Genomic DNA, 123826 nt, shown 5'->3' with positions numbered 1-123826 from the left:
ATCACCATCTATTACAGTTTAAAAACAGTTTTTGAGCGACAGTTATTTTTACTTGTCCTGTTAAAAGCAAGTAGAAATAGTCAAAAAGTCACCATCCCAATATTGTCAAAGCTAGCAGAGCTACACTGGAAAAAGTTAATATTAGTTAAAGTTAATATTTGGATATTTGTATATGTATGTGGCACATTGAAAGACATTTGTTGGATTCAGCTAGCTAGCCTTACACACTAAGTTTCATTAATAAATAACAGCAGGTAGCTGCAATAATGCTAACCAGGTATCAAAGAAGAAGAAGAAAGAACTACAAAAGATTTACAGTACTGTGCAAAAGTCTTGAACCTGTATCAGGTCTTTGCTGGATTTTTTCCTGTTTCTTAAGGAAATGATTCAATTCAATTCATTTTTATTTATACAGCGCCAAATCACAACAACAGTCTCCTCAAGGCACTTTATATTGTAAGTTAGACCCTACAATAATACATACAGAGAAAAACCCAACAATCATATGACTCCCTATGAGCAAGCACTTTGGCGACAGTGGGAAGGAAAAACTTTTGTCCTCCACACATGAAGTTTCTTCATTTGTTTTTTAAAGACACGCTGCACACCATACTAAGACATGCCAAGTTTTCAGCAAACAGATCTTCTGAAATCTCCTTGTTGGTGCAAAAAATGCTGTTTTTATGCCTGTCGAACTGTGTGCACCTTTCATAGAGAAAACTAACAAAGGAGAACAAAGTGTGTGTTTTTGCATCAGACTGTGACAAAGTGCTTAAAAATAGAGTTTAAATTCTTTGCTACATTGTCTGTTACCATGTCTAGACACGACACTGGTTCCTCGAGTTGAGTTAGGTGCCTTTTCATGCTTAGAAGATTCATAGGTTGAGTGGCCTAACAGACAAAAGTATTCCTTTAACCTTTATTTAACCGGGTGCCCTTGGGATTAACATCTCGTTTTAAAAGGAGGATTAGCCAAGAAGGCACACCATTACCATGGTACAAGGTAAACATCACATGTAACATCAAAACACATAAAACAGAATAAAACAAGTCAGAATCAAAATAGCACAAATACAAAGTCCAGCTCATGAATAGCAGTTATACTCTTCAGTTACAGAAGTCTTTATGAGAGCTCTGGTACAGGACTGTGCAAAAGTCTTGAGCCACCTCTCAAACTGTCACGTCACATGTGTCTTCATAGTGCAAAGCTGTATGTAATATTGTGTGGTCTATAGCCTACAGGTGAACTTCTAAGCCTGTTTCACTGTATGCTACACTCTTGTACTTGAGCATTTGATAAGATTAGATATGTGTTTTTTTTTTTTACCAGCTATAAAAACACAGCAACAGTAGCTCTTCAATCTTAAATCAGACATTTATTCCTCACCAGCGTCTGCGCTAAGCTATCCATCACATCATTAAAATGCTAATAGCTAATAATCACTCTGGGCTGCGAGACATAAAGGTTTCCCAGTTGGCATGCAGAACATTTTCCCCACATTACAGCTGCCCAGATATTGCCTATTTGTGATTTTTATAATAAGCTATTAGACACAGCGGCTTATTTTCAACCAGCCAACTGCAGTGTACCAGCAATGTTGCTAAGAAACCTAACTGGGGGCCTTCATAATGGCAGATATTGTGACTGGTCAAAGCGCGGCCAGCACAAGTGTAACTAATAAAATGAATGATGGCTTGGTTCCATTAACTGCCCCAGTAAGCAATGCCAGTGAACCAGCATGCATAATAAATCAGGGTAAGTAAAATGGAACGCAGTCATTATTAACACGAGCTGTTTCCTCAAGTAACGTGTCCGAGAGATTTATTACCTGGCATCCCCTGCTTGTTTGCCTTTTCATACCTAACATGTTTTTTTTTTTTTGTTCCACCATTTGCTACAAACCCTGGAAGCTTCATTCCTGTTTTTGCTGGAAGAACAGCGCCCTCTTTCTGTTATTTTGCCATAAAACACCCCATTGCATCTCCAGCATAAAAGAAAATCCACCTGGCGGCACTGACTGCAGGCAAAGAACATCCTCCCCACTGGTCTTGGTTGCACTTCATTGCACTGACGCCTCAGAATGAACGCATCCCTGTTTTTATATTAAAAAAAGCACTGCACATTTCACCTGCACGTTGAACTGAAGGTTTTTGAAGCTGCAGTAAATGCAGACAGAAAATAAGGAATTGATATCAAAGATTATGATGCTTTTAACAAAGCTTATTTAAATACAGCTGGTGTACGTGCTGTTACTGTGCTGAATGGCAACTACAAAAGTGGGCAGGGAGGCTGATGGAGACACAAGCACAGAATTCAGATATTTGTGGGTACCTGATATTTCCTGCTGAGTCACCAGTACCCTGCATCAATAGGCCCCTTTGTTGCCACTGATGGTCACAATGATGGAAGAGCCAAGGTCCCTCACTGTCACACACACACACACACACACACACACACACACACACACACACACACACACACACACACACACACACACACACACACACACATAGAGCTCAAAAACACGATCCACATTACAGCTGCAGTCATGAACATGAGGGAATTAAAGGATACTGTAATAAGGAAGTTTTTGTTTACACGTGCTCAGCATCAGTTCAGACTGTGAGCTCAGGAGTGTAACGTTGGTGCTTTGTTGCCCCCTAGTGATTAAAATGTCTCTCTCTGTCTGTGTTCATGCATTCATCAAATAAAATATGAAAGTTAAAGTGAAAAACATCATCTTTATTCTGATTTTTGATAATATTATTATTATTTATTTAAACTACATGATTTGTGGAAAGGCCTGGATCAAAATCAACATCAAAATGATCTGAAAAGTGGCTCGGCCGGTCTCTCAGTTCAGCTGTATTTTTGCTCCACTCACCTTCTTTAAAATATAACATTTTGTTATATTTAGACTATAAACTTTATTTTCTCAATTTTCTTTAAGACCTGTTTGTCTCATTAGAAACTACAGGGGCAAATGGACACAGATTTTCAAGATTTTTGTTCTTTCTTCAGTTATGAGCTTATTTCAAAATTAGTTGTTTTCAAAAATCTTCATCTCCTTATTAAAACTGTGACACATCTGCTTCAGCCCTGAGACATTTCCCACAGTGTTCAGGTGTGTTTACCTACACATTCAAGCATATTCAAGCAAAATGTTTTGATTTTATAGTGAACGTGGTCACATAAAATTCAATTTTGAGCACAGTCTGTATATAAAAGATAAAGGTATGTGTCATGGAATTCCTTTTTTGGTTGTTGGCTGGTGTTTTGAAGAGTTGAGCTCTTTGAACCATCATTCTCACAACTATAAAGCTTAAAGTAAGGTAAGATAAAGCATCCCTGCTTTAATGTTTATTCCACTATGAAGCTTCTTTGGGCTGCTGCTTTACTCACATCACTCAATCAACATGTTTGGTTTGTCCCAGTGTTTACATGGGAAGCGATAGGTGGGCTATAATTTACAAAATAAATATCATGTTATATTTAATAAGACCGAAAACTAGCATTTGTGGACATCAACCAAGGTAATAGAGTGTACTTCGGGGTCATTTTCTCATATACATCTATACAATCTGCCTAACCTTTGCAGCCAGAGTGGGCGCCCCCTGCTGCCCTCAGGAAAAAACTGCATTCGAGAAGTCTCGTCACTCATGACGTGTGATTAATTCAGTGCATCAACTTTGGAAATGGTTGACTGAAATCAGTGTGACGTATTAAAAATGAATTTTGCATTCCAAACAACAAGTCCGATGATATGTGACAATAATTTGCTACAGTGCAAATAGTTCTATTTAGAAGTCACTGTTTTCCAAATTTGCAGATAAATAAATAAATCCAATCAAATTCATAAAGCTAAATAAAATATCAATTTCTGCTCACTTAACATTTTTCTGTAGCTTTAGACTATGGCAACTCTTCACTGACCCCAGTTTGATAATAATTTGTGGGGGAAACGAGACCAATGGAAAGTAGTTTAAGGTGATTTAAGATGACCTGGCAATGTCTGCGCTTGGGATCTGTTCCAGACAGGCAGCTTGAACAGCAGCACTGGAGGCGCCTCCTGTGGTGTTCGGAGCTGTTGAGGCTGCGGTCCCGCGGGTGGGTGCCCTGTACTTTGCAGGGGCGTGGTCCTTCGCCTCTGTCTCCAGCCTAGATCAGGACCAAGGCCAGAGACCGCTTTGCGCAGCACTGAAACATAGGAGACCCCCCCCCCCACCGCCCCCCCTTTTTTCCACTTCCAGTGCCTCAGAGAAAATTACACACTTTACGCACATTGTTGCCACTAATATGATATTATACCGTCTTCTCACACTGCGGTGGTGGGGGGCGGGCTGACTGCAGACTGCAGCACCACCAAAACACACTCTGGGCAAAGCTCTATACATCGATCCCATTTCCCATTCTGCTGCGACAGCACATGAAACCCCCCCCCCCCCCCCCCCCAAAAAAAAAAAAACAAACAGAAAAAAACAAAAAAAACTGCAGTTACAATGGACACCATGGATAAGGCAACACGAGACAGTCCCGCTGCATAATGAATGTGCTGTAATTCAGATTACACACGTGTCTGTTTGTGTTACGATGTGTTTTATCCGCGTGCCACTAAGTGCGATCAGGAGTTGGTAACTTGAAAAGAAAAAGTGAGATTTAATTGATCTCAGTTCGGGCACGGACAGCAAAGACCGTGCAGAAACCTGCTCATCCTTGAGTGTGATTTTGTTGAGCTGGAGCTGCAGGGCGGAAAGGAGGAGATGCATGAGTGACTTCGTGTCTCCCCAGAGGGTGGAGGCTTTCTGCAAAAGCTTGCAGGTTTCCCCTCGTCTTCTGTTGTTGCTGCGTCAAATGATGCGCCGGCGCCTTCCCTATAAAAGCACCTGTCCCGGGCAGACATCACTCGCATCTCACTTTCTCTCTCTCACACACACACTCATCCTGTCACGCTCCTGAACTCCACACACACACACACTTCCCTGTGCAGAGCAAAGGCATCGGCCCAATTCAACCAAGGTGAAGGAACCATGAGTTACTCCAGCGAGATTTACAGCAGCTCCTATCGGAAGATCTTCGGAGATGCCCCCCGCTCCGGTCGCGTCGGCCTGGGTAGCAGCAGCCCGTCCCGCCTGCACTCTGCGGGATACCGCAGCAGCCACCGCACCTATGGTTCCCCCTCAGCGATCTCCTCCACCACCACCTACCGCCGGACAGCGGCCGCCGGCCGGGTCTTCTCCTCCATGCCGGACCACGCGGTGGACCTGACCCAGTCCACCGCGGTCACCAACGAGCTCAAGATCATCCGCACCAACGAGAAGGAGCAGCTGCAGGGCCTCAACGACCGCTTCGTGTCCTTCATCGAGAAGGTGCACAACCTGGAGCAGCAAAACAAAATCCTGGAGGCCGAGGTCACACTGCTGCGCCAGCGCAACAGCGAGCCTTCGCGCCTGCACGAGCTCTACGAGCAGGAGATCCGCGAGCTGCGAGCGCGCGTGGAGGAGCTGACTCACGAGAAGAGCCAGATGCACCTGGACTGCGTGCAGATGAACGACACGCTGGAGCGCATGAAGGAGAAGTTCGAGGAAGAAAGCAGGCTGCGGGAGGAGGCGGAGAACACCCTGAAGAGCTACCGGAAGGACGTCGACGACGCCACCCTGGCGCGCCTGGAGTTGGAGAAGAAAGTGGAGTCGCTCCTGGATGAGATCGCCTTCCTGAGGAAAGTCCACGAGGAGGAGCTGCAGGAGCTCCAGGCGTCACTGCAGGCCACACAGGTACACGTCCCACGGGGGTCTGACGGCCTGCCCGTAGACACGCAAGGATTGCACCCGCCGACGGTCAACTGGTCAGAAATGCGATTAACCACTAGTTTTAAAGCCACAGAATATCACCAGAAACACAGTGTTACCCACGAACACATGTGTTCTCCAGGCTTGAGTGTTTTTACACTTCATAATCACCTTAGTGGCCACAAACAAACTACAACGTCTGTAATGCACAACAGAGGAAGTTGTTGATTTGTTGCACTCAACACAACAACAAATCACCCGCCATTTTTTCTTTCTTATTTTTGTGAATAGTTCGGGAAAGCAGTGACCTACAGATGTGTTAGGGTGTAAAAGTCTGTCGGCAGTCGTCTTTTCTACGTCGCTTCGACGTGCTGAACAGTGCGCACATGAAAATTAATGGCACTGCAGTTCCGTTTCAGCACCACGCGCTGTCCTCCCTCCCTCTCTGAAAGCAGGAGAGTCTCGAGCGTCCCTGCGGTGTCCCGCGCGCTCCTGTGCTCACGCCCCCTCGTGCCAACTTAAAGCTGTTTTTGAAGGGTCTGTTTTTCGGTCGTTTCGTGTAGAGAATTGCCCAGAAAACTGACTGACATTATGAGAGTGCGACAGCGGAGAGATAGGCTACCTGCTTTGCACCAAGGTCAACTATAAAGTTCATGTAAACTACTGTAAGGCCCGCCGTTAGCTTGCTACCATTTCCTAAAAGAGAGGGGGAGGAAGAGGGGGCAGAGGGGGGAGAAAATGCGGAGAAATAGCGCAGGGGTGTGGTCGTCCCAGGCAGGACGAACTCTAGCGCTTGTTTCGTGTAGGTTACATATTAGCGTGATAAACTGCCTTCATAGGGCAGTATGGCGGTTCAAACCCTTTCCCACTTTGTTCTAGCCACGTGTGACGCGCGTAGCTCGAGTTTATGCGCACGAGTGAGTTATTTTCATGTTTATTGGGATGTTTTTTATGTCCCGCTGTCGACAGAGCAAGATAAAAAGAAGAAACTTTATGTGAAACAACGTCCTTTGCGAGCTTGTGCTTATTAAGTTAGTCACGCACTGGTGGTTGCTACGTAGATTTCTCCAGGGGTTCTCCTTTTCCCCCTGTGGGGAATTTGAGTACCATAAAAGCCATTGGCAGCACAGCTTTCTGCAGCAGAGATGTCTGAGTCAGCAGTCCATTCATCAGCGCCGCAGTCCACCACTTCAGCTCATCAGCACACCGCTCACCTTAAACATTTATGTTGCGGCGCTAGAGGAGAGGGTAGTTTAACTGCAGCACAAGCGCATTAACATGCATTAACAGTATTCAGTATTTAAAAGAAATTCACAATGACACGCTGATATTTTCATCAGGTTAATAGCTACAGATAAGCCAGAGTTAGAATGGCTTTGTTTGTCATCCATGGTGACAGTGATTTCAGCAGTTTGTTGTTACAGTCACCACTTTTCAAAGAACAGACATCCAATCAGAGAAACACTAAGATTTACCCACTGAGTATTAAAAGCATAAACTTTTCCAGCGTGAGCCAGAGATTCAAACAAGCTGTGTTTGTGGAAAATGATGGTTCCACATTATATAATAATATGGTTGATTGGGATCAAAATGAACTTATAATTCCTAATCAGTGAGCTAAAGCAGTTTTCGAAATGTACACAGCTTATAACTGTGCATCTCTTAAATATAAGGATGAGTGATTAAAAAAAAATTGCTACATTTTATTTACAGTTGTAAACTCAACATATACAGTAAACACAAACAATTTTTACTTTCTACTTTTTTGAATCAAGGTGTCAGTGGAGATGGATGTCAGCAAGCCTGACCTGGCTGCAGCCCTGAAGGACATCAGGGCCCAGTATGAGAACCTGTCAGCTAGGAACCAGTCCCAGGCAGAGGAATGGTACCGCTCCAAGTTTGCCAGTGTGACCGAGGCGGCTGCTCGCAACCAAGATGCCATCAAGCACTCCAAGGAGGAGCTGAGCGAATACCGCAGACAGGTGCAGGCCCGGACTCTGGAGATTGAGGCCCTCAGGGGCCACAATGAAGCTCTGGAGAGGCAGATTGCAGAGATGGAAGATCGCCATAACAATGAAATTGGTGAGATGCAGGTATGTAAATAATTGTATTTTTTATACCTTTATTAATCTAATTGTTAGAAACCTTAAAAAAGACTTTACCCTATTATTTACAGACAAAAACAACCAAAAAGTAGCTAACAAAATTGAGGAGTTAATAATAAAAGCCATAGGTCACATAAGGCTAATGCTGGCTAATATGTGCATGTGTCTGTTTGTGCATACAGGATACCATTCAGCAGCTGGAAGCTGCCCTGCGTAGTACGAAAGGAGAAATGTCTCGTCATCTGCGTGAATACCAGGACCTACTGAATGTTAAGATGGCACTGGATATTGAGATTGCTGCGTACAGGTCTGTAATATTACAAACAGAACAGCAGTCATCATTTTGGCAGGTTGAACTAAGCTGAAAACATACATACAATAATAATAGCACAGTATGTTATAAACCTAGGTGTGACAAAGGACCCGATGCACACAGTGGGGGGTTTTCATATCGCCACACCTTTGGTTGTGCAGCTTTTTTTCAGCTGATGTCTCAAGCACAGCATAGATAGCACACACAGCACACCAGTAGGTCCCGGTGTCCTACTCAAAAGAGAGGGCATGATTAGATGATGGGGGTCAGCCACACCACAAACTCGCTGCTCCATCCCTCCAACCATCTGTGCCCCTGGCCTTTGGACTACCTTGAACTTATAAGGCTGGAGAGCCAGTTACAACCGTGGGGGGTGATCTGGACATTGGCATCCTTCATGCGATGGAGCCACAGCAGCAGGGTGTGATCTGGAGAGAGGGTGAATGGATGGCCCTAGAAGTAATAAGGAAGAGAGTCGACCGCCCACCGGATAGCCAGGAACTCCTTCTCCATGTACCACTGCCCACTGTGCTGGCCTCCCGTTCTGACAGTTTCCCGCTGATGTACACGACGGGGTGATCAACCTCCCCCACCCTTACCTGCTGGGATAACATGGCCCCCAGCCCTCTGTTTGAAGCGTCAGTGTGTAGAATAAAAGGGAGGGAAAAGTTAGACGTGTAGAGCAGGGGCTCAGGGACTCCAAGACTGCAGCCACCCGCTGCACATGCTCTGCCCAGGTGTCACTGTGGATGGTGATGTCATCCAGATAGGAGGCAGGATATGCAGCGTGCAGATGCAGTACCCTGAGGTGCTGGAACGTGGCGGAGCGTCCGAAAACGCTGAAGGGCAAATTGGTACAAAGCATACGGAAAGGAAAGGGGAGTTTTTTTTCCTTTGACTCTGCAGACAATGGAATCTGCCAGTAGCCTTCCCTGACACCAGACCCTGAACCCGCTGCTCCACCCATCCCCTGCAGCTGAGTGACAAACCACACCCTGCCACACTAGGAAAAACAGTGTTTGCAGATCACAGCAGCAACAAAATTACTGTTCCAAGTGAACTTGTGATCTTCAGCTATGAAACCATTGCTTCAAATGCTGAGACCAGGTCCGCAACCACTCGCACTCAGTTGCTGTCTTCAAGTGACTTTGGTGTGTCAAGATAAAGTCTGCTATGAGTTTGCATCTGTATCTTAGTCATTGCTAACCAGTTGCACTCAATCTGTCTGGGTTTATAAATTAGACAACACTTATTTGCAAACCTTTGCCAATCTGTTTGAGGGTGATTGCACTTAGGCTGTATCAGACCGTAATTGTTTGCAGACAAGTCACCTACCACCAAGTGACCTGTACAATCACTTCACGGTCATAGGTGGAAACCCAGAGACTGATTGGATGAGTTTGTTGTACACGCAACCTCTGAGGAGCAAACACAACTACTTCCAATCAGTCACGAAATGTAGAAAAATGTACAAGGCAATAAGTGATGTTTCCTAGTCACAAAGAGGTTGTCATCCTACTTTTACTCTGGCATGAAAGGCAATTATTGTAGGATTGGATGTGGCAGTTTCAAAATGGGACATAGCAGCCACTCTGGAGCTTTAGCTACGTGTCTCTCTTAGCTGATTTTTCTTTCAGTTTTACAGCACATGACCATTGTAGCAACTGGTGTTATTTTCCATCATTTCCAGATACCTATAGGATGGAAATCAATACTTATACAATACTTGTCTGCAAAAAAAGCTTCAGTGCAGCTAGCTGGTGGTCACTTGTCAAGAGCTTCATTCAACAATATATTTATTTTTTCGTTCACTGACTGGTTCTCAAAGTGACTGATAAGAGGTCAGCATCATAGTCTGTTTAAAAGAAAAATCTAAGCATGATCTCAGTGTGGTGCTTTGTCTTTCTCCCCTCCTGTTGGATTGAAGCCAGACTGGATGTTAGACTGTACCATCTCGAGGTACAAAAATGTATTACATAAGGCAGCTGGTTTGCAAACAAACTTCAGCAAATATCTCTGCAACACAATCCATAAATCTGTTTGAAATCATGCTATAGATGTTAATTGTTCGCCATTTGTGTGCTTATTACTCCTTTATTATAAGTTTTGGAGTGAAACCACACTGTATCTTGTTTATTGAAGTGATTAATATAATGAAAAGTGTTTATTATTGACATTTAGATTTTGCTTTTAAGGACACACTGCGTGCAAAATTCCACTTTATTTATATAAACCTTTTAAAAATGAGTAGGTGTAGGTCCCTCTTCTGTGGAACAAGTTCCCAGTTTGGAGTCAGGAGACAGATGCCTCGTCTACTTTTAAGATTAGACACAAGACTTTGTGTGACACAAAGGACCGACACATATACACTGTTGCAGAGTTGGCGATGTTTTATTACAGTGCTTTATCTTTTCAGACTGCTTTGTGCAGCTTTGCAGCGGTCTTGTTCCCATCACAGCTCTCCCCTCTGCTCCCTGCGGCCTCGTGAGTTAGGGAGAGTCTGATTACTTGAACAGCCCTAGCTGCCCTGACAGCCTCCCTGGCACTGCCCGCTGAACCACCCCTCCTCCTCAGCAGAGCCACAGACCACACAGAGACACACTTTCCTTTTTGATAAATATAATTAGGGCTGGATCAGGTGACCCTGAATCCTCTGTTACTTGTGATGCAATAGATGTAGGCTGCTGAGGTCTTCCGATGGTGCACTGAGTGTTTCCTCTTCACTGACCACTTTTCACTAACTATGTGTTTATACACCACTTTGCATTTACTCATTAGTTATTATTAACCCTAGCTCTCTTACACAGTGTGTCTTTTGTCCCCTCACCCCCCAGTTGGTGGTGGCAAATCGCTGCCCCCCTGAGCCTGGTTCTACTGAAGGTTTCTTCCTGTAAAAAGGGACGTTTTCCTTCCCACTATCTCCATAGAGGTGGTTGGGTTTTTCTTCTGTATTATTATAGGGTCTTTACCTTAAAATATACAGCTACTGTTGTGATTTGGAGCTATATAAATAGTTGAATTGAAATTGTAGCTTAAACACATCCCAACATGATCCTGGGACATTTGCTTCATGTCACAAGAGAGGAGTGCTCCCTCACCTACTTTCCTAAAATGTGATTTTAATGCTTTCACTAAGAGAAGTCAGACACTTCCAACTGAAATAAGATGATGTAAAACTGCAAAAGCACCAAAACAGACAGCAGAGGTGCTTCATCTGATATCACGGTGACATTAGATCCCTTCAGAGGGATGCACTGAGCATCTAAAAGTAGCACGTCCAGTGTAGGCGGTGACGTCACCTTTTGTCCTCTGTTTCTCCATCTGCACAGGAAGCTGCTGGAAGGCGAGGAGTGTCGCCTCAGCTCTGTCGGCGGCGCAATGGTCCAGTCTGGCTATCCCGGCTTTTCCTACATGTCCGCCCGCACCTACACTCTCGGCGCTTACAGGAAGTCCGGAGCTAAGCCTGAAGAGGAGGAGCAAGAGGAAGCGGAAGAAGAGGAGAAGGAAGAGGACGAGGAGGGAGAAGAGGAGGGTGAGGAGGGAGAAGATGGCGAGGAGGGAGAGGAGGAGGGTGAGGAGGGAGAAGAGGGCGAAGAGGGTGAGGAGGAGGAGGAAGAGGAGGAGGAGAAGCCAAAAGAGAAAGAGGAGAAGAAGAAGGAGAGCCCCACCGGGAAGAACAGCAAGAGCTAAACTGCTTTTGTCATCACTGTCATCAATAACGCATTCCACGTTCCACGATCAGTCACCTATGGATCTGTTCATGTTCACATCATCTCACACAGACACACACAGACACACACACATCTGCACAATCCAGATGCCTCACACCTGTGTTTTTCAGTCTCTGTTTGCTCTGTAAGTGATTAGTTCAATCTTTATTAGATGGAAAAGGAGATTTAGAGACTAGCTAGTACTACAGTGGCAAAAGAGTTCAAATCACTTCCATAAATCTGCTGTAGCTGTCACTACTCTACGTCGCAGGAGTACAGAGAAAAGCGCAGGAAGCTAGCACGATGCCACCGAGTTTCACAAGTCTGAAAAGGGGAATGATCCGTCTTTTGACCAAGCAACAGCAAACGTGCCATTGGTAATTAATATTCACAGTAAGAGCAATCAAAACCTGTCAGCACACAGACTTTTAAAGAGAAACGCACAGATCCTGGAGCATGTGAAACAGCCAGTCCAACTTTACGGTGCTATTTGATTTTTACATTTAAAAGTTGGCAATTCCTGTAAGTTAAAGATTTTGCCATCGAACAAAGCGTCACCAGCTCATTCCTGAATGTCGGCCTGTTAGGCAGGAAATTTTCTGCCCTGACTGGAAGTCCCAACTCCTCATTTCACACAGCAGGTGAATGCTTCCTCTCCTTTCCATTAGCCGCTGCTTAGTTCTTCATTTCACCCCCTTTAATTTTCTCCCTCCTTCTTAACTGCAGCATAGCACAGCAATACTGGCAAACCTGGAACCTGGAAAAACATAAATGTACATGTAGGAAGGGTGGGTGGAAAGGTAGATTGCTACAGAGTCGCTGGGTGTGAAAATGTAGAGTTTCAATTGCTGCTGTATATATTTTGGGAATATAAGTCCTCCTCCCTTTGATTGATTCATTTGTCATACACTTTATCAGATCATCTCACACACCAGCTTGTTTTCTTTCCCCTCACATAAACATGGTGGTGCTTTGGTTTCATGTAGCTGAAACAGGAAACAAGGTGAAGGTGAGCGTAGGTGTTAGGAGCAGGCAGGTGGTGCTGACGCTGACAGTCCTCAGCCAAGACTGCAAGTGTCTGTTAGAGTAGATTCTCCTGGGTTTATGGTTTATGTATACAGAGTCACATAAAAGGGCTATTTTCCCCATAACCTCTTCTATCACCTTCTGCCACTGTCCTTCTTCATTTCTCTCCCTTGCTTTTATTATTTCTTTATTGACAAATGAATCAACCAACGGATATGAATGCATGGCCTGATTCTCGGAGCTTGAATATCTGCTGGATGAGTAGATTTTTGCTTGTTGTGTGTTCAATTTAAAAAAAATTGCCTTAATCATAAATGAAAGTTAAAAGAATCATGTTTTCACCTGCATCTCACTTGTTTCTGGGGAAGTAGAGGAGTGCTGACACTTTCCAAACCGTTCTGCTTTACAACTGTGACTGTACGTGCTGCTCTCTCATGCAGTGATGTTCCTCTCAAAGCCAAATAAAGACATTTATTAACCAAAAAGCATTTAACCACGTCTGTGTCTTCTTTATTCACTAAAAGCTAAGCACACAAACATTCATGCCTGTAGTTCTGAAGTTAACATTTTGTTTTATTTAATTTGGGTAACTTGCTAACATTTTTCTGTTAATGATAAGGAAGTTATAACATGTTATACATATTACAGAAAATTTGTTACGGTCTTGTTTTACTTTTTAAAAATGACATAAAAGCAACATATGACTTTAACCCTTTAAAGCCATGAAATTTCAGCTGGGTGGGTTCATTTCTCTCTCCCCTCACCCTCCAGTTTATTTTAGCAGATGGATACACCTTCCTAAGTCTGGTTCTGACTGAGGTTTCTTCCTGTTTAAAGGGAGCTTTACTTTCCCACTGTTGCAAAGTGTTTGCTCATGAGGGACTGTTTGATTGTTGAGGTTTTCCAGAATACTGGATGGTCTTTATAGAATAAAGTGCATTGAGACAACTGTTGTAATTTGATGATATAAAAATTCACCTGAATCAAATTGAAGAAAAAATCAGCAAGATAACTTGATAACCACCTCAAAGGTTTTCCTGCTGCATACTAGCTAAACTACTATGGTGACAGTTAACAAATCAGGTACTCACTGCACTCTTGGTGTCACAGCTTTGCTCTGTTGCTCCTTAAAGGATAAACACAACTTGAGCAATATACTGATAAATGGAACAAAAATAAAGCAATTAAGAGCTCCAAAGTGTTTTAGCATCAAAACTTTTTCCAACACATCCACATGTACCAAAATATTATTGGACAAGTGCAGACTAGATACACATAAGTCATATAAGTCATACTTATAGGTGCAGATAACTTAATCAACAAAACAGTTAATCAACATTAATCAGAATTTTTAAAAAAAAAAAATGGTTTCTTTAACTCAAAAAGGAAAAACTAAATAAACAAAATAGCTCTTGTTAAAATAGTTAAACAAAAGCAAACTAATTAAGCTACTTAAATCTTATTAATTCAGTGGAAACCATGGATTCAAACTTATTTGAAGAAGTTTGTATTTAAAATGTAAATGAGGAGTAAAATTAATGTCTGGAGTCTATATATATGTACAGTGCTTACTGATAAAGCTGACAGTGACAAATTATGCTGCTGAAAAGGTTACTTGAAGTAATGAAATATGATAATTACACTCACTGCAGGAAAAGATGCTACCGATATGATGATCAACGACCCCCCCCCCCCTTCTTTAAGCACCATAAATGCTTAAAGAAGCATTTATGGTGAAGCAGATAAAATGAGAAACATGCACAACATTATTTCAGTCTCTTAATCACACAGAGGCAGTCCTCAAAATAATCAAGTAGTATTATTCAGTACAGAAACTAAAAAATCATGCTGCCACTCCATAGACCTGTACATGGAGGAAACTGGTAGAGTTTTTTTATATTAAAGTTTCTGAAATCATACAAACCCTGCCTTTATTATGCAGACTCAGCATGGAGCATCACGTTCCCCAATTTCAGGATTGGAGAATAAATTTGTAGTCCGTCACATCAGTGTAGTTGCAGCCTTCCTGTTCAGCCACGTTTAGAGTGATATGAATCCTGTAAAATGCTGCCATTCATATCAATATGCTGTGTGGAGAATGTCCACTGGTATTTTTTAAGTGTGCTACTGAAAAGCATGCAAAGCATCCATGAAATTCACGAAAAACTACTCGTCTACTACAATGTTAGTTTGAACTTTTCCTATATTTCAGTTAAAATGTGTTTAAAATTTTCTTTTGCCAGCTAGTGTCAGAAAATAATACTAAAATACAATATTATTAATACTATTAATATAGTAATTTTTAGGGGTGTTCTGGTGAAATTTGGGGATGCTCAAGCAACCACAAAAAGGGTCTGAACTCACCTATGCCCAAAACATTGTGTGGTATGTTTTAACTTTGCAGAAAGGTTTGAAGCCATGCTGAAAGAGATGTGAGCTATTAATGTCCCAAGGTTTATAAATGAATTTATCACTCATGGAAACAGGTGGCACATAAAATGAAAGCAAATTAACTCCTGCAACAACCTCAAAAGCAATGCAGAAAGCCAGAGAGTCCCACTGGAGTATATTCCTATTCCAGTTTATGCTGAACAGTCACATCAGCTACATTTCCATCACAAATATGTGCAAATGTATAAAAATAGTGTATATGATGGATGCTAAAACGATGTGCTTAATGCCCCCCACCCCTCCTCGACTGACATTTGCTCCTTCTATGCCTGACACTGAAGCTGACACGTCATCGACACATCCCAGCTGACAAGGCGAGTGCTTTCATTGTTTACACATTAGCTGACACGTATGTACACATTATTGCTGTAACTCCATGAAAAGCCTTCCATTAATCCAAAATGCTGCAGCAAGCGTACTGACAGGGACGAGAAAGAGAGAGCATATTTCTGCTATACTGGCTTCCCTTCATTGGCTCCCTGTTAAATCCAAAATTGAATTCAGAATCTGGCTTCCATTTACAAGATCTTAAATAATCTTATCTTAATGACCTTGTAGTACCATATCACCCCATTAGAGCACTTCGTTCTCGCACTGCAGGCTTACTTGTTGTCCCTAGATTATTTAAAAGTAGAGTGGGAGGTAGAGCCTTCAGTTTTCAGGCCCCTCTTCTGTGGAACCAGATTCCAGTTTGGATAGAGGAGACAGACACTATCTCTACTTTTCAGATAAGGCTTAAAATTTTCCTTTTTGCTAAAGCATATAGTTAGGGCTGGATCAGGTGACCCTGAATCCTCCCTTAGTTATGCTGCAATAGGTGTAGGCTGCTGGGGGATTCCCATGATGCATTGAGTGTTTGTTCTTCAGTCACCTTTCTCACTCACTATGTGTTTGTCACACAGTGGAAATTTGTGTATATCTTGTATATGGGTTTTATTCTGACTTTTAGTGTTTATATATGAGTGTCGTTTTATTTGCATGGTTTTATTCTGTTTCTATTGCATGGCTTTTAGTGTTTTATGTGACATGGTTTTTATCCACTGTGGACTGGCTGCACATGGGACAAATTAGCTGATAGGGACCACCTGCTGAGGCATGGGTGTGTCCAGAGGTGGCCTATCAGCTGTGTAAAGACCTTTTAAAAGCAGGCTAGCTGAGCACTGAAGGAGGGAGGCCCCAGACTGGAAGAGGAATGCTAGATGGCCAGCGTGACACGGCGTCCCAGTTCGGACAGTGAGAAGGGCGACAGTGGGAGACGCTGCCTGTTATCGACCACCGGGCAGAGGTGTACCTCTGCCGGCATATGTGAGTAACGCTTTCCCCACTGTCGTATGCTGGGTGCAGCTGTGCTGGGAAAGGGTTGCCATGGCTATAAGCCAGGGTCTCTTCCGGGACGAGTTTTCTGGCCCCTATTTGTGTATTTGCAGGGTGCTGACGTGAGGAGATCCATGGTGGCATCGCGTGGAGGATTCCAGTGTGAAATGGAAGCTGGGCTGGGATGTGGTGGGCCCAGTGAGAGGACAAGAGGGGGATAGGAGGCGCCTCCTCGTCGGCCTAAGACAGGGCTGGCATGGACCCAACTCATGCAACGGAATTTCTGGCCCGCTGGTGGACCCATAATGCATCCATGGTTGTGGGACATTACATCAGGGGATTTTAGTAAATGTAGAAAATTGTATTTTTACTAGTTTTAGCATTGGGTTTGTTTATTCCGGGAGGGTTTTAGCTGTCAATAACATTTTTATCGTGTATGTTTTTAAGGATGGTTTTTATTGGTGTTTTCTGGACTAGTAATAAACTGTTTCTGATCAGACCTGCTTCATCTCTGTGCCCTGGGTATCTGACTCGCTTGCTCCCCCTTGTATTTTAAAGAATCTTTCTTTTTAGCACGACATTCTGGCGCGACCGCTTTAGTGTCCCCGTTTGTTACATGTTAATAGACCTCTGTGCATTGAATAATACTTGTTATTAATCTCTGGCTCTCTTCCACAACATGTCTTCTATCCTGTCTTCCTTCTCTCACCCCAACTGGTTGCAGCAGATGGCCCCGCCCCTCCCTGAGCCTGGTTCTGCTGGAGGTTTCTTCCTGTTCAAAGGGAGTTTTTCCTTCCCACTGTCGCCAAAGTGCTTGCTCATAGGGGGTCATATGATTGTTGGGTTTTTCTCTGTATGTATTATTGTAGAGTCTACCTTACAATATAAAGTGCCTTGAGGCGACTGATGTTTTGATTTGGCGCTGTATAAATAAAATTTAATTGAATTGAATTATTGTAAGGTAACACGTGAACTGCCACATTAAATACATTTTATTTGTAGTTTCAGTCCTTCATCCTCAAATAAGAGACCCATCAGAGAGGGTCTAGTTAAAAGAGGCTCAGCTATTAGAAGGAAAAACACTTGTTCTTGAACTTACTTTTCTTCAGTTTACTGTCTATGTCCAATGATACGACTACCTGGCTCCTGATTACCCTGATATTTATCTCTTGGCTCATCTCAATTTCTGCCTGCCCCAAGAGGTAAAAGATGGATGGCACCTGCTAACACCGGCCCACCTGCACAGCTGTCAACAGCAAGAACTTCATCACAGCCCGAGACTGTTTTTCCCCCAGCTCCTGGGCTGTAGTCTTCTGTGTGAGTACGAGTGTGTCTGAGAAAAAAAGAGACAATCAATAAAAGTGTCAGAAAGCAGGGGAAAGAGCAAAGACGAATGATTTTTTTTTTCCAAAGTAGATGATTAGATGAAAAAGGAGCACGTATTAGTTTCAGGAAAGCAATATGATACATCTTGTATGGGGCAATCAATAGTTTTACATCACCATCTTACTGCATCAATACAGTCAGTGCACTGAGGTTAACTTAGCCTCTGCTGGAGGATTTCTTATCACACATCTACCCGCAAGTGCATCTGGATCTGCAGAAAGTGTTGACCTCCTCAGCCGATTATATTTACTACAACAACTTCAGCATATTTCATGACATATTCAAATATTTGTACCTTCATACTGTAAAAATGTTCAAAGTTTCATGTCCAGGTGTAAAAAATGGTCTATATTAGAAAAGTATTTTGACACAGGAAAGCCTGTTCTCAAGGTTCTTCTGCAGGTAAAAAGGACCTTTCAATTTTTGTTTTCCTGTTATACTGCATCACAGACATCACACTGGTGCAGTTTTGCCATTGAAACTATGACACATCCCATAATACGGATGCTCACATAAAAAAGTAAAAAGAAAAAGAACATTTTATTATTGAATGACCCAACAAGTTTACATGTGACTCGATCTATGGTGCTTTATTATCAGTATATAACATTTGACATTTGATATTTTAGAAAAATATGATTAGTTACTTTTTTACAAGTACTCGCAGCTGCCTGGTTAAATAGGAACTGTTAGCATAAAGCTCGTAAAGAGAATAAGAATATTCAGATAGTAAACATGCAGATTACATGTTTTCCAAACTGGTGAACTTTGTCTTTAACAGCTACATCATTCAAATGAATAAATAAAGTGATGTACAGGGGCACATGGGCAAAATGCAGATTTTAGCTCATATAAATAGAAGTTCTTGTAATCTTGTTATATAAATACAATGTAAAAATTTCAGTTTAATGGAATCTGGTCAAATAAAATTGACCTGATTTGTATACATTCAGATTAAACCAAGCACATTTTCCTTAATGAGTAGTTATTTAAATAAATAAGCCTTTGATTTGATATATTTCAATTGTATTTTACTCAAAATTATCGCTTCACATTTAATTAGGGTGATAAATTGCTTTTTTGAGTGTAGGCGGAGGTGCACATCTGCATCAGGTGAGGAATGACCTTTAAAAAGCTATTGTGCAAAGCCCGTGCTGCTGCTCAAGCTTTCCTCTCTGCATTCTGAACTCAGCTCAGCAGTGACAAGAGGAGCATCGTGACTCAGCACAGACCTCTGTGGTGAGGAGTAATGCAGAGAGCGTGTCAGAGGGCAGACTTATTGAAAATTCAAGAGTTTTTGATCAATGCCCCCGGCAGCTCTGCAGGCCTGTGGTCCACGGGTCCGCCTGTCCAGCCGTCCTTCATTTGGCCGGGATGCTGCTGTGTGCGTGCTGAGCTCTGTTGTCAGCAGATTCTGTTGTTTGCGGAGGTGCATACATAATTGAACCGCTCGCCTGCTCCTCCTCCGCTGCCCTCCCGAGACCCCCCCCTCCGAGATAAAGCTGTAAATCCTCAGCAGTATACAGCCCACCTTCCCTGCTCTGTTTGCTGGGACTCTGCAAGAACGTAATTACATTTCCTCTTTTAAGTGAGTTAAATAGAGAGATACCACACTCTCCTCAGTGTCCTTGTCACCGTGTGTGCTGACATCCTGAGTGGACACTCAGTTGGTGCGTGGGTTTCACAGACACACAAGTTTTTTTTAATGTGCATCCCAGTTTTCAATTTCACAAGATATGGAGGTAAAACATGAAACTGCTTTCTGCAAGCTCAAGATGGACACTTTTTATTCCTTGTTTCCCTCTCTCCTGTCCCCCCCACCACCACCATGTCTCGCCCCCTCTCTCTCTTTCACTCTCTCTCTCCCTCTCACACCATTGCTATATATAGACTTCTGCATTGCAGATGTCCCAGAGCCCTGCAGTTCTGGAGGAGCTGCTGAAGAGTCCCAGCCAAAATTTGGGCTGCCTGACACAGAGAGGCCAGGCGAGCGGAAACAGCAGACTGGCTGTGCACCACAGGAAGGGTGACAGTCGTAGCATGACAGGAACAAACACAGTAACACGGCACATGTGCAGCGAATGTCCACGGCATCACTCTGCACCAAGGATAATGCCCTTCACTCGCCCACCCACCCTTCAAATCACCGCAGTCCTAATCTTTGGGTGGGTGGGTGTGTGAGTGTGTGGTGTGGTGATTTTCTGAACCATTTTCCTTCTTTTAGTGATTTGAGAGAATTTCTAGGTCACAGCTTAATTTAAAAAGAAAAAGGATACACAGTGAATCATTAAACTTTTTTTTTTTAAACAGCATGCTCTCCTTTCCACAAGTCATGGTAAATGACTGCAATAAATTTAGATAAGTTTAGATACACACATCAATGGTGCATCTGGTAAAACAATATATCCGTATAACCATACAAACAACAACAGATAGAGCATGAAGTGAAGCAAGGCAGGCGCTGAAGAACCAAATGCCACAAAATCAATGCAGAATTTAATGACTGAGCATCGATCATCAACAAACATCATTAGTATTGATTAACAAACAGAATGTCAGTAAAATTAAATGTGTTGTATTTCTGTAATATTCTGTGAGACTTCAAAATATTAGAACTTTTTTTTATATCCATGAAAAAACATACTTCTTCTAGTCATGGCTAAATGTTTTTACCAACTTTCTTCCACAATTTTGTTGTACGTGTGCAATTCTATTCTATTCAAAGGAAAAACAAAACTTTTAAAATTGATTGTCTCTTTCTGGTTTTAAAGGAAATTGCAGCACAGAGCCTGTCAAAAACAAGGCAATTCAAGTCATAAAACACTAGGGCGAGATATAAAAGAGACACAAGCTAATAAAGAAAGACCCGTATAAAGAAGAGTTATGAGAATTCAACTAAATTAGGAGATAAAAATAAGTCAGACGTGCCTCCAGGCGAGACATGGCTGAAGCAAATGAGAAGAAGCTTCAGTTCCTCCGTTTAGTCGCTAATCTGTCGTTTAGAATTCTTTGAACATCTCCTGTACAGGTGTACATTTAATCTCTTACAGCTCACTCCTGTGGTCTCTACATTACAAACGCATGCAAAAAATCCGTGATGGTCATGCAAATCAGTGCAGCAGTGGCACCTACTGATATATTCCAGTATTAAACAACAAGGTTTAGAGTCAGGTAGGCTGTTGCAAAATGCAAACTGCTTCTGCCTGACCATCCTGAATAATGCTGGTCTGCATCGCAGCTCTGCTCATGTGCAGACAGTGAACACTCAACAGTATAATACCACATCCTATTGAACTGTTATATTTGGGCTGCACCGCTTATTCCACGTCTGCTGCAACAGCAGCGAGCCATTAAGTATTTATAAGAGCTGGATGTCGTCAGCTCCACAGAGCTGAAACGCAGGCACACATGCTTCCAGCGAGCGTTTGCTGCCACTTGGTGTTAAAGGTGCAAATTACAGATAATTGTAAAGAGGTGCAAACTGCCTTACATGTTCTGTCTAATAGTCCTCTAGACATGAGACTGTCTCTGTTTTTGTTTGTCTAAAATGGACACACAGTGTATGTTCAAATTCTGATTTTTTGTTGTTGAAAAAAAGTTTGGAAAATGCTAATATTTGTGTAAGATTGTAATGCATGGTCATTTCTTTTATTGTTAAACATTTTTTCCTTTTATTTTTAAGTACCACCCTTTTCTGCAAAAAAAACAAGAGCTGCATTTTTCACTCTACAAGCCTTAGATAGCATGTTAAATGTTAACATTCATAGCAGTATCAATGGAATAAGAATGACCAAGTATGTCTTGTTTGGAAGTGTTGTCAGGAGAAAGTCTCTACTCTCTAAAAACAGCATGGCAGCATTGCTTAGGTTCGGAAAGATGCCCCTAAACTCTATTTGAAATTATTACTACCAAAGATGGTTGTACAAGCTACTGAGCAATGGTAATGTACTTAGTTTTTTACACATTGCCACACTGGGTTTTGGCTTAGTGTTTGTCAAATAAATAGTGACAAGATGTAATATGTCATACACTGTTATTCATCTCAGTTTGGATTTAGATCATTTTAATTAATTACTTTTCTTTTCACTACAACTGTACTGTTGCAACGTTTGCATTAGTAATATCACTGAGTCAATCTTACATTTACATCTGCAAGATTACTATTAAGAAATTTAAACTAAGAATATACATCCTGGTATAAAAGGCTCAAATACTGTTCCTCTTGAGCTTTTCGTCATCATCATTATTCATTATTGTTAATTACATCTGTGGCACTCTAAATGCCATTCACAGTATTTTTCTTGAACATAACCCACACCTTAAAATGACATCAGGGAGTTCTGCTGGAAAGGTCAAGCTAGCCCATATTCAAGTAAACATTAGCTATAATTTCACAATAAAAGCACACACACGCACACAGTTTTCACTTGGCATAGCTGCATAGGGGCAATGTTTTCAAATATCCCAGGAATGAACCTTTTAAAAAGAACCAAAATAAACAGGAAAAAATGAAGATGCCAAGTTGATGTATTCTACAAATCAAATTGTGAAAAGGGCCTCAGTCAAAAAATAAAAGATGACTGACCAAACCAGTCCAGAGGACCCAACAGACAGACGTTACTGTTGTTAACTACAACTGGATTGAAAAAAACAAAACAAAAACAAATCTATGATGTGACTTTTTTTTACAAACTGGGATGAAAATGAAAATTGGAATTTAGAAGAAACAAATAGCCACATTTAGTATCAGCTTATCATGGATTCATATTGCAGTCGTACAATATGCAATACACTATACAATATACACTACATATTTGGGCAACATGAAACAACATGAAACTTCCGGATAAATCAAGTTAATAAAGCCTGGAGGTTTACCAGTTCATGTTGAGAGTAGTTTCAAGCATTTCCTATAATCTTATTGTTAATATTTTTTAAAGGCTGTCAGTAAAGACGAAAGAAACATAAAGAATAATAAATGGCCAGTTTCTTGAAGCAATCCCGAAAGAGTTAGATGTTGCATGAATTGTAATATTACCATTAATATTTATTCTAAAATAAGATTCTTTAATGCCATGTTAGCATTATGTTGGGTAGTCAATATGGACTTTTATTTTGAAAACAGGAAGTGAATGATCGTGAATTGGGTGGAAAGTGTTGTTTGCAGAAATTTAGCTAGGAGCTTAGCAGAGGAGGTGTTAGTCTTAAAAAAAAAAAGAGGTTGTTTGTGGGAGCCGCAGGACCTTCGCTGTTGTCGTCAGGTCACGACCCGCTAAGATGGCAGAGCTGAGGCACCGTGGACCCAAAGACAGCGATCCTACGTTTCAGCAGCAGCCGTCAGAGGACAAGGTAACGTTAGCTTGGACTCAGTCCTGCCATTTAGCGGTCCTGACGCTAACTAGCCACCGAGCGATTTGAAATTCCCGTTACACTGTGACTGGTGTGACTAAGAAAGGTCATGTCAGAATGAGTAATAAGGCATGTTTAAGTTTTACAAGGCTGTCGTCAATTTACTCTTATAACCGCATCTTACAACGTAAAAGCTGTTAAAAGCATCTGAAAGACGCTATACAAACCATCCGCCAAACTACTCAAATTTTAAACTTGATTGGCTGGTGGTACACACCGTCTTCCTGTGTGTTCGTCCGCTGCGAAAACAACAGCAAACCAAATGCAAAAGTTAAAATTTAATCGATTCTGGAGCTGCCCTTCTCACCTACGTTATGCCGATGTGTATAGCAGCTGGTCTTGTCCAACAAAAACCCTTTAAATACATTTGAAGACGCTTTTTCTTGAATGCTAAGCAGTCTACCAGAAAATCCAAAAATAATAAACTTAGATTTTGTAAGGCGTGCTGCAAGCTAGCCACATACGCCGTTGCACACAGAGGTAAATAAGCGATGAAGGTCTCCATGTTGGCCGTTTATGAGCTAGTACCGATGTTAAATGTTCAGCAGCAGCGTTAAGCTAAACGTGTTATTTTGTTTGTGTATTTATTTATTTTTTTGTAAATTTTGGTTTGATATGACCGATAGCGATGATGTTCGCGAGCCTGGGTAGGCTAAAGTGTTTAGTAGCTGTAGTTACATTAACAACCACTGCTTCGCGTCGTAGACTGATGGGTAGCACGATATTATAATTAATCTCTCTTAACAAACTGTTATTAAGCTGTTTCAGTCAGAGTGAGGGGAAATAAAAGCAACATTTATGAGTTCAACATGGACGATGCGTGGCATTGAATGAAGAAAGGGGCGTGGTGATAGACGTGTGGATATCTAGGACGAGATAATTACAGAAAATTGGAGAGTAGCTGAAAGCAGTTGGAGAAAGTAGTGGAAGCATTAGTGACATCCTCACAGCGAGCCACACAGGCTAATGTAATTTTCCAGGGAAGCGCACTGTGACTGGTTTAACGTGTTCTTTATTATTTACTTTTTTGCCATGACTTGTTTAAGAGCAGCCTACCTCATGACCTTGAGCTTGCAGTTGTGCAGTCAGGTGAATAATTTGTATTATTTTCGATAATAATAATAATAATAATAATAATAATAATAATAATAATGCTACAATTCTGATACAAAAGTATCCATTTTATGTCCACTTCTGCTGAAATAATAGAAATTGACACTGACAATACAGAGTACCCAACCAGATTATTTGCAGTTAACTATTTATCAGTAGTTTGCCTGAGCAGAACCAGGGTTTATTTGAAAAAGTCTAGCCTGGTGGAGGCGCACATGTGGACAAACATTTGTAACTCTGTGTAATATCACGCACCCTATAAGGTGGGGATTGGTGCCGTTTGGTTGATGTTGGATCTCGGGGATATCCACCCAGAAACTGATCTTACTAAAGAAAAAGTTGCTCTAAAGACAGTTATATTAGCTGATGAAATTACTTTTGTTGAGGTAGTTTTATGGTGGATTGCATAATTTGAAATATAGTGAAATTCAGTTCACAAGCGCATGAATGCTTCAGTCTTTGATTAGGTTACATAACCTCATGGTATAGCTGCAGTGCCTTGATGACGTCAGTAGAGTTAAACTGTTTGATCACAGTTGTCTTCTTTGGCTACTTTCCAGCATGGTGAAGCTAGATCACAAGCCTGCACTTTTGTATCTGCCTCCCCGTGAAGGAATCGCTTTCCTCTTGGCATGAAAACCGTAAGATCCAAATAAAAATGGCCTTTTATGGCTGACAGAAGCAGCTTTTTGTAATCAGTTGGAGATTAAAGAAAAAACAAACCCAGATGTGCAAGACAACATAAAAGGGAAGAAGTGTTTATGTGAAAGGAGCGTCTATTTTTAACTCAAGCATCCTGAATGACGGATATTGTCTCCATAGAAACCAGGAAAAGGAGAATGGGCCTGTGTGTATGTGGATTCTTGTGTGTGCTTCTGCATTCGTCTCCTGGGTTTTGACTTCTGGGTGACAGTGCACACTAGTGACTGTTTCATATAATTTGAAGGGAACTTAATTAAATTTTCTAAGTCTTATAAAACATACAATGTTTTTTAATCTATATTTGGCTGACTTGTAACAAACATGATGCAGCCAATCAGGGAATCACTATTTTGTTCACAACATTAACAGAAACATGCGATCCTCAACCTCTGGATTAAATCTCTCTAAAAAAGCTTGCAAACTTAACAGAGCAGCGTTTTGTTATTAGAATCTTTTCTACTTTAAGTTCTTGCTCACAGGAACTGTTTATCTTGAACCAAGGTTTTAGTGTTAATATGTTGGTTTGAGTAACAGAAAAAGTAGGGTTACTTACCAAACTCAGATACAGAGACCTTGGCCTGGGGCGTGGGCAGATGGAGAATATCAAGTTAGGGGAGCACTGGTGTGATATTAGTGTAAAAAGCTCAAATAAGTCGTTCTCGCTCTCTAACTTGTGTGTCTGTGTGTCTTCAGTGTACCTTATAAGTATTTATTGCATCTAATAACCTGTTACAACCAATTCCATTAATATTATTTGACTTCATTTGTCTCCTTGATGCTCCACTGCTACTGTAACTTGTGTATGAGGAGCAGTAAAATGAGGTGCACTTAGACTGAGATGAGGAAAGGAGAAACTGTTATGACTTTAAATATCACACAGTGCTGAAGTTAGACTAGAGAAGATAAATTCGCTGAATACATTTTTAATACTTTTTATTTTGGTCCTGTTTTCATTTATCATTTAACTGATCATTCAGATTTAGTCAATTTATATTCTAGGATATATTTATTTGCTGCATTTTCTTTTATAAAGTTACCAAATCCGTGTTTTGAGCCTTATATTGTTCATGTCTCGTCCTCACTGTTTTGGCAGACTTTACGCTAAGGTATCTATATCTTGTCTGTGTGGCTAAGTAAATGTAGAACAAAGTGAAACTGAATTAAATAGAACATCTCACCAACATGTAACCAAATGTCTGATCATGCTAGTTCATATTGGACTGATATCAATATCAATATTTGAGTGATGCATGCCTAACAAGAAGCATTATTATGTATTAAAGCCGGAGCCCGACTAATATAATATTTGGTGATGTAAACGTCCAGTATACCAGCTGATTTTTTTTAAGACACATTGTTATTTGTTTGTTTTTAATCTAATAAATATCCAGCTGTAGTATGGATTATTTGCCAAATTGTGAATGTGAGACCAAGTGGGTGTCACAAAACCACATGTCAGCCATCTGCTGGGTGAATTTGATGTGACAACTCCAAGCCTTATTTGGTCACCAGCAGCAGAGAGGGCAGCAGGGGGTGAATGAGAAGTGAAAGAACAAACTGCCTTAAAAAACCCCTCTCTATTATTGGCACAGGAGCTCTAACCATCCATATTTTTTCAGCATTGCCGCTATGGGGGGATAAAGATCAGTCAGTGTTGTAGGCAGGCCTTCATTAGCAAACAGATGGTTTTGAGAAATCAACAATATGGATGGAGATGATTTGGAGCAGTGTTTAGCCTCCCACACACGACTGTACACTGACAGTCCATTAATCATAATATGTTCATCTCAGATGAAGCCGATGCTTTTTTTTTTTTTTTTCCCTCTTTTTTTCCACACACAGACACACCCTGAGCAAAATTTGTTGTTCGCTCTAAACCACTTCTCAGAAAACATTGCTCTGTTGCTTTGTATTTCTCCTCTTGCACAATAACTCACTAACGGACATTTAGTATCCATCCATCCATCTCTCTCGGAAAAGAGAAGGGGATTACGCCTCTGCGGTGTGTGCGCGCTACAGCGAGTAACAGTAACATCTGCAGCACAAAGTTTGTTGCAGAAGTTTGAGTGAGAAAAAGAAGAGTATGTTTATAGTGGTAGCTACTGCAGACAAAAGAGAGTCTAATGGACCCAGACCAGAAAGCTAGTTACCAGCCACGAGCCAAACTCAGAACACTAAGCATTAGCCAGACGTATCTGTACTTCGGAGCCGGGGGATCTGGCGCTAAATCTGCCATTCTGACACTTATGTGAACATACGAAAAGTATGCTTTCGATATGGAGGGAAATATGTCTCAAAGTGTTGCAAATGTGTCACAAGCAATGATTTGTACATATTTGTTTCACACTGGGACTGGAACGCAGCTTACATTTGCGGATCTGTGTGAAGCTGACAGCTTTAAATTAGTCTCAAAACTCCATGTGGGCATGCAATGTCATCTGCGCGTATCAGGCGATTCGTCCACATGTATTTAAGGTTTTGTGAACGAGCGAGAGACACGATACATGTAGATTTAGACACTTGATGCAATTTTACTTTATGCTCAGGGCTGGACGGTTGATTTCTGCCTGCGGCTTGATGAGAAAACAAGATGACAGCACACTGAAGTGGACTGAAGTCATAATTACATACAAATAGTTTTCATGATTATTTGAAAGTGGGACTCAAATAGACCTGCAAAATGATGTTTTATTTGAAAGTAAGCCTGCACATGTCAGAGCTGTTTTTTCCCCTCTTCTCCTCGTTTGTTAAACGGATCTTAAAAAGTAAAACAGGTCTTATTATGAAGACTTCTTAATATTCTTGCATTAAGTATGTAATAGTATGCATTATCCTCTCCATATTCCATCCGTCCATTTGTTACACACCCACTATCACCACAGACACACACACACATATGCGGCTCTTTTTCTCCTAAAGCAGTAGCCTAGCATCACTGTTTTTGTTTTTAAATTGTTTATTTTTGATAGTTTTATAATACATTGGTGCTGTGTGAAGATGGAAAATATTACAGACGCCAGCAGCCAACAAAGAGCAGGTCTGACAAGCTGTCAGTTAATATCTCACCTATTCGTGTTTTTTTTTTTTTTTTTTTTTACTGAAACTGTTAGAGAAGAACCACTTCACTGTTATTTTGAAATTGTGTGGTGTTTTCACAACCACCACCTCACCTCAACCTGAGTAACTGGCAGAACTGAAAACATCTGTGCAGGTTTGCATGCTGTTAGTTCTAACCAGCCTGGTTTTCATACAGTAATGGTAATAAAGTGTTTGTGGGGTGGGGAGTTTTTAGAGTTGCATATGTTACCATTTTGGGTACGATCGATTTAATTTTCAACTCAACTCAAACGGTAAAGGTGTTGTTGGGTTTTTTTTTTTTTTTGGTGTGTGTCACATGTGTCACAAATGTGTCATATGAGTGTTGGGCAAAAAGTACCAAGAGATTACTTACCCAGGTATTTTATCGCGTGACCACAGCACCAGCTCATTGCTCCTGCAAATATGTAAAAAAAAACAGACATGCGTCATATTCCTGGATAGCTCAGAGAGAAAAGGTAAGCTCTCCTAAGTTCATCCGTGATCTATGATTAAACAACACATATCTAAATGTTCTATCATGGTTATGTTAGAATAGTTGTTTTCCTTCCCTTTTAGAGCCAAATCTTCCATTTCTTCTCTGTTTGCAGGGTTCGGACAATGAACTGAAGGCAGAAAAAGATGGGGTGTCAGACAGTGAGTCCAAAGTGGACTCTGGTGTCCCAGAGGTGCCGGTCCCTCCTGACGACACCCCTGAGGTTTTAAATAAGGCGCTGTCTGGACTCTCTTCAAGGTATGCTGAGTATCAAAGGAAATATAAACTGCAAGCTGTTTGCAGAGTGTTTTAAAACTATGACCGTAAAGATGTGTCCTCTTCCTAGGGCTGGAACATGCTCGGTCTTGTTTATTGATATCAAACACCCCCATTGTCTGTGTACTGTGAGTTGGTATGCGTTCATTTTAAACCCACCCACCTAAACAAGAGGCCCGTGTTTTTTCTGGACTGCATGTAAGCCGCGTTGCCACTGTGGAGGCGTCATGATTCACACAAAGGAATTCCTCGTCACATATTTGAACAGCAGATTTGAATCACTGAAAAAAAGGATGGTTTGTTAAAGGGAACATCTTGGCCTTTTTGATAACATAATACAAGTAAAAGTTTTGGCCCAGGCTCTTTCAGTTGTGCTTACGTTTAAAATACAACTCGCTTGTTGCTTGTTTTTTTTTGTTTGTTTTTTTTTTTTTTAAAAAAATTTATTTTATTGTCATTTTGCCAGTGTCATTGTTTATGTCTTTTCTTCAGATGGAAGAACTGGTGGGTACGAGGCATCCTAACACTAGCCATGATTTCCTTCTTCTTCTTCATCATCTACTTGGGCCCCATGGTGCTTATGATGATTGTGAGTACAAACTACTAATTTGTCCTGGTTAACTTGACTTGATTTGTCATTCCACTTTTAGAGCCATCGTTTGTGACTTGAGACAAATTAAGCTTTTTGATAACAAATTATTTCAGTTAAGATGAATCGTGTTACGAATTAGACTTTTTCTTACTGAGTATATATAGAGGACGTGTTAATGTTCAGAGCTACTCTAAGCAGCGCAGTCAGTTTATTTTTTAAAGCAAATTAAAATCATAGTATTGTGGATTAAAGAGGATCCAGTCTCTCTAATCATTTGCAGGATAGCTGCCTCCGTCATCAGGGAATACCCTGAAAATAGGCCTGTCAGCCATTTTGTGTCAGTAGGACACCATACTGTGTCACACACACAGAAACACACACTGAGTTGTGCTCAGGGTTTTTCCTGCACAGAGGAGTATTTGGTGCCCTACAAAGAGGTTTAACAGAGCCAATGGAGAATCAGCAGTGTTGTAATAATGATCTTTATTAACTAGTTTTGTTTATTGTGGTCTTATTTACACAAGTGTGATCCACAGTTTTGCTCATCAATACATTCAGACTATTGGACTATGGAATATTCATCCATTTCTGTCAGATAAAGTAACCGGTATCTTCTACTGTACTTTGACTGATCTTGCCATGTTTTCTGCCCGCCCCAAAAGCCCGTTCTGGTTTGTCCTATCAATATTTTGCCTTTGTGCTGCTGACACAGTGTTTTATCTACGCAGGTCCTCTGTGTCCAGATAAAATGCTTCCAGGAAATCATCACCATTGGTTACAGTGTGTACCACTCCTACGACCTGCCGTGGTTCAGGACATTGAGCTGGTGAGGACACAGACACACAGACACGCACACACACAGTGTTCACTTGGCAAGACAAAGAATCGGATATTAAAAGCAAATGTCCATGTTGGCTTCTTTCTTATTGCATTGTCTCATGTTTTTACTTTGTTACAGATGTCCTGAGGTTTGTTATCAACCCATTTTAAGTTAGCAGTATCTTAAAGATTCTATATTATAGCAGAATTACAATGAATCATCAGTGCTGTTTGATTTGTAGCAGTAGTGGTTTATAGTGTAGTGTAATCCTGATATTCACTATGCCAGGAAACTGGAAAACTCCTTGGAACACTGTTCTCCATGTACAGGTGTAAACTTTTAGCTATCTGCAGTTTTCATGAAGAGAAGTTAGTCAGCCTTGTTGATTTATTTGTATTTATGTTTTTCCCCCGCTGGCATATTGAATTCAGAGTCTGATTAGCTGCTGTGACAACACCATCAGATGTGTACATTTACTCTAACCCTTTGAATTACAGGTACTTCCTGCTGTGTGTGAACTACTTCTTCTATGGTGAGACCGTGACAGATTATTTCTTTACACTGGTTCAGAGGGAGGAGCCCCTTCGCATCCTCAGCAAATACCACCGCTTCATCTCCTTCGCGCTCTACCTCACAGGTACATAAAGTCCTACTGTAGATTCTGTGTTAACGTCATCATGCCAGCTGCCCACAACAAGCATTCTTCCAAGTTATTCAGTAATGACTTATAATAAATGTTTATTACACTAAAACAAACTGTTGAACATGAGATAAGTGCACAATAAATAAACAGACATTAGATGCCGTTTACATTGTCATAGCAACCAGAAGTGTCAAATTTCTTTTAAGAGATGTCAGTGATTGGTCAGTCTGACTCAACAAAATACATTTACAATCAGTAATATTTCCATGAGTCATTCAACTGTTCAGAGTTTTATTGTTGTATGCACAGTAAAGAAAAATGTTTCCCTGTACAATGAAATTGTTCCTTTACTATCACCAACAGATGCCGAACAGAAAAATCCACATATATAAATAGAATAAATGCTCATTTAAAAAAAAAGAATAAAAACAGTTATGAATACTGCATTTGATAAATACATGAGAGATGAAAGAGGAATCTGAGTTGCAATAAGCTGTGTACATATTTAGAATGCTACATCAGCTGTGTGTGTGTGTGTGTGTGTGTGTGTGTGTGTGTACGGGTTCGTACTATCCTGGTGGGGACCAAAATCTGACTTTTACTATCCTGGTGGGGACTTTCTGCACCGTGGGGACCAAAATCCAGGTCCCCTCGGGGTTGAAAGCAATTTTCACACTCAAAATGCGGTTTTACTGTCAGGGTTACAATTAGGTTATGGTTAGGTTTAGGGTAAGGGTTAGGGTTAGGCATTCATTTTTAATGGTTAGGGTTAGGGTAAGGGGCTAGGGAAAGCATTATGTCAATGGGATGTCCCCACGAGGATAGCAAACCAGACATGTGTGTGTGTGTGTGTGTGTGTGTGTGTGTGTGTGTGTGTGTTTGAGAGAGAGAACTGAGAAAATGTAGACAGGCACTGAGGTATGTAATTCTATTTTAGATATCTTTCAAGGTTGTTTCTTCAAATTTGGCATTTTTGGTTATAACCAATGAATTGATATATTAATACATATCATATTATTCAGTTATGTTATTTGAGTTTCAAGGGATGTAAACTAGGACTTGACTGATTGGTGGAAGCACACAGGCATGCTTTGATGGAAAAATGAGTCTCAAGGTTTTATATGTTAGTTAGTTCAAAGCTTATTGTTTCAGTTACTATGCTAACTTTAGATGTTCCACTTCCTGTACTTCTGTGTCAGTTAGTAATACATTACTACTCTAGCTTCTTGCTGATGCCAAACAGGATGTGGGGAGGAAGGAAGCACCCAGACTGTCTTACCTACTAGATTTAAGGTGCAATTGAATGGCCCGTTATGACTTTGAGCACAAATGCTCTGAAGCTCGTGATTTGAAGTGACATATAATGCAGAGTTTTGTCATCCTGTACATCTTAATGTCTTGCTTGAAGAAGCTTTACTGTCAGTCTGAAGAGTCCAGGAAACCAACAGCGTCAGTATGTCTGAGTCAACTTCCGTTCAGGCCACATTTTCTCAGATATTCTTTGCTTTACAACATCCTCTCGTTTCCTCAGTCATGTAAAAAAAAAAAACTATTCACTGCACCCTAAAGTAGGCATGCTGTGAAATGGGTCAAGCTAAATTTAATCAGTTTGACCAAAGATGCCCTTAAGGAGGTTTCCTCCTCTTTACAGATGCTGTTGGTCTGTGTGTCTTAATAAGTCGTCCTGTTGTTGCAGGTTTCTGTATGTTTGTGCTGAGTTTGGTGAAGAAACATTACCGCCTTCAGTTTTACATGGTAAGTGCTGCCCTGCATACTCTGTGCATCCTGCCTCAAGGCTACTGGCTTATTGATGAGGCTAGCTAAAATATAAACCCTCAAGTAAAAGGGAAATTGGGCCAGAGACGGATCCTGCAGAAAAAAACCCCACTAGTACATTCTTCTTTCTATAATGCACCGCTTTGATTTGGCCATACCTAATGTGCCTGCTATTTCTGTCAGATTTGTTTTACTGTTGGCAGGTTATGAAAGTGTTGTTTCTTTTGCATTGAGAGCAACTTTGACCTCTATTTTGTGGAGGCCAAATGCAACATGTAGAATCATCTCCAGACCTGCTTAATCTAAGATAATGAAAGAATAGCTGTAGTTACAGTTGAATCAATAAAAATATGGAATTATGTTAAAAAAAAAAAGACTTCCTCTACAGTTAGTGCAACATATATCTTGAATACGTCTTTGTCACAGTTCAATTCAGTTCAGTTTTACCACAACAACAGTCGCCTCAAGGCGCTTTATATTGTAAGGTAGACCCTCCAATAATACATACAGAGAAAAATCCAACAGTCTTTTTTGGTGACAGTGGGAAGGAAAAACTCCCTTTTAACAGGAAGAACCAAGCTCAGGGAGGGGCAGCCATAGTTGAAATAATGTTGTCGATGTACCAAAGTAAAAGGATCCAGCTGTGTGTTTACAGTAGGACGGGTTTATGTTGAAACACTACTGGTCTTAAGAAAAACACACCCGAATGGAAACACAGTAACAGATTTTTTTTTGGTAACACAAAAGCTTGTAAAAACCATCTAAAACATGACCAGCAGGTACTAATACAATACAATACAACTTTATTTATATAGCACATTTAAAACCAAAGGTACACCAAAGTGCTTCACAACAAGGTAAAAACATAACAAATATTTGTACCCTGTTATGGTCTTATAAACTAACAAGTGAGAAACGCTAGTTAAATAATCAATACAGATAAAACTCTTCAACGTGACACTGATTATAAACAAAATTAACAGAGCCTGTGTCATTGTCCAAAAATGTATGAATTTAACTACATGTCATTGATCTTGTGCCCGTCTGCACAGTTTGGTTGGACCCATGTGACTCTCCTGATCGTTGTGACCCAGTCTCACCTCATCATTCACAACCTGTTTGAGGGAATGATCTGGTACGTTAAAGGCTCCTTATCCAATTATCTAAATCTAATTAAAATTCAGTTATTTTGCACTTTAATCCAAATATCCATACACCTGCCATGTAAACTGTTCTTTGTGTGATCAGGTTCATTGTGCCCATTTCTTGTGTAATCTGTAATGACATCATGGCCTACATGTTTGGTTTCTTCTTTGGGCGAACCCCTCTTATCAAGGTTGGTTATTTTGAACGTTTGAAGCTGCTTAAACCTGGAATGCAAATACATAAATGTTTAATGTTTTTAATATAATGTTTATTGTGAATTATTGATGCATGTAGCAAATCACCTAAAGGCTGTTGTGCTCTGTATGGTGGTGTATGATTTCTTTGATACTGGCTGTTGCAGCTGTCGCCTAAGAAGACTTGGGAGGGCTTCATCGGTGGATTCTTCTCCACCATTGTTTTTGGAATCATGGTAGGATGTGAATTTTATTTATTTATTTTTTTGTCCTTTTAGCTCTTAGCGATGTAGCATTCTGTAGGAGCTACTTGCACTTGAATATGCAAAGTGGTATTTATCTCACAATGAATTATGGTTAAATAGAGCAAAATCAGCTGTGCAGGGCAGAAAAACTCACTCTCATGTCATATACCAGCCACACCTTCCTGATTTAGATGCCTGTTTAAGCTGCATCTTCTCAGCTCTCACTCTAACCTGTCATTGCGGCTGCTTCCTTGTGTGGGTGTCTGCTGTTCTAACCCTGCCGCCACCCTATCGTTTACCTATAGGCCTCGAGGGGATCATTGTTCATCACTTCAGTTTCTGTATGTGTCATATTTCCGGGGCTTAATGAGCTCTGAAGCAAATCATTTCAAACACAATGTGTTTGTCTGAACTTAGTTAATACATAAATGTATTAAACATGAACTCATCACAAATGTTTGTGGCTGAGACTTACACTGAGGCTGATTGCTCTGAGCTCTGGATATCTTTAGCTTTAGCCTCTTTGGCTTTGGTAGCTTCTTTAAAATGCCCATGTTCAGCTGGGTGAGGGTGTATTAAGTGTAGTTTTATACTGGGTTTGCTGTAGCTATTGTTGTCTCCAGTCACAGCGACTAGTTTCCACACTAATGACACATTAATGCATTACTGGTGCCGGCACTGTGCACATGCTGCACATGCATGCACAAACTCCTTCGTCATTGGTCATGTGGGAAGGCTGACTGGCTGGGCCGAGAACGCAGGAAAGCAGTCAGTTGTGATCCTTGTCCAGTTAGTTGGTGACAAGTGACACGATTGAAGCATAACATAACTGTCTTCACAGCTCTCCTACGTCATGGCTGGCTATCGCTACTTTGTGTGTCCGGTGGAGTTCAACAACGACTCCAACAGCTTCCAGGTGGATTGTGAGCCATCAGAGCTGTTTCAGCTCCAGGACTACGCCCTCCCCAGTATGCTGGAGTCTGTCACTGGATGGGTAAGATTCAGTGGCTATCTGTTGCGGTTCATCCTGTGCCAGTATTTAGGCTTCTTACAGTCCTCTCACCAACACATTAAAAGTATGCAGAGATTGTAGAATTTTATTGAACAGCACTAAAGGAAGCCTTATAGCCTGTTACAGCTTAAAACACAGTATACAAAGTTTTATACCCACCTAGAGCAAACATAAGGCAATATCTTATTAAAACTGTCAGGCCTCAAGTTGTGAGTTTCAACAAGATTGGATGTTGTAACGTGTCCTATGTTTCCACAGACCACAGTGCGCCTGTATCCATTCCAGATCCACAGCATTGCTCTCTCCTCCTTTGCCTCCATTGTGGGACCCTTTGGTGGCTTCTTTGCTAGCGGCTTCAAGAGAGCTTTCAAAATCAAGGTATGGATGTGGACCAACAGAAACTATTCACCACACATAAGGTGGATGTGGCCTACCACATGATTATCAGGCAGTGTTTGTGTTGCTTCAGCCATTGTGACACTTCGTTCTGGGCCAATTTTGGAAAAGAGAGAAGAACCTACCACAGAGTAGGCTCTGAAAGAGATACAGAGCATATAAGCAAGGCTTTTTAAAAACACACACACACACACACACACACAGAATGTCATGTCTGTTGTAGTTTTAAGCTTGTATGTCATCTTTCAGGATTTTGCAAACACCATCCCAGGTCACGGAGGCATTATGGACAGATTTGACTGCCAGTATCTCATGGCCACATTTGTTAATGTCTACATTGCTAGCTTCATTAGGTAAGCATACATTTCCCATATGAAGTTTAAAATATAATGTAATGTATTTCATCTTGCTTGTTGTCAGTCTTTGTCCTTTATATACTCTTTATGTTGCTTAAGCAGCGTTTGAGCTTGTAATAAAACCTAATAATAGTTCAGTGTAAGCTAATGTTCACCGTCTGCACAGACTGAAGGGATAGTTTCTGTGAAGTGGGGTTGAATAAGGCACATCCGGGAGAAATTGCTAATCTTGATTTGTCAGTTTCAACTTTTGTGGATACAGTGAACGTTGCAGACATGGACCACAGCCTTACATTTAATAGCCTATTGGGCTAATAAGTAGACCAGGAACAGAAGATCAGGAGAAATGATGAATTTATCTGTGGTATGAGGAGAATCAGTGGTCTTAGTGACTGCTAACATTAGTTAAGGTGGGCTTATTTAGCAGTACTGTACAGTTGGCTCTCTATGTTTAACAGCAAACAATAACTTGCTACTCTTAGCTTCCAAAAACACAAGAAAAATGCATTCACATGAAGCGCTTCTCACTCCTACTAATCTCCAATAAGGTGCGCAATATTTACAGTGTATAATCAGTATTTAGTAAAACTATTTGCATGATAGATATGGAAGTTTTCAAACCCTCAGGCTCAACTTCTAACTGCCACTGATGCTATTTATACAAAATTCTCAGTTCAAATAGCAAACTGTCAGGGGCAGGAGCGAGCGGTGAGGAGAGGGCTGAGGTCAGTGTGAGCTGGAGTTTAAGGGTGTTTTCACACCTGCAGTGTATAATCCGTTTAAATCAGACTCCAATTAAACTGCAGTGCGGTTAATTTATGCCATGTTTGTATTCTGTATGCAGCAATGGGCTTGCAACTAGCCGTGAAATAAATGTAAATTCTCCATGTTCTCCAGTAGTCAGGAACACAGAGCCCTCTTGCTGTATTTACTTTTGTTTCTCCTGCCCAAGACACCTGACCTATGAGCTAGGGCTGGGCGATATGGCCTAAAATTCATATCTCGATATTCTTTAGCTGGATGGCGATATACGATATATATCTCGATATTTTTTTAAAGCCATAAGGTAAGAACAAAAAGAGAGTTCTTAGTCACATTGTGTCCCAGATCTCACACAGGCGCTTTTATTAACATACAGCGTAGATGTACAAGAAAAATTATTCAGAAATAAATTATCAGCATTTATTAAATAATAATTCTCCATAAATAAAATATAACAATGTTTTTTTTGTGCATAACAAAACGCTCACAATTGTGCAGTCAAAATGTAAATTAAAAGACGGTGAGCATAATAACAAAGACAGACAGATTTCGCAGCTGCTCTATTCCCAAGTTCTACTGCGTGACTGACAGCCTGGAGTTTGAAATCCTTTTTGTAACCGCGTCTCTTACAGGTGCCATTTGTGGTCCTTATACGCACACAGCATGGTAATATTACGTTGAAGCACAGTACGTATTACTCTGCGAGGCTCCAGACTACGGTAGCCGTAATGCTCCGACAATCCATCAAGCGGTGCAGCTCCGTAGCTTACCAAAGTTGTACTAAAGCATTTTTGACAGATTGCTGAGCGCCGTGTACCACATAAAATCGGTTCGCGGTCAGTAAGCACAACCAGAACTCATACATAAGGCACACTGTCGATTTTTGAGAAAATTAAAGGATTTTAGTGTAAGGTTATAGTCCGAAAAATACGGTATACGAGTTTTGTAAGGTAGTTTGTTTCGGGGCAGGAGGCTGGGAGACTTTGCAGTCTGGGATACTATGGCGTTATTTTTGTGCCACTATTCTGAGCGCACGTAAAAAAAGTTTGCAGGTGCAAGTGTTGCATTTTGAGGAGAAATTTATTTTGAGCGAAGAAAAGCTGAATTTGAGTGAACAAAATTCATTGCTGCGTGCAAAAAATGTATTTCAGTGTTTGCTATTATCCATACACACACACACACACACACACACAATAGCAGCCCCTCTCGCTCAGTTTTTGTATTTGCGCTTGCTCGCAATGTGTTGCTCGCGCTCTCAACATTTCTGCCCGTGCACGCTCAACTCTTTCTGTACACCGTTATATTTGTGCCACAAAACCAGCCAATCACAGACTTGGATGTAAAAAAATCTGATTGGCTCTTCTGGTCTCCAATCAGCTCGAAATGACAAAATGCAATATCCCAGAATCCATTTCGTCCAAAACTCAAACGAGGCAGTGGCGGAGGAACACAGAGTGGCGGAGTTTGAAATATTACTTTTTCTGTGTCACAAAATAAACTTTGAAGATATTTTCATGCGAGAATGTTGCTGTGTAAACTTCAAATATCTGCTCGATTTATCAGGACATCACATATTTGCATAAGTGCTCTAACGTTTTCGGAGATGCCTGTTACCCACCAGCTGACCGCACAGCTGGACTGGCCATTGGGCATACCAGGCATTTGCCCTATGAGCCGATGGTGATTTTTAATTTTTATGTTTGTTTGTTTTTATAACGGTATAAACAATGAAAGGTGGTGGATTAGCCAATTGGTCATGATCAACTCTGGGCTGGACCAATTACAATACATCCGTATTGAGGGGAAAAGGAACGCGATTAGTCCCGTACTTCAGCTAGAATGAAAAAAAGACAAAGCTGGAGTTATTCTGTCTTTACGCTGTCAGCTGCCTCTTCTCCCCTCATTCTCTCTCCCTCCCTCTCCTGTTGCTACTTCAATCATGAAACTGATCAATGATCAGCTGATCGGCTTTTCTCTCGTTTGTTTATCTCCCACTTTGCGCCAGAAACAGGAAACCAGCGGATGTTGCACTAAACAACAGCAGCAAGTTCAAGTTTGATAAGCTGTTGTTAGAATTTATTTAAAATTAATTTCTAGTATCAGTTGATGTTTGCTGGAGCCACAGCTGTAAAAGCTGCTGCTCATGATATCGGTTTGGAAACATACCAACAAGACAGTGTACATCACTGTCACAACAGCGTTTGTTTTAGTTCAAAGGCTTTATGGTTTTTCCTATAATACCTGGTGGTGTAGTCCGTGATTTTTTTTGTCAGTTCAGCCTTATATATTATGTTTAACCCGAGTGACCACCCGGTCAGCTGGTGGGTAACAGGCATCTCCGAAAACGTTAGAGCACTTATGCAAATATGTGATGTCCTGATAAATCGAGCAGATATTTGAAGTTTAAACAGCACCATTCTCGCATGAAAATATCTTCAAAGTTTATTTTGTGACATAGAAAGAGTAATATTTCAAACTCCGCCACTCTGTGTTCCTCCGCCACTGCCTCGTTTGAGTTTTGGACGAAATGGATTCTGGGATATTGCATTTTGTCATTTCGAGCTGATTGGAGACCAGAAGAGCCAATCAGATTTTTTTACATCCAAGTCTGTGATTGGCTGGTTTTGTGGCACAAATATAACGGTGTACAGAAAGACTTGAGTGCGCACGGGCAGAAATGTTGAGAGCGCGAGCAACACGTTGAGAGCAAGCGCAAATACAAAAACTGAGCGAGAGGGGCTGCTATTGTGTGTGTGTGTGTGTGTGTGTGTGTGTGTGTGTGTGTGTGGATAATAGCAAACACTGAAATACATTTTTTGCATGCAGCAATGAATTTTGTTCACTCAAATTCAGCTTTTCTTCGCTCAAAATAAATTTCTCCTCAAAATGCAACACTTGCACCTGCAAACTTTTTTTACGTGCGCTCAGAATAGTGGCACAAAAATAACGCCATAGGATACAGCACGCAGTTTCACACACTCTTCATTTTGCACTTTATGGCGCTGTTGTAAATGTTGAAAATACTAGTAGTGCTAGCTGCACGTCGTCAACACGTTAACAAGGTAACCGCTAACGCTAACCGCAATGCTAACGCGTTGACGCCGTGCAGCTCCACGCACGGGGCGATCCACGGTAACTCATTAACGGAAATTTGCCGCGTTAATAGTTATGGCGTTAATGTCATTTTAACGAGAGTAACGCTGCAGCACTAAAATAGTAATCTCCAAATGTTTTCTTTTTACCGACCAGCTCCTCTTTGATAGCTGCCGTGTCCACCCTGTCGTTGCCTGCAGGTGAAGCGATGGGGGAGGGGGAGTTGTGTTCAGTGAAGAAGAGAGGCGAGGCAGAGTAACGCAGCGTAGAGACAAAAGTGGACGAAAGAGAGGCAAACTTGCGGCTCCACGAGTATAATTATAACGTAACATAGACTACATCGATATAAATGATATTGTCACATGTCTTATCTCGTATAAAAATATATCGATATATTTAAAAACTCGATATATCGCCCAGTCCTATTAGCAGACTGAACATTCTCAGCTGATTTGTAGGACACGTTTTGGTTCGCTAAACACAGTTAAATTTTTCTGTGTGAAAACAAACTAGACAACAACAAAAAAAAATAAATGACAAGTTTACAAAAAGAAAGAAAGAACTACAGGTGTGAAAACACTCTAAGATGGTCGTGTCCATCAAGGCGTCCAGTCCAGAGACTTGAACTTAACCAATCAGCAGACTCCATCTCTGCACTCTCCACACATACACCCACACAGATCCTGAGGAAAACCAAAAATCGCAGTGAGCATGGATCATAACACATGGCATCACCTGACATGAATCAACAGGTCTCTGCAGTTTTCATACTGTACTGTTTATATCCTGTTACTGTATGTACAGAGTAGAATAAGTCTCCTGTTACATATAAACATGCGAAAGAAAAATTGGTTGATCACTACTTTAAATGCACACTTTTTCATTTGAATGTTAACCTTAATATCTTTGCAGAACAATTAATTAAAAAAAAGTCATACTAGTTTTATCTTGTATATTAATTTAGATAAAAGTGTCATTTGCTAGTTGGTCTATAATTGTATGTTCAGTGGTTTCTTCGCAGGTTTCTGAAAGACTCATCGTGTCTCGAATCAACATGTTACTAATCAACCAACTCACTGTATTTCCACTGGTTGAACAGATGACCCATAAGCCAAAGTCCACTGCAGAGGCCAGGCTTTGAGTCAACCCACTCCCTCCCCACACCAAACCTGATTTTCTGTCCGCACTCTGTACTGCATTTAAAATAAGTCTTATAAGTTGTGTCCCCACCTTTTTTTTAGAATTATTTTTTAAAGGCAGTGTTTTCTGGATAAAACTTTAAGTACATTTGTGCTTAAGCATTTCTCCACCTTCTTTCAGGGGCCCTAACCCCACCAAGGTGATCCAGCAGCTCTTGGCCCTCCGTCCCGATCAGCAGCTCTACATCTTCAATTCCCTGAAGGCTCACCTGACCGAGAAAGGCCTGCTGCCAGCGCTGGAGGAGGCTGCCGCAGCTTAGAGCCTCCAACAACCACAGCTAGCTCGCCCTAAGAGGAGGGGAGAGACGGGAAAGGAGGGCAGCGGCACCCAGGGAGCCCCGCGCACCCCTGGAGCTCTGGGAAGACTCAGTGCTTTTGCGTGAGCAAGAACACATCCAAGAAAAACAAACCGAAAACCACAAAATCGACAGCCTTGGGTCATTCCATTTCATGTGGGTGTGGGAGTCATGCTTGTCTGTGTTCCTACAGTCTGTGAATCATGTTTCTGACACCAGTGTTTTCAGCTTGAGTTTGTGAATTACTGTACTTTAACACATTTCCATTACCGTCAACCTCTATCTATTTACACTGTTAAACAAAATGTTGGTTTGCTGTACATTTCTACCTGTACACACAATATCCTCTATATATACCTTATTATTGTGTGTCGATATTTTATTGTTCTTTTTTATTATTTCAATGCACTGCTCTCAGCGCTGTTACTCACTGTATTCTTACTCTACTGCACCCTCCCTCTAATTTAAGGGTAATTTTCTTTATTGTGAGTTTTTCTATTTATAAATAGATGTTTTTATATTTGGTATGGTTCTATTATATCTTAATGTTGTCTTTTTTTCTTTCTTTTTTTAAAAATTCAGGCTAAATTCACCATTGCCATCTGCCATGTACATTTTATGTCTTTGTCTTTTTTCTGCCATTCATCAAAGCCTCTCATGCTTGGCCAAATCTTTAAGACGTTATTGTGCCGAAATCAAAGGTGAATGACTAAATTAGACTTGAAGGGGACCTCTAATGCTTTGTTCCAGCTCTCCACTTTTTTTCTTGGATGGTACCAGAGCAGCTTTGCGTGATTCACAATTCCTTATTTATCCTACCCCGGGCCTTGCTGCAGCTCCTCCTCAGTTCATCCTCGGAAACGAGTTGTTTCAGCTTCCTTCCCTTTTAAACTTTCTTCTGATTGGCCCCTGCGCATAAACAGACTTTATATCACACTGAGCCAAGAATAGGGGGGAAAAAAAGCTTTCTAAAGCCAGACAGCTCCCAGAGATTGCACATGCACTGACCTCATGTTTGAAAGGTTAGCCATGGTTATTAATATGAGCGTCCACCATTGTAGCAGTGTGTGTATGATAACAAATAAAGGAAAGCAGCACAGGTCCACTTTAGGTCCATCAAGTCTTTGAGTTCAACTGTTGGTGGTTTTGTGTTTAAGGAGCATAAAAGCTACGCTATCTTCTTGTTGCTGTTCAGCAGAAATGATGTCACAAATAGAGCTGGCTATGTTTGTTTTACATATTTTTTACATTTTTGCGGTCCGTTGCTTGTTGACTGTAAGATACAGAGGGATCATTGCATTATGGCTACTCCCTCTGACAGCTGGAATGTGTAACAGTGCCAGAGTTAGGGTTTCTACACTGCCATCAGCTGCTTGTGCGTGCTGTGATGTCACTGTTTTTCATCGCTTGAGCGCAGCACAAACGGCATATCGATACTGACTGATCAACTTGATTTATTTGTGGCTTGTTGCCGTCTCATTGGGTGAAACTTTGGCCAATACAATCCGTTATTGTGTACGTATTGCAGTTCATTCCAGTTTCCAGTGGCATTTTTTATTTTTGCCACTTTCAAGTGTGTTTGTGTGTATTGGATTTAACGATAAAATATAAAAGCTGGGACTTCATCAAAGTTGGCTTCTTTTCTGATTTCACACACAATCTGGGGATGTTTAAGGGCCACTACATAATTGTTTTTATTAAACCTGCCACACATTGACTCATGCTCTCGATCGTTTCATAATCTGCAGACAGATTTTGGTGGAATAAAGTGGGCCTTTGAGTCAGGAATACGCTGCTAAGATGCATTGTGGGAATTGTCTGGCTGTTTCACCCTTGGCTTTTCCACTTTTTCTTCCACTGTGCTGAGTTATTAAAGTTCACAGACAGATGGAAAATTAATCCACTCAGATTACCGGTGATTGTTCAGGTGAGAGGCCCTGTAGACAAAAGACTTGGATGGTGCTTGTACACATTCATTGTTTTGTTTCATGTCTGTACTCATAGGACAAAACAGCAATATGAACGTTCATGCAGTAGTCAGTGTAGCAGGGATATGATCATGGAGAGTAAGAAACACATACTATTTATATTATTTATATATAAATATTTATTTATGTTGTCTGTGTGACAGCACGTCTCTATGCTAGCCATACAAATCAGCTGATACAGTAAACAACTGCTTTATTTCACCTTAAATTTCCTCTGATCTGATACTCCAAAAAAAAAAGTTATATTTTTAAGCAAAGCACTTTATTGCTACCCAGATTTAGATTGTGGCAATCAATTTATAAAAGGGTGACCTTTTTCCCCATAGGAGCCATTGTGTAAACCCAGGCATGGCTTTATGTGTTGTGTCCTTCCATTCATGATTTCTGTGCTACATCCAGCTACTCTCCGTCTTTCTGAAGATGTTTTTATTTAAGCAAACAGTTTTGAAAGTTACTATATTATACATTTATTAAGAGGCTGTTTAGGAAGACTATTTTGAGTGTTCTTTAGTATTTTTCTTAGAGGAATATTGAAAGTATTATAATTATTATTATTGCCATATAGGAAAAAGTGCAGAGATGACAGAAAGGTGTTTTCTTGCTGTGGCTTTATTAGTACATTTGGGTGTTTTTATTTAACCTTTTCCCTGATAGCCGTTGTATGTTCACTTCTGCGTGGAGTGCGACTTGAATCAGTGTGGATACTCATTCTAGTAGGTTCCAGGTAGCTAGTGTCTCAGTAGAAATAGATATCTTGTGATTTTTGTTGGTTTTTTGAGCCTCACTGTCTCGTTGTCCTTCGACGGTGCAGGTTTTTAAGCCTGCAGCTCTGTACTGCCATTTCACTGCCTGGTGTTCCAGACGGCCACTAGAGAGAGCTGGAGCTCCTGTGCTGGGTGGATGGGTTTGACCCTTTCTGACTGCTGTTTGATACATTCCAGTACCCCCTAAAGTTGAGATTTGCTCACAAGCAGGTCATTTTTAAGAGATAATCATGCCACTTTCAGAGAGAAACCTGATTTTTGTTGTTGTTTTTTCCCTCTTCCCCTGTTTTCAGGGCACCTACAGTTGGATAAGCCTCTGTGCTACTTTTATCAAGACAGTGCCACTTTGCTTTTGTGCATCCTGCTCAGTCAGGAGTCTCTTTGAAATAAAAAAAAAAAGGAATGTATGGGAGAGATGTGTCTGTCCCACATGCTGTGTAGACTCCCCTCCTGCCTTGTGTTATATTTTGTGGTTTGAAGTTATTATACAGCTATATGATTTCACTATATAATTATTCAAATGTGCAATGGTTTGTGTTGCGTTGTACATTGTCTAGAGAAAAGCTGTACTCTTTTTGATGCTGAAATGTGCTTTGTCTTGTTTCAGAGAAAATTAAAAAGGTATTTAAAAAAAAAAAAGGAAAAAAAGTGGTTACTGCGTGACTGGTTTCTTCCTTCTTGGGCTTCTTCCCCATTTAGTTGCATTTAGTTGACTTCCTTACACCCAGCTGTGTAATAGTTGCTCATTTGTTTAATGATGGAGTATCAGTGCAGTCGGTAGTATTTTGTGGGCCACTGTGAGATGCCTAACCTTTCACCTTAGATGTAAAAGTCAGCATTTACAACACCTCTGTAAACACTGACTTTTGCTTCAGTGAGGGCTGCGCTGTGAAGCAACATGCTCACTAAGGGAGTGACACCAAGAGGTACAAACCATTTCCTTTAAGAAGACGCCGGTGGCTTTTTTTTTTCTCCCCCCTTCTTCTTCTTGTGACACCATCCAGCATTAGTCACTTGAAGATTTTCCCACCACATGAAGCCCTGGAGCTTTTTGCATCTTTTAGTGAAACAACCTGGAAGCCATTTCTGCTGTAAGCTACCAGAACAAGTATGAACATGGAAGTAAAGGCAACCTGAGGGGACGCGTTGTGAACGGCTGAAAAAAAAAGAGAAGATTAACACACAGGAAGAAGGAAGTTTGATCTGCGAGATCTCCTCTTTCTGTGTGTGTGAGTGTGTGTGTATGCGTGTGTGTGTGTGTCTGTGTGCGTGTGTGTGCTCCGGCGAGGTGCATGTGCGAACTAAAACACTGACCCGTGGCATGAATGAAGGACAATGTCTCTGAAACTACCTCGCAACTGGGACTTCAGCACCCTCAAGGCAGAGACAGCTCGCATAGGTAAGCTGGTGGCCGTGCTGCGTTCACTGACAGCCAGAGCAGATGCAAGGCTTTCACATTTCAAATTTTAGAAACGAAACATTTTTGTTCTTATCTAATGACGTGTAAACTTTAAACTGACCAACTGACATTCCAAGAAATCAGGGATCACATTCACATTTACACCGCAAGATCTGTACCTTGTACAACAAAGATTTGTACCTTGTACAACAAAGATTTGTACCTCGTAGAAGAAACAGTGGCCCTTTGATTTCTTTGCCTATAATTACATGTGGTATAACCAAAGAAGTCAAAGGTGGTTCATACTAGAAAACAAGCCGATAGCAAAGGCATCACAAGGGGGTTGTGTGGGTTTTTAAGCACAATGGCGAAGTTGACCACAGTTGCTTAACACCCCCATTTTTTTTGTTTTACACACCCCTCGTAGACCATAGAATTCACGGTTTCAATTTACACAAAAAGCTTTAAGACTTTGCGTCACTTCTCTTGAGGGCCTCAGAGTAGCCCCCAGTGGCTGACCAAACAACGCTAATACAGGGATATATTTTTAAAGTGTACAGCGGGTTAGACCCACTGATACTGTGCTCAGCGGTCTTTGCACAGGGTGGAATCGGTGCAGTAGTTAATGGTGTTTCCTCTCAGGTTTTCAAGGCACGACAGGTTAGCACAGACACTAGCAGTGACTAGATGAGTTTCTACAGTACAGTCGTACCATAATTTTTAACTCTAATCTTCTTCTTCTTTTCTGCCATTGGTGTTAGCGTTGTTCAGTACTGTGGAAGGAAGTAGCTGCCTGAGCTGCATCTATTTTATCTGCCTCACATGGATATTAATATCCCAAACTTGCACCAGTATGGGAGAAGAACTTCCTCAACGCTGGTACCCTTCATGATTCTCCTCATGCTACCCTGAGATATCTTGTGTTAGGTAGTGGATGTTTCTTTTTCTTTTTGCTCTGGGACTAAAGTGATGCAGCCTTTCAACAGGAAACTGATGCAAGAGCTAAGTTCCTGTGGCTGTGTAACTTTGCCTACATACTGTATATGTAAGTGCAGGCTTGTATGATGTGCAAATGTCTGCACAGTCATACTGCATCTGTCCTTTCATAAACTATTGTAAAGGTCGAACACACCTTAAGAGTCAGTGTTAATGATGAGGAATAAGGCATTTGACCCAAGTACTTCCCAATCCTTTAACAAATGTCATATGTTGACATTTTTGAAGATGTTCTTATTTTACAGGATTAAATGAGAACATTGAAGCAACTTTAACACCTCTCTATTAAATATGAAGCTTCAGACTGAAGGCGTTTAACTTGTGTTACAAAGAAGGAACCTGCAGAGCCTCTGAAAGTCCTAAAGTACAGACATTTAAATTGGGCACCAGCAAGCTAAAACCGCATCGTGTAACTTCTCTTTGTTTGGCATCCAAAGTCCTCAGAGACATATAGTACTTTACCAGAAGTCTTTAGCCACCCTTTATTTCTTTGAATTTTGCAAGTAAAAGTGCAGTTCTACTGAAAAATGTGCAAACATTACATAGATGTATACAGTTGTAATGAGCGTGAAAGTCAATTTGGCATGACTTTCACAGTAGGCATCAACATAGCTTGAACTGTCTTAGGCAGCTTTCTTGTAATTTTTTTAAGCAGTCTTCAGGAATTCTCTAGACTTCTTTAAGGACATTTAATGTTGCCTGCTTTTTGTTCTGCTCCCTACAAAATTCCAAGGTCAAGATAATTCCACACTGATTCAATAATGTGGCCATCCGGCCACGGGGAGACCAATCCATGACTGATAGCGTCATGTTTCTAGCTAAAAGGACTTAGGGAATCACCTTGTTGGTGAAATATACTGTCCATAACTTAACCACTAACTGTTTTGTGCCTGTCAGGGCGAGTTATCTTTGGCATTTGTCATATATTCAATAAAAAATGGGAACAAATCCTATGTTTCTGTGGCAGGCCTGCAGAGAAGTGCCTAAAGCAACATTTAAAATTGGTTCTGTTATATCTACACACAACTGTGGTTCATCCCAGGAATTAAGTTCCTTTTTTATGCTGGAATTACTCATAGGTCAGTGTTAAGTGGATTAATAAAAATAGGTACACGGACTGGACTCTAACCTCAGAGAGTAATTGCTCAAGACCAAATTACAAGGAAATTCGGCTCCTTGAAAATAGAATATAAAGAAATGAGAGGAAGAAATGGGATGGCTTAAGACTTCTGTACAGCACTGTAAAGGATTTTTTAAAAATAATTCACTAATAATAAATAAATTGTACCAGGGAATGAAATATCTCATAGCTTGTGATCAAACCCTGACTTTAGAGGGACTTTGCAGGAACTAGCTAGTCAAGTTCCCTTAAACATAAATACTTTCACTAGCTCCATAATCCTCACTATATAACACAAGCGATCTTTTTAAAGGTGGTTCTGTAATTGTACAATATTATAATTAGGTAGTTTTAAGGGTTTCATGTCTCTCTGTTGAGTATGAAGTTTAATTGAGAGCCAGTTAGCTTATTAGCATTAGCAAGCTTTGTTTGCTAATACTTTGCCAGGATAAAGATTAGGGAAAAAAGTTAACCTGGCTCTACAGAGAGTTAAACTATAAATGTCACTGCTACACTGTAATATATCAGCATTTACAACAATTTCCAGTTTAACAAAAAACACAAGCAAACAAAGACAGTTAAAAAAACATGATCTGGGACAGGCTAGCTTTTGTCCCATCTTCTGGTTTTATGCTAGGTGGTGTCTTACTTCTATTTAGCACAAAACTATAAGAATGAGATCGATTTTCTCAGCTAGCTTATGGCAACAAAAACAAAGTATTCTTTGAAAAGTATCAGGCTTTTAAAGTAAAATATTTATTGTAAGTATTTGTTTGGTCATACTTTTATGCCGTCTGATCACAAGCCGTCATAAAACGAGGCTAGGCACGTACATTTATTGATGGTAGTCACATTTCTACACTTGAGCAGAAATATGTAAATTGGTAAAATTACAATTATTAGTTAGATATGAAACTCTTTACAGTCTGTGTAAAACTGAACATCATACTTCCCCGAGTCCATCTTGACTTGAAAGTGTTGGATTTATCGCAAATATCTTCTAAATAGTGGTTATTGAACACATCTCTGAGGTGCTGTGGAAATCTGGCTAGTCACGATATGAAGTGACATTAAAGGAAGTGTATGTTTGTCAGCTGAGGGTGGGGTGTGACATCAGTCGCTGTGTGTGGGCTCACCGTTCCTCAACTTTAACTTTCCACTAATCAGGGTGGTGCTATTAAAATGAGACCAAAGGACTCTAAAGCTTGTAGGTGGAGACCTTCAAAGTGTACCGGGCCTCCGGCAATGATGTGGCTACTTCCTGTTTACCCCACTGTGGCCCTTCTCTTTTTACTCTGTCATCTTGCCTAACAAGACACAGAGAATTAAAGAAACACTGAGAAAATGGGCTCAGTCTCAGTCCAGCTATCTCTGGTCCTACCTCGCTGTCTGGGACTCAAACCATCTGTGGCTTAGTCTGTGCTCACTAGGCCGCCTACACGTCACCTTTGTTCTTTCATCACTCCTCGTGCCCTCTAGTGTCACAGGTGATGTGACATTATCTGTCCATAACTCAACCACTAACCTTTCCATCATATTGTTTGGTGGTCAGTCTACTGCTATTTATGTTAGTACAATCACAGCTGCATTCATGCACCTTCCACAGGAAACTGGTCAGCTTAGACCAGCAGTTTCCTGTCAGCATGAAACTCAATAGCTGAGGAACAAAAATAGCGTACAGCGAGCTGCTGTCTCAGCCCTGATAGGCTGATGCATATTCATATCAAAAAAGAGGAAGTGCTCTGCTGAAGTTGAGTACCGCTGGTGTTTTGGTAATATTTCATCGCTCCGGCTGTGACACAGCACGCAGGGCGCTGTTGTTCTTGACGTTTTTACAAGCTGCCTCCTATTGGTGTTTGGCAGCGCGGTCCAAGAGTGTGATACCTGGAGAGGGAGGCCCAGGCCAGGGCTCGCCGCGCTCCTACAGGTCCATGGAGAGGCCGCTGAAGGCCGGCTGGCTGAAGAAGCAACAGAGGTCTTTAGTGAAGAACTGGCAGCAGCGCTACTTTGTTCTGAGAGGAAGCACTTTGACTTACCACAAAGATGATAAGGAGACTACTGTCCAGGTAAGGCTGACCTTACCAGATTAATCCAGATTTTCAAAATGATTTCAAAAATGATTTTCAAAACAAGTCATTCACATGTTATATATATTTATATATTTAAAAGAAGTTCTTATGATGACAAAGTTATCATCATAAGAACTTGTCTTATGATGATCAAAGTTATTTCCATGTCCCAGTTACTTATTGAAGCTATGTTTCTTGGTGGTTAAGCGTGGAGATAAGCACAGATAAAACCGAATCATCATTCCTGTCACATAAACTTGCTATTTTTGCAATAAATGCATTTATTCATAAATAAATGCACACGTTCGTAGAAGAATTCATCCGTTAATAAGAAATGTGTCTTTTAGCAAATCTAATTAAGACCACAAACTTACTGCTAGCTGTGTGGCTAACCTTACACATTTCCTGTAGAGAAAACAACTGTTGCAGGAAGCCTCACATGAAAGACCTTCTGGTATTGAAATAATTTTAATATTGCACATTTATGTTTGATTTTAAGCCATGTTTTGCATGTATACATCTGTAGCGTTCATCTCTGATAAAGCTAAGTTTTGTTGGTACACTGTAGATCTGTCTGGGCCAAAGAGCAAACCTTCAAAAAGATGATGCCATAAATAATTACACGTTTTATATTGTAATAGCCGGCTTAACCTGTACTGTAACCGTGAACGCTCAAAGAAATAAAAAAGATGTGAGAAAAAGTATCTTAGAAATCTTCCAACTTAAAAAACCTGGACTTCCTTTAAAATGTCTTCCTTCCTTTGAGTTGCATAAAGAGGTTATTTATATTTACACAAACTCATCAGTGCCTAGACGTAAAATGTTGCTCCGTTTATTTCTAATGTTTCAGCGTTAGCGTGCACATCACGCTATTACCAATGGAATCATTGGCTAAAAGCCGGCAGCCAACCAACGTCTGCTTGTCTGCCACAGTCAGCACTTTCCACCGATGTCCACTGATGTTGTAGAGTCCTGTGTGGGTGTGTCAGGGAAGTTCCAGATTTGCAGCAGCAAAGCTTTTGGACGTTAGCTGAAATACCGGGCATCAGTTCCACTCGCAGCTCAGATGCTCAGGTTCTGTTTTATCTGCCTTCATGTCAGAATCGCAAAGCTGACACTAAGTGTGCAGTGACTGATGGATGGATCGATAGCTGCTATGTTAGCAGAAAGAAGTGTGCACAGTCACGCTCTGCTCAGTGATAAAATAAAGACCTGCGCTCCAAACCTCAACCCATTATTCTGATGCTTATCTACGTCTATCACTGCTTGTCATGCAATTGAAAAGACTCATTTGCATTCTTATTTCAAATAGTTACATTATGGTATTTTGCAAAGGTGCACAGTTAAATAACTCATCACCGTCTATAGCATTTGAATACTGCTATACTGCTTAAAATCCTACTGGAATTGAACTCCTTAATAAGGTAGTTGAGTCGACTTAATAAGCATTTTGTAACTACATGTTGGTATTCATTATAAAATCAAGGCAAGAAAATGTCTGAGCTCTGAAAACGTACTTTTGTTTGCAGTGAAACTGGTATAGCAAAAGTGGTAAAAGTTATCAACCATATCAAGGTGTGAAACATGAAGAAACAAAGCAGCGTTTTATTTCCTTAGATATAAAATGTAATTAGGACTGCATGTTGCCAGCTGTAGCTGCTCCTAACCTCTTCTGTTGTAAGTGATTTGCCTCCTGCAAAAGCACAAAATTGAGGATTTACTCCAAAAGCCTCCCAAAACCCTTCTGTTTTAATAATGTTTTAGTTTTAATACTTAGGGGGGTTGAGGGTAACGGGAGATAGAGGAAGTGAAAACAGAGGCTAGGACTGTTAGTTCTCTGTCATAAACAGTGAACATTAATGCATCTTAAACTACATAATAACAGGTCTGCTGTAAGCATTTAAATAGTAATAATAAGCAACAAGAGCACCTGTTCAGGCCGTCCCACTGCTCACACAGCATGGATACCAACTGCTTTTTAAAGGGTAAATGTAAGTATGTGTGTGGATTGCGCTGGTTGGTTCTTGGCAATGAAGGACTTTACAATTCTGAGTGTGTTTGTGCTTATGTGATCTGGCCTGCAGGGAGTCATCCAGCTGCGCTTCAGTAAAGTTAACGAACTCCCCCCGAATTCAGATGACCCTGGAAAGTACCTCTTTGAGATCATACCACGTAAGCATGAAGTCAACACTCACAATTGAGACCTTACATGATATTTTTACTCTAAGACCTAAAGAGGAATATTTTTTTTTTTAGGGGAATCCCTTCATTGTCATTGGACAGCAGAAACCTTTTTATATTTCCTGTTATATTTCTTGTTTCCTGTTTGTTTGACAGGCTCAACTGGAGACAGAGAGCGATGTCCTCATGTGTTGATGGCAAACTCCCAGAGTGACATGGAGGAGTGGGTGCGCACCTTGCGCAGAGTCATCGGAGCGCCAACAAGCGGAGGTTCAGTAAAATCTGTCACAGATTATTAAACTGAAACAATCCTGTTTGACTAATGAAACTAAAAACTTGGACGTTGTCGGCAAATTCAGCTGAGATAAGTGGACTAACGGTGCTCTCATATTTGACCTTTGACAACGTGATGCTACAGTCAGCTGCTGTTTAGCTTAGCTAATCAAAAGGAATGGAAACAGAGGAAAACACCTACCCTGGCACCATCCAAAAGTAAAACACTTAATCGAACAAAAAAACGAAAAAAAAATATCCATCTCAGCAAGGCTTAGCTAAGCTTCGTGTAAAAGAGGAAGTCATCAATCTAGCTAGTAGTCAAAAGCAGTCAAACATATTACCTACCCATAAAAACACAATATTTTAAAACAACATGGTATTTATTTTAATGTCTTGTATTAGTAGTGTTTGAAGGTAGATTAGCCTTGGATAGAGCCTAGCATCAGACAGAGTCAAACCAGCTGTTTTCTCATGTCAGTCAGTAAATCCTTGTGGTTTTGACAGAAACCCTGAAAATGGGAAACATTTTAATGCATTATGATTGTTGCCATTGATTCTCTGCATTCTCATGTTCATGAAATATGAAGCTCACAAACTGAAAAAAGCTTTGTCAGACTAAAATAACACAGCAATGGTCAATCTTTAGTTCCCCAAGCTATGGATGCCAAATCCATAAGGGTAAACTCACCGAGGATAACAGAGAAGTCAGTATTGCTGGGGCAGTTTTGCTTGCGTTTGACTTACTATTACACTTCATCTGCAGTAACAAATAGTAATAATGAAAGTCATTTTCAGAGCAAGTGCGCTGCGTTTTCTGACAATATGGGGCTAAAAGAAATAGAACAGCCAGCATGGCAGTTGCTAAATCGAGGACATCCACTCAGAGTTACACAATTTCTCTGTTTCATTTGTCAAACTAGGCCATTTTTAATTTGATTCACTTGCACAATTTCCGGTTCAAAGGGCCATGCATAGCTTCATAGCCACTCTGAAGGAGGCTGATACATGCTAATAGATATTTGTTTTCCTTGATTTCACAGTTCCTGTATTTTATGGCGTAAGATAATTGTAAAAATTAAGCAATTATAAGATAAGATCATCTTTATGATTAAAAGATATATATAGTATATGCAATGTAGTGTCAAATGGGGTCAGAGGAGTGTATAGAGACCTGCTGTAGTAAAGTTTAAAGTGGGTACAGATCATATGTTCTTCAGAGAAGACACATTTGACGGCTTGAAGAAGGTTTAGTTGCAGCTGTAGAAGCTGTAGCACTTTCTAGAAGGGTGTGGGTAAAAGAAAAGGAATGACCAGGCTGAGAGGAATCATTGACTATACTGCAGGCTTTCTGCTGGAGTCTGCCAGTGTAGATGTCCGTGATGGGGCCTTAGTGTGCTTCTGCTTCTCTCACCACCCGCTGCAGGTTTTTTCTGTCCTCCACTGTACAGCAGTAGGTCAGGAGGCAGTTTTAGTTATCTTAGTTCTATCATTTCACCACAACAAAGTGTGATATTATTGCAATGACAGTTCAAATACCAAATATCCATAAATATCTTACTGTAGAGTAGTCATGTTATTAAAGGTCTACACATTTACACCTGTGAGTGATATTCACAGGCTAATTTTACTTAACAGCTTCATTAGTACGCAAAAATATTGTTGCAGCTCCATCCAGATTTTTAGAGCCAAAAGATTATAGTGGTGTAATTTAAAATGCAGTAATATTGGGTTTTTCTGCTGGTCTTTAACCTGCCCAGTATAAAGTCTGTGTGATGTGTCAAGTCAGATCATGTTATTGTGAAAACTGAGCTGCTTATATTTGAGTGCATTCACACTTGTGAGCAGGAAACTCCTGTACTCTAAACTATGGAGTATTTCTAGTAATGTGTTTGAAACAGATTATTTCCTGCTGTGTGCAAATTTAAAGAAAACTGATCTCAAAAATAACTATGTTTTTTCAAGAAATGTAAAGAAATGAGAATTGTTCTCTCGATATAAATGTTTTTATTCAACCAAATCGAGTGATTGAGCATTAAGCATTGCCCTACGATCACCTTTTCACTAATGGGACAATAAAAAAGGGACAATAGCTGTTTTATAAATCATTTGTCTAACTATGCCAAATATCTTTGCTCTCCGTATGTCTGCAGTGTTTGGAAAGAGTCTTATAGACACTGTGACATATGAGCAGCGCTTCGGACCTCAAATGGTCCCAATCCTGGTGCAGAAGTGCGTGGAGTTTATCAAAGAACATGGGCTGGACGAAGAGGGGATCTTCCGCCTCCCTGGTCAGGATAACGCTGTCAAACAGTTCAGAGATGCCTTTGATGCAGGAGAGAGGCCCTCCTTCCCCAGGTAATGCACTCACTATTCTCTCTATAGTCATTCAAGACATGGGAGATATGAGATTATCATTGCATCTGACCCTGGAAAACTGAGCACATTCTTCGAGCTTCCATAGGAATTGTAGGGTAGAGTGAGTGGCAGCCAGGTGCTGCTAATCAAATGAACTTGATTAACTGATTATCAGCAAGTGTGAGCACCTCTATAAATGCAGAAACTTTGGAGCATTCAGGTGTGTTAACACAATACCGCAATCTTCCCAGGACTAAAGCGAATAATGGCCCGATTTTATTGGCCAGATGTGCGCCAATGGTGCGGGTCCTGCCCTGAGTGTCAGCTGGTGAACCTACATCTCGGTCTCTACAGGCCTCAGTTAGCATATTATATGTTGAGAACACAACATAACAAGTATGGCTTGTTTGAAAGTGTTCTCAGGAGAAAGCCTCTTCTCTCTAAAAAGTCCTTTGTAGCACAGCCCAGCTTTGCAAAGTTGCATCTGAAACAACCACTTCTGCAACAATGTGGAGATGTTTGGCCATGTTTGGTGGAGGGGTGATGACTTGGGCTTGTCTTATTGCCACTTGTCCTGGGCACCTTGCAGTCATCGAGTCAACCATAGTCTCCTCTGTATACCAAAGTATTCTAGAGCAGCAGGTAAAACAGAGAAGAATGAAGGTGTTGCAGTGGCAAAGACCAGATCTCAACACCACTGAAATGCTTGGCAGGACCTTAACAGAGCTGTGCATAAACGAATACCCGCAAACCTTAATGAAGTTAAACAATGTAGTAAAGAAGAGTGGCCAAAATGTCTTCACAATGATGTGAAAGATTGATAAATTACTTCACGTTTTGCTACTATATAAGCTAATGAATCATTGGGTGTATTTCGCTTATCACAGCAGTCCCGTGAAAAGGACAGCAGCATGAAATTCATATAGAATTCACAGGAAATAGTGAGTGTAAAGTTGTTATGACACGAATTAATTATCACATCTCAAAGAAACTTTAAAACACAGTAAATGTGCTTCAAACAAATTTAGCCGTCTCGATAAGAGCCGCTTCCATAAAAGGAAACAAATATCCTAACCTCAATCAATCAACAGCATCAGCTCTTTTTTTTCTTCTTCTTCTGAGAAAGCAAGGAGAGATGAGAGAGATGTAGTGAGAAGTTGATAGATTTGTGTCTGCTCAGAGCTGAGGGTGATACCACATCCTGTTCTGGCAGGCACAGGGGAGGATGCCTTTATTACTCAACATCACAAGCTCCTCTGACAGAAAACTACAGATGAAAACATCCATTTAACTTAACTTGCTCGTTTGTCTGTAATCTAATGCGAGTAGAGTCAGGGAACATGAGGTTTGAGCCAACCGACAGATACTTTGCAACAAAAATCAAAGGCAAGGCCTCGAGTTTCCCTCTTGAACTGCACTCTTGTCACAGTTACAACAGCAAACTTCGTACAAGAGACCCAGACCCTGTTTATGCTACACACCACCATGTCAAGATTATTTGTGCGTCCAAGAAAATATTTACACATATCTTAGTGTGATTGAAAGCATAATTGTGCAAAGCCTTTCATGATGTGCAGATAAACTCAAGAGCTTCCACACCAGTCAGCCAGTCTGCATCCCTATGGTTTATTCTCGCTGGGTAATGAGTATCGTTTAAATTGCCACAGCGACACAGATGTCCACACGGTGGCGTCACTACTCAAGCTGTACCTGCGGGAGCTGCCTGAACCTGTGGTCCCCTGGAGTCAGTACCAAGACTTCCTGGACTGTACCAACCTGCTGGACTCCACCAGCTCTGAGGTGCACTTAATTTAAACACACTGCAAGATGAATACAGAGCTGAGCGTACATGTGGACAAGAAGTGGATATCCTCTGATGTTTTGAGTGTATGTATCCTTTAAACTGGTTGCTTACATGTGTTTTCAGGGCTGGGAGAGGTTGAACAAAGAAATTGCTCTGCTCCCCAGAGTAAACTACAATCTTCTCAGCTATGTCTGTCGGTGAGTAGATGCTGAAGGACGTCATTACACCCCAACTTGAAAATAACCTAATATGTTTAAAAGAAAGACACCCGTACATCTACCAGATCCTACAGAGACCCTCTGGTCCATCACCCCAGTATTGTTTTGAGATCAGCCTCTTGGTCTGAGACATACTATTCTGTGTCTGGTTACGTGTCCTGTTGTTTTTCAGGTTCTTGTTTGAGGTACAGCTACACTCCAAGGTGAATAAGATGAACGTGGAGAACTTGGCAACTGTGATGGGCATCAACCTGCTAAAACCTCAGATAGAAGATCCAATCACTGTGATGAAGGGTGAGGACACACAGCTCACTGATGTACCTGTTTTGGTTAATCTCAAAAGACCCCAGTTTCAGCTGTGTTTCTGTTAGATATATTGGGCAACAACAAGAGACAACAACAGTGTGTTTGCTCAGATAAACCAGTCTTGTTGTTCCATTTAGATATATTTAGCACATCTACTTCTAAGTAGATGCTACCTCCGCTTGTTTTCGGCTCCTTTTTTCAGCCAGTGATCTCATGTCTCTGTAACGATCTGCCTGAACTGCATAAACCCATCCAAGTAAATATTGAAGACTGAAGAAAGTGTATCAAAAATGAGAATAAAAGCCAAAAGATAAGAGCTTTTGATCATAATCTTTTCACATTTCTGTTCTTCACAGCGACTCCTCAGATCCAGAAGCTGATGACGGTGATGATCAGACGACATGAGACTCTGTTTCCTCTTTCCAAAGATGTGCTTCCCCCCTCTCCTTCAAACAAGGCAGAGAGCCAGAAGAATGCTCCCCGAAGCTTTGTGGGCTGGGAGTCTGCAGAGGTACGAGCTTCCAGCCGCACATTAGGCTTTTGCAACGAGCTTGTTAGTGTGTCAAAATGACACGTTATTTTACTGAAATTTTAATTTATAAAATATATATAAACTAGCTTTTTCATAGGAATTTATATATGTGACAAATAACAGAGCTAGTTTATTAACAAAATCGGGTGGCTGGTTGATGTTGGGAAATACTTATCGCTCACCGTGACATCGATATGATAAACATACGAGTGGATCCAGGGGATTGTTCATGTAGCACAGTGATTATTTGACACAGTGATTGGAAACAGCTACTCCACACTGTGAAGAAACCCTGGGACCAGGAGGAGAGACTGGGAGGATCAGGAAGAATAGCTGGCTTCAAAATCTGCCAAATCAAACACACAGATCTGTCCTCTGTGGTGGCCCCTTGTGAATAAGGGAGCAGCTGAAAGAAGCTTTATGTCAACTAAGTACACAAGGATCGTGGTGATGCGGTAATGGTTGAGCTGTTGAGGTGACAGGACATATATGTTTGTACCTTAAACAAAGCTGGCCTAGCTCTCCATTCTCTTTTCAGTTCTCCAGTCTTCTCATGTAAAAAACAAAGAAACAAAGAAACAGTGGAATTCCACTCAGACGTGATCGTCCTGCTGCTGTCGTTTTGTCTTTTATTTGCTGTTCACATCTTATGTGTTCATATGTGTTTAATGGGTATGTATTTGGTTTGATGGGACTTATTCTGCTCATTCTCTGCTCTATATGTTATTGTTGGACTCTACTAGGGTAGCTTTGCATGATTAACTGATCAGAATAATCCTCGTCTCTCTCATGCATGACTTTGGTGAGGCCTTACATTGTCTGGACTTGTCTTTGCTCCTTTTCCTCTTAATTTAAGTCAGCTTTCTCTTGATTGGCTGCCCCTCGTGAACAACAGGTTTAAACAGGAAACGAGTTAAAGCCTGAGCTGTGTGCTTGAGATGATCATGTTAGGGATGCCCACTGTCACTGACATCATATAGAACAAAGAGTAGAAAACTTAGGATTAGTTGTGCTTTAAGGCGGAGCTAATGGCGCTCCTAATGAATAAATAAATAAATAATGCAGATGGAGATGTCCAGATCAACTCTGGTGTTAATTCCTGTGTCTCTGTATGCTACATGACATGTAAGACTGTGACTGTTATTATGCTAATGGTTACTAATGGTCTTCTTACTGGTAAATTGACCGAGAGGTAAAGTACTTTTGCTACATGGATAAATTTGAGGATGATAATAGCTTAATAAGAAATTTAGGCTGATGTTGTCAGCAAACAGCAAACCTCTGTATGTGTAATCAATCTGTGTTCTCTGTGTTTGTGTCAGATGGGTGACGCATGTCTGTCTGAGTCTCCAGAGGAGGAGGACAATGACAGTCCGGGTCCACTCAGGGGAGACCACAGCCCCAAAACCTCGCTGCAGGAACCTCTGTCTCCTTCTGTAGATGACTGGTTAGGAAGCCCCCGCAAACGCACCCAAACCCTCCCCACCTTCAACTGCCCGCTCACCGGGATGGCAGCCAAGACCGAAGCTCTCAACAGGTGGAGCCGGATCCAGGAGAGCACAGATGAGAAGAGCGGGACGCTGTCAGAGGACATTTTTAAAATCCTAGACCTGCGGACGTCAGGATCATTTTTCGGGGGGTCTACAATGAGTAACAAAGAGGAGGAGGACAGATTGACCACTCGGAGGGGGAGTGAGAATTTAGTTTCTTCCACTTCTGTGCCGCAAACCCCTGAAAGTGACTTCCAGTCTCCCCGGATGCTCTCTAATCAGAAGAGTGTAGACACCACGCCAGTGAGCAGTCCTCCTCCACAGGTCAACAGCATGCCAGAGCTGAAGAAAGACCCCGGGCAGCCGCTTCTAGACAGGTGAGATTAGCAAAAGAGTCACATGGACACCCTGACCCACCATTTCAGTCATTAAACACTAATTTTCCTAAAAAGAAATGTTTTAGAAATACTGACTTGAAATGCTCAATTTCTACCCCGAAACTAGAGTGTAGATGTGCTGTTGCAGAACACTTAGAGCCTGGATTCAGTGTGAGAGAATCTTATAAGAGCAAAGCAGACCCTGGAGTATAATAAACATAAATGGGACTAGATTCCTGGAAACTTAAAACGAGTTTATTTACACTGGAAACAAGTCCATGTGTTCACACAAAGCTGACGTGAGTTTTTTGGAGGGAAAACTGCCGGTGCAGAAACTCTTCCCGACACAGCTTAGCTTTTTCCTTTGACTTTCTTACTGCATATGTGAACCTGTTTATGTCTGTCATTGCGTCTTGCAGTTTGCAGCAGGAGAACAAGGAACTGAAGGCCACCGTGGCAGAGCTCCAGTCGGCCCTGGAGGCAGAACGCCGCCGTGTGGCCGCTCTCGAGATCTGCCTAAAAAATGCAGAACGCAGCAGAGACGAGGCCCAGAGACGCAACGGCGAGCTGCAAAGAGACATTCAGCAGTTCCTCATGAGAGAGAAAGCTCCTACTTAAACGTAATTCTGAGATTCACTTACATGTGGATTTATGATCCTGTTAACAAGGGAAGCCTCATCCATTAACACGGGAGCTGGGAGTCACCGTTTGGTCCTATAGATAAATTATTGACTATTATATTTGTGTTTATTTTAAGGACATGTTTGATCCTCCCGTTTGCAACAGTCACGTCACTGTGCATGAATTGCCTTCATCTGGTGTAACTGTTATACAGAACACATTTACATGAATTACTTGCATGGAAATCTAGGGTCAGGCATCAACTCTGCTCAAACCCTTTGATCCAAGGATAACGGGACTTTATCTAATATGAATGTTAGAGAGTACAAAGAGTGTGTGTCATTCAAACATGTTTCATTTCAGTGGTAAATTAATAAAGCTGCACAAATTGAAATGTGTCTGTCGATGCGCAGAATTATCTTACAGCTCATTCAAGCTTTTTTGTACCAATATGTGTTGTGTTCCCCCCACAGTTCAAACAAATTAATAACAGAAAACAGAAAAAAAAAATCTTTCCTGAGGAACATTAAGGAACATCGGGACAGATACATGGCTGAAAAAATAATGTGAACTTCAAAAAGGTGTCAACCCCCAGAGACTCTCCAAACTCTCATTAAAGGTCTAAGGCAGGGGTGTCAAACTCAATTGCACAGGGGGCCAAAACTCAAGGCACACTTTAGGTCGCGGGCCAAACAAGATAAACATTTATTGAACACACTAAAACAATGTTTTTTAAACATAAATATGAATAAAAACAGACAGGAATATCATTCCAGATTAAATAAACTTAAAAAAATAAACTTTAACTTTAAATATTTTGCTCTTTATAAAACTATATCCTGTCAAAATTATGCAAGTTAGAAATATGAACATGCTGCCAAAAACCCCAGAAAAAATAAATGAAAGCATATACAAGGTTCGAGCTGCATGTAGACAGAGCTGGGCATTGCTTCAGGAATGGAACTAATAAACTGTGCGGGCCATTCAGTGTCGTACTTTCCCTTGAGTGTATCATTACACTGCAGCTCCATCTGAATCTGCACAGGTGCAGTTCAGCAAAGTCCGCTGACTTGGTTCAACATTACTTGGCAACAGGGAAAGTGAGGCAGGTTGCACTGGTGCATTTGTGACAGCTTCACTTGAAATGCCTTCATCGCATCATACATGCCATGTCCATGAACTGACAGATTTCCTTGCTGAGCTCAAAAACTCTATTGAGAATTTTTATCCCAACTCAGCCAACGGACCTCTGTATGATAAGGAATGTCGGCAAACTCTGAATCTATTTCCCACATAAAAGACTGAAATTGACGGTGATTTAAACTTTTAGCTCAGATAAAATTTACGGTTTGCGTTACGGTGATCATTACATGCTCCATTTTTAGGACTTTACCACACAGCCTTTCCTGGTGTATGATGCAGTGATATGCTGTTAACTCACCGGTACAGTTCTCCTCCTGCATCTTTACTCGCATCCTGCTGACTAGTCCGCTTTTTTCACCGCACAACACCGGCGCTCCATCTGTTGTAAGTCCAACAAGTTTGTCCCAGGGCAGTTTCACGTCGGTTACACTTTGACATACGTTTTCAAAAATGTCTTTTCCTGTCGTTGTCCCGTGCATCGATTTAATGTTCAATATTTCCTCTCCACGGATGAAGATGGCCAGCTGTGCAATGTCCATCATGTCTGTACTTTCATCCACAGCAAGAGAGTATGCAATAAAGTTTTTGCTTCTTTCACACAACTGTGTTCTTAAATCAGTGGCCATCTCACAAACCTGATCAGCAATAGTATTTCTCCTCAGCCTCACATTTGCCAAAATCTGCGTTTTTGGCAAATGGACACAAGACGTCGCACAGCTTCATCATGCAGCTCTTCAGAGTGGTACCGGGCTGATTTGGCTATCTCCTCTGCTAAAATAAAACTTGCTTTCACAGCAGCTTCACTTTGTGATTTTGCTCTGGTGAAAAAGGTCTGCTGAAATGTCAGATTCTTCTTTAGCTCTTCTATTTTCTGTAGTTTCTGCTCTGCATTTAGGTTTTTCAGCTTACGTTTTGTCTCGTAGTGCCGTCTTGAATTAAAATCCTTAATTACAGCCACATTAGCTCCACTAATAAGACACACGGGTTTACCGGCAATGTCTGTAAACATATATTCAGTCACCCACCGGTGCTGAAAGGCTCTGCTTTCAGAATCAACTTTTCTCTCCACCATTGTGAGCGGCTAGCTTCGCAATAACAGAAGTTTGACTTGATTGATGCGGGAATGTTCCCAGTTAGCCTAGCGTTCAGCATGGAGGCTGCAGCGCAGCATTATGGGATCTGTAGTTTGTTTATTATTAGCGCCTCACATCGCCGGGCCATGCATAACAATAATAATACATCTATATAAAATGATCTCGCGGGCCAGATATAAATGTACGCCGGGCCGGATGTGGCCCGCGGGCCATGACTTTGACACATGTGGTCTAAGGTCTGTTTAGCTAACTCCGCCCTTCATCAGCACAGTACAGGAGGTTAGGTTTTGTCGAACTCTCCGTCAAAATGGTTAAAAATAGGAGCGTGGCTGATTTAACTGGCCCAGCGGATGGTACAAACAGATGCAGCCAATAGGTAGGCGATCATAACATCACTCGAGCCAAGAGAGGACTGGACATGTTATGATACAAAAGATGGCTACATCCATCTTTAATATACAAGCTATGAGAGAATCAAACGGTTCAAGCCTATCCTAGCAGTCATCAGTCTATTGCAGGGCCAGACAATCGAAGCAGACAACCATTTCTGCTCATATTCACACCCACGGTCAATTTAGAGTCACTTCAGAGTAGCCCCACGCTTGTGTTTTGACTGTGGGAGGAACCTAGAGAAACCACAGTTAAACTAGGCCCAGCTATGAATTTATCTTCTGTGCTGTGGTCCATTCTGGGTCTATGAAGAAATATCAGAAATTATTCTTGGGTCTCAGTTTGCATTTGTGTTTGCCTGAGAGCAGCAGATTCTGGTGGAAACAGCCCCAGCCTTCCAGTTATTAATAACAGGTACTGGAATATCCACTAAAATCCCCCAATATCATAACAGAAGTGCGGGCAAAGGTTAGGAACTGGTGAATATCCAGATCTTTCCCTCGGGAGTTGGCGAAGACAAAGGGTCTTCGGCAACTCTGGGTCCTGCTGGATGTGTTTGAAAATGGTGACTTTGTCAATGTTTTGTCAACGATGTCTCCATGTGGTCAAAAATGATTATGTACTGCTTAAAAACAGTAAAAATAATAACAATTACAGTAGAGGTTTTGTGGTGAAAGTTGTGTTCATTTTCAATAGTCGTAAAAGGATAACACTGGGGAGTGAACACACAGACGGAAATCATTAAAATTCAGAAACAGGATATCAGCACTTAATATCTGCTCCTATAAGGTTCGGTCCAAAAATAGCAACTGTGGGCTCCCTAAATCCTCAGTTGTTACACTCTTGGGCCGATAATGGAGACCATATGGAGGGGCCTGACTCTGTGTGCAAATAGACATTTTTTACTATCAAGCTTTCTTAAGTCTACCAGGAAGATGTGACGGCCTGTTGCAGCAGCAGTTTAACAAAGAGGCAGATAACAAGAACGTCTGTCAACCATCAGCCTGGCAGATGAGTGGCAGAGGCAGGAAAGGCTCATTCCTTCCCATCTGTGTGACGCACCAAAATCAGGAGTGTATCTGCGGGTCACACAAAGAAGCTCAGGAATGAAGGACAGTTGTGTAGTGAGACGAGGGTTCAGGTGACGAACCGAGCAGTTGTTCGGATCTGATTGGAAGCCAGCGTGAATCGTTGCTAACTAATGTCATCAGAGTCTCTCACGGCTTAGCTGTTTGTTTGCTTCACACGTACTGTAACGTGTAGCACGTGCCAATACATTGGACGAGGCCTCGGACGCCTGCTTCATTAGTCACACAGTTTCCACTGCCATCACCTTTGACTTGTTCCTGTTATTCTAATTGAGAGGAATGCCTTGCAAGCTGGTGCCCCAGATGAAATGTCGTGAACGTGCCTCACCTCTTCTTGCATTCAGTTAACCCCTTTTCAGACATACTGCTGCTCTTCTCAGAGGAGGAAGTAACTTTCAGCAAGCGTTACACGAGTGTGGAAGTGGCTGAACGAACGGGAATGATGATTTTGTACTGCTCTGTCATTCTCACGAGCTACTTGAAATGTCAAGACCCAAAGTGAACTCAGTATCTTTTATGCGCTATCATTAAGGCCTCACACCTCATTGCATTTCAATTTCATTTGTGCCACCGTTGCCTAATAGATGCATCCTGTTGCACTGAACGATATCAACAGACCTGTGGTGTATTTTGTCCAAAAAAAAGAGAGAAATGGTCAATGGAGCCTAGGCAGCAGCTCGCAAGAATCCACCATTTACAAAGCAAATAAACAAGTGCAGAATATCAACTCTGGAGCACCCACCCAAACAAAATAGCTCTTCCACAAGGAAGAGGCTACAGGACAGTGTTTACAAAATCCTCATTAAGGAAGTTGTGAGATAACACGGTCATGTGCATCTCACAAAGTTGAAGGGAAAGCAGGCACGCACACACACACACACACACACACACACACACACACACACACACACACACACACACCAACTAAGAGACCATAAGCACAGAAGCAATGCAGAGCCCACCATAGCATAGATAAGGGACAGAAAGAAAGAGCTGGCAACAGAGAGCAGAGCACAGAGGGAGACTGACAGAGCAGAGGACACAACAGAGATGAGTCGGACGGACAAAGACGAGCCTCGGCCACCCTGCCACCGGAACTACAGCGGCGTCGCAAAGGACATCAAAAGGTGTGCGTGAGAATAAATGCTGTGAGGTCTGGAAGACAGCATCAGGAATACACACAGAGAGGCTCACACTGGCCTGTGCAAGGGCCACCAACACTTTTCAGCTGAAAGAACTTTCTTAGCCTACAGATAAACTGATCTTTACCTGAATTAACCTCTGAATTAGAGATCTTTTTTTTTTCCTTTTTTTTGCATGAGCTCATCCAAAGACAACCCTAGAGGGCATAAATTAAATTGCTGCAGATTATTTCTCCCATGGCGAGCACTTGGGTCTCTCAACTGGGAACCATTTGCACCTCCAAGACCTTGTTCTTGACATACTCCATCCTGCTGCTTCAGGGGCCTCTCTGTGGAGAGACTAGCCCCATCTCCAGTGCCCGTCAGAGACAGCGTCCTGCTCCAGGGCTCGGAGACGGGCATGGAGGGGTTGTGGATTTATCGTTGCTGGAGCAGGACGGCAACAAGGATGTGCAAAACCTGCTGGAGAGCCTAAAAGAACAGTTTCTGCGTACTTTCAACCTCTCTGGCATGGGTCCTCCTTCCTTAGCTCCTGGAAGTACACGACAGGAGCCACCTGAGTACATGATGGAGCTCTACAACCGCTTTGCTAATGACCACAGTGCGATGCCAACGGCAAATATCATCCGCAGCTTGAAAAACGAAGGTACGTCACTGCTCGGTAGCTTGTCGATAATGAAGATTGAAGAAAAGAGATACTTTTTTTCCTCTGAATTATCCTAACCTTAAATTATGGTGAAGCTTTGCCTAAATGTTCTGACACACTTCCAAACATTTTCATTTTTCCAAAACAAAACAACCACAACAAGAAATCCTTTAATTTTCCTCTAAAGCACAGGGTTAGGAATAAGGGCTACTTGTCCTTAATGAGGACCTTACAGGGTTAAATGCAAAGTTAATACGTGTAATGATTTTTCTTATCACTTCTTCTTATTCTTATCACTGTGATCTGTAAGACTTGTGAAACTGGTCTCCTTTCAGATATGTACAAAGTTTATTATTTGATTTAGTTCATGACACTGAAACTCTTCCTTAGTTTAAAAAGCCTTTTATTTCAAAATGTTATTTCTACTTTGACATGACGGTTTGGATTAAATTCAAACAGGGGTTCAAAGTTTCTCTGTCTTGAATAAGCAAGTTTATGTCTGAACCACTTTTTTTCTCCTCGCCCAGATTCCTCTCCCAGTGCTGTTGGTGTGGGAGGAGTGAGGCGCCACCCTCTCCTCTTCAATGTGTCAGTCCCACATCACGAACGCATCACAGCTTCCGAGCTTCGCCTCTACACCCTAGTCCAGACCGACCGCCACCTCTATGCTGGTGTCGACCGCCGGGTAACTATCTACGAGCTGGTATCGCATGACGATAACGTGACGGATGCGAACGCTGCCAGAGGAGACGCATTCAGCGGAGGAGAGGAGCGGATAGAGTTGGTGGAACTGGCTTCACGCCAGGTCTACGGCACCGATAACGGCTGGGAGGCATTTGACCTCACTGCTGCTGTGCAGCGCTGGCATGGATCTGACGATGGAACCACACACAGGTTGGAGGTGCATATTGCCAGCATTGCCGATGATGGTAATGTTCAAGACGTGTCAGAAGCCAACAAAGACAGCAGTCTGCCTCAAGGGGACATGAAGATTGACACGAGCCCAGAGGAAAAACACAAACCCCTGCTAATTGTTTTCTCCGATGATCAGAGCAGCGATCACCGCGAAGACAGGCGGGAACTGAATGAGATGATCGACCACGAAACCTCTAACATGGTCGTGCAGAATGACTTTGGGACTTGGGGGAGTGAAGAAAGTGAGCCAGATGAGGAAGACCTAATCCAAATGCGCTCAAATCTCATCTATGACTCGGCTTCCCGCATTCGCCGCAACGCCAAGGGAAACCACTGCAAGAAGCAGTCTCTGTACGTAGAGTTCAAGGACATCGGATGGGACAGTTGGATCCTTGCCCCCACTGGTTATGATGCCTTTGAGTGCAGTGGAATTTGTTCCTACCCACTGACAAAGCACGTCACACCCACCAAGCACGCCATCGTCCAGACACTGGTCAACATCAACAGCCCTCAGAAGGCGGCACGAGCGTGCTGTGTGCCCACCAAGCTGGACCCCATCTCCCTGCTGTACCTGGACGACACGGGGGTGGTCACCTACAAGTACAAGTATGAAGGCATGGTGGTGGCCGAGTGTGGCTGCAGATAATCCAGACTATCTTAGAAAGTCTACTAAAGTCTTACGATAAGAGGAAGGACAAAACAACTAAAGAAAGGGAGATGAACTGAGAATGCAGATTCCTACAGTCTCTATAAGGGTTCCTCAGCAGGACTGAATGTGTTCAGTCACTATGCATGAAACTATAAGAACTCTGAAATGTGTGGCAAATATAATATCTTGTACCACGAGACACACATTATTTCATCTTATACAGGAAAGGTGAATATGGACAGGGGAGAGGAAGAGTAAAGATGAGCCGCTTGTTGTCAATAACGATGCACGTCCTCATACACGTAAGACTAGAAAGTCTCGAGATTTCCCAAAGAACCAAGCCCATCCTGCAGCCTGGTGGGAACTAGTGGGCCCGCTGCCCCCCCTCCCTCTCCCCTTTCCCCTGACATCTGCCTTCCTCTCCACTTATCTCTGGCCTCCCCACTTGATGCAAACACTAATCAGCACTTCATGTGCCTCGGCGCAGTGAAATGACCTCCCTGAGGCAACCTGACAAGGCATGAACTCTCCAGGCCCACCGCCTGCCTCCTGTGGCCTCCTGATACGTGGGTACTGTGCTGAGGTCCCAGTGTCAGGGTTATCAATCCTAACCCCGTTTCCCACTTCACATGCCTCTTTTCCACTCCCCCGAGCCTCAGCGATAACAAGGTGTTGTTGGTTGAGAACCATATATGCCACCACTCAGCTTTGGAGAACTTAAAGCCGCTGTGAGAAGCTTTTGAGGTGATGCTTCGGAGGGAGTGAGGCAGGGGTGGGCCACATTCCTAGGCAACAAACATTCTTAACTAGCTTGTCTTGCTGACCTAGCACTGTGTGGACCCCCCTCACCCCCCCATACACACACAAACCGGACATATCTCCAACTGCTTTGTTTTTCTCACTTTGATGTCTTTGTTGGAACATTATTGTGGAGTGGGGAAGCGGCTACACATCATCGATATATGGATTCCCAAAGAAGATCATTATTTTCTTTTGTTAAAAGCCTTTTGATACCTCTGCTGCTTGTGTCAAATAAAAGACTATTTATTGTTCTAATTTATTGATTTTTATAACAGAGTAGAAAACTATATATGTATAACTGTAAGTCAGCATAGAGACGTTTTTTGCAACAATGACAATGCATTTGCAGCACAAGTGAATTTTGTTGGGAAGAGAAATGCTAACAGTTTCTAAAAGAATAAAGAATAATTATTAAAAACAAATCGCGTGCTTAACTATAACTGAATCACTGATCCCTGCAGTTTCACCAAACTTGCACATCACCCGGGCCAACAGTATCAGCTCGCAGGTCACAGTTCGTGCACCACAAGCAAACAAAGAACCATGGGAAAATAAGTTGTGGCCCCGCTAATGATTAAAACGGACGAGCTGCAGCTCGCACTGACAGGTCGCGGGCCGCAGATAGCAGTGATAGAAAACCTGTTCATAAAAAACAAAAACAAACAAAAAAAAGCAAAGAAATCTCTTTCTGCTGTCGCAAAGGTTTCTGTGAATGTCTGTGGGATTGCAATCGCAAGACTGGCTGTGATGTTGTTTTCACGCACCAATGCACACTGAAGATATAAATAAAAGATGCAGTTCAGACCTAAAATGTTGAACTCTTTCTGTTCTTTCTGATTTGTTAATCATGTGGATCACAATAAAGTTCTATGAAAGGCACTTGTGCTCAGTTTGCGTAAATGATAGTGCTGTGCGATATTACGCATTTTTGGTATCTGATTCCAAGTAAACACAGGGCCAGTATCGCTGAGCTTGTGTAGGGGTCATGAGTTATGAGATTAATCATCACAAATTTGCAAATTCTGAGCACATTTTAATGGCCGCTCCAAACAAAAGACACATTTCAGCTTTTCAAGTATTTTGAAACTGTGTTTTTGGAGACCTTTAATGCAAATATGTCTGTCTGTAAAGCTCTTTGAATAGATTTCTGTTTTTTGAACGTGTTATAAGCTATTTTAAAAAAGTAGACGTGACAGTCAACACAAAAAGGTTCAAAGAGCATGTTTGAGGCATATTTTTTAGTGGACTACACAGAGGATTGAAACAAAGTATCGATCCTGTTGCAGTAGCATCAATCCAACACAACTAATGGTATAGAGACTATCGATATTTGTATCAATCTGCTCACCTCTAGTAAATGACACTGCTAAAGCTGCAGGAAATTAGGTCAAAGATGAAATACAGAGACTTAAATGTGTGAAGTGAACTATAGAAAGCTAGGAAAAGATTGGAGTCTGGTAGCAGGCAAGCGACTATAAAATAAACGTATAGTCACAAATGAATATTGAGAAAACGCATACACAACCTGTTTGTAACCTCTATTAAAGGCCAAGCTAACTGTAGCCTAGCTGGTACAAAACTCAATGATTCTGATCACAAATACAGCAAATAAATGTGAGAAGTGTAATGTTTAACTGGGGTAAATGCATCTTTTGAAATCATAGCATAGCTAAATTATTACAGTCCTATCGTTTTGCAATCCTTCCGCTGCCTTTCAGAATGTCGTATTTACAAAATAGCTGCGCTTGTTTTAAGTTGCTTTTGCCAAAAAGAAGAGGAAAAAATCCTGTTTTGGCCACAGCCAGCTGATGACAAGTGCACTGAAATGTTTGAGAAGCAAACAACTCAGGCGCTGGATGGCCCCTCACGCAAGACGAGAGCAGAGGTCGGCTAAAAATGGCAACAAGAGAGCGGGAACCTCAATTACTGAGAGAACAGGCGGCCTCAGCTATGCGAAGCTTGCTAATTGAATATTTACAGAACTATGGAAGAAATATGAATCTGGCCTTTGTCACTGAATGGCAAGCTTTCAGGGAATATGATGAAATGGGAAGTCTTTGGTTTGAGCTCTTTTGATAAGGACTACTGCAGAGCTCTTGTTGTTTCTCACTCTTGATTTGAAAGGATTTTATGAACTGTTACTTCATGTGGAGCACTCAGCCTACGTGCCAAGTTTAAGAGCCCACCTAACAAGTAAACATTCAGAGCAGTTCCCCGTGTACAGACGCTTCAAAGTGCTTCAGTAATTCTCCTCGGGCTTGACATCACGACGCCGACTGCTGGACCCCGACGTGCGTCCCGCTGTGAACGTGTGTTTTGGTGTGTGTCACCCACAGCTGAGTGACTCGCCCTAAACTCTGACGTCGGGTCTGTAATAAGGCCTGATTGTTTCCGTTTTGGGTCACATGCTTATCGTTAAATCTCCTGGCTCCACCACCCAGCGCTCATCTCTTACTGCTCTGTCCTCAAATCTTCTCAGGAAAAGCGCAGTTTTCCCAGGCACTGCATGATCATCATGAGCAACAGAAACAAAAAATCTCTTCCAAATGTTTAAGCACCTTTGAAAAATTTGCATCTGCTGTTGCGAAACTTCAGAGAGCACATTGTAATGACAAAGTAATGAAAAACAGACGACTGCGGTAGTCCCAGCCAAGGGTGACTTAGCAAATTCAGCTCGTTGAAAGTATTCACATGTCATTCTTCATTAAAGTAATGGCCCTCACTTTTCAAAGTTTCTAAAGAAATATATTAAAAGCTTCTTTTTTTTGGCATTTTTGCCTTTATTGGACAGTGAAGTGAAAGGAAAGTCATGCAACAAAGGGCTGTAGTTTGGACTGGAGCACGAGCCGATGCTCTTACCTGCTCACCCACTGAGCTAAGGTGGTGTAAAGTACCTGTTTGAAAAGTTTAATGTGACTGATACATGAGGTTGTTATCTCTCTGGGGATCTCTCATTTTAGACGGTGGGCCACATACAGCCCACTTTAATCCTAAATTGGATCCTATTTTGTAAATAAATTGGACAGTGGAAAGGAAAAACTTCCTTTTAACAGGAAGAAACCACCGGCAGAACCAGGCTCACGGAGGGGCGGCCCCGAAAACAACTGAACTTGAGTAAATGTGGAAAAAAAAACAACCAAACAAACAAAGGAAATGTTCTGTCAAGTAGAAAAGCCATGAGAGCCTTCTTTATCAGGAGAAGAGGCTGTGAAAATACAGTCAGAAATTCCAAAATGTGTGCCCTTGTTCACATTTTCAAAGCTGCCGGTGGGCTAGATTGGAGTCTTTTTTGAAGGATTTGTGTCCTGAGGCCTTATGTTTGACCACCTGCCCTATAAAATTGTATTTGGCCCCTTAAACATGTCTTTTAAGCACATGTGCATGCAAGCTGTATGTGTCTCTTTTCTCTTGCCATCTTTGCCTGCCTTTGGACACGAGTCTTCCCTAGAACTTCCTTTATTTTCCCTTTGCCTCACTCCCATGGTTTTGATCTGTATTTTAGCTTCTTTGGAAGAGATTTCATCTTTACTATCCACACTGCTCTTGCTTGGTAATGACATGCTTGATTCATTATGTAAGCCGTGCTCCTTCCAAAATCATAAACAGGCTCACCTACTTATACTTCTCATTAGTGTTTGCAGCCCTTTCTTTTGCCACCCTGAAGATTGCAACACTGACTCTGCCTCACTCTTGCTTGCCTGTAAGCATGGTGTGTCTGCTGTAGTCCCTTGAGGCAGACTTGCGATAATGGGCCATAAATAATGGCTAGACTTAACACTTCTGTGAAATGCAAGAGTCTTGACAAACTCTCTTTCTATTTGTTATATGTAAAGGATCCTCAGGTAGCGGGAAGTCATCTGACATGATGCCAGCTGAAGGTTGCAACTGCAGAAACCATGGAAAAAAAGACCTTTCCTCTAGAAAAACACATGGCTTTAATTTTCTTCGTTGTGGCACCAAGGAACCGTGTTAGTAACTGATTACTGAAAGGCTCAAAATGTGCTATACAAATGACTAACCGCAGCAGCACGGTAGAAACATGAGCCTGAGGCAAAAAAAAAAAACAGTCTGTGTCCTGCTTTCATTCACTACGACAGTCTGGCAGATTTCCAACACAACTTTACAATCACTCATAAACAGGCCCTGAATGTAACAGGAAAAATAAAATATATAGGTGTCTAACTAAGCCTACTTAAAATATATACATTTTCCTCACAAAATAGCTGATCTGTCTTAAAATTTTCAGTCTAAATGCATTTAGATTTCAAAAAGCAAAGCTTGCACTTGAATTTGCAGCCCTAGCAGATTATTTCCCCTCTGCTTGGACCGGTTTACTTGTTTCAGTTTAGTTTTTAATTACATTTTCTGTTTTGGATGTGGGGGATCTGAAATGTGTCCAGATCTCCTCGCCTCCATAAACAATATGCCGTGATTGTTATCCGCTGTACAATAACAATATACTGGCCACATTAAAAAGCCCGAGCTTAAAGTATTAAACTGATGAACTGTAGAATGTGATTCATTGTACTGGGTTGTATAAACAGGTCTTTGTTGGGGATTCACTCCTCCAAAGTAACAAAGTCACTCTGAGTTTATGAGAATATGTGGGGGTGGGGTGCATTTTCAATTGCAGTAAAGAAAATGTCTCGCTTCAGCATAACTACAATGGCTCATTGAGGAGGGCGATACTGTTTTTTTCCCCAAGGAAAAGGTGATCTAATTTCCTTCCCATAGTTCAGTTTATAAGTTCTGAAACAAGCCAGCAGGGGGCAGGCTCCTCTGCTTGCATAAAGACTTGTATTGGCATGGCACAGTGTCTGAAAACAGTCTTTGGCTCCATTGCTCTGTAACCAGAGCAAATGCTTTCTTAATGACTTTACTGGACCAGCTCATTTTGTAACTGATTGAGTCATAAAGAAGGATGAATCAAGGTACACCGGCTGGAGCAGTCAGCATCCGGTGGTGCTTAGTTTCACAATCAGCTCCAATCCCCGACCGTCCCTGAAAGCTCTGACGACAAAGGTGAAAATGCTGGGGGTCTTCACTTACGGCCTACAATACAGTGGCCACATACATCATGCTGTCCTAAAGTATCAGTTTATGTATTGTATTATTGATTGCGACGATGTGTAGCAATAAATGAGCGAACAGTGAGATTACACGTAAACTCATCAGCCAAAAGATAACATCCTTCATTGAATCTGAGAAAACCAGTTGCATGCAACAGGCTTGTCACTGCGGACGTGAATTCAGCACCGATGTGCGATACGTCCCAAAGAGGTGGTCCCAGTGCGTGAAGAGAGGGGCGTAATTTATGGTTTGCAAACTGTGGTGTGCGTGGTGGTGGGGGGCTCCTCCCAGACAGGGCAGCAGTCTGTGCAGAGCCCAGGGCAGGTCGTAGCCGCAGTGGTCCTCCACAGCAAGCCAGGTGTTGATGAGGTGGAAGAGGGCCTCGCTGAGAGGGTGACAGCCCACCATCCAGGCGCTGCTCAAAGACAGCAACAGTAGAGACAACAGCTCGGCCGAGCTGCAGTCCTGAGCTGCCAGAGCGAAGGGAGTGTGGTGCTGGTGGTGCATTTGGTGGATGTTGCGGTACAGCCAGGAAACTCTAAGGATGAAAACCCACACACCGATCATGGTTACAGTGCTGCTGTAATGGAAATTACTAGAATGTTCTCAGAAGTCAGAATAATATAATCTCTACAGACAAAAACAGAAAACGAGTGCTGCTACTGGTACTTTAACTGGCACTGTTACAGACAGTGTTACAGCTGTTAGCAACACAAGTGATTTATCAAGGACAGAGATCAGGAACCCAACGCTGATTTTATATGGGAATGATATGAATAAAAATAATGTTACTGGGAAGCTGGAGTTCATGCTTGACACTTCTGGCGAAGTGGTTTACATTTTTCTTAACGGAAGAAAATCCTTTGTAGGACGAAAAAACCGAAACCAGTCCTTAAAATGTACATGCGTAACAAGTATCTAACTTTAGCCATCAGCGGTTTTCTCTCTTGTCTGCAGTTTAAAAGGTCAGAAAATAGAGCAAGTGCAATCATATAAATATCTCAGGACCATAATAAACGAAAAACTGAATTGTGATGAAAATTGCAAATCGGTCTACAAAAAGGGTCACCAGCACCTTTACTGCCTTAGGAAACTTGTTCATTTCCACATTGACCGAGCAATTTGAACTTTGTTTTATCGTTCTTTTATTGAGTCTGTTTTATCGTTTTGTTTGGTGCCATGGTTCGGTCAGACCTCTGTCACAGAGAAAAACTCACTGAATCAGATAGTGAGATGTTCCAGTCGTCTGATAGGTGAGTCACAGCCATGTTTAGCCTCCCTGTACTCTAAACAGGTACAAAGGATGGCTTTATCAATTATTAAAAATGGTTCCCGTCCTCTATAGGGTGAATTTTCAGCTTCTTCCCTCGGGACGGAGATTTCTAGTTCCAAGATGCAGGACAAAGCGAACTCAATAAGAGCTGTTTTATTGAGCCCGTTCTCACTCCCGAGGCGTAACATCCCGACGTTTTGTCACGTCCTGCGGCGTTCCTGAGGAACGCGAAAGGTGACCTTCCACGTTGTTATGGTACGCGGCGGTTTCCAGCCCTGTACTGCAGCCCTAAACTTAACCTTATCACTAAGCCTAACCATAACCTTATGCCTAACCTTAACCATAACCTTATTCCTAACCTTAACCATAACCGTATCCCTACGCCTAAACCTAACCTTATCCCTAAACCTAACCATAACCTTATGCCTAAACCTAACCATAACCGTATACCTAAGCCTAAACCTAACCTTATCGCTAAACCTAACCATAACCTTATTCCTAACCTTAACCAGCACTTTAATGAGGTGAAATAGTGTTTTCTAAAGCGATTTTAAGGGAAAAAGCGAAGATGTGTAGATTGAGTCCAAACGGTTCTCATGTGTCCGCAGTTTTCCGATGTCGTGACGTAGGAACGCCTTGGGTGCCCGAAAACGTAATATGTTGACGATTTGTCACCTAGCGTAAAATGTTACGATTTGGGAGTGAGAACGGGTTGGTTTTATTTGATTCATCTTTTCTAATAAATAAATATGTGTCTGTCAGGTTACAATAGGTGTGTGTGTTTTGTGAAGGGATGCCAAATGTTATCGTTTCTGTGTAAAGCACATTTCAAAAATAAATAAAGTAAGCGTTAGGCAGCAAGCCCAACAAATGCGCGTGCTGCTCACCTGTGCATGACGTAGTGCCACATGAAGAAGAGCATGTCAAAAAGCAGCAGGCATGCCACCACCTCCACGCAGAGCTGCCAGCAGCTGGGGGCCACATCAGGTAACTTGAGGTTTATCAGGGTGTTGAAGAGCGCAGTGACTGGCAGGACCACGGTCACGTATTTATACAAAACCCTGCAGAAACACTCTAACCATCGGCTCAAAGACGGCGGCGGACCCGACCCCGCGGTCATCCTCCATGACCGAACCCGCTGACAGACGCTCCCCAGAGCATCCAGCGCCAGGAAAGGTGCGCAGAGCAGCACGTGGGCCAGGAACGCAAAAGACGCGGGCAGGTACGGTGAGCGGAGCACGTCCTCCTGTCCGCTCTTCACATACTCCCACAGACCCTGGAGGACAGGCGCCTGTGCCTCTCCATATTCAGTGCAGGGTACGACCATCACGACCTTCTAACCATAGACTCGTCCCCTACATCTTCTCATGTGTGCGGCTGTCCTGACCAGAGGCTCTAAAAGGATCTGTATCCTCCTTTAAATTTTTTTCTTCCCGGAGAAGTAACTTACAGCTGCTCCACAGAGAGAGACACGATGCTGTGGGTGGAGCTTCGTTTCTTGTGAAAAGGTGAAGTAAATCCCCAGATTTCAGTGCTGGGATTAAAGGGGAATTCTGAGATAGGACTGTCACTTTTTTTCCCCAGCCATCCAGTCATCTGATGCCGCCCGCTGCGGTGGCTGCTGGTGGCTTCACTGTGCGCACATGGCTCTCAGAGTCTATAAATGTGCACCGACAGGAATAAAAACGATCCTCGGGATTTATTTTCTTGTTTTTCTTTTTTCATACCTGCCTTCTCAAGAGCGTGTTCTCGTTACGCATGTTTAGACTTGAGGTGCTTTACACAATTGAGAACCGGTGGCGGTGTGGCGTACTGGAGTGGAACTGTGTACAAAAGAGCTCCAACGATGTAAAATAAAGAAGTGATGGAGCGTTACTTAAACATTTCTTCAGCAAATCTACAACACAGAGACTTCTTCACATTCACACTTTTTGACATAACAGCGGTCCTCTCCAAAGCAAGATGTGTTCCTCAAACAGTCCTTTGGAATTTACTTCAAAATACATCTGTGTATATAAAAGCCACTGTGACTTGTTTCTAGGCTCTGATTCTTTTGGGGAAAGAAAATAAAAAGAGAAGGAAAATAAAAGGGAAAAAGAGCCTGCATTTTAAAGCCTCATTAGTGTGTTTCCCATGTAATTCACCCTGGCCTCATCGAGCAACTAAATGTCACTCCTTTCTCCTTCCCTGGAACTTACACAAAGCTTTATTTTTATTCTAGAAGACTCTTTAACCCTCTGCTGCATAGCGTTGCCCTGAGGTAACAAACCACATTTTCATGCCTTACACTGGCCCTTCAAAAAAACAACCTTTTTTTTCTTCAAAGAATGCTACCAGGCACATCTCTTTCCAATAAAATGATGAATTGAAGGTGGTGTGACTTTCATTTGGGGGGACCCCTTTCTGCAAGCTGCACTACATGAGAGACATCTCCATTAGGAGGTAAGATAAAGATCACTATTTTACATTTTTATTGTGAAATAAATGTATATAAAAATACTTGTATGTGCATGAATATGTTAAGAAGCATATTTGATTGTTTGTTCTACTTTTTTAAATTCATTTATATAGTAAAACTGTTAATTTTCATTCGTTGCCTCAAGGCAACACTGTGCAGTTAGCCTAATTTTTTTCAGGCAATATAATGCATTTGCATATGTGTGTAGAGATGTGTTTGGGTGCATTTATATGATCATAGTCAATGTTTTTTACTTTACAATCTACTCATAATTACAGGACATGGATGTAAAAACCTTTTATGGAAGGAAACCAAGGGAATGTGCACTTTGTGTTTGAGGGACACTTAGGAGCTCAGGGGTCAGTTGGTAAAGTAACTGTGTCTGTGTGTGTGTTAGTGTGTGTGTGGTCGTGTATTACTTATTGTTGTGGGGACACAAATGTGTTTACACACTCACATTGTGAGGTCTTGCCTACTTTATGGGGACAAATTGCAAGGTAAATCATTCAATTTTAGGGTGAAGGCTTGAGTCAGGGTTAGGGTTAGGTTCAGGCAGGGACTTGTGATGGGTAGGGTCAGGATAAGTCTCCAGGAAATGAATGTAAGTTAATGTAATGTCCCCAAAAGTGATGTAAACACAACGTGTATCTGTGTGCGCGTGCATGGGGTTAGGGTCAAATGTTTGATGTGTTTTATTGTTCTGTGAAATGTTTAGATTGTTTTTTTGTTGTTTATTTATTTGTTCATCCTTGTTGTACTAATAAAACTTATTATAGAATAACTTGGTGTTTGACTACCCTTGTCGCACAGTGTTGCCTTGAAGCAACAAACCAATATCTGTTTTGAGGGTGGGGAGGGGGGGCAGGGTATCAAATTTTATGATTGATATATTATTAGCGACCCTAAAGCTCCCCCAAAATAGGGAGAAATATTTTTTTCCCTCAAAATTAAAAAGTCATGCAGTAAAGGGTTAAAAACAGTAAAAAACAAACAAACAAAAAAACAACAACAACAACAAACAAATCACATTTTAAGAGATTAGAGGAAACTTTACATTAAAACAGCAAACTTCTTAAAAGAAACCATCACCCATATTTCAGCCCTGGGGCCAAATCTAAAACCAGTTTTAATATAAAAATATATAGTTTTAATATCTTATACACTACACTGCAAAGAAGAAAACACAGTACTTTATTATCAGAAGACAATGCCTTGATTGTACATTCACAGCTGAAGTCAGTACAAAAACATTTGCGTGGGTGGGTGCCAGTCCCTTTGTATAACATCACTGACAGCAAAGTGGTCCACTTTTTTTAAAAGTGTGTCCACTAACACATGATGTGAAGATATAGCTACAAGAAATTAAAAATGACAGACGAATCAGATTACAGAAAATCTTAAAATAATAATAACTTTTTGTAAAAATGCTATTTGGCTCCTGGCCTAAAGAAATATTTGCTCACAGTGACGCTGCTTATACCGAACACGCCAATTCCCCTGAACCAGTCGGTCCTTGACACCAATTGGTTCTTTGGAAAATTAAGCACATGGTTATCAGCGCTCAGTCGTGCATTCTGCAAACCGTCCTGGTTGTAAAACCTTGGAGATGACTCAACGTGGACTCATGAACATTTCCCAACAGATTGTTTTCAGACATGCAGGATAAGATGATTTCTATAAGATCACTGAAGTGAGTAACAGAAAACTACAGACTGAGTTTATGGATGGTTAAAAACTCTTCGTCATTACTACATCCTAGAGTGTTCCTCCTCCACAGCTGCGTCACGCCAACAAAGACTAAAAGGCAATTACTAATTCTTGTCTTATAAAGAGTCTTACAGGACGCCCACGAAAATGGTTACATAAAAATTTTGCTTAATAGTTTTGTGAAAAGCTGATGTCACACATGAATACTTTGGTTATGCCATATTTCTTTCACAGTGGGGGTGGAAAAAAAAGAAGAAAACTCCAGAAACAAATAGTCTCTTAATCAGTTATTCAATGTGAGAAACACGTATACAGAAAATATAGAACAACTTCACACAGGTGCACAAATCCAGCGTTCAAAACAAGTTGAAAAAACAAACTGCAGCAGTCCAGTGATGGTGTCAACTGTGACAGTGAACAGCTACCTCAGTACATTCATCCTCAGAGACACATTTGGTCCGTCTTTCAGGCAGAGAGCAGAGAAAAAACACTCTTGATTATAGTCTGAGTGGAAATGTGGAACACGTAACTGAGTAACAGCATGGTTTCTGCAAAACATTCACCCAAACGCTCAACCTGCTTTGTGATGGTTATTTTGCTTTTTAAATAATGACCGTATCAAAAACTAATTAAACCATGTTTTTCTACCCTGACATGAATGAGACTAATCAGCTGACTTCCCCATAGAGACGGGCAGTGTTTAAAGGTGCCCTTTAAAAAGAACAACCTTTGACATTGTTGGCTGTGGGCATGCTTGATGAATACAGCCATTACTTTAGTGGAATGGATGGTACAAACAAAGTATTGATGGATTTGGGATCCTTGATGCTTTGGCTACGTAGGCTCGATGCACAGACCATAAAAAAACAAAACAAAACTGAGCAGCAGCAGCAAGGACAAGTTTTTAAATTCTTATTTTGCTAAATGACAATAATAACGGATATTATCACACTGTGTCTAGAGGACTTCAGTGGCCATCAGGACAGAGCGACTGCTCATGTTGTCTGCTGTGAGGCTGGAGAACAGGGATTCCTAGCAGTAATTCAGATGTGTTGAGAAGTACAGACCCGCAGTAGGCAGAGCTTCCCTTGGAGGGAAGCAACTCCTTCAGCTGATAGTGCTCTGCCTTTGAGCAGTCCAGCAGGTGCCACTACTTTCCTGCCTAATCCAGGTCCATGATGTGCTCGGCAACAATGTCCATGGCTGCCGAGGCCTTGATGGAGCTCCCTGCTGAGCCAGAGTCCACAAACATCTGCGGTATGTCGTTCCCAAAGTAGATTTTGCTGTTGGCTGCGATGGCCTTGTATTTCATCAGCTGCAGGTACTCTGGTGTTAGCTTGAGCTGTGAGAGGGAGCGACAGAATTCCAGTGAAGGAAGGTCATTTTGCAGCCCACATTTGTCAACCACAATATGTGACGCGTGTTTGTGTCTTTACCTTATTGGCCTCAGCCGCTCGCTGAGCCGTGTAGAACTCCGCATCAGCCTTGGCTTTCTGCCGGGCCAGGAAAGCACCATCTATGAACCAAAAACACTAACTCATATGAATCATTAGCGGCATGGCAGTTTAACAAAAACTCTACTGTAGGCGTCAGAGAGCGGGAAGCGGGAGGATTTTCTACATTGCAAATATGTATTTGGCCCAACCGCTAACTCCCAAATGCAGCAGCCAAAACAAATGCACTTGGAAAAGAGCAAACACGTGGCAGTACTTACTGCTGAGTTTTACACTTTCCATTATCAGATTTATAAAAATGTATCTGTACCGTACTCACAATGCAGCCTCAAATCAGTTCACTCGTTGGATACATTCATTTTAGAGATCAAAGAAATATGATCCCTTTAAAATTTAAACAGAGTACTTTAAAAATGAACCCAGTAAATGAAATCAAGTCATTCTTATGAAATAATTCTGTTTTAATAAAAGTTAATTTGTATAAAACACTGAGGTCAGACATTCACTGGCCACTTTGTTAGGTACACCTGTTCAACTAGACATTTAAACTAATGAGCAGTCAGCAGAAAATCTGTGTATTTGCAAGTAATCGAGTCGACCTGCGGTTCAAAGTGAGGATCAGAATGATGATATCAGTGACTGCATTTGCTCTGAGTATTTGAGAAACTGCTGGTCTGCTGGGATTTTCCCCACACAACCATCTCTTGTGTTTACAGAAAATGGTTTGAAAATATCCAGTGAGCCTCAGTTATCTGGGTGAAAGTGCCATCAAGAGAATAGCAAGACTGATTTGAGTTGATATGAAGGCAACAGTATATCAAATAACAACTTATACCCAATATCCAGGGTATGCAGAGGAGTATTTCAAAACACAGAGCGTGTCCAGCCAAGATATCTGCATCTGGGCTACAGAAACCGAAGACCACACTGGGTGTCACTCCTATCAGCTAAGAACAGAAAGCTGAGGCTAGACGATTAGAAAAATGTTGCCTGGTCTGATGAGGCTCCATTTCTGCCGCAGCATTTGGATAGCAGGGTCAGAATTTGGCAATAACACAGTAAAAGCATGTCTCCCTCCTACATTGTATCAATGGTTCAGACTCATGCTGGTGATGTACTTTTGTTGGTAACAATGAATCGTTTCTCCTCGTTGAATGCAGAGCACCACGATCGCTCTTCTTTTTTCTTCCTTCACTGCTAGATACAAACCTTCAATCTCAGAGATTTTTTTTTCCGTTTCCTTCTCCATGACTTTCTGTCCAAACTTGATTTCTGCAACTTGAGCCACTTTCTCAGCCTCTACAAAAAAAACAAACAAACCCCAAAACATCCAAGCATGTTAGCACGTTTAGTGCAAATAACTCGTCTCTGAACAAAGCGCTCTCAGCATGTCAGTCTCTCTTCGTTTCTCACCTATCACCGCTTTAATCCTCTCCGTCTCTGCCTCCTTCTCCACAACCTTCTGTGTCTGCTGAGAGATCAGCAGCTTGGTCTTCTCACTCTCCCTGCGAACACGTTAAAAGAGCAGTTAATAAAAAAAAACAACAACAACAAACAAAACAAAAATGCTTTAACTGAGAGCTACATGTGACTTCTGTGTGCAAACTTGACTTTGGGAGCTGCTTGCTGCCGGATGTCTGTCGTTTGTTTCAATATTAAATTCCACAGAAATCAACATCATTACCAAAGAAGCTCCAAGATTTGTGGAAGGGCATGACACAGCACTCAGACACTGGCAAAGGAGCTCGACCCTGGGTCTGCCCCCAAAACTTTCCAAACCTTTATCTCAAATCTGTTATTCTGGGATCCAAACCACGTCTTGCAGTAAATTCCTCAGTCTGCACACTAATTCTCTGTTTTACCTTCAGCCTCAGAGGAGCCACTAGTGTCCACTCAGGAGACTAATGACTAATGCCTTTCCCACAGACTGGACTGCCTTTTGTAACACTATGATCTCACGTTTCAGATTTACAATGTTTTATTACTGTCCAGAACAAAAACCAAAACTAAGTCTGTCGTGAAAACAAAACTAAACACATTTGGAAAAAATGAAAACAAACTGAAAGAAACACGTGAATCGAAGATCTAATTACCCTCCACAATTAGCAGTTATAGAGGAAAACAGGATAAAAAGCCTGACTTCCTGTGCTGCTGTCCAAACAAAGTACCAGAAATACAGATGCTACTGCCTCCCACAGGTCAGAAAGGTACTTTAGTGACTGAATCTAACAAAGTGAAAGTAGTGATACTGGAGATTTATTTAAAAAGGAATCAGTTTATTACAAGAGACTAGATTCTTATCAAGCTGTCGAAGTATACAGCTCACTGTTGTGGCTAGTGTGAACATTTCTTCATAATTTTACGCATGCACGCATGCACTCATGCACGCATGCACTCATGCACGCATGCACTCATGCACGCATGCACGCATGCACTCTTTACTTTAAGAGATGCGAGTTACTGCAGAGCCCTTGCTAGAGCAGTTTCGCTGCTGGGTCCAGTTTTCCCATGACTGCATCAACGAGTTGAAAAAAACTGATTTCGGTTTTAAACCGTGCAGCTTTTTAACTCTTCCACACACATCACTGCTTAACCAAGAACCTCCACTTTTTAGAAGGTCAGAAAAATAAAACTCACTTTTTTAGGCTCTCCCCCCAAAAAGTTTTATCAATCGGACTCCTCAGCAGCACAAGCTTGTTTTGGCTGCTCCCTTATTCAGAAGCGCCACGGCAGGTAGAGCCCCATGTTTGAGTTGGAAGACTTTTAAGTTGGATGCTTCACAGCTCTACAGTGTATCAACACATTTGCCTTTCATAAGAAACATCGCTGGATGGAGAATGAGCATCTCGTGTGCAAAATTAATTAATAAAATAAAATAAATAAATGAGGCGAATCAAAAATATGTTGCGTTTCCATTGTAGTGACCACATGTGAATAAGAGAGGAGCTCCCAATAAAACTCAGAGCTTCAGCTCTGCTTTCCCTCCACTCGCAGGTTGATATGAATGCTGTACCTACGTCGGGGCAAAAATAGCTGATTTACTGCTTATTCTACCTCCGTACTCTCACTTATGGCCAACATAGAAACCACAGTTTCTATTTTGTCAGTATGCACAACATGGGCGTCTGAGTGCTGTAAACTTTGTAAGAACCTGAAGGAAAGCAGCATACATGTCCACGAGCACACCGATGATTTTTTTGTGACCACTCAGCCTGTCCATGTGACACCAAACACACACGTGTCCTTCAGACAGACTCCAAGTGGACAACAGGTCACCTGTGCCGTCTGTAGGAGCGTACACCGCCAGCACGAGGTTAAGAGCTCAGTTGTGTGTTTTTTCTTTTAGTTGTGCTGGTGGCAGTGGGAGGGGGTCACAGTTACACAGTTTTCCATGTAGCAATGAAAGAATATAGAAATCTGTTTGAATGTTGTGCTATGCAATGTTTAACAAATGCAGTGAGTAAGTGAGGGCTTGGTGATCAGATGTTCTGCTCTGATGGATTTAGGGTCATTATTAATGTAGTGATAATTTAAAGTAGTTTGTTTTAAGGTCAGAGTGAATGTGGGTGCTCACTTCACCGCTGTGGATCTTCTGCTACATGTTCACACACAACAGATCTCTGTGAATTATTCGCTTTCCTACAGTTGCATTGAATGTTTGCCATCGCCTCGCATAAAGAGCTTAAAGGATCTTCATTTAAACATGCTTTCCCAGTAGTATTGCGTAATAGAGTAAATGCACCCACAGGTAACAAAGACCAGATGACTAACTACCATCTAAATTCTGTCCGTTATGTAACAACATCTGGGCGTCCATGTTAGACTTAAGACAATGTATTAAATGATTTCATTTCAAGTTATTTTTTATATTCTTCTCATTCTGTCCTTACAAACATCCCCAAAGGAGAAGTCTGGAAAAATCATATTATTTTTTCCTCCCCATTTCATATTCCTTGTGGAATAATTAGAAGAAAAACAAATCAAAAAACAAAACTCACATAAGCTCGTAGTTCCGGCGAATGCTCTCTGGGATGTTGGGCTTTGTGACACGGACCGCCTGTGGATAAACGGGACAGAAAAAACATTCAGATGGAATGCAACGACCAACAAGACCATAAAAAGAGCTATTTACCACCAGAGAAGCTCCTGCTGGAGAGGAGCCCAGGCCCAATGAAGTCCTGTTAAAGAACCGAAACTGTTATTTCAGCAGTTCCTGTTGATTTAGAGTAACCATGTGTGGAGGAGTAAAGCCCAGTGAAGCCCTTAACACTCCGGACTGACACATGGCTACACTGATGAGCGCAGTGAGGAGGTGAATTAACAGTGGGGAAGAAGAAAAAAAATCATCAGGCTCCCTTGTAACTTTAAAGAAACACTGTTTTGTGATTTGATCCAAACTGTGGGAGAGAGCCTTTGTAAAACAATTTTATGGACTGAAGACTGTGTTTCATTAGGCTGGAATTATCATGTGTAAATTATTACAAATGTGTAATGTTCCTCTCTGTCGCCTCATTTGAGCTTTCCTTTTATTAGAACAAGAAAACTTTTGGCACTTTCTAAAGGAATGATTCAGAGTCAGACCCCCTGCCATCCAGATAGTCAGTCAGCATTCAAGATCAGAAAAGGTTGACAGAGGATGAAAAATAACGCTCCTCAGGGAACTTCACCTAAACTGAAAGTGAAAGCATCCAAGCTAAAAAGACAACACAAAGCCTCTAATGTTTTTTTTTATATATATATATATATATATATATATATATATATATATATATATATATATATATATATATATATATATATATATATATATATATATATATATATATATATATATATATATATATATATATATATATATATATATATATATATCCAGTAGAAAAGCAAAACTTCTATAAATATATATAATCGACCACTTAATAATGAGAATAATATGTGTACTCTAAAATCATCAAAATCACATTTGGGGTTGGACCAATCCGAACTCCTCTGAAGAACTAAATTCAATCCTTTATAATAAATATCTACAGGTCAGAATTTGATTCACAAATGTGAACCATGTATTGCATTTTGTTTGACTCAGGCAGCTCAGTTGTATAATAAACTAGTGTTTCATTTCCCAGGCGAACTGTAATTTCAGTTGCATCAGTAACCTAGGAATAACTCTCGCTGGTGCTCTTGGCAACTGTTAGAGTACACAGACACCACTCTAACATGTGTCCAGCAACAAAAACAAGGAGAAAGCTAGAGCAGCACAAAGGCTGGAAGTGACATTGAACATCTGGCACTGCCTGTGTTTTGGAGGAGTTCTAGCTGCACCAGCATGATTACATTTTGCTTCTTCTACAGAGTAAGCAAACAAAATGAAGATCTCAGGAAGGTTAAGCAACAGCAATTTAAAAACTGCTGACAGATCTACAGTCAGGCCTTCTTTATAATGTAAATAAACTCTTTTAACCAAGTTATCTTAGCAACACAGTCTTACTCAGTCACAAAGGTATGCCAATTAACAAGGCATGCAGAGACTAAAGCCACAGCTTCCACTTTAACCTCCTAAGACCCGAACTCTTTCACGGCATGCATTTTTAATTGTTCTTTGATATTTGGGCTGATTGGGACCTGATGAATGTAAAAACAAACAATTACCAGATTTTTTTTTTTTTACCTAATTTTTGTTTCTAAGAAAAATGAGAGCCACAAATGAGGATATTTGTTTAAAATTTTGATAGAACAGTAGCAGTATAATGTCCTCGTAAGTGGATATCAGGCCCTTGTAGAGCAAAATTGAGTATTTTGGTCAAAATAACCCAAAATGTGATGTCCACATATGTGGACGCCAGGACCTAGGAGGTTAATGAAGACATAATAACATACAGTCCTGGTCAATAGTTTAAGACCACTTGAAAAATGGCAACAAAAAAAATTATATTTTGCATGTTTGGATCTTAACAAGGTTCCAAACAGAGCTTCAACATACAACAAGATGAAATGGGAGTGGGACCAAACATTTTTTGGAGCATGCAATTTATTAAAAACAAAGCTTAAACTGAAACAGGCTGTTTTACAGCTGATCAAAAGTTCAGGACCACATGCTTTAAAAGGCCAAATCTGTGCAAAAATGTGGATTCATTGTCATTTTCTGTCAGACAGTCACACTGTCATGACGTTCTGATGGCAAAGGCAAAAAACCCTTTTTGATCGTGGTTGGGTTGTTGAACTGCGTAAGCAGGGTCTCTGGCAGAGCGCCATCGCTGCTGAGGTGGGACGCAGTAAGACATTAATTTGGAATTTCTTAAATGATCCTGAGAGTTATGGAACAAAAAAGTCAAGTGTACGACCCCATAAATTTCACCATCAATAGCTGAAGAATCCAAATGGCTGTCCGTCAAGACACTGGATGATCCTCAGCCCAAATTAAGGCTGTTACCGGTGCCGACTGCAGCCCCATAACCATCAGACGGCATCTGAGACTGAAGGGCTTCAAAGACAAAAAATGTCTTCAAAGGCCTCGTCTCCTTGAACGCCACAGAACTGACTGTTTGGACTTTGGAGGAGAGCACCAAACATGGGTCAGTAAAGTTGGAAGAACATTTTATTCTCTGCGTTTTCCTTCAGTGGAACAATGAAGCTGGAGGAGGTGCAGGGGTGTCAAACATGTCCAGATGTCGCAGAGAGCATCCCTCATGACTGAGGGCCCTCGTCTGTGTGTTAACGACGGTTTTTCACCAGGACAACGCTACAGTACACAATGACTGCAGGACAAGTTATTTTCTTCCAGGAAAATAACATCACTCTTTTGGACCATTCTGCTTGTTCCCTTGATCTAAATCCAATTGAGAACCTTTAGAGATGGAGGGCAAGTAAAGTTTACAAAAATGGACAAACAGTTCCAGACAGTAGTTGCCCTTCATGCTGCCGCCTTCGTCTTCATCTACCACTTGGTGAAATGTTCCCACTCACCTCATGGAAACACTTGCATTAAGCATGCCGCAACTGATTTTTGAAGTGAAAACAAAAACGGTGGAGCTGCTCATTACTGAGTTCATGTTTGGAACTTTGATTTCCGTTTTGAGAGGTTTACAGGTTTTTTTTGGAAGTGTGATCCTAAACTTTTGATCAGCTGTAAAACAGCCTGTTTCAGTTTAAGTGTTTTTTTTTCCAATAAATTGCATGCTCAAAAAATGTTTTGTCACACTCCCATTTCTTCTTGTTGCATGTTGAAGCTCTACTTGGAAACGTGTTAAGATCCAACCATGCAAAATAAGACTTTTTGCCATTTTTCAAGTGGTCTTAAACTTTGGATTGGGACTGTATGATGAGACATTATGATAAGGGATCACAATGTGGATTACAATGTTAGCATAATATAAGCTGACTGATCCAGAGCAGGTAATGTTTGCAGGTAATGTTTCCATGTACATAATGTACATGGAACAGAGTCTGAGAGAGGACAGAGGAATATGCAAACCTGTGTTTTACTATACTGTAGTATGAGTATATGTTGGAGCAGTAAGAACTGCACATTACTACAAATGAAGAGAAAGAAAAAGAAAAGAAAGAAAAGAAAAACTTTTTAGACCTGATTTCTAAGTCTGGTCTAGACTTTAAGGCTCAGTAGGGTTTATTGGTATTCAAAGGGTGTACCCGATCATGCATTCCCCATTATCTCTCATTGAGTCTTGGGTTTTGTCGAGTCAGCTAATGCAAAGAAAGCCCTGCTGTGTGGTACACCCTGTGCTGTCAGCAAACTGGAACTGACACAGCTCTGACCTCATATTTACAATCACACTGAACTTCATTCTGGCCTGGGGTCTGTCTGATCCTCTGCCTTTACCTGAATGATAAGTCCAGGTGCCATGCTTGTTAGATCCTCTTGTAGCGTCAACTTCAGATTTTCATCAATTTGGTCTGTGGGGGAAAAGTGTGCAAAAAAGGCAGGTAAACATGAAAAGCTCTGAAACACTTCTGGCTCTCCAACTGTTAACAATGGCGCCCTGAAGCCCCCGCCCCTCACCAAACAGGCCGATGTAGACCTCCTGCAGAGAGTGAACGCTGCAGAACTGGTTGAGTTCGTGGTGAACTTTGTTGAATATCAAGGCTTTGTCGTAGTCTGCAGTGAAGTTCCTCACTATGTCATACACTGCAGAGATAGAAGTTTTAAAAATTACATTATTTATATATATAGTCACAGATAGATATGGATGGATGGATGGAGTTACAGCTGTCCAGATGATATTAGGATAAACACACTGTGTGGTGTGGTAAAACGGTGAAATTACCCGCTGATGGAATGAGGTAGTTCACCACTTCTATGCGATCAAAGTAAATCATCACTCCTCCACTGAAAACAGAGACAAAAAAAGCAGTGTGAACTGACAGGGGCTATATTTTTGGTAGTTCAGACACATGTTGGTGAATCTCTGATCCCTGCAGCGTTGGAGGTTGTGTGTGGGAGTCTGTATTGTGTCATGATAAATGCTGAGTTTAATAAGGCTCGAAACCACATCTGATACTGCTTAATCCAAAAACAGCAAACTAACCTTGTGCCGCATGGTACGTTCTTCACTTCATCTGTCTGCAGCGTCGTCTACAAGATAAAGATCACATGTTCGACATGTTGTTTTTCAACACTTCAAACTCCTTTTATTGGTTCCAACATGCTAATAAAAACACTCAACCAGTAGGACTCAGAGGAAACACAGCAACAGGACATCACATTGTCATCATATACCAGTGCAGCACCACAGAGAGCCTGACCAACATCTCAGTCTGGAATCATTTTGTTTCTCCTCGTAAGCCTAATTAATGTGATCTTAGTTCTAAATACGTGGAGATCATTCCCTGCTAATATCAGGACTCAAGAGCACTCCGTATACATATGATGCAATGTGGTCCTGCAGTCTTCCTCTTAACATTACAGAGGATTCAAGATTCAAAGTGTTTATTGTCATGTGTCACAAGAGAAAGGGCATTTCTCTGTGCAATGAAATTCTTTCTTTGCTGTCCACCCACAGATGCCAATTAATATATACAATTTGACTCAACACGGGAAACCTCACCCGGCCCGGACACGGAAAGGATTGACAGATTGATAGTTCTTTCTCTACAATAGAAATAGAAAATATAAATACAAATAGTACAAATAAATAAATAAAGACAGAAATGGAGACAAAATATGGAGGATGAGGATGAAGGGTGATTTGGATGGAAGGATGGGATTATTTAACAAGAGTAATGGACATTTTTTGGTTGTAACACCAAATAACCCCAACTAACAGTGTTTTTGGAAATCATCGTGATGCCACAGTGAATTTGACCTCTAACCTTTTGGACGTAAAAGGGCATCACTTCATCAGTCATAGTCAAAATGTCCTTTGTGAGGTCTCAGTGACCTCAGTGACCTGTGACCACCAAATTGTAATCAGCTCCACCTTCAGTTCAACTCGACGCTTGTGCCAAACATTCCATTAATCCCTAAGATATCATGTTCACAAGGAGGAATGATCAATTACGCCTCCATTCACAGCTGTCATACATATAACTGGAGGCACTCGCCAAAAATGGAAAGAATACACTGCTCAGGACACTCAGTGAGTATGAGCGTTTCTCAGAGATATTTATTCTATATCTTTCAGGACGTAGACCGTTATCTCTGCATCATATTTCTGTCTATGCACAGTCATGCAGAAAGTAAAGCGCACCCTCTTTCAGGCCTAAAGCTTCATATATAAGGACACAATAAAACATTGATCTGGTCCTGTTCATGCATGTGACATCATTGGGGTCATTGTCCTGCTGCATGACACAATTTTGGCCGAGCTTAAGCTGTCAGACAGATTTGACCCTATGATACTAGGATAGCAAGGTGCCCAGGTCCTCAGCCCTCCACCACCGTGCTAATATGAGGTGTTTTTCTGATATGCTGTGTTTGGTTTTCACCACCTGTGGCACTCTGCATTACATCTCCACTTAAGTCTCATCTGTCCAAAGGACATTTTTCCAAAAGTCTTGCGGTTTGTTCAGTTTCTTGGAACAATATTATTATTGCTGAGCTACAAACAGAACGATAACACGCATGCAAAGGCTACCAAAACCATAACTCCCTTGCTAGAAGCAATAATGTTTCATAAATATAGTGGTTTACCTCAAAGCAACTGGGCCGTATGGAAAAACATAATATCCATGCCCCTAGCTACAAAAGCTGATAAGTTGCTTCAGCTTTAACAAGAAACTCTTGATTACCATCAGCTGCATTCAAACCAATAATTGCATAAAACTGCATTTTCATTTTTCCCCTTGCCCAGCGACTGCAGGTAGTAGCTTGTAGCTAAATCTGATACAAAGCATCTTTGGCTTCACCATGCTAATCTTTACTCAGACTGCTTTTGTTTTATACGCGATACAGTTTGAAGATATAACAACTTAGTGTGAAGCTAAACAAAGAGCTTTTCATGTGTCTAAGTGTGAAACACACACTATATTTTCCCATATTACATTGCAAGTACACTGTAATCTTCTGGAAGCGGGCCATATAATGGCTTAACCATGCCCACTTATATTTTACAGTAGAGCAGACACTCCTTCTCTGCACACACCTTTTGAAAGTTATGTTTATGATTGAGAAAGAAAGAAATCATTTACACTTGGCTTATATGGTCACATAAGACTTTGATGGTATTTTTTTTATAAGTTGGTATGGGGAGAACAGTCCTCCTCACACGGATATTCATTCAAAGAAAAGAACAATTGAATAACAGAACATCCAGCATTCACATCATCACTCCATAATACAGCCCACCCCATGGAAAGCACAGCATATTTATGACGTAAGATAAGGAAATATTGTTTGTTTTTCTGCAAAATCACCATGAAATTGTTTACTTTTGTGTTACCAATAACAGTATGACATTAACAATATTTATACTCCATTTATTTATTTTGTATCCCACAGACAGAATGTGACATTAAGCGAGTAATGTTCAGATTATTAATAACCTGAGAGTTCCAATAAAAGGACCGGTATGACTCACCTGCACAGGCTTGTATGTGGTGATGAAAGGAAGCATAAGATGGAAACCAGGACCGCTGGTGGCGGTCAGGAGAGCCCCTCCCCTGTGTGACGCACAGTTAGCATCAGTAAAATCATTAAAACAAAAAACATCCAACCTCAAATTAGAAACCTCAACCTAGAAATTTGCCAGGCTTCAGAGGACTCATTTGTGTAAAGAGCTCCAATTAAACAGGAAAAATATGCAATTAAACCAATTATTTACTGCATGTCCATCCAAGTGATGACATCAAAATATCCTGAAGCTAAGATGGCTTATAATAGCTAACAGCTGGTAATTACAGCGCTCACCGTGGGACAGACAAGACGCTAGAAGCAAAATGATCTGAAGCAGGTGCTTGATTCTGGAAAGTTGTGCAACAGAGGAGTGTAACGCTAATCTCCCACATAACAAGTAAAACAGCTCACCTGTAGTAAACTCCAGTGTGCCCCTCATCAATCTTGTGCACGGAGGCTAACAGCGCTGCTCCTCCAAGAGCAGCAATTATTGAGAATACGGCACCCCACTGTGCCATCCTGGCAAGAAGACAGGAAAGACAGCATGTGAAAATAATAAGCAGATGGAGCTTCTCTTCTGGTGTTTTCACACCGACGGTCCTAATTACAATCAAATGCTCACACAATCATCCAGCTACATGTCGCAGAACAACTGTCTATCCTGCCAGCGGGCCACAAAGTGCAGTAGTAACACACTGGAGCTTCCTTCTTCCTCACTGGTTTATCTCCTCTCAGCTCAGGCTTAGCCAGACATCAGCTGTGACCTTGTCACACTTAAAGAGGATTGAGCACCGTTGGCCTAGAGACAGCTCAATGCATTGCCACTCAAGAAAACACGTGCAAATAGTCAGAACGCGAGCCAACACAAACTCAAACGCGCCATGGAAGTAGCAACAAAAAATTTTTCCAAGCAAAAAGTTGAATTTGACATTTAAGCTGACAAGCAGCTGACTTCAATAACTTCAAAAGTCCTAACACATCGGAAAAAAACAACAACAGCATCCTGGTCTGTTCATAGATTTTTAGTCGATTTGTAGTTTTAATGTGCAACATCTGTCGTCAAATGAATGAAGACATGTTCTTGGCTGGCTGGTGTTTAGTCCATTTTTGTTTGTTTGGTTTTTTATTTATTTATTTTTTTAAACTGGAGTATACTGAGCTCGTTTTCACTGAGTGACACTTTTTACTATTGCTCCACACAGAGACAGTCCACAGAGCATCATCAGGCTAGATTTTTCAGTTAGGTAACAAAAGGATCGTTACTACACATGTCTCACATTGCAATGGAATGTGGATGATTCAGGAATTGTTCTCCAGGCTTCCCGAAGGAGATTCAAACTCCTTCTTTCGATGTTTCTGCCTTTTGTTCCGTTTCCTGTTATGTTGATCCCACACTGCTTCAATAAAATTTGGATTCATCACTCCTTAAGACCTGCTGTCACATATTTTCAGTCCAGTCCTTGTGTAATTTGGCAAATCTGTCTTTTCTCCCCATTTCCCTTCCTTCAGAATGGCTTTGACAGCTTCCCTCTCACTGAGATCATTTCTGATGCGACCTCAGCAAACAACTGGTGGGATCAAGTAAAGGGCCCCAGGTCCTGTTTCAGGTCTTTGGAGTTTTTCCTATTTCTGAGGAACATAACTTTCATATTCTGCTCATCTGCATTAGATAGTTTTTCAGGCCTGCTACTTAATCTACTTAATATTTTGTCCTCTGTTTTTTTTTTTTTTTTTTTTTTTAATGACACTGCACACCATGCCAAGATGGGCCAAAACTTCAGCCAATAGTTCTTTGTGCCTGTAAAACTGTTATCTTTGTCATTTCTCATAGATGTAACTAAACAAATGAGAACATATGATGACTTGTTGTGACACCCTGCCAGTAACAAAGTGACAAAAGGCAAGAGTTCAATATAGTCTCTGCTCAGTTGTCTGTTAGGTGTAGAAACAACACTGGTTCATCCCTTGAGTTAGGCGTCTATTTTCTGCTCAACTGATTCAAGAGTTAAACGGATTAACCAAAAAAGAACAAAAAAAAAAAAAAAGAGAGAGAGAGTTTTCTGTTCAGCTCCACCCCCGAGTCTTCAGATCCAGTTTGGAAACGTGGTGACAGCTAGTAATGTCAGCTTCACAACAAGACGACACCAACTAGTGAGTGACATAATTAGTTCATTAGCTCTACAGTCTCTGGTTGTAAAGCGTGTTACAAATTAATCTCCCCTCCAGTGGTTGTGGTTTTCCAAGTATGACAAGTTGTTTCTGTCTCTACACGCTCAAGCTGTTTCTACAGTATCTCATTTGTGCTGGAACCATTACAGAATGAGACACAACACCACTCATTTTACTGATGTAAGCAGACTGATGTCAAAAAATTGATGTCCACAGGTTACAGCATGTGGAGGAAAGAAGGCTGCATTCAAACTTACTGATGTGCTGCACACCACTTCTTTCTCAACAGGGCAGTGTTCAGGTGTGTTAATACTAATTAGATATTTAGATATATTAATATATATCCAATTGTGGTCAGATGTTTCCATAAAATCATGAGCATGAATGTCATTGTAATTTTGTGTTTTTAATTATTTTATTTGAACTGTTCTTTTTCTGGGGTGGAAGATTGTACAGTACACATCTTGGATCGCTTAAAAAGAAAAAAAGGGTGTGGTGCACACGTTATTTTTATTTTGGACTTTCTCTGATCCACGAGGCTCACATGTATATACAGGCACAAATTTACACATACAGGCCTGCTTGTATTTGGTTTAATGTCTTAAGTAGCACCAACAAGCTTTGATATTTGACCACTTTTCTTGGCAGAATTGGCAGAGTTCACTTAAATTGTTTGGGTTCCCGGCACAGACTCGGCTTTTAAACACAGTTTAAAGTTTCCATACTTGAGGTCGGGGCTTTGAGAAAACTATTCCAGAGCATTAATGCTAGCCTGTTTTATCCGTTCTAAAACAAGTTTTAATGTGTGTTTGGGATCACCGTTCTGTTTGAACACACAGTTGTGTACAACTATTAACCATCTAGCTGCTAATTTGAGGTGGAAAATTTGGAGTTAGCCCTCTTTCTTCATTACTCCATCCACTTTGTGCAGTGTGCCAGTAACAGGGCAGCAAAACAGCCCAAGAACATGATGTCACCACCACCATTCTTGGCAGCTGGTTCAGCAGGTTTTAAAGCCTTACCTTGACCACTTCGAACATATATTTTGTCACTGTGATCAAATAACTAAATCTTGGCCTTATCTGACCCTAAAACTTTTCTCCAGAAGGCATTTGGCTTGCCCATGTGGACAGCTGCAAATTTCAGTGAAGCTTGCAGGCGTTGATTTTGGAGCATCACTTCTTTCTTGGTCGACATCCTCTCAGTACATGGTGATGTAAAACTGGCTTCACTGGTATTCCTGCAGTTTCTGGATCATGGCAGGCTTGAGTCTTAGTAGTTCCTGAACACCCCATTATGAATTTACTCTCATCTGAGGGGTAACAATTTGCCAAGGTCTGGAAGAAGACTCCAAGTGGTGGCACGTGTGAATAACTCCACCTACGTACAGCTGTTTGAGATGATAATCCTGGAATGGAGACCTTCCCAAATTGTGAAATTCTCCTCCTTAGATCTGCACCGTGCTCCTTGAACTGTCTCATTGTGCTGAGTATCGGTGAATACAGTCAGTGCTATCAAATAAATCTTTTGGCAAAGATAACCTACCAGTCATGAGGACTAAATTAAAAGTCCTTGGCCTTGTCGAGTTAAAACAAATTGTAGAACCTTTGGCGCCATTTATGGAAATATCTAAGCGAGTGTATGATATATTTGAGCCTGCATGTACACTCTTGACCTTGTGTGGATCAAAGAAAATCCCAAATAAATTTAAATTTGTGGACCCGACCCTTGTTTTTATAAAATCATTAAAGCTGACTGTACAACCATTCCACACTAACAGCTCACTGAAAACTCCAAATTGCATCCATCACATTTATGCCCATGCTGAGTGTGTCTAAACTTGTGACCACAACTGCAAACTTCCTGTTGACTAACTTGACCTGATGGAGCTAGATATGGAGCCATTGCAGCTTTGCTTAGTAAAGATTCGCAGAGATGTAATCTGGTAACCCTGCTAACTCAAATGGCTTTTATAAATACAATGCTTCAAAACATATGGAGAGATATAATCAATTTTGATTTCTCTACTGATCTACAACCTTTTGCTTTTTAATATACAATAGTGTTGGATATATTTATTAATGCTGCACACTTTAAAAACAATGAAACTGGGTTTGCCTCCAGTATTAAACGTTTAAAACAAGTTGTGTGCACAGCTTCCTCAGATAAACGAACACACCACCATTGCAGCATTTCAAAGTTCAAGTTAACGTCGGATTAAATTTAAAACACACTTAGGCGAAACATGTACGCCGAATAAAAGGAAAGACCCTAAACATCTGACTGTAGCATGAAAATTATTAAAATGGCACAGCCACGTACGACATACAACTAAACCAAATGAAAAAATCCAAATATTTGAATGGGATTCAGATTCATGGGCTTCGTGGCTTAGCAACAGCGGGATATAAGTTGTTACATTATTGCTGCCTCACAGAAAGGAGCCTCTTTCAGTGGCAGACCTTATCCAGATGTCTCAACCTTCACTTGAGTGTCCGTTTTAAAAGCTTAACACGAGGCCAAACACTAAATCATGTTTAGCTAACACTGCTAAGTAAAACAACCTTAGCCAGTCTCTTTACTTCTAACATGCTAGTGGCATGTGAAACGGCGATGGTACATAGTTTAAATATGCAGAAAGACACATTTCTGTAGCTCAACAATATATTACCTGTAGTTTCTGCTAAGATGACAGCAACACAAATAAGAAACACCTCCGGTACTTTCTTTTTCGTTTTCCTTTTAAGTGTGCGGCATCTTTTGCTTTTTTTTTTACTTGCGCCCTCTGGCGTACAGCCATCAAACCGCATGTGCCTCACTGAGCCAGGGCTATCTACGGGGTCAAGTTGAAGATGCAGTTTTGTTTTGTTAGTGTTGTAGGGCAGCTGATTTACTGTGTGTACCACAGTTTTAATATGGTGGGGGTTATTATCACGCTGATTAGGTGACACCTCTGACACTGCCACAACAGGAAAGACAGCCACAGACTATGGTTAAAACCCAAAGGCGCTTTTTCACAGTGGTTTGCTGTGGAGTTATTACATGTTTGCATGGACCAAAGCAAATTTGTTATAACTGTATAGGAGAAGCTAGGATCACCTGTGAATACCTAAAAATAATGGTTCTTTCAGCACTCTCATATAGGGTGACACATTTCGGTCTTATGTACCACTTAAACATCACAGTTCTATCACTAAACATCTATGTGGTGCTTTTAAATACTAAATACCTAGAGCTAAAGCACAGTTACCCACCAACTTATCAATGTGAAAGTGAATAAACATTTTAAATGAAATACTAGTATTCTCATAATAGGTGCAAGTGAAGAAGAAATGGGTTCTTTCACCAATAAATTCACTTTATTTAATGGCCCATATATAGTCTGGGTAAGACTACAGCCTGCATATGAAATATGCAGGCTTTGTATAGAGTATTTGGTTGAGCAGTTTAAAAAAAACAAGCCCAAAATAAAAAACTTTTCAAACATGTAACATGCAAGGAAAGATGAATTATAAAGCAGAATGAGGACAACAATAAGTGCAACTTCAGCTTTTTGTCTTATTATATTTGCCAAAGACGACATGTGTGTGTCATTCTTTCTGTCTGTAAACAATAAATCTCAGGGAGAGACTGAACAGGTTGATCCGGAGGGTCAGCTGTCTTCTAGGATGCCCTCTGGACCCAGTGGAGGTGGTGAGTGACAGGAGAATGGTGGCTAAGCTGTCATCCCTGTTGGACAACATCTCCCACCCCATGCATGAGACTGTGACAGCACTGAGCAGCTCCTTCAGTGGCAGGCTGCAGCACCCACGGTGTGGGACGGAGAGATTCCACAGGCCTTTCCTTCCTACTGCTGTCAGACTCAACAACAAGGACTTTAACTGATCAAACACACACATCCACAAATGTGCAATAACACTAAGTGCAATAATCTTTTCTGGCACCGTTGTATTTTTACTCAGTTGTATATAGCATTTTTATCTTATTGTATATTTTATTCTATTTTATTCTAGTGTATATAGTATTCTATTTTATTCTATTCTGTACAGTTGTGTACTGTATTTATTCTTATTTTATTTTATTCAAATTTTTGCTTCATAACTTTTGCACTGTCCACTTCCTGCTGTGACAAAACAAATTTCCCACGTGTGGGACTAATAAAGGTTATCTTATCTTATCTTATCTTATCTTAATCCTCTTTTTCTGACATCATAACATAACATAACATAACATAACATAACATAACATAACATAATATATTTTATTGTACATAGTATCTTATTTTTATTATCTTATCCTATTCCAGTGTTTTTCTTCATTTTTGCTACTGTAACTTTGCACTGTCCACTTTCTGCTGTGAAAATACACATTTCCCAAGTGTGGGACTAATAAAGGTTATCTTATATTATCTTATAAAACCTTGTACAGGTGTAGAGGTGGGTCATGTTAACAACCCATTAAAATTTGCCTTACATCCAATGAGGTCTTCAAGGTCAACTTAATGATTTATTGGTCAAAAATGAACAAAAAAACATATAATTTAGAAACTGTGAAGGTAACAAGTGTGCTCTGTATTATCCACATATAGAAAGTACCGTATAAAAGTTTTAAATATCATGTCACATTTGACCTTTGACCTCTCATTCAAGATCAGTAGCTTGTTCTGAAGGTCAAAGTGATAATCATGCTATATAGGACTATTTAAAAATATGCATACAGGCATATTGCTAGAGTTTGGTGTGTGTTGAAGGAGAACCCTAAATGCAGACACAGGAAGGCAGGTGGAAATGAACAAAAGGCAAGTCCTTTTGATGTGAAAACTAGCCACAGGAAAATACAAATTCAATGGGAAAATAAGAACGAAACCAATGTTAAGCAAGAAAACACGAGGGAACCAAACAACTCACTCCGCCAAAAGACAGGGGAGACTGAGACAGGAGGGTGATTATGGGGAAGTGGAGACACATGGGAAACACAGCGGGATCAAATCATCAATAACGAGATGGGAAAGTTAGGCCCGACAGAACACACAGTAGACAAGAGAGGATCACAATAAAACAGGAAACATTATTAATACTAAGATTGCGACTAGGATATGCAGACTTGACACAGAGACAGATGCACACAGAGACAAAACACAGACCAGACCTACAAGGGGGCCTAACTGAGGGAAACAAAGAAATCACAAAATTAAATATTCCAGACCCAGGAAGGGCCAGAAGATAAACTGAGACTACAAAGGATATGCTAAGAAAACTAGCGTACATATTCATTTGTAAAGAGAGACAAACAAGAGTGTAGGATTCTCACAAAAACTTAAGACATCACAAAACCCCAAATCCATAAAGAAGCACAAAGCCTTATTCCCAATACAGGGAATGATACATGGGGATTCTAAATATCACATTACTTTGAACCTCTGACCTCTTCTTGAAGGTCAAATATGTATTATTATGACCTTAGATTATGATTAAAATTCTGGTGCCTTTGTTTCTATTGGGAACACTGATAAAATGATGCTGGTTTATGGAGATTCTGAATATCACATTATAGTTTGCATTAAAAAATTATGTCGCATTTGACCTCTGACCCTTTTTGATGTTACACAGCTGCGTTTCTTTCAAGTTGACCACAAAATGGGTGGGTTTTTTTTTTTTTTTACTGCACTATAGATTTCTATGAATAGATGCAAAACATAATAGTTCCATTCAAAGTGAATACTGGCTTTGGTGCTTCTTGTTTCACGTGCGCTGCATTTCACAGCTGATGTTTAAAAGCACAAAACCTTAACATGTACAGCTTTTAAAAGTACATAACTCATCTTCACTCACTCCACAGCAAATTTTATGCTTTGCAAAGCCATCCAGAGGGCAACACTTGACCTACTGTAAGACCAGTTCAGGCCTTCATGCGCCATGTTTGATGCTTCCACTGTAAACCTAATAATGCTGGCTGGGTCTGTTGACAAAATCATAACGTATCGAATGCCGCTGATGGCTCTATTTTTACTCTCCGTGCAGTTGTTGCCATTGCCTGTTGCAGTGCTGCATCAGCCCGAGTTCAGTTTATGAGGTGGAACTCGTACTAACGAGCCCACATAGCATTTGATCCAACTTTGTGAATTAGAAATGCAGGCAAAAGCTCACAAGTGCAAAGCTTCACTTTCTTTAAGTAAACAGCAGGTGGCGACAGAGACCATCGGAAGAGCACTGCTTCATTTCCCCTGAGGATACCATGCAGAAGGCTTCATTTTCCTGCTACTTCAGCTTGCCCAGATTTGAACATTTCACAGGCAGTCCCTGCTGGCTCGCAGCAGATTTGCAATTAAGGTGAAACAGATAAGGCTGACCATGGAAAAACCCAACCAAACGAAAGTCTTAGGTCTAATAACAAAAATGAAATAGGGGGCAATTAGAAAAGAAACATCAGTTAATCTTTAATCACCAACAACCCACTAGCGGTTGTACACAGCTAGAGGTCTTGACACTTTAATGGTTGTGGTGCTTTATTTTTAGACGTTGGCCTACTGAGAAATTTGCACAGGACTAGAGCTAACCCCAAGGTGCCGCAGTGGCAGCTCTGTGTTGTGCATTTTAAACAGAGAGGGGCGGGGTGGTGGAGGGTAAAGGGAACAACAGAGCAAGGGAAAAGAAGTTTGTCAGAGTTCATTAAGTATCAAGGGAACATCGCTGGAACTGGCAGTGTAAGCCGCGCCGGGGCCCTAGTGCCATTAATCACGACTGACAAGAAACCAGGGGCCGAGGGAGGAGGTGGAGGGGAGTGAGGGGAGGAGAGCTCTGCCAGAGACTCTGGTAGTGATTATAGAACGAGGTCCAGGCAGCCCAGCCCAGGGAAGGTAAAAGACACCGCAGCTGAGGCTGCAAAGTTCAGCTACCTTCATGCAGATCACACTCGCTCGCACACACACACAGGTAGTCGGAGAAGAGAGACGTCAGACTCGAGGCAGCACGGCGGGGTCATTTCAGAGGGAGGTATTTCGGAGTGAGAGGAGAAGTGCAACGCAGTGTGTAGTGGCTGGATCTCTCCCCTCTCTCCCTCATTTATATGAGCTGAGCCTCTGGCTTAATAGCATGCAGGATGAAGAGAGTGGAAGTGCGGCAGTAACAGAGTGCCACCCATATATCTCTGTCGGACTCCCTTATTTTCTCCCCGCACCCCCAGAAGTCTTGTGGTAACTCGCCACGCTGCTGCCACCCCAGAAGAAGAAATAAATGGGACCGAGAAAGAAAGAGAGAAAAAGAAAGAGGCGAGCTTGTGACTCGTGAAGATGGAGGCCTCTGTTAAGTGCTGTGCTTGAAAGCCCGTCCGGCCTCATTAGCTGTCAGTTGTAACAATACTGAGCTGGCAGCGAAGACTGCTCCCAGTCTCGGTGCCATAAATCACAGGCTGACAGGGCCCTGACAGGGCTGGGAACCACCACACATGCAAGACTTGCTTATTTTCTGTTTTTTCTGCTGTTCCCTTTTCTTTCTTCTCCCTCCCTCTTTCTTTCTTTTTTCCAATGCTCATTCTTTCCCCCCCTTTTTTATCCTTCTTTCCCTCGCCCTTCCTGCTCTTTCTTTGTTGTTACTTTTCTTTCTTTATCTCCCGTTCACCCCCTTCTTTCTGTCACACACGCTTGCAACACATTGCAGCACGTCAGCAGACAGCCCGGGACAGCCTGCATGCTCACGCACTTGCTTTTTGCAGCACGTTTTCTTTGCCTTTCCATACATAAGCGTGTTTGACAGGTAGGGATTTGGAAAAATCTGTGACTCTTTGATGGATGAGATGTGGGTACTGAGCCTGTGTGAAACACCAGCACAGTTTAAGCTGGACTGGTAGAGGTTTTACTAAACATGCTGGCTAATTATTGTTTCCATATCAGCTAAAATTATAAACTGACCCTTGTTTTTCTATCCACAGCAACATTTAGGGAAATCGACTGACTTGCTCTCTTGCCAAGTGTAAGTCGAGAAGATCGATAGCACTCTCATCCCGCCAAATATAGAACAAGAGTCAGCAGGCGATTAGTTTAGCTTAGCATAGACAGAAAATTTGATCCTGAAAGATAAACTCAACCAGTCAAAAGTAAAGCCAAAACTTGTTCTCTTTTGACTTTGTGCAGACGGCAAAAATATTAGATAATCTGTTCGTGAATGAACTTTAGGGTAGCTAACTTTTTAAAGCTTCAAATAGAATCAGAGGAGCGGTTTTCCCTATTTGCAGTCTTTATGCTAAGCTGGCTAACCACCAGCTAGCTGTAGCTTCAAATTTAAACCTGAAATAATTTTATTTGACTTATCATCCCACTTTTAAACAGACTTAAAAGTAACCTATACAGATTTACACATCCAGCAGTTACAAAGCAACATTCAGAACAAATAGTTTACACTATAACAGCACAGTCTAACAGCAGTTTACCATGCTGTGAGTAATGACGTAAAATCAGCATATGGTGGAGGTCAGTCCAGAGGTGTGGCTCAAGCAAACAGTAGGCTTAACAAGGCAGACTACTGTTTGTTTCTCATTTCAAGAGGTTTATTTAACTATGACTTAAGTGGATATGTACCATTATGACCTTGACGAAAGGCATTTGATAGATGAAATTGTCTTTATGCCTCTAAAAACTAAAGGGTACTTAAGATGTATAGAGCTGCAGTTTATTGCTCCAGCAATGTCTCTCAAATTACATCTGTTAATTTACCTTTATTTCTTTTCTTTTGCTTTGAATTGATTATAGTTGCTTTAATAGACAGATATGTGAGTGGTAATTTTTTTTTCTTAAGGTAGGAAAGGGTAAATAATGGCAAGGAACTTACACCCATTTGCTGAAGCATTAAAACCACCTGCCTAGGTCACTGCAGCCAAAACAGCTCTGACCACAGGACCTCCAGGGTTGTCCTTGTCCGGCACCAGGATGTTGGCAATGGATCCTTTGGGTCCTGTGGATCACGTTTGTTCCAGACCATTTCACGGATGCCTGATCGGATTGGGATCTGGGGGGGTTCAGAGACCGGGTCAATGCCTCGGTGTTCCCCCAACCATTCCTAAGCAGTTTCTGCAATGTGATGGAGCACATTATCCTCCTGTCAGTGGTTTTAATGTGGTAGCTGATCGATGTGTTCTCTGCAACACTAAACCTAGTTTCTCTCTGTGTTAAAGAATTACAGAGAAACTGAAAAAGTGCATCTTACAAACACTGTAAGTTGAGTGGAACATCATCCAAGCCAATCCATCTATTTTTTGTCCACTTTAAGGTTGTGGGGGTGGGGAGACATATCCCAGCTCTCACCGGATAAAAAACAGGCTGCAACCTGGCCTGGATGTCAGTGTCCACGCTATCACAGTACCAATAATACTTGCAAAGAATATTACCAAATATTTTCTTATTACGAAAGCAGTTAACACTGCATTTTTAGTCTATCAAACAACAGCTGAAAAGAACAGCTTACTGATTTTGTAATGGGGCTACTAATGTGCAAAGACTCCAAATCTGGCTTAAAACGAGCGCTTTCACATGACAAGGATGTTATGGTTTTCCTATTACCGTGAGGTCAAGCGGGAGCTGCAACAGCCGCCTGCTGCCGTCACTTATGGTGACGTGTGGTGATAGTGCTGATTTGTGTGACATGCTTGGAAAGGAAGGAAGTTGAAGAAAGCAGGGCTGTAGGTCATTAATCACTGATCTTTGACACATACACTTATATTCCAAACACAAACACATTTATGAGGCTTAGTGTTGCTGAGTGTGCAGCTGCTATAAACTCAGCAACATTTATACACACATTAAAGTGTGTGAAGCAAGTGAGTATAAATGCAGAAGCGCAGAGAGTGAGCTCACAGCTGAGCTAAATACTTTGTTGGACTCCTTCTTCAAACTCCTACACTCTTCTTTCTTTATTCCAGAGCTGCATATTTGTACCAAAAACTAAGAGCACTTATCTGGCTCTAACACATTGCAGGTCAGCTCAGGTTGCATTTTGGCACCATCTTAGTTATGTCTGCTCACTGCAATCTTACGGTTATTCCAATTTTTAAAAAACATTGGGTGAAATTCACAAACTATGAACCCCAATGAGTCGTCTCTGTGATGCGTCAGTCTTCAGAATGTCTTAAATACCTAAAAAAATATGCTTAAGTTGACATGACAAATGTGTTAGTATCTTCAGTATCTTCAGCATCAATGTGAATTATGGACACTCAACAGACCATATAAAAGACATATCCTCTGTGATATTTCTTATTGGCTGGTGACGTCTCACTGGGGAGTCTTGAGTTGTGCATTTTCACTAACGCCATCTCTATTTTTCTAAAACCAGAGATAATGCACTGATATGATAGCGACTTGCAATACCTGCTACATCTTCCTCTGTGACTTTTACATAAGATAAATATTAACATCATGTTGTATTTAATAACATCAACATAGGTTTCCTGGTCCGTCGCCCCCTGCTGGTTGACTTAGGCAGCACTGCTTTTAGCTGACAATGGTTCATTTCTACCTTAAGGCTAAATATGATCACATTAAATAACTTCATTAGTTACTATTAATATGTGCCCACCCCCCACCACTGCCACCACCTCCACCTCCAGTGTAACAGATGGCCGCCCCTCCCTGAGCCTGTTAAAAGGTTTCTTCCTGTTAAAAGGGAGTTTTTCCTTTCCACTACCACCAAGTCTTGGCCATAGGGAGTTGTCTGATTGTGTTTTTATCTGTATTACTCTGGGGCCTTTAGTTGACAATATAAAGCACCTTGAGGCAACTGTTGTTGTGATTCGGTTCGATATAAATATAGTTGAACTGAACTGAATTAAATTGTCCCAACCTTCTAAATGTAGTTTCGAGCCTCATGTTGATATAAGTCCAGGCTCTTTTCAGTCTCAGTTTTTCTGTTATAACCTATGAAAAAAATATTGGATTCTGCAACAGCTAAATATTCTCTCTCTCTTTTTTTTTCTCCTGAAAACAGCTGCCTGCTGTGCCCGATGATGTTGGTGAGACAGAACAGTGAAGTTGACAGTCAGGAAACAATGAATTTGAAGTCGCTGTAGATCAACAGCAGCTGGGAAGCAGCTAATTTTCTGTGGGTTTGTTACAAGAAGTCACCTTTTTGTCACATAAATAAATGCCACTCATTGGTGTTATTATAATATTTATTATAGCAAATTCCACCCATCTGTTGCATCCTCCTCTATTTGGAAGCTAACACAAATGTCTTGACACCAATAAGTTGTGATTTACCTTTAAAGGTTTGAAGATCCATCTTCATCCTCCTTTCCTTTTCCCTCCTCTCAGCACCATCTGTACCTATTATCGTGTGAAAGTTTGGGATATCCGGCTCTTTGTGGTGCTTCAGAGACTCAGAGGATGTCCTGGCACAATATTACACAATTGGCCCCCTCTCTGCAGGGCTACATTAATCTTCCCCTGGTTTTAAATTTTTCCTTTTAACGTCCTCCTCATGGGTGTCTCTCTGCTTTTGCTTCATGGTGAAATTTATTAGAGGTCTTGTGTGCTATTGTGTGCATGCGTGCCTGTGTGTGTGCGTGAATGTGTGGGTGGACAGGGTAATTGGTCCTGTGAATGTGCTCGACTCTGCTCAGGGCAAACGATGCTGCAGTGTACGTACAGTGTGGTGCGTAGCTGAGCTGTGGGGGTGTGGGAAAGCGATCACAGTGGACTTCAGAGGGAACTGAGGAAGAATGAGGAAATTGCAGACAGATAGGCCTAATGGTTGTGCTGAGGCAAGAGGTTGTAGGCCAACAGCTGCTAGCCATCCATCTGGACCAGCCTGCACCGCTAAGCAGTGACGTATTCACCTTCAGGGGACAAGTGTGCTGGGACTTTCCATCAGAGCTGGGTCAGTAAGTATTTGTAATAAATTCATGGAGTTTGTTTTGAAATCATTTGAAGGCCTCATTTATTCCGATGCAATGAGAGGAAACATCATTTATGACTTTGTTGCAGCAGCAACAAGATACTAAAAGCAAAAAAACTTAAACCTTTTTTATGTACCATGTTTAACGGAACGGAGTTCTTTTTTCTGGAGCACTGGAGAGCAACACCAACTTGTGGCAGGAAACACAAGAATGAATTCACATTCATTTTTTTAAAGATACTTTTTTCTTGTTTTTTACTTGTCAGAGAAACAATGTGGGACATGCTGATACCTCTTTCCTTGAAAAACATTTCCACAGTGAAGTTTCGGTTTCTTTGTACTGGATGTGCCTTTCTTTCCCAGGTACTCTCAGAAATTAACATGAATCATTCCTAGAAAAGTTTTTGTTAGAAAAGACACATTTCTTTTCTTGTTTTCAGTAGCCAGAGAGAGAATGTGGGAGATCCTGATATGTGATCCTGATATTTTTCTGTGAAAAACATTATCAGTGAAGTTTCGGTTTCTATGTGCATGCCTTTCTTTGCCAGATAAGTATTCTCAGAAATTAATTTAATTCATACCTAGAAAAGTTTTTTGTTAGAAAAATAAGAACAATAATATGTCCTTAAACCATGAGGTTTAATCTAAAAGCAAGAGTTCAAACCAACATGTGAAACATTTCATTAATGAATATTAGATGTAATCCACGTGGGGTCTATAACCATTTGCATGAATAAGGTTTGGTTTTTAAATGATACTCGGAATGGAGGACATGACATAAACTAAGTGGAAAACTTGTAAACCATCCAGTACAAGAGTGTGGGCAGAAAAAAAATATGGTAACAAAGTATCTTTTGTCAGATACATATTTCCCCTGACAACTCATGGGAATACTATGCACCGCTACCAGCAACAGCAGACACGTCATTTTGTTAGTCAGGTGAAAAATGTCAGCTAACAGGTTTGGGCAAGTGAAGGAAAGTTTGTTAAGCTCGGACTGAATGTTTTTGGTTGTCATTAAGAGACCGGAAATTCCACAGAAATTAAAACTTCACTCAGCCTGTCTGCTCACTTGAGCTAGAATCGACGCCCTTACATCCAGTGCAATTCCTGTAGCAACCACTCTTTCTTTCAGCTTAGGAAAAGTTTCACACATTATTCTACTTTGCTGAAAGTTGAGTGAGAAGAGAGATGCAGGCTTGTTTTCTTTACACTGTTTAAAGGTTATAGTCTGAAGTTGGTTAGTTAGCTCAGATGTTGGCACCTAAAACAAGGAGAAATGGGTAGTCTAGCTTTGTCTGCTATCAGCAGCTCTAAAGCGGGCTATTTAACAGGTTACATGGTGTTTGTGTAGCTCATACAGAACAAACTGTCACTTTCTGTCCCCTGCAGATAGAGCGAGTCTACCTAATTCCCAGTTTCCTGAGTCAATGCTAAGCTAATTGCTAAGCTAAGCTTCTAGACTGCCTGCTACAAGGACATGAGATATAATTAGCATGCCATTTTCTATACCAAGTTATGTTGCTAGTATTTTTTCACATTATATTTGGCATTTTGACCTGTTTTGGCCATTTGACATGACCTTGGTTGGCCAAAATGATGGGGAAATCTCAGTTAATTCAATTCAATTTTATTTATATAGCGCCAAATCACAACAACAGTCGCCTCAAGGTACTGGTTAGCTAGCAAATTAGTGCTACAGTTGGCTAGCTAGCAAGTTGCACCTCCGAATCAATGTAATTAACAAAGATTCTTAATTTGAATATTGAAAAATAATATAATAAGAAAACGTAGGCCTATTTGCGAGAAAAACTGAACAAAAGAACAGTCTTAATACATTATTAAACATTAAATTTGCTAAAACTCTACAAGCTATTTATCACCTGCACCAAAGGAAAAAATTAGCCATAGAGGCCCAAATTGTTTTTATTCCAGGCTTCAAACTGTTTATTTTTAATGTAAAATTAAATATTCTGACAAGATTTTGTAGCCAGCCATTTAAAGAAGTACAGTTTTTCGTACTTATGCACTGGCTTAAGGGTGTTGCATGTTCTTTACCCTGCTTGGTGCTTTTTGAAATGAGGCTGTGTTCTTGATTTGCACATTTTGTCATAGTTCAAGGTCACTTAACATCTGTTACATACATCAGACAGATAATATCTAGACATGTTCATAAATGCCCTAAAAGTAGCAAGCTGCTTACTCATAGTTCCAGGAAATCCTGTTTCTGTTTTTTCATCAAACTCCTAGAAAACATTGCTGGCTCTACCTTCACATTCATGTCACAGATATAGTATATGACAGTAGTATTGATCTTCTTGTGTATTTCTCAGCTAGAAAGCAAATATCTGTATTAAAAACATGTCACGCCACTGTCCTCTTAATTCTGACTGACTCAGACTCTGTTAGGTAATATTATCAACAACACAGAGCAAAGAAACATCAGATAAAATCAGTTACAGCAGAGCAATGGGAGAAATATTTCTTATTCTGTTCAAGTCTCATCTGTGGGTAGGGATATTGGCAAGTGACAGATGAAAGTCTAAGTACTTCTGGACAGCTGTTTGATTCATTCTGGATGTAACATCGATCCTGCTGTTGATGTTCAATCATGAAGCCCTAATGTAGGTTAAAAAAACCAACAACCTCAGCTCGCCTTCTCTGTTTTGTGTTGATTCGTCAGTGCACAGGGCGAAATCTGATGAGGTGAATTTGCTCACTGCTCTCCTGTGTGCTCTGATCCCTCCTCGCTCCTCTGGCCATATGGACCAAAAGCACCCTTTTCTCCCTCTACAGCCACCACACATATGCATATGTGCGTGCACACAAATACCCGCACAAACTCACATACACTGCGACTTAAGCACATACACCCTCTAACCTCACTATGGTCTCACACAGCAGGCCTGCCATAAATCAATGGGCAGGATCGTGTCTGCCAGTTAGACTAAACAAGAGCATTTGTGAGGATCTGCTCTCGCCCATTAATCATCTTGACAGCTTGAAAAACACATTTCCCCTTTAATGACTGTATTTGGATAATCAGCTCTGTTTCCCTTACCGCCCTCTCTCCGGCTCTCCCTCCCCTCCCATACCCCATCCCCGTTTTCTTTCTTATTTTTTTGCCCCAAGCGCACTCATAGGTATGTGGATAACTTGCTATTAGAAGAGGGGAAGGTAGAGGAGGGATTGTAGAGGTGAGGGAGGGGTCTCTTACATCAAAAAAGGGTCCTCTGAAAAAAGTAAAAATAATCACGCTGCCCTGTGGAAAACAGTTTGGGTTTTTTCACCCTGGCTCAACAAACCACAAGGCCTCTGCTTATATAAACTTGTGTATGCGAGCGCACACTCTCGCACTGTTACAGTCCTGCTAAATCAAACACAGAGAAGTCATGGATGGCGTACAGCTGCTAACACAAACCATCGTGTGTAAAGATTTGTCACAAGTAAAAAAATAAATACAGTGACACGTGAAGTGGAAGTGTGACGCACGGCGTGTGACTGGAGACGATCTGAGCACTGACAGGTTGAAACGAACAGGTCCATCTTTATACACAACACAAAGGCAAGTGGCTATTAAAAAAAAAACTGAATTTACTTTTAATTTTCTAAAAATAGGGTTTGAAATTGCATAATTTGCTGTGTATTGTGTAATTTTGAGTCAGTTATGTCCCAGTGAGACAAAATCATGAATGCACCTTTTACCTCCAAAGCACCAGACACCCATCGATGTTGTTTTGTAGCTTATACCTGGTAGGCTTGCTAGTGACTTGCGATTGAGAAGTCGTTAGAAAATGAGCATACCCTGGATAAACCTGGTTTCCGACCCCATGTCACAAAACCGAAAGGTTGGTACAAAAACTGGACTCAAGTGCAGGAACCCAGAACACAGACAGCGGAAATTATTGCAGCATTTATTGGTTAAACACAAAACTTCAAACGTGATAAGGGCAGAGGCAATAAAACACAGAACTTGAGTTGCGAGGCCTAGTTAACGTGGCTAGGTGGACGTGGATTGAGAGGAGGGTAATTGGGCCGGAGGTGTAGACTGGAATGTGGCGGTTAAGCAGTCACACTGAGGAGAGAGGACAACTGAATTAGGGAGGTAGTGGAGAAGCGCACTGAAGATGGTGAGTATAATGCATGGTTTTCTTACTTGCAGGTGGAGAGAGTAAGCGGTGAGAGGAGGGGTGACGTGAATCCGGAGTGAGCAGGATGGTGTAGGGATGGCTGACCTGAGTTCCCGGAGGTTCCTGATGGTATGCGGTGGCAGGAGGGCAGACAAGGCACTGAGTGATTTCCACTGAAGATGTCGGTAAGGTATCCTGAATCCGAAAGAGGAGCTTAAGCTTGAGATTTGAGTCGTGGTGAGTCCAGGAACTGTGGCACAAGAAAACAAGGTGCGCGGAGTATTCACAAAGAGAGCTTGAAGCATCTGCGCCGCTACCAACATGAGTTGATGACGAACTGGTGGTGAATGAACGTCAACGTGAGGCTTAAATCACTCTGACCCGATTGGCTGCGATCAGCTCCAGGTGTGTGGAACTGCAGAGGAGGAGATGGCCCTGCCCAGGGGCGGATACCGCGTAGACTCAGGAGCCTGATGGAAAATTCCATCCGCACACCCGGACCGTGACGCCCCAATAATGATCAACATTTCACAAAACAAACGTCATGTTTTATTCAGTTTGACCCGACACTAGCGACAGAGACCATAAAGTTGTCAGGAAAGTGTTTACTGAGGTGAAAGAGCAAAGGAGCCGAGGGCTGATTTCCCCACAGAATACTTCACAACTGAACGTATTTTTGCAACTGCATGAGTCACTGCCTGCCGGCCTATAAAAATAATACAGGGTTAAGCCCCTTCTGCTTTGGTTTCACTTTTCAGACCCAGAAGCTGTATCCACTTTTTAATACTGTCTGTTGTCACAATTTGGTTCAAGGGTGAGTGGAGAAGAGTTGTCTTTTCAGGCTATTACAGTGACCTGAATTCAACCTCATTTTGACCATTCACCACTTGATGTTTAACCATTGAGCAGTTTTATTAGAGGTCTAAAAACATGCCTTAAATGTACACATAAGTCTCAAAGCTGAAATCAGGCTAACTTTTAGCCTGATTTCAGCTAAACTGTTAAATGTGACAGTTTACTGTACATCTAAATCACAGCTAGGTGCAGCTTCAAAAGTCCTACTACCAACAGCAACTTTTTTAATACATAAAAAAGGTGTTTATTCCATACCTGGCTGTAAGTAATGTCTCTTATAGAGTTTTGTCTCATTCGGTGTTGCATAGTGAGGTGAGTGAGTTCCCACATAGAGCAGGGCGATATGACCAAAAATATTTATCACGATATACATTTGAAAATTTGTGATAACGATATGACTGACGATATAATTGACAGTAGACAAAATACTTTACAACTCCTGCAAAAAAAAAAACCCCAACCCATCAGTGTATTTTCACTTAAACAAGCAGCTGTTTTTATGTGCATTAAAGTAATATAAAAATTTAACAGTGCAAATGCAAATTCCTTGCTGACAGTTTAACCAAAAGGCATTTCCAGTGGAAATTGGCCGACATATCCTCAGCATAACCATGTATAATATCCACAAAACTTAAAAAGAGGTTATACACACACAATACGGTAATACTATGTTGAAGCACAGTACCTATCACTCCGCGAGGCTCCTGCCTATGATAGCTGTAATGCTCCGACAATCCATCAAGCGGTGCGGCTTCGTAGCTTAGCAAAGTCGTACTAAAACATTTGACAGATTTTCGAGCGCCGTGTACCACATAAAATTGTTTCGAGGTCAGTAAACACAACCAGAATTCATACATAAGGCACACGGGATTATAAGGGGCACTGTCGATTTTCAGAAAAATCAAAGGATTGATTTTAAGTGTGCCGCATTTTCCAAGAAACACGGTAATAACGACGGCCCGCTAGCATGCTCTACCAAAAATAGTGCTTTGTTGTGTATCTGACGGACGAAAGCTAAACCAGTTCCACACCACTGAAGTTGCTGCATTTTCACAAACCAATTCTGGTTCATCTGTTTCATTCAACGATCCGCTTTCACCCGTCTCATTCTCCGTCGCCGCCATGCTTTTTCCTCCATGTGCGTATGAAAACAAAGGCACTGCGCATGTGCGTTTTACCCATATTCTATCGCGATATTTCATTTTCTTCTCGTTGCCCAACATTATACCGGTATTACCGTGAACGGTGTGATATGGCCCAACCCTACTCCCACATGCTTAAACAGCACGATGGTGCTGTGGTTAGCGTTGCTACCTCAGAATAAGATGGTTTCAACAAATCTGAGGAAGTGTTCAACAGAAAGATTTCTGTTTAAAAAATTCTTCACCAACTTTAGTTGTCTATTTGTAGACATTTTTTCAATGACTTCAGGACAAAGGTTTTCAATTTTCACTATTTTAACCAAATCTCAGTGTTCAAATGTCTGGGCACATCCTCTCCAACATCTTTGACAGCACAGCTAATTAATGTAAAGAAATCAGGGGACCCGTTTCACTCTGGGCCAGGCCTGTCCAGGGTCTCAGAGCTTCAAGTGCAGCAGCTTAGGGAGACATGGGAAGTGAAGCAGAAAGTGAGTGTGACTGCCATATCCACACATACGTAACTTTGTCATGAATTACTATTCAAGTTTTTCCACTTAGTTTATGTCACCTGTTTGCTGATTAAAGCCTCACTCACACAGTTCCAGAGACTGGTCGGCGACCCACTTGCAGTGTGCGGTTGCTAGGTGAAATGTTTATCTCCTGAACTGTTGACAAGTGATTGCCAAGTGAAATGTGTCTCAAGCAGAGGACCAAAAACTGCTTTGTAAGTACTTTGGTCTCGAGCAGATTGCTGATGTTTCTTGTAGGTTGTCTGGAAGAATCCAACTTATCTCCAAAAACGTGCCATTTATTCTGAGCAGTTATGGACCTTGAAGAAGTTCAATAGAGATTGTTCATTGTTAAAGTAAAAGTTGTGCCTTACTGCTGAAGTCAACATGTTTCAAATGGTGCAACTTCCAGCTTCTATCGCGCTCTTTACAGATTCACTACCACTTGGTGAGCTGTGTTTGCAGACAAGTTGACAACCTCCACGCAAACTGTTGGCAACCTGCTAGCAATCAAAGAAGTGTTTTGGTGTTGTCCCATATATCACTTTGCAATGAATTTCACTCCAGTGACAGCATGCAAACCTCCAGCAAACACTTGCTAACCAGATGTAAACATAACATAAAAATATTTTACTTTAGCAACTGGTGATTACCATGGGGTCACTGATTGCTAAAGCCCCCTGCATGAATGGGGCTCAATTTCGCAGTGACTGCCAGCAACCTTTACAGCCACTCACAACTTGTTGGAGAACATACATTTTCCCTTAGAGTCAAACAGGCCTAAAGGTCAGTCACTGGCAATGTGGTAAAAATGGTTGCAAAGAGGTAAGCAGTGCTGTTCTTTATTCTACAATTACTTGTAGTTTGTATGGAAGTCGCTGACTTGATGGCAAATGCTACTCCTTCTGGTTCACCTTCAAAGTAAAAGTTGAGCCTTTTGAAGTGTGTCAGTTAGGCACAACTTCTACTTTGACACCAAGCGGATTGTGTTACTCTATTTTAATTTCCATTACTGCTTTGGGGTTGTTTAGCGAATATTTTCTGGCAAGTCAGGGGAATCTAATAGTGACCAAAGTGATCACAAGGAGGTTTCTGGTGTAGCCTCTTCTTGTAGTGTAGTGGTTCACACGTTTGCCTAACAAACACTCTGAGGAAGGGCATGTTGTAGTTGTAAAAACCTGTGCCAAATCAAACATCTGCTGTGGTGACCCATAACGAATAAAGGAGACGCTAAAAAAAAGTTTCGTTTGTTGAGTTAGATCTTGATTTGTTGGGTAGTATTCTGTTTAGCTGATTTATGCACCAGCTTATTTTGTAATTATGTCTTCTTGGTTTTTGAGTAGATTACAAGCTGTTTTTTGAATAATATACTATGCCTGTGCCTCGGTGTCTTTTGACTGCTTTGTCCCTGACAGAAAATGAAACTTGAATGGCGTCTTCTCTCTTAGCAAAAGGGAAGATAGCATTCTCACAATGATAGATATCAACTCTGGCACAGAGGACATGAGCAGTACCCAAACAAAAGGATTTCATTAGCAGTTGTCATTTCCACTTTAAATAACCGTTATTTATGCATCCAATATGCCTAATGATTCATCGCTTTAATGCATTGTTACACAGGCTGAGAATAGCTCACATGTATTAAATTATATGTAATATATACAGATGTGTAATGTATACAGCAAACCTGTGTGTGTGTGTGTGTGTGTGTGTGTGTGTGTGTGTGTGTGTGTGTGTGTGTGTGTGTGTGTGTGTGTGTGCAGCTGCATACTACAGTGTGTTGACAGGTGGAATAATGCATATTTCTGCAGTGGTGTCTGAACAACACACAGCTGAGTGATGCACACAGACACAGTGTTTGGAGCTGGCAGCTGAAGTCCAACTCAACTGACAGTCAGCTAACAAACATTGCGCGTGTGTTAAGTGACCGAAGAGAGACCTTGGCACACCCAGCTATGGCAAACACATTTAGACATACACTCACACAGACAATTTGTGATGAATTAATTCCAGTTCACCTAACCTCTTATTAAAGATTCTAATCCTGCAAAGAAAGAAAGAAAGAAAGAAAAAAAGTAAGCAGCAGGAAGGGCCATGAAATATGAAATGGAGACATAAAACAGAAATTAGACCCACAATGCTGACACCGAGCACATTATGACCACAGGCCGTCCCAAAGTGGAAGGAATACCCAAGTTGTCAGTCCGAGCATGAATCCTGATCGTCAGCAGCTGCTCGCTCTCCGCCAAGGCACGTTCGTTTCTGAACGGCCGTGACATCTTTGCAGCGATCTCCCAGCGTGGCGGCAAATGGAATCCAGCTGGACGCACGGTTCAAGCGCTATTAGCAGAGCACCGTACTGTAATTGAAACGTTCATTTCTCCACTGGTGGTTAGGGAGGGTATGTCTATTAACGGTGCTCGCTCTCACCACGAGAACTTTGTAGACCGCAGCAGCTCCGGGCAGCTTTCCACGTCGAGGCCAAGTGAGGCTCTCCAAGGTCAGGGCTGGATGGAAATCAAACCGAGAGCACTATTTCTCTATCTGCAGCTATACAGCTGAGCTGACAGCCTCTCTTTGTCACTAATCAATAAATAACTCAACCCCAAAATGAATTGTACAAATGATCAAGTTACAATACATATTGTACAATTCGTTCAGGTTCAGCACATTTTTAGTTATGTATTACATTTCATTTGTGTTGACTGTTAATACTTTGCATCCAATAACTCACAAGTTTTATATAAACTTTGGCTGTGTAAATGTGAAAATTACTTTAAAAAATTGAAGAGTTTTTGGGTAGGTACCACTGAACTGAGAACCGCTGTTACAGACAAGCATTTAGACATATAAACATATAAGAAAGGTGATCTAAGTGACTCTGAATGTGGCTACTCTGGGTATTTAAAAACTGCTGATTTATAGGGATTTTCCCACAGATCCATCTACAGGCTTCACATGTCCAGAAAGAGAAAATATACACTGAGTGGCTCTTATCTGCTCAAAAATGCCTTGCTGCTGTCAGAGAATGGCCAGACTCCTTTGAGCTGATAGGAAGGCAACAGTAACTCAAATAAACACTGGTTACAACCAACATATGCCGAAAAGCATCTCTGAAGGCACGACATATCGAAGCTTGAAGCTGATGGGCCAAGGAAGCAGAAGACCACACCAGGTATGAACAGTTCGGGTTGTTGTTGGTGGTGTAATATTATGGAGGATGCTTTCTTTGCATACTTTCAGCCCCTTCACCCCAACCGAGCATCATTTAAACTCCACAGTCCTCCTGAATATTGTTGTTGGCCGTGTCTTTATGACCACCGTGTATCCAATTACAGCTCAAATCATCTCAAAATAATTTCTTGAACATGACAATGAGTTCACTGTACTCAATCCAGTATTGTGCATTTGAGATGTGGGGGAAGACGAGTTTCACATCATGGATGTGAAGCCGACAAATCGGATGCTGTGATGTCGGTGTGAAGCAAAATCTCTGAGCTGCATTTCTAGCATCGTCTTGAATCTATGCAATGAAGAATTAAGGTCCTTCTAGAAACATGTCCCACGTTGAGCTGACATCTTGAAATCCTTCCAGGCATTTATTAAGGCAGTTATTTGGAAATACTATCGCATTTAAATTTAATCTTGGTGGTGACCAGGACATCACTACCACATGAATAGAATCCAACTCGAAGCTGACAAAACGTGTTTAAAAAGTTGCCTGACTTTGTCCTAAATAGGGTTTTTAAAAACCTTGTATCCTTGGATATTACACTTATTTTGTTGCTTAATTCTTCAAAAGGTTTCACGGATTTCTCTTCCGGATAAAGCCTCTTCTGAAAAATTGGAGTCTTAGTCTTTTAGTCCTACAATTGGAGTTCCAAGACTATAATTGGGAAAATCTGCCATTTATTTGAATGGGAATTAAATTTTTTATGAGACAGGACTCTGTATTGTAGCCCAGTGTCTTTGTGCTATTGTCCACAAAAACACATGACATTTCCAAGAGAGATGGCCAAGACCCACCCAACTAAATCTATATATTGTCCACATGCATTTTATTTGTCAAAAGGTTTATTTCCTCTGATTAAGTGCACATGATTGCACTTGGGGGTGTGGGAGGAACTTGTTCCAACCACCTTTCGCCCTGCAAACCAACCTGGAAGTCTTTAATATGGCTTTTATTTTTTCCACGTAGAGCATTTCAGCATGGCTGGCTGCAGACGTGAATGAGAGCGGAATCGAAACAGGCATGTAGAGGAGTCAGTCACAGGGCTTATGTGGAGAAATAAAACAGAGATTGTGTGACAGGCCCTGATGAGGGATGTGTTCACGCCATCTGGGTTGCTTTAACACTGCGGTCACTGTTGGATGCCGAAGGCTCTGTATTGTGTCCTGATGTTAAACACAGAGGTGGTAGTCATGGAGTTGAGGTTAATGTTTTGTTCTGAAGACACAGTGAGAACGAGAGAGAGAGACTGAAAAACCCTTCTCTCTCTCTCTCTCTCTCTCTCTCTCTCTGTCCTGGCTGTCAGCAGAGACGGTGAGCCGGGGTAGAGCTGGCGTCTAATTGAAGAGCAGCTCCACACCCTGTCGTCATTAATCACCGAGCCTGTCAGCCGCTGCTCAGGACCTCACAGTGGCACTCTGCACTGACGCACAGAGAGGAAAATATTAGTGCCCTCCATCACCAGCACCACCTCCGCTGATACTACCTACTACTACTACTGTGATTACTCTCATTGGTGCACATTACTGTGCTGAACACAGCTGTCCTTATGACTAGAAGCACTTTCAGTCCTACACTGAATGAAAACATCAGCATTTGTTTTCAATTTTTTTGATATCGTATGAGTTTAAAGAACAACGTGTAACAAGGCTCACTCCTGTCTCTGATCATATGTTAGGATAAAAAAGAGTGCGACATCAGTGTTGTCAGTCAGCTTTACAGCAAGAAATCATTTTCTGAGAAATCATTATAAAATCAGAGCATTGATTTTTCAAGTGAAATACAGAGATTTTGGAGGGTACAGAATAACTTTATAATTGTTTTATTTTATAAGATACTGAATTATTTGGGGAAGTGTTGTAGTTCTTCCTTTGGGGTAACAGTTAAGATATACCCAGACCACATATACTGTATATAAAAGATGGACATGGGCCCCCGATGACTCTTTTTTCAGAACACATTTTTAAACTTGCCATTGTAATTAAATTTTCTATTTATCAATTAATTTAGAACCATAGGTGACCGCCTTTCATTCATTTGGATGAAAGGGTGGAGTGCTAAGATTGCAGCTAATACTGGCTAGCTTGGTTAGCAAATGGCATCCATAAACTGTACATACTTGCTAATTAGTCCTAAGTAGCAAACTAATAAAACACTATAATTTCACTTCTTGAAAAGTCCGTACCACACTGCAAGTGCTGATATGACATATGGATAGACCCAATTAAAATACTCCTACAAGTACAACTGTGACAAACATGGGCTCCAGTTCACTAACTGGAATATTTTTTGTCTTAACCAGGCTGCAGTCTGCTTTTTAATGCTGTAAAGACAGACATTTCTACATTGGAGTCTATGGAGGACTGAGTTGCACTCTTTGGAAAAACAAGAAAAGTATTATTTTTATTCAAGCTCAACAAAGATTAAGCAGAGCAGAAATTCAGCAGAATAAATTTATATTTGTCATATTTACTTTAAAAACAGATTAAATTACTTGGAAAATTGCTATATTTTTACTGTGGAGTACCACAGTAAAGATACACTCAACCCACCAGAGTCAGATAGTGTTTCAGAAGAAATAAATTAACTCAGTTCTTTTTTTTTACAAATTTAAATCTTAAAAACATTCCCAAAGTCGCTTCATTTCATTATTTTTAGTGTGACGAAATTTAAATGTTGATTTTTTTTTGTTTTTGTTGCTTTTACAGTCATTTACATATGTGCATGTGCTGACAGGCATAAGAAAGAGTTATTACTCATTCATACATGATCATTTTGAGCTTACGTGCACATCTCTGCACATATCTCAGAGTATAAAGGCATGCACTATTTTGTTTCAGAACAGAGATATTTGGTTATGCTGAAAAACATCGTCAACTGTACCCTTATTTAAAAAAATCACCATTTTTGGTGAAAGGGACATTTGTGCAAGCACTCTGTGAACAAAAGATCAGTGCTGGATACACACACACACGCACACACACACACATACACGCACACAGTCTTGCGGAGGCGACATAAATGGAGTGTGTGGGTGTTGACTCAGCTGTGAGAGTGTGTGTGGGGGGAGAGAAGATAGATGTAGGAGATTGATGAGCGCCGGGATAGGGAGAATAGTGAGGCATTTGATGAACGAGTGTAAACTGGCAACGGTGGAATTAATTCCACCACCCTCCCGACAAGATTGAAAGTTCTCCCCTCTGCGTGACCTCCAAGTGTGAATCATCTTCAGATTCAGGCCGGTGTAACCAGGTCTCTGTGCATAGTTTGTAAAACAGCATCCCAGCAGCTGCATAGATGTGCATCAAAAGCAAGAAAATGGTGACGATCGCTTCATTTTTCACCTGTGTTTCACCTGCACAACTTTAGGGGGCAACATAATCCACTACATCTCTAGCACCACAACTCTGCAAGTTCCAAAAGAAATACACTGCATCCTTGACCTATTTTGTCTAGACTACTTCATAAATGACATAAGAAAAGCAAGAACATGAAAGTAAGTCTGTCCTCTCTCAGACAAGTGCCTGGCTCCGGTTTCTAAAGGAGAAAAATAGGCATATTGTCCCAAAGAGCTATCCAGAGTGGTGATCAGGGCGCCGTGACCTTGCTGGTGTGGCAGGGGCTGGATGTGGTTTGGGAGGGTCATCCATTTTGTTAATGGTCCTGTCAAGTGACACCTGTGCTTGCCTCTCCCCTGTCTGGAGTGCTAATGAAGCGCGAGAGTGGAGGAGTCTGGGAGTCGGGGTCAATAGCCACCTTGGAGACCGCAGCCTCGGCGCTCTGCGCCACCTACGCCCTGTCAGCCAAATAGAGTGGAGCCACAGATACATTATCAGGGCTGAAGCACTAATGGCAGTGGTGTGGCTTTAAGATAGACCGAGTCCTTCCCTTTAAATTAGCATCCAGCAGCTCTGAGTGGAGAATGCTGACTTCAGTAAACCACGGGGCAGCAGCCAAACAGCACAGAAAATGGCTCTTCGCATCAGGACAGTGGCCTCCATGTTTGCGGTTCCTGCAAGAGAGCCGGCTCTCCTCAGGGGAGGTGTCAGCACGTTGATGAATATTTCTCTATTAACCGCCTCCCATTGTCAGCTCTGGCCTTTGTGTTTCAGGCCAATCCGTCAGAGCGCGAGGAGCTCCCAGGTCGACGTCTCCCTCAGGTCATTATTGAAGTCCCAGTGACCCGGCACAGCCGTCCTCTTTGCTGAGGTGGCTGCTTCCAGGCCTCACAAACAAGAATCAGCAATTAAGCGCAGCACCCGCAACAACAAAAGCAATGCGGGCGATGGGAAGAGTAGGTGGGATGAAAGTCTTCAGAGACTCGCTAACAGGGCTAATGTGACCCGGCATGTCCTCTTAAGGACGGCCCTGTCAACTGATATGAGCCATGAAATATTACACACAGCCACATATAGCGCGGCTGTGAGAGCCAGTATGATAGATGGGCTTAGATAAGTGCAGTGCTGCAGTCTGGCGAGATTTACTGTGTCCTCTGATGCTCGAGACAAAAAGATACTTCATGGTGCTATATATAGAATAGAAAAGAGGAAAAAAAACAAGTTGAAATGCAATCATGTATCATTTATTTAACAAAATAAGACTTTCTCCTATTGGTCGGATAGCACAGCCATCATTGATTTTTTTTTCTTTGTATATTGTTTGTTTGTTTTTTTTCATCTCTGCACCATTTGCTTGGGAGACTGTAGCTTGCTGACCCCATGTAAGCTTGAAAAAATATTACATCTTTGCATATGTACAAATAAAAATAATGGCATTGTTCAAGATAATTCTCAAAGACATGCAATTCTCCAGAGTCTGAATAACGCAGTGAAGGATGAGGAAAAAAGAAAACAAAACAGCAGTAAGGAAAGAAAATTAAAAAAGAGGTTCTCAGAATAAAACCTCACAATCCATCTTCATTATGGTGCAACTTTTTTTTTGTGTGTATGATAGGCATAATGGTAATATACTTAAATCATTCCTTTTCAGTTAGAATACTTAAGAACAATTCATTTGGACAGCAAACCACCCCCCCCCCCCCAGAGTTGAATACCAAGCGCTTGAGTGAAAAATAAATACAGACTTTTTAAGATCTAGGAAAGAGATATTGAGAAAAACAAAAAAATCAAGACAATTTTATCAATTTCAAGCTCTGCTTCCCACCCGTCTTGGATCACCAAAGTCTGTTCTTTCTCTGCTGCTGCAGTTGATCCATCAGTCTTTTGCCTTTGGAGCACCAGTCGCAATCCTGAGGCTAACAGGTGGTGTTCCTGGCAGGCAGGCCAGCAGGCATGATGCCCTGTACTGGTGATGACCCCAATCTTGAGGGCTGCTCTGGAGAATCCCAAGCTGGTGCCTGCAGTCTGTGGGCATCAATGCAGTTTTGGATGTCACTGGTATCCAAGGGCTGAGGCCGAGCCCAGTCTCTGACTGTAGAGGGCATAGGGGGAGTAGTAGGCTGAGGAGGAGGGCAGGGATGGCATGGGAAGTCCTGGGGCTCCAGGCAAGTGGGATTTGCTGTAGGGGTGGTAGCGTGCCAGACCCAAGCCAGGGGAGCCTCGCAGGGAGAAGGAACTGGGCAGGGTACCCGGGCTGCTGGGTGGGGGCAAGTGGAGATGGCAGGAAGCTGTCGATGAAACCGATGACGGATAGACAGACAACAACTTAGTGTCCACCATACCAGGCAGGGCTGTGTGGGTACGCAAGTGGGCCAGCAGCTCCTCTGATGTTGCAAAACGCTTGTCACAGGGACCCCCAACAGACACCCAGTTACAGGCGTGAGGCAGCGGTTCGTTAGGGAGCATGAAACCATACGTGTAGAGGGGGTGGGAAAGAGAGGGGGTCGTGCTGGAGGACAAGGAGCTAGAGTGTAGAGAGTGAAGGTGATGTGAGGGGTAAACCAGGGGAAAACCAGACTTGAGGCTCGAAGGGTCATGGACGCAGGTGGAGCAGTTACTGCCTCCTAGGTGGGGTGCATTGGGGTAACTCAGACAGTAAGGGTCCCGACATAAACTCTGCATCAGAGATGGCGGTGAGGCTCCAGTGAGCGGGCTGGAGCTGGGGTGCTTCCCTGAAAGTCCTAAACCCAAACTAGATTTGGTAGGGTCCAAGCCAGGGACAAACTGGGACGGGTAGCCGGCATAAGCCCCGACAATGGAACCATGGTAGCCCATAGAAGCAGGGGGTAGGGGGAAGACAGAGTGTCCTGGTTTAAATGGGGAGACTGGGGCGATGTGCCCTGAGCCCAGACTGGACTGTGAGGAGGCCTGCGGGTCAGCCTTGCTCTCTGGCCGCGGGCTGCTTGCAGAGCTGGCGTTGCTGGAGTTGGCGCTGGCCCGTACGTGGCTGGAGTTGGCTAACTGTGCACCATCCATGCCTGACTTAGCTGCATCTGAGTCTTTTTTACCAGCATTGTTGCTATTACTGTCCGAGCTGGCTGGCTCTGAGCTCCCAGGTTTGCTGTCCATGTGTGGAGCCTGCGAGTGTGGTGGGGGCTGTGTGGAAGGGGAATGACTTTGTCTGTGGGGCTGGCTCTGACTGTGCAGGGGAGGAGAACTAGAGCCGGGTGACCGTGAATGGGGAGGAAAAGATGGACATGAAGCACCACCGGAGCTTCCATTTGGCACCCTGAAAGACGCTTTATCTGAAGGCCCCTTCGTCACCAGAACATCCTTACGGCAGTCGCCTGATGACTTGGAGTAAGGCTTGAAGCTGGATTTGTCCTCCAGGGACTGGTGCTGTTCTCCGGGCTTGGATGACCGGCTGGAGGGCTCCTTGTCTCCCAGACTACCGGAGGAGAGGGAGGCCAACTTGGAGGAAGAGGGGGGGTCTGGTTTACCAATTTGAGAACAGGTCTGTGCCAGCAGGGCCAAAGGACTCTTCTTGGCATCCAGCTGAGGAAAAACAAAAACAAAAGCAATAGATGAAAGATCTTTTTTTTTTTTTAAATTAAGCCAATCAAACATTACACCATAAAACCCATACAGATAAAAAACCCTTAAATTCTGAGGTATTATATTCTAATTTTTCTGCAGTGAAATGAATAAAGGACGTCAGAGGGTGAAAAGTTGAAGCAAAGTTTAGGAAAAAACGAAGAAAAGAAAATGAAAAACATCGTAAACATTCCATAAATACAAACGGAACGATTAACAAAGTAGTGTTAAGGTGGCGATTTTTAAAAAAAAAAAAAAAGTCTGTAAGTTGCAGTCATTTTGTATTTATAAACTCTGGTGTCTTTAATTTTGCCCCCAAAAAACTGCCGTGCGTAAAATGGCGCAGACGGCATTTTCGTCGGATAACATTCCTGCCCTCCTACACCCGTGGATTTAAGAAGAAATCATTCAAATTAAGAAGAATAAGAAAAAGACAAAAACGACATCTGGTGCCGCAGACATATCTTAAATTTCTTCTTCTTTTTTTTTTTCTTATCCACTTACTTCAATACTGGCAGGCGCGGATGTGAGAGGCTGGAGGTACTCCGGGTGCAGCAAGTGGCCGCTGTGCGCCGTCAACATCTTTACGATCCGGATAGGAAGCCTTTTAGCCTGGCGAGAGGGATCCGAGGGAGAAAGACAAGGAGTGGGTGTGGGAACGGACGGTCTCTCCGCTCCTGTCCGGTGTGGATCGTTGGCGGCGCTGCGTTCCGGGGACTGGCTGCGTAAAAGCGGTTCAGGTCCACCGGGGAGATCTCTCATCTGGATCGGGGCGCAAAGAGGGACGGAGGCATGTAACGGGTGGACGCGGGGTTCACTTTCATTTAGAAGCACATTTCATGGTGATGAACTTTAAAAAAAGAGAGTGCAGTAATCCACAGGGCAGTGCGCTGTGCGCGTCCTTCGTATCGGACCAAAGCTGGCTCTACAGAGGAACAAATCGCCCAAATGTCATCCTTTATGGGGCTCTTTAATATTACCCGTCAGTTATTCCTAAATATTCCTTATCCAGTGTCGGAGAAGATGGAAACAAAAACACCACAAGTAGTCACTGCTCTTCAAAATAACGGGTAAGTTGAAGGAATATCCCCGCAACGGACAGAGTGTGCGACAGTCCTCCCGTGTGCCTGTTTCTCTCCCACTGCAGCAGCCTCACAATACCTCACTTCTTCCACATACTAAAGACGGGAAGGGAGGGATTTCAAAGCAAGGAGCCGCCGTCCAATCACAAGTGCCCGCATTTACAAGCAGGGGCGGGGCGGGGCGAGGATGGGGTGGAGTGGGGTGAGGGGGGCGAGGGGCGTTTGTCTCCCGGCCTCACCCTCTTACCCAGGGTTGTAATGTAGGTGGAAATATGTGTCAGTGACCTCCATAAGCCCAGTGCAAACTACACATAAAGTAGCAGTAAAATATTTGCACCACAGATCTGAGAGCAGTTTAAGCAGCAGGAACTTTATCCACAGTGCTTCCACACGCAAACGTCTCCCGACTGCTGGGAACTAACTGCGCGTGTAGTTTTCTGTTGAATGTACCCAACGCCATTCATGGAAATAAGGTGCGTGTAATTCAAAATAATAATAACCTACTGTCCATGGGCATTTCTGGCATGTTAATAGCTTTATTGCATTATCACAGCCCCGCCGCTATCTCTGCTGGACATAACTCAATTTTTCCAGCTTAGAGCAAATTCACATGATTCAAGTTTTATGTATTTTGCTGTGACAGCACATGATATCTTTCCATCTCGTTTTGTGCATTCACGGTCCCCGGCCTCTCAAAACACTGGCATGTTAAGAGTTGAATGACAGTTGCTATTGTAATTATGAGAAATGCATGGAACTTTGAGAACTGTTCTCCAACTCATACATGATTATAAAATAAAACTGCAAAAGAG

General features: G+C 41.6%; 6 protein-coding genes across 7 annotated transcripts; 3 read left to right on the top strand and 3 right to left on the bottom strand.

Moving 5' to 3' along the window:
• Positions 1-4891: 4891 nt before the first annotated feature.
• neff1 (neuronal intermediate filament family member 1) lies at positions 4892-13429 on the top strand. The gene is made up of 4 exons (XM_063489309.1): positions 4892-5772; positions 7563-7880; positions 8075-8199; positions 11535-13429. The coding sequence occupies exons 1-4, from the start codon at positions 5029-5031 to the stop codon at positions 11893-11895; spliced, it is 1548 nt and encodes a 515-aa protein (XP_063345379.1). The 5' UTR covers positions 4892-5028; the 3' UTR covers positions 11896-13429.
• Positions 13430-23226: 9797 nt separating this feature from the next.
• cds2 (CDP-diacylglycerol synthase (phosphatidate cytidylyltransferase) 2) lies at positions 23227-45060 on the top strand. The gene is made up of 13 exons (XM_063489520.1): positions 23227-23441; positions 29003-29145; positions 29656-29752; positions 30484-30581; positions 31073-31212; positions 32915-32973; positions 34047-34129; positions 34243-34330; positions 34502-34570; positions 35421-35573; positions 35850-35969; positions 36237-36340; positions 41519-45060. Exons 1-13 carry the CDS (start codon positions 23370-23372, stop codon positions 41655-41657), a joined length of 1365 nt encoding a protein of 454 aa, XP_063345590.1. The 5' UTR covers positions 23227-23369; the 3' UTR covers positions 41658-45060.
• Positions 45061-58389: 13329 nt separating this feature from the next.
• On the top strand, positions 58390-67253 carry bmp10 (bone morphogenetic protein 10). The gene is made up of 5 exons (XM_063490354.1): positions 58390-58429; positions 62228-62244; positions 65368-65692; positions 66220-66428; positions 66474-67253. Exons 1-5 carry the CDS (start codon positions 58390-58392, stop codon positions 67251-67253), a joined length of 1371 nt encoding a protein of 456 aa, XP_063346424.1.
• A 4720-nt stretch (positions 67254-71973) lies between these two features.
• ch25hl3 (cholesterol 25-hydroxylase like 3) lies at positions 71974-76852 on the bottom strand. The gene is made up of 2 exons (XM_063489256.1): positions 75288-76852; positions 71974-73665 (listed from the first exon to the last, which is right to left on the bottom strand). The coding sequence occupies exons 1-2, from the start codon at positions 75725-75727 to the stop codon at positions 73290-73292; spliced, it is 816 nt and encodes a 271-aa protein (XP_063345326.1). The 5' UTR covers positions 75728-76852; the 3' UTR covers positions 71974-73289.
• A 1180-nt stretch (positions 76853-78032) lies between these two features.
• On the bottom strand, positions 78033-96017 carry erlin2 (ER lipid raft associated 2). 2 transcript variants are annotated; one of them, XM_063489255.1, is made up of 12 exons: positions 95925-96017; positions 91496-91603; positions 91050-91131; positions 88560-88606; positions 88299-88360; positions 88034-88159; positions 87854-87927; positions 84018-84076; positions 81433-81524; positions 81229-81318; positions 80002-80081; positions 78033-79907 (listed from the first exon to the last, which is right to left on the bottom strand). In XM_063489255.1, exons 2-12 carry the CDS (start codon positions 91600-91602, stop codon positions 79728-79730), a joined length of 999 nt encoding a protein of 332 aa, XP_063345325.1. In that variant the 5' UTR covers position 91603; positions 95925-96017; the 3' UTR covers positions 78033-79727. The 2 variants fall into 2 exon arrangements, with proteins under 2 accessions (XP_063345325.1, XP_063345324.1); XM_063489254.1 differs by lacking the exon at positions 95925-96017 and adding an exon at positions 91707-91821.
• Positions 96018-120059: 24042 nt separating this feature from the next.
• On the bottom strand, positions 120060-123068 carry znf703 (zinc finger protein 703). The gene is made up of 2 exons (XM_063489769.1): positions 122437-123068; positions 120060-121893 (listed from the first exon to the last, which is right to left on the bottom strand). The coding sequence occupies exons 1-2, from the start codon at positions 122692-122694 to the stop codon at positions 120391-120393; spliced, it is 1761 nt and encodes a 586-aa protein (XP_063345839.1). The 5' UTR covers positions 122695-123068; the 3' UTR covers positions 120060-120390.
• Between the last annotated feature and the right edge of the window lie 758 nt (positions 123069-123826).

Source organism: Pelmatolapia mariae, linkage group LG12 (genome assembly GCF_036321145.2).
Source record: "Pelmatolapia mariae isolate MD_Pm_ZW linkage group LG12, Pm_UMD_F_2, whole genome shotgun sequence".
Classification (NCBI taxonomy): Eukaryota; Metazoa; Chordata; class Actinopteri; order Cichliformes; family Cichlidae; genus Pelmatolapia; species Pelmatolapia mariae.
Note: the sequence above shows the minus strand (reverse complement) of the source record. Positions and strands in the feature narration are given on the sequence as shown.

Bases quoted from the DNA above. Each gene is read 5' to 3' on its own strand.
- neff1 (XM_063489309.1), top strand. From the start codon at position 5,029: ATGAGTTACTCCAGCGAGATTTACAGCAGCTCCTATCGGAAGATCTTC. The intron at 5,773-7,562 runs GTACACGTCCCA...TTTTGAATCAAG, and splicing joins CGTCACTGCAGGCCACACAG to GTGTCAGTGGAGATGGATGT. The intron at 7,881-8,074 runs GTATGTAAATAA...TTGTGCATACAG, and splicing joins ATGAAATTGGTGAGATGCAG to GATACCATTCAGCAGCTGGA.
- cds2 (XM_063489520.1), top strand. From the start codon at position 23,370: ATGGCAGAGCTGAGGCACCGTGGACCCAAAGACAGCGATCCTACGTTT. The intron at 23,442-29,002 runs GTAACGTTAGCT...CTCTGTTTGCAG, and splicing joins AGCAGCCGTCAGAGGACAAG to GGTTCGGACAATGAACTGAA. The intron at 31,213-32,914 runs GTACATAAAGTC...CTGTTGTTGCAG, and splicing joins CTTCGCGCTCTACCTCACAG to GTTTCTGTATGTTTGTGCTG.
- bmp10 (XM_063490354.1), top strand. From the start codon at position 58,390: ATGGGACTTATTCTGCTCATTCTCTGCTCTATATGTTATT. The intron at 65,693-66,219 runs GTACGTCACTGC...CTCCTCGCCCAG, and splicing joins CCGCAGCTTGAAAAACGAAG to ATTCCTCTCCCAGTGCTGTT. The intron at 66,429-66,473 runs GCTGCCAGAGGA...GAGCGGATAGAG, and splicing joins ATAACGTGACGGATGCGAAC to TTGGTGGAACTGGCTTCACG.
- ch25hl3 (XM_063489256.1), bottom strand. From the start codon at position 75,727: ATGGTCGTACCCTGCACTGAATATGGAGAGGCACAGGCGCCTGTCCTC. The intron at 73,666-75,287 runs GTGAGCAGCACG...TTTCATCCTTAG, and splicing joins TGGCACTACGTCATGCACAG to AGTTTCCTGGCTGTACCGCA.
- erlin2 (XM_063489254.1), bottom strand. The intron at 88,361-88,559 runs GTTAGTTTGCTG...CTCTGTTTTCAG, and splicing joins AACGTACCATGCGGCACAAG to TGGAGGAGTGATGATTTACT. The intron at 87,928-88,033 runs GTGAGGGGCGGG...TTTCCCCCACAG, and splicing joins GGTCTACATCGGCCTGTTTG to ACCAAATTGATGAAAATCTG.
- znf703 (XM_063489769.1), bottom strand. From the start codon at position 122,694: ATGAGAGATCTCCCCGGTGGACCTGAACCGCTTTTACGCAGCCAGTCC. The intron at 121,894-122,436 runs GTAAGTGGATAA...GTTTTTCCTCAG, and splicing joins CCGCGCCTGCCAGTATTGAA to CTGGATGCCAAGAAGAGTCC.